At 46.0% G+C, this 141,164-nt stretch overlaps 5 protein-coding genes and 1 long non-coding RNA gene across 9 annotated transcripts in view; 4 read left to right on the top strand and 2 right to left on the bottom strand.

Moving 5' to 3' along the window:
• PPA1 (inorganic pyrophosphatase 1) overlaps positions 1-29,568 on the top strand; it is a 36,401-nt gene extending 6,833 nt beyond the window's left edge. Inside the window, exons 3-11 of the mRNA XM_059395834.1 lie at positions 9,312-9,365; positions 10,204-10,323; positions 13,033-13,119; positions 14,291-14,417; positions 19,945-20,072; positions 20,374-20,459; positions 27,475-27,544; positions 28,570-28,612; positions 29,229-29,568. Coding sequence (XP_059251817.1) covers positions 9,312-9,365; positions 10,204-10,323; positions 13,033-13,119; positions 14,291-14,417; positions 19,945-20,072; positions 20,374-20,459; positions 27,475-27,544; positions 28,570-28,612; positions 29,229-29,260 — 747 coding nt within the window. The 3' untranslated portion in view covers positions 29,261-29,568. The remainder of the gene's footprint in view (positions 1-9,311; positions 9,366-10,203; positions 10,324-13,032; positions 13,120-14,290; positions 14,418-19,944; positions 20,073-20,373; positions 20,460-27,474; positions 27,545-28,569; positions 28,613-29,228) is intronic.
• Positions 29,569-47,234: 17,666 nt separating this feature from the next.
• On the top strand, positions 47,235-62,966 carry SAR1A (secretion associated Ras related GTPase 1A). Its single transcript, XM_059397631.1, has 7 exons — positions 47,235-47,345; positions 51,974-52,047; positions 52,173-52,292; positions 52,724-52,789; positions 55,984-56,087; positions 58,963-59,094; positions 60,652-62,966. The coding sequence occupies exons 2-7, from the start codon at positions 51,990-51,992 to the stop codon at positions 60,766-60,768; spliced, it is 597 nt and encodes a 198-aa protein (XP_059253614.1). The 5' UTR covers positions 47,235-47,345; positions 51,974-51,989; the 3' UTR covers positions 60,769-62,966.
• A 2,168-nt stretch (positions 62,967-65,134) lies between these two features.
• TYSND1 (trypsin like peroxisomal matrix peptidase 1) lies at positions 65,135-71,991 on the top strand. Its single transcript, XM_059397624.1, has 4 exons — positions 65,135-66,467; positions 68,168-68,298; positions 69,531-69,716; positions 71,184-71,991. Exons 1-4 carry the CDS (start codon positions 65,287-65,289, stop codon positions 71,399-71,401), a joined length of 1,716 nt encoding a protein of 571 aa, XP_059253607.1. The 5' UTR covers positions 65,135-65,286; the 3' UTR covers positions 71,402-71,991.
• Positions 71,992-73,691: 1,700 nt separating this feature from the next.
• LOC132016384 (uncharacterized) lies at positions 73,692-79,023 on the bottom strand. The gene is made up of 3 exons (XR_009403928.1): positions 78,853-79,023; positions 76,114-76,248; positions 73,692-74,739 (listed from the first exon to the last, which is right to left on the bottom strand). It is a non-coding gene; the product is annotated as an uncharacterized LOC132016384 (long non-coding RNA).
• AIFM2 (apoptosis inducing factor mitochondria associated 2) lies at positions 78,413-94,899 on the top strand. 4 transcript variants are annotated; one of them, XM_059397628.1, is made up of 10 exons: positions 78,413-78,536; positions 86,271-86,464; positions 86,832-86,947; positions 87,829-87,948; positions 88,685-88,777; positions 90,353-90,461; positions 91,589-91,741; positions 92,872-93,072; positions 93,218-93,391; positions 94,630-94,899. In XM_059397628.1, the coding sequence occupies exons 2-9, from the start codon at positions 86,287-86,289 to the stop codon at positions 93,367-93,369; spliced, it is 1,122 nt and encodes a 373-aa protein (XP_059253611.1). In that variant the 5' UTR covers positions 78,413-78,536; positions 86,271-86,286; the 3' UTR covers positions 93,370-93,391; positions 94,630-94,899. The 4 variants fall into 4 exon arrangements, with proteins under 4 accessions (XP_059253611.1, XP_059253610.1, XP_059253609.1 ...); XM_059397627.1 differs by having other exon boundaries at positions 94,608-94,899; XM_059397626.1 differs by having other exon boundaries at positions 78,414-78,536; positions 86,274-86,464; positions 94,662-94,899.
• A 72-nt stretch (positions 94,900-94,971) lies between these two features.
• LOC132016383 (core histone macro-H2A.2) lies at positions 94,972-137,867 on the bottom strand. The gene is made up of 9 exons (XM_059397629.1): positions 137,184-137,867; positions 118,640-118,870; positions 107,166-107,272; positions 105,461-105,658; positions 104,323-104,433; positions 102,743-102,842; positions 98,227-98,316; positions 97,353-97,527; positions 94,972-95,671 (listed from the first exon to the last, which is right to left on the bottom strand). Exons 2-9 carry the CDS (start codon positions 118,809-118,811, stop codon positions 95,506-95,508), a joined length of 1,119 nt encoding a protein of 372 aa, XP_059253612.1. The 5' UTR covers positions 118,812-118,870; positions 137,184-137,867; the 3' UTR covers positions 94,972-95,505.
• Positions 137,868-141,164: the final 3,297 nt, after the last annotated feature.

Below are 141,164 nucleotides of genomic sequence, written 5' to 3'. Positions count from 1 at the left end.
CCCCACTGAGCAGGGAGCCTGACAAGGGGCTCCATCTCAGGACCCCAGGATCATAACCTGAGCAAAAGGCAGATGCTTAACTGACTGAGCCACCAAGGCACCATCTTTTTTTATCTTTTTTAAAGATTTTACTTTGGGGGCACCTAGGCAGCTCAGTCGTTAAGCATCTCCCGTTGGCTGGGTCATGATCCCAGGATCTTGGCATCGAGTCCTGCATCAGGTTTCTCTGCTCAGCGGGGAAGCCTGCTTCCCCTCTCCCTCTCCCCCTGGTTGTGTTCCCTCTCTCACGGTCTCTTTGTCAAATTTAAGTAAAAATCTTAAAAAAAAAAAAAAATTATTTTTAAGCAATCTCTACATCCAACGTGGGGCTTGAATTCACAACCCCGAGACCCCGAGATCAAGAGTCACATGCTCTACCACCTGAGCCAGCCAGGCGCCCTTGCAGTTATCATTCTTAACTTTCTAGAGAAATCTTTAGAGGTGATATACTCAAGTGGATTCTTTGTGGATAACTCACTTCCTTACAGGATTTGTATTGTTTTGAATTTTCTATTCCTTTTTATAGAGAGCTTCTTAAATGGAAATTTTTTAAATGTCACTGAATTAGTAATTTCAATATTGTTTTCTTCCTTAACTTTGTATGTATATGGAATGGGTTTTCTGGGTTTTTGTTTTGTTCTGTTTATCTTTTGGTTTCATGTTTTCTAAACCAAAGTTATAACTGGGAACAGATGAAAACTGATGGTAATTAAACTTAATTGGCATGTTATGGGCGCCTGGGTGGCTCAATTGGTTAAGCAACTGCCTTTGGTTTAGGTCATAATCCCAGGGTCCTGGGATGGAGCCCCATGTCGGGCTTCTTGCTCAGCGGGTAGCCTGCTTCTCCCTTTCCCTCTGCCTCCTACTCTGCCAGCTTGTGCTCTCTGTCAAATAACTAACTAAAATTTTAAAAAAATTTAAAAAAAACCTTAATCGGCATGTCATAACTGAGAATAAGCTGCTATCTCCTGCCCCACCCCTGCCCCAGTGAGCTTGCAGGTGACTAAATTTTGAAAACAGATATTCTAACCATAATCTCTGTGGTCTGTCAACTTTGTCAAAAAGGTAAAGTTGGGATGGATGATTAGGTATGTGTATAACATACAGCCACAATGCCTGGCTTTATAGGAAAGTCTCAGTAAACAATAACCAAACAAAATGGTTATTTCTTTAGCCTTTCAGAGCTTTATTTTATAGAGTAAAAATTACTGAATCGGGAATAAGGAATGTAGATATTAGTCCTGGTTTTGCTACTAACTGGCTTTACGATATTGAGCAGGTTACTTCCCCCCTGTGTAGTGTTGGTGGTGTTTTTAGATTACATTCTGTACTGATGTCCCGTGATTCTGTGTGTATGGATTATTGATGAAGCCTTATTTAAGATCGTTGTTGAGGCTCCTGGGTGCCTCAGTTGGTTAAGTGATGGTCTTCAGCTCAGTACAGGATCCTGGAGCCCCAGGATTAAGCACCTAATTGGGTTCCCTGCTCAGCAGAGAGCCCGCTTCTCCCTCTGCCCCTCAGTTCGCTTGTGCTCTCTCACAAATAAATAAATTCTTAAAAAAAGATCACTGTGGGGGGGAAAAAAAGGTCAAAAAATATTATTGTTACCGGGGCACCTGGATGGCTCAGTTGATTGAGCATCGCACTCTTCCTTTCCGGCTCCCATCGTGATCTCAGCGTCCTGGGATTGAGCACTGCCATGGGCTTTGTGCTCGGGGGCTGTCTGCTTGTCTCCCTTTCCTTCTTCCCTCTTAGGAGCACACCAGCATGCTCTTTCTCAAATAAATAAGTAAATCTTTAAAAAATATATATTGTTACTATTTGTCAAATGCTTCCTGTGGCTTAGGTACTATGCTAAAGCCTTTATGTGGATTATATCATTTAACCATCCTGTCATGTCATTCTCTGAGCTGGATTCTTTCATTAGCCCCATTGTCAAGGATCAGCAACTAGAATTTCTAAGTGACAGTGGTAGGCTTGAAACCCAGGCATTCTAACTCAGAACCTTTGTTTTTTTTTAATTAATTAATTAGTTAATTAATCAACTTGAGAAAGAACAAGTGAGCAAGCAGTTGGGGTAGGGGGCAGAGGGTGAGAGAAAAGCAGGTTCCCTGCTGAGCTGGGAGTCCTGGATCCTGATCTGAGCCCAAGGCAGAGAGTTTAACAGACTGAGCCATCCAGGCATCTCTCAGAAACCTGTAGTCTTTTTTTTTTTTTTTTTTAAGATATTTTTTATTTATTTGACAGAGAGAGAGAGAGGTCACAAGTAGAGAGGCAGGCAGAGAGAGAGGAGGAAGCAGACTCCCTGCTGAGCAGGGAGCCCGATGCGGGGCTCGATTCCAGGACCCTGGGATCATGACCTGAGCCGAAGGCAGAGGCTTTAACCCACTGAGCCACCCAGGTGCCCCAGAAACCTGTAGTCTTAACCACTGTTCTATATACTTCCTTGAATGATTATGGGTGTGTGGTGGATTTTACTTTGTGCCTTTTGTATTTTCCAAATTTCCTACAGTAAATATCTGTTTGACAATGCAGAAGAAAAGGTTTACTTTATTTAAGCTTAGAATTCAAAGGAAATGCATAAGAACTTTCTTCCTTTGGATAGGCTCTGAAGTCTTCCAGGCCCTGAAATGGCCAGGATGGATTTCTGAGGTTCTGTGAACTCTATGACACTACAATTTGGTATATATATGCATTTTTCTTGGGAGAGGTTCTGTGGTCAAAATTGTTAGTCATTGGGGCGCCCGGGTGGCTCAGTGGGTTAAGCCTCTGACTTCGGCTCAGGTCATAATCCCAGGGTCCTGGGATCGAACCTTGCATCTGGCTTTCTGCTCCCCACCCCCCTTCTCTCTCTGCCTGCCTCTCTGCCTCCTTGTGATCTCTGTCAAATAAATAAATAAAATCTTAAAAAAAAAAATGTTAGTCATTGAAAATCATAGAAAAGTTTGACAGCTGGAAATGCAGTCTTCTGCTTGATTTTATAAAAAGAAGAAAGTAAGTAGATTGTGGTTATAATATCTGTTTTTAAATTTTAGTTCTATTAATCAATTAATCAATCAATCTCTTTAATTAAAGTTCTCTTAAAGCTCATCTGAATGGGGGTGGATAGGATAGGAACTTAGTTATAACACATCAGTTAAGTGTTTTTTTTTAAAGATTTTATTTATTTGACAGAGCACAAGCAGAGGGAGCAGCAGGCAGAGAGGGGAGAGAAGCAGGCTCCCCACTAAGTAAGGAGCCTGAGCCTGATGCAGGCCTCTATCCCAGGACCCTGGAATCATGATCTGAGCCAAAGGCAGACACTTAACCAACTGAGCCACCTAGATGCCCCTCAAATAGACTTTTATCATTTGTCAATGAAATAGTTAGAATCCATTTACTTTTTCTTTTTAAAAAATTAAAAATTTTTTTTCAGCTTTACTGAGGTAGGATTGACAAATAATCATGTGTTTACGGTATGCAGTGTGATGTTCTGATGTATATATACACTGTGAAATGATTCCCCCCAATCAAGCATACTGACCTCATCACTTCACATACTTAATTTCTCATGTGTGTTGAGAATACTTAAGATCTACTGTTTTAGTAGATTTCATTAAACCATGCTGTACATTAAGATCTCCAGAACTCAATCATCTCATAATGGAAAGTTTGCATCCTTTGATCAGCATTTCCCCTTTTCCTCTAGCCCCGGCAACCATCATTCTACTCTGTTTTTATGAGTTTAACTTTTTTAGATTTCACTTAAAAGTGAGATCAGACAGTATTTGTCTTTCTCTGATTTAATTCACTTAGCATAATGTCTTGCACGTTCATCCATGTAGTCACAGTGGCAGGATTTGGATTTCCTTCTCTTTTAAGCCTGAATAATGTTTGTATGTGTGCGTACACATGTATTTATGTATATATGCAACATCCGTTGACGGACACTTAATTTGTTTCTGTGTCTTCTGTGAATAATGCTGCAGTAAACATGGGAGTGCTCTTCAACATTATGATTTAATTTCTTTTGGATATATACCCAGAAATGGGATTGCTGGATCATGTGGTAGTTCTCTTTTTGGGGTTTTGAGGAACCGCCATACAGTTTTCCATAATGGCTGCACTTATTTATATTCCCACCAACGGTGCACAAGGAGGAATCCATTTATGTTTAATAGCTTAGAGTATATCCTGTAATCAAAAAAACAACTTTGAAAAAGCCTAAAACTAAGGGTTAAGAGCCATTGTCACTTGGGGAGCACTTAATAAGGTATAATATCCTTAGAAATGATGAAATCTGGTACCCCTTTAAAAAAAATTATTTATTTGACAGAGACAATGAGAGAGGGAGCACAAACAGGGGGAGCTGGAGAGGGAGAAGGAGACTCCTTGCTGAGCAGGGACCTCCCACCCCCCAATGCTCAATCCCAGGACTTTGGGATCATGACCTGACCTAAGCCACCCAGGCACCCCTGTTACACCTTTTCAAAAGCCCTTCCTGGGACTGGAACATTTCCTTATTCATTATGTGAGCTCTTCTGATAGGGATTTTATATCCCAAAATTATTCTAGAGGTTAAAAAAAAAAAAAAAGGTCAAGCTGCCCTTGTTTTTTATTAGCCTCTTGCGTGATGTCTAATCTCTAGATATATTTAGAAAAAAATCCTCTCTACCACCGTTTTCTGCCAATTTTATTGCAAAACAGAAAAATAAAAGGAAGGATGATGGAATCAGAGAGTGATTTTGTATTTCTTCCGGTATCTGACATTTACTTGATTCCTGAAAGTATCCAGAAAAAAACACGATGGGTCAACTTGAAAATGCTAATTTAAGCCACTTACGTAATTTTGCAATATAGCATGTCATGTTCAGTAGGCTTCAGATCCCGTGTTGGAAATAGATCATAAGTCATGAGGTGTTCAAAGGTCTCCCAGTAAAGACACATTTAACTTTACTACTAAGATTCAGAGATGGCATGTAATTAAGAGCATGTTCCCTATATGCACAAACTTCCTTTAGTAGTAATAGCCTACCAAAAAGCTATAGCCTGTTCATTAGTAAACAACTCATTAGACTACTCATTTGACCCACAAGAAAAATAACCAGTTTGGAGATGAAACGTATGGTTACCATACTACTGTAATATTCCTGTTTAATCAGTGAAATTAAAAGACTAATCAAGATATAGGTTACATTTCTTCTATTCCTAAAATGCTTCTGTTTAAAATCTTTTTGATTTAGGGGCACCTGGGTGGCTCAGTCGGTTAAGCATCTGTCTTTAGCTCAGGTCATGATCTCAGGGTCCTGGGATCAGAGTCTACATCAGGCTCCTTGCTCAGCAGGGGACCTGCTTCTCCTTCTCCCTCTGTCCCTCTGACTTGAGTGCGTGGGCAAGCGTGCATGCCCACCCGTGCTCTCTCTCTCTCTCTCTCACAAATAAATAAATAAATAAAATCTTTGGAAAAAATAAATCTTTTTTATTTAATGGAGTGATGTAATTAATTTTAGCCTTAAGTTTCTAATCTCCTTAGAGTCTGGACACCTTTAACATTGACATTCTTATTGGTGAAATGATCATAAACCTGGGAAATAAGACTGTTATGTGTTGACTTTCCAAAGTGACTTTGGGAAGTTAACACATAACTAAAGAGCTAAAACTATGGTTTGCCTTTCCTCTGCCTCCTACAGGCTTGTCAAAACCATCAAACTAGGGGTAGAGGTTAGTACCTTTTTCTTCCTTCCTCTGAAACTGTAAGGAGCTGAGAGCTTGATGCCAAAGCAGGGATTTAGAATCAGAGCATAATAAAGTGGAGAACAGAGTTCTGAGCAGCTCTAACAATGGGGATAATTAGCCCACAGACCCAGGATTGAGCTAAATCATAGTTGAAACCAGTTGGGATTAGAGAAAAAAGGCATGAATTTGTAACTGGGTGGTACAAAATATCCTAAGATCTTGTCTCAGTATTTTAAATGCATAAATGTTGGAAATGTAAGAATGCATGATTTTTTCCATTTGTTAATTATAAAATCCCCCAAAACATAAGATTGACCATCTTCAACATTGTTAAGTGTATAGTTCGGTGGTGTTGAGTACTTTCACATTGTTATGCAACCATCTCCACTCTTCATCTCCAGAATTCTCTTCGGTTGGCATAACTGAAACTCCCCCCACCCACACCCACACCCAGACTCCCTGGTAGCTATCCTTCTGCTTTCTGCCTCTATGAATTTGACTTCTTTAGATACCTCATATAAGTGGAATCATGTGGTATTTGTCCTTTCGTGCTGGCTTATTTCATTTATCATGTCCTCAAGACTCGGAGTGAATAGAATAAAAGCTCTTTTAACTCCCTAGAAGTCGGATCTCCAAATCAGGTTGTTCCTATGTGGAGGCCTCAGGCTGGGGACAGCTGGGGGGTGTCCATAAACCTGGGTGAGGGATCTTATCTGTGAAATGAATGTTTAGCACATTTTCAAGGGGTCATCCACATTATAGCATGTGTCAGAATTTTCTTCCATTTTTTTGGGTTGCTTCTACATTTTAGATACTGTGAATAATGCTGCAAGGTCATGGGTGTACAAAGACCTCTTCAAGACCCTGCTTTTGGTTCTTCTGGGTGTATACCCAGAGGTAGAATTGCCAGACTACATGGTAATTCTATTTTTAATTTTTTGGGGAACTGCTGTTTTCCACAGTGACTGTACCATTTTACATTTCTACCAACAGTGCACAGGAGTTCCAATTAGAATGCATAGTTTAACAGTAAAAGTGTTTCCAGGAATGGAGTAATTGGTTGAATTTCTTAAATTGCCCTGAAAGGCCTAAGGATCACTGGTCCCCTGAACAACTCCCTGAATTATAGCCATGGTATCTAGGAGAAATAAACTATTCTTTAGTAGTAGTTCCTGCTAAAGAATGAAGCTCCCGTTTTATATCAAAATACTTAAGTAACACCTCTGTTGTGATAATAATTGGAGAGAATAATTACTAAAAGCTATAAGCTCATTGCTTTTAAAAAATATATAGGAATTACTATGGCATCTCCATAAACATTCATTTTATAGACAGGATCCCTCACCTAGGTTTGTGGACACACCCCCACCCCAAAGCTGTTCCCAGCCTGAGGTCTTCACACAGAAACAACCCGATTTGGAGATCCAACTTTTAGGGAGTTAAAAAGAGCTTTTATTTTGTTCACCGCTAGTCTTCAATGCTTGGAAAAGTAGCAGAACAGTGGCACTCAATGATTCATTATTTGTTGAAAGAAAATGAATGAATCGGCTCTGAGGCTCTTTATAGGATACTCCTTGCTATTTTTTGGCCTAGCTAATTTCTAAAAAGCACCAAACCTTCAGACATTTGGAATTCTGTTTGCAGTAGAGTTATCTTACCATTTTCAGAAAGATATTTTCTTTCCTGTAATGTTGGTTCATCCTTTCTTTGTTGGTTCATTCTTTCTTTTCTTTGCCTGCTTGCTTCCATTGTAGTTACATAGGTTTGGAGTATTAGGTAATGTGGTTTTTGAGGATCTATACATACTTTTCATTTAATTCAATTAAAGTGCTTAATATAGTTACCAAATTTCAAATTCTTATATTTTATCTCTATTTGCTACTTTTTCACTTGAGATAATTTATTCACTTGATAATGTTTACTTTAAAAAAATTAACCAATCTCCTTGGTTTTTCCTTCTTAGTTACTCTTTTACGTGGTAACAGCTCCATCTTGTGAACCTTTAGGATATTGCTGTTGAAAACTGAAAAGTCCTGACTCATTCATAAATGCAAAGATCTTCCATTTTAATACCTGAGGAGTGGTACGAGATGGACATAGTTCTCAAACATATAGTGCGGAGAATGAAATTTAATCAAGGATTATGTCTACCTATGAACAATGTATTACTTTTTCTAAACCACGCAGTTAATTACTTTACAGGGATAGAGCGCTTAGACAGTCCTGGATTTAAAGATCTCTAATTTTTTGTGAGTTTTATGTTATATCAGGTAGGTGTTAAGAGGCTTGGAGCAGAAATGTGTGAAAAGCTTTAGTCTTCCCCGGTTTGACCCTGAGCTTACATAAGTGACAGAAGTTTTAGACCGTGAACTCTAGCTTTTCTGTTTGATTAAAAGGAACAGCAGGATAATTACTGGCTTAAAACCGTTGACTTACTTCCTTGCAGTTTACCAGTATGCTTTTCTTCCTTTCTTTCTTTCTTTTTTTTTTAAAGATTTTATTTATTTATTTATTTGATAGAGAGCAGGAGTGAACACAAGCAGGGGGAAAGAGAGAAGCAGACCCTCTGCTGAGCAGGGAGCCCAACCTGGGGCTAATCATGGCCTGAGGTGAAGGCAGTCGCTTAACCTACTGAGCCACCCAGGCGCCTCTCAGTCCCTGTTTTTGATGTGAGGTAGCAGAGAAGTAATCCTAAGAAGTGTGTAGCTAAGTGATTTTCATTTGAAGTCCACTTGTAAAAATGTACATATTATAAAAGAACAATTGCAGATTTGGCTTCATATGTGCCTTTTGCAGAAGCTTGTAAACAGAAAAACTGCATTTAAAGTTTTATTCCTTGGTGAAAATAATTTTCTGACCATTTAGAGCTTGATTTAAGGCTATAAACTAATTACAGTAGAACTACTATGGGTTAAAATATTTTTGGAACTTTAATGTGCTCTTCAATGTCAAATTTCTTGTCTTTTTGAGGAATACTTGATTTTTTAAAAAACATTTAAGTTGGGAGAAAAATGTGGGTAATCAAGTTGATTGACTTTGTATGAGGCCAAAACTAAAGTATGACAAAGTAATTAAATGGACTTGGGGTTTATCTTACAAACTGCCTCTGAAGTCAGAGTTCCAGAAGCATCTTGAACAATTGCAATGCCACTGGGGAAAGTGAAGAGCCTTTGAAGATGATCGCTTTGAAGATGGCCTTCCTCACACATACAAGTTTTGTTATGTTTAAAAACTCTTTCTTTATAGGAACATTCTTACCTACCCCCCAACATTTTATTTTGAAAAATTGATTATGTTTACTGAAACATACAAAACAGTTCAAAGAATTATACTACAGACAAGCACACACTCACCACCTTGATTATACAGTTATTTTGCATATTTGCTTTATCTTTTCATTCATTAGTCAGTCTGATTTTTTGATGAATTTTGTTGAAAGCCCATTGACTTCAAAGGTCCACTCCAATGAACCTTTAACTTTGGAAGAACTAGGGTGTGCTCACTTAAGTAAGAGAACCAGTTAGCTCCTGTGACCCTCTCCATTCTGTTTTTTTCAGGACGTGTTCCACATGGTAGTTGAAGTACCACGCTGGTCTAATGCAAAAATGGAGGTACGTTTCCTCTTATGTTGATAATCAGACTTAGGATATTAATTTTGACCTAGCCAAACTGATTTGCTCAAGGGTTCAATAGCTGAGGTCGAAGATTTTCTTGTTGCTAGTCTCAGTCTGTTTTCCAGTTGGATCTCCTGTTGCCTGCCAATCTCTCACTTGAGCTCCAGCTCATTTACTGTTTGCAAATATGCCATGAACTTTCCTTCCCCAAGCCTTTGCTTCTGGCATTCTGGAAGCCTGGAATTACCTTTTTCTTTTGTCTTGTTCCCCTAAAGTTCATCACTGACTCCTCCACAGAGTCAAACAGGCTTTCTTTAGTTGCCCCAGCCACCTGTATTGAAATTTCTGTTGCATTTTGTTCTTTCTGATGATACCTAATAGGTTTGGCTTTTTGTTGTAGATGTTACATATTTTATATCACTTAAACTTTTTGACTATAACCACATTTTGTATATATTATATACTCAAATATTTGAATAAATTTAAATGTTTTAAAGGAAAATTTAAGTTGGATAATACTTATTTTGCCCTTTTACTAAAAACCTTAAAACATTTATCAAATGTTAGGATTTATTCCAGGTAATTTAGTTTTTGCTTTCTGGAATAAATAAATGTTTTTTGTTTGTTTGTTTTCCCTTCTATATACCTCAAGTAAGTTTTCCACTTAAAGGCTGTTTATGGAATAACTTTTATATCAAATCATTAAAATGTGAGAGGTAAAGTAAGTCATTAAGGTGGAATTAGGGGATGTGTATTCTTTAATTCATTTCCTTAAATTCCTATCTGAATAGTATTTTATATCCAAATATACAATGATTTGAAATTTTTATTTCAGATAGCTACAAAGGACCCTTTAAACCCAATTAAACAAGATGTGAAGAAAGGAAAACTCCGTTATGTTGCAAATTTGTTCCCTTATAAAGGATATATCTGGAACTATGGTGCCATCCCCCAGGTATGTCTCAAAATGTACTTTTTAGCTTATAAAAAATTAACCTACTGCTAGTAAGAAAGATTTAAACACAAGCAGAAAGTTTTTGCTATAGATGTTAACAAAATAAGAGTAATTATAATACTTTCTTGAACAATTTATTTCCAAGATAAACTGAAAGATAAAGGTTTACAATGTTTAAATTCACATTTGAAAGTTTATTCTTTTCTGAAATCTTTATTTTTCTCTATGGACTGGTTGTAAAGCATGCACATGGTTTCTTTACAGAATGAGTAGGAAACCCATTATAAGAGCCTATATGTATATATAGCCTAGTGGCTGAAAGCACTGATTTTTGGTACCACATCCCACGTCTGCTGTTTGGCTCACCTAACTTGCCTTTCTTGCTTCCTGAGACCTGTATTCCCAAGATATTATTAGCACTTAGCTCTTATGGCTATTGAACCTTGCACATGGAAGCTTTTATATTGAGGCCTGATTTCTTCTTACCGCCAGTCTTTTTGTGGTAAAGTAGTAAATGGGGTTCTTTTTCCCTAAGCAGCCAGCACTTTGAGGAGGGAGGCTATCTGCACTATCTGCACTGCACATGGTCCCCAGCACCATGCCAGTGGGTATAGTAGGTTCTTATTTAATATTTAAGTGAAGAGCCACTAGAATCATGTCTATTATGAGTAAATGAAGGCTATTTAATTCCAATTCAGTAGGCTAATGCCTGTGGTACTGAATGATTTTTGCTTGAAATTCTCAATTTTACTCTTTTCCTGTTGATAAATGGTTTGTTTTTATTAGCCAGTAAGTCTCTTAATTGCAGTCTACTGTGAAACAGTGTGAAAGTTACCAGAACAAAGACCACACTCCCCGAGCTTGTTAGGTGATCACAGAGTCGTTTGTCTGCCTTTATGGCACCTCACTCTGTATTTCAGTTGATTTAGTAGTTAGCCTCAAAACATCGTCCCTTTGGGAAGACACTGCCGAAAGACTTACTCCTGTGGAGGCTGGATTTGGCTTTGTTGCATCCAGTCTTCCTTTATGACCCTTCACTTCTCTGTTTCTGCCTTTCCTCCCGCTGAGTAGGCGAACAAATCTGAGAAGTGGGTTCTAGATTGGGGGAGCAAAGAACGAGAACAACAGCTACATTTTAAGCTTGTAGACCAGCCGCTCCTCTGTGAGATGCTCTACAAGGAGTCGGGGAAAAAAGCCAGCAACTGAAAGCTCCAGAAAATCCTGATTAATAAACCTTTCAGTCTTGGATCCTGGTCAGTGATGACCCTTACCACCAGAACATCTCATTTCCATTTTAGTACTATTCTCTCCCTGCCTCTGTTGTGGAAATTTGTTCCAAGGAAAATCTAGTTAGAAGACAGTGAGCACAAAGAATTCATCAAACACACTTTACTTTTAATGTATTTTTTAGGTAAATATTTGGTTTTGTATTTGTGTTTGCATGTTGTCTCGGCTGTTAGGTGGTTGGTGTTTGTTTTATGCAGCATGGTTATTGGGAGCCTCATGGCTCCCAGTCCTGTGACTTTTTTTTTTTTTTTTTTTTTTTTTTTTTTTTAAAGATTTTATTTATTAATTTGACAGAGAGAAATCACAAGTAGACGGAGAGGCAGGCAGAGAGAGAGAGGGAAGCAGGCTCTCCGCTGAGCAGAGAGCCCGATGCGGGACTCGATCCCAGGACTCTGAGATCATGACCTGAGCCGAAGGCAGCGGCCCAACCCACTGAGCCACCCAGGCGCCCCAGTCCTGTGACTTTTTATCTTGGGGTCGGGAGTTCAAGCCCCCACACTGGGTGTGGAGATTGCTGAAAATAAATAAGTAAATAAATAAACAGACTTTTAAAAAAAGAAAAAAGATCATTCTCTGCTTTATTTATTTATTTATTTAAAATTTATTTTTTTATTTAAAATTTATTTATTTGACAAAGAGAGACACAACGAGAGAACGAACACAAACAGGGAGAGTGAGTGGGGGAGGAGCAGGCTTCAAGAGCAGGGAGCCCGATGTGGGGCTCAATCCCAGGACTCTGGGATCATGACCTGAGCCAAAGGCAGATGCTTAACCACTGAGCCACCCAGGTGCCCCCATTCTGTGTTTTAAAGCTTAAAGTTAGTTTAGCGTATATAGCATAGCATATTTAGCATAATAAATATAACTATATATAATATATATAATAAATATAATTATAAATATATAAATTAAATATATAAATATAATAACTATATGTAATATATATAACTATATATTATATATAGTAATAAATATAATTAACTGCTGGGGCTAAATAAATAGCCCCAGCAGTTAATTATAATTATTGTGCCCAGTGAAGAGTCTTAGAAGTGAATAAAGAATTTCTTAAAACTGAGAAGAAAAGGGGTGCCTGGGTGGCTCTGTGGGTTAAGTCTCTGCCTTCGGCTCAGGTCATGATCTCAGGGTCCTGGGATCGGGCCCCGCATTGGGCTTTCTACTTGGCAGGAAGCCTGCTTTCCCCCCGCCACCTGCCTCTGCCTACTTGTGATCTCTGTTAAGTAAAAAAAAAAAAAAAAAAAAAAAAAAAACCTTAAAAAAAAAATGAGAAAATAGCTGAAGATTCATGTTTTGCAGAAAGACTCATGGGATATATGACCTTTTAAAGTCCTGCACAGTCCACTTTGTTAGTAGCATGTGTAGGAGTGATACACTCTTGGCCTTATTATTGTTACTACTTTTTAGACTTGGGAAGACCCAGGACACAATGACAAGCATACTGGCTGTTGTGGTGACAATGATCCCATTGATGTGTGTGAAATTGGAAGTAAGGTAATGGCTCTGAAATATTTTTCTGTAGTGTTAAAAGATGATAGTCATGAGGTATACAGAGTTCATACTTTAAAAAATATTGTGAATAAAATACAAGTATTAGCGAAATAATGATGTCTCTTTGATAAATTAACAGCTTCTGGTTCATCTAAGCATTTGTATACTATAATCTGTGCATTGAAACCTAGTCTAGAAAAGTGTGTATATATGCATGCGTGACTGTACGCACATACGTGGGAGAAGTAGGGGTATTCTGCATCTTCAGAAGGCACATGACCAGTCCGTAAGTGAAGAGTACCTGGAGGTAAATTTCATCTCAGTGCAGGGCAAACCTTGCCTAATGAACCGCCCCATGCCAAATAAGCTCATGAGAGGGAATTTCTTTATCATGGTGAGAATTTCTTTATCAAGTAGGGCTGCTCTAAGATTATGACTACAGTTAGATTTCTTTATGATCTGTCTCAGGCTCAGGGAAATAGTTAACTGAAAAAAAGCTGTCATTGATGTTTTTAACTCATAAAGTTAAATCGTATTGTATGACTTGCCTAATTCAGCCAGGGGGTGGGGGGCATAGAATTCAGTGATCCATCACTCACACACAACCCAGGTGTTCTCCTTAATACTCATCACCCTTTTAGCCCACCCTGCACCCACCTGCCCCCAGCAACCCTCAGTTTGTTCTCTATCAATAAAAGTCTCTTATGGTTTGTTTCCTTCTCTCCTTTTTACTTTTCCCCCTTCCCATATGTTCATCTGTTTTCTTGAATTCCACATATGAGTGAGATCATACGGTATTTGTCTTTCTCTGACTTATTTCGAGAAAACACATTTAAGTATGAGTTTGAAACATTATGGAGGATTTATTCTTTGGCACAATCAGTGACAGTTCAAAAAATGTGAATTATCCTGAACCATGCTATTGCTTAAGTAATAAGGGTAATAGGGAATAATAGGGAATAATAGTAATAGTAATAAGGGTACCTATTTTCAATTTTGATAAGAGTGACAGGGATTTGATTGTTAGCTTTTCAAAAATTGCTCAAAGGAACAATTTTAAGGTAAGTTTGCAGAAACTTGGAATCTTCCATATTTCTTATTATCTGCCAAGTAGAACTTTTCTTCCAAAGGTTCATTCTGTAGTATTGTCCTAACTGTGGTTATTGACTCTCAGGTATGTGCAAGAGGTGAAATAATTGGGGTGAAGGTTCTGGGCATACTGGCTATGATTGATGAAGGGGAAACTGACTGGAAGGTCATTGCCATTAACGTGGATGATCCTGATGCAGCCAATTACAATGGTAAGGAAATCTGAAGATCTGATCTATGTCTAAATCTTATGCGCCACCAAACTTAACCTGTGATGATAGATTTGCCTTCAGGAAGCGATAAGCAATAAGCCCATGCCTTCAAACTGTTAAAGAATGGAGAAGCAAGAGGTGCCTGGGTGGTTCAGTCGGTTGAGCAGCTGCCTTTAGCTCAGGTCATGATCCCAGAGTTCTTGAGTCAAGCCCCGCATCTGGCTCAGCAGAGAGCCTGCTTCTCTCTCTCCCTCTGCCTGCCGCTCTGCCTATTTGTGATCTCTCTGTCAAATAAATAAATAAAATCTTTTTTTTTTTTTTAAAGATTTTATTTATTTGACAGACAAAGATCACAAGCAGGCAGAGAAGCAGGCAGAGAGGAGGAAGCCGGCTCCCCGCTGAGCAGAGAGCCCGAGGCAGGGCTCGATCCCAGGACTGTGAGATCATGACCCGAGGGCAGAGGCCCAACCCACTGAGCTACCCAGGCACCCCAAATAAATAAAATCTTAACAAGAAAAAAAGAGTGGAGAAGCGTAACATTGGACAGAGCATTGTTACTGCACCTAGGGAACTTCTTAATAATTAACTTAAAATTAACTCAACTTTCTCCTTCATTCCAGGAAAGAAAAAAACTGGTAGTTTGTGTTGACTGTTTTCTCTCTTCCTTCCATACATACTAGCATTTACTTGCTCTATTTATTTATTTAAAAATATTTTTTATTGAGCTATGATCTGCATACCATAAAATTTGTTTAAATATATATAATTTGGGCGCCTGGGTGGCTCAGTGGGTTAAGCCGCTGCCTTCGGCTCGGGTCATGATCTCAGGGTCCTGGGATCGAGTCCCACATCGGGCTCTCTGCTCAGCAGGGAGCCTGCTTCCTTCTCTCTCTTTCTGCCTGCCTCTCAGTGTACTTGTGATTTCTCTGTCAAATAAATAAATAAAATCTTAAAAAAAAAAAAATATATATATATATATATATATATATATATATATATATATATATATATATATAATTTTATGATTTCTCATATATTCACTCAGTTGTGCAAATATCACCACTATCTAATTCCAGAACATGTTCCCCACCCTAAGAGGAAGCCCCATAACCATTAGCAGTCACTCCCTGTTCCCACTTCCGGCTGTCCCTGGCAACCACGAATCTATTGTGTGTCTTTATGGACTTGCCTGTTCTGAACATTTCGCACAAGTGGGATCGTATGATAACGTGTCTGTCTGGCTTCTTTCATATAGCATCATGTTTTCAAGTCTCATTTACATCATAACACATATCAGTACTTCATTCCCTCTCCCTTTTTTTGGTGGTATAATTCACTTAACACAAAATTCACTGCTGTAACAGTTTTAAAGTGTATAGTTTGGTGGCATTTAGTACATTCACAAGGTTGCGTGACCATCAGCACCGTCTAGTTTCAGGACATTTCATCACTCCAAAAGAAGATGCTGCCTCTAAGTGGTCAGTCCCTAGGCCCTTCTTTTCCCAGGCCCTGGCAGCCACTAATCTGCTGTCTGTCTCCATGGATTTACCTATACTGGATATTTCATACACGTAGAATTTCACACACATGCGGCTTTTTGTGTCTGGTTTCTTTTACTTAGCATAATGCTTACTAGGTGCATTATGTAATGCACCTAGTAGCTGTAGCTACTACAGCTGTAGCTCGTATCTGCACTCCTTCCTTTTTATGGCTGAATTCCATCCATTGCATGGATCTACGCCACACTTTATTTATCAATTCATCTGTTGATAGACAATTGGTTTGTTTTTGGCTGTTAGGAATAATGCTGCTGCTATGAACATTCCTGAACAAGTTTTTTATGTGGACATATGTTTTTAATCCTCTTGGATATAGATACCTAGGCGTGGAGCTGCTGAGTCATATGGGGACTCTCATGTTTAACCTTTTCAGGAATGGCCAAACTCTTTTCCAAAGCAGCTGCACCATTTTACAGTCCTGCCGCTGGCCATCAGTGTTCTAATTTCTCAACTTTCTTGCCCACTTGTTACTTTTTTTTTTCCCCCATTATAGCCTTTCTAGTTCTTTATGTATTCTGGATACTAGACCTTTATGAGATACATGATTTACCTGTATCTTCTTCTACTTTGTAGATTGTCCTTTAATTTTCTTAATGAAAGCCCTCAAGTTTTCCATTTTTGTGTAATTTATCAATTTTTCTTCTGTTTCTTGTACTTTAGGTATCATATCTAAGAAACCATTACCTCTAGTCCAAGGTCATAAAGATTTACACTTATGTTTCTTTCTAAGAGTTTTATAAATTTAGCTCTCACATTTAGGCCCTGATCTGTTTTATATTAATTTTTGTATATGGTATGAAGTGGGAGGCCACCAACATTCTTTTGGATATGGAGATCTATTTGTCCCAGCACCATTGTTGAAGACTATTCTTTCCCCCATTGAATTGTGTTGGGATTATTACTGAGAATCAGTTGGCCATAAATGTATGGGTTAATGCTATAATCCGATTGTCTGAGTCCTTTTTGAAAAAGAAATGTTTGTACCTTGTAATTCTATCTTGTTTTCATGTCTATTTTTATATTAATCTTGTCTCTAGTTAATGATCGAACCCATTTTCATTATTGAATTGGTCTTCTCTTGCCTGTCTGAAATGGGTCTCACTGGACTAAAATCAAGGTGTCAGCAGGATTGTGTTCCTTCTGGAGGCTCCAAGGAAAAATATTTTTCCTTGCATTTTCTAGCCTCTGAAGGCTGCCCATATTCCTTGATTCATGTCCCCTCTTCAAGCCAGCAACTGCAAGGCAAGTCTTTATCACCCTCTTCCCTGACGGACTCTGCTTCCTCTGCCACATAAAGATCTTTAAGATTAAACCCAGCCAGATATCCCAGGATTATCTCCCAGTTTCCAGATCAGCTGATTAGCAACCTTAATTCCACTTGCAGCCTTTTTTCCTCTTCCCATGTAACAGGACATATTCACAGGTTCTGGGAATTAGGACGGGGACATCTTTGGGGACAGCCTTCCGCTCACCACAAATGATGACACTGTAATGGTGGATACATGATAGCATGCATTTGTCAAAACCTGTAGAATTTTATAGTAGCAGAATGATGCCACACCCCTTCAAAGTCATCTACCTCCTAATCTCCTGAATAGGTTACTTTACATGGCAGATGCACTTTCAGTTGTGATTAAGGTTAGGTCCTTGAGATGGGGAGAGTATCCTGGATTATCCACATGGGCCTCATTTAATCCCATGAGTCCTTGAAAGCAGAGAACCTTTCTCAGCTATAGCCACAAAGAGATGTGATAGCAGAAGAGTCAGAGTCAGAAAGAGAAATGAATAGAGACCTTTTGTTTCACATTGTCCTGTATTGTTAAAATTTTATAGAGTGAGAATGCGTTCATTCTGTTTGTTTACCCCTTGACAGTGATTCTTGTGATCAGTGTGTCCATTTTCCCATATGCTATTAACATAAGATCACAGGCGCTAAGTGACATGCTCTGGCCACAGTTAGGGAAGCCACACCTATCATTATGTCAGGGGCATTTTGCTAGGGTATCATTTCCCTGCAGTAGAGGCTCTTAGAACCCTGAAAACTTTGTCTGGGTGGTTGGCCCCATGGTGCAGGTAGTATACAGCTTTCCCACAACGTCAACCGGAGACAGTGTCTGTTTGCCATCCGTTACTGGAGTTTCTAGATGGATAGAAGTCTTGACTAGCCACAACTTTGGGAGAGATACACACAGAGCCATGGGAGAGGACTGCAGCAACCAGGTTGGACACATGGATCCTCTTTGTCATTGGGGGGCCCACAATAGCCAGATTGCCCTGTGAGCCTGGGGTTCCATGCAGGCTACAACACCAGTACTGACTGGCTGATTAGGACAGCCAAACCCAAGAGGGAACAACAGCACAGGGTGCTGTCTCTGGTAGGATCTTGATGTGGCATTAGGAGGCCCACAACTGTTGTAGCTCTGCAGACCACTGGCAGCATGCAAAGTGAGAACAAAAGTTGACTAGCTTTTTTTCCAACTTTTTCTCTTCTGGGGCTGATGTTCAGGGTTCCCCAGTCTGGATCTAGTGTACTTTTCAAGGTCTGGTTCAGGGTCAGAGAGTCAATCAGCTCCTACAGGTTTCTAGGCTGTGGTATAATACAAAAATATATTTGGTCTTTGTTTCCAGTTCCTGGCAAAGTACTTCCTGGAATTTCCTGGGTGTTTCCTAGTCTGTTTAGTTATACATAATAAGTCCTTTTCTTCAAACCTGAGTTTATGCTAATTAGTTGACTTAGGTGGGGCTCCTAGCTAACTTCAGACTGGATTGGTCACCGAAAGACTGAGTGATTAGAGGGCAGGAATGTTCAGTCCCACCCACGGGCCTCTGGGGCCAGGAGGAGAAATAACAGAATTCATGATATTCTTTAACTACACAGATTATAAACTGTACTTAAGGAAAGTTATTTTATAAAATTTAAATGTGCTTCTCTTGTTGAATGTACTCTTCCTTCCAGTAATACTTTTCTTGGTTGATTTTTTTTTTTAGCCCTTGTTTCTTCTGTTTGCTTGCATTGAACAGCAGTTTGGTCATTTAAAGTTGACCTTGAGGACATTGAGGCTAGGCATTGTTGATGGCTATACAGAAACCTTGAAAAGTTTAAAAGAATTTTAAATTATAAAATTTTTTAAACAAATTTTTAAAAGGATTTTATATATTTATTTATTTAGAGAGGACACACATGACAGCCACCGTGAGTGGGGGTATGGGCAGAGGAAAATCTCAAGCAGACTCCCTTGCTGAGTGCAGAGCCTTACGAGGGGCAGGGATCCCACAACCTAAGACCATACCCTGAGCCAGAGGCAGACACTGAGCTGACTGCTTCTCCCTCCCCCTCTGCCTGCCACTTCCCCTGCTTACGCTCTCTCACTCTCTCTGTCAAATAAATAAATAAAATCTTAAAAAAAAAAAAAAATCAGACACTTAACTGACTGAGCCACCCAGGTGTCCTAAAACATTGTTGTGTGTTTTGTTTTTTTTTTTTAAAGAGGATAGTTTCCTGTTGGCCAGAACTAGAGCATTGTGATGTACAATGCCTATCCTATACAGGGAGAAGTCTAGTCTCATTTATGTCACCCATCAATGGACTTCAGTATAATCCATTTTTCTTGTCTCGGTAATTGGGGTGTATACCTCTGAATATAGCCTCAGGCTGTCTTTTTTGGTATCTCCTGCCCTTCTCATACAAGTTACCTAACCTTGACAAACTCTTTCATTATGTAGCCCCCAGTCATATCTCCCTCCTCACCTCTAATAGAAATTATTACTGTATTAATTGTTTCCTTAATACTTAAAGTCATAGATGATTTTCTTTTCATGTGTATGTGCTCTCTTTTCAACAAGGTGGTTAGCTCTGTTATCTTTTACTTTGATAATCCATTCCATAGCTCTCTCAAAGTGCATACTTGAGATTTTTATTGCATGAATAATTACCTGTGCATCTTACAATCTACTTATTCTCTTCTTAGATATTAATGATGTTAAGCGGCTGAAACCTGGCTACCTGGAAGCTACTGTGGACTGGTTCAGAAGGTACAAGGTTCCTGATGGAAAACCAGAGAACCAGTTTGCTTTCAATGCAGAATTCAAAGATAAGGTAATGCGTCATTTAGAAGCATAGCTTTAAGCCTGTTTGTATTGAGACTATTTTAACTATATATATATATTTTTAATTTAACTATATTGTTACCATTTAAAGACTATATGGTCATAAAATAAATGTTTAAAGACATTGGTAAGATAGTCTTGACATTAATTTATCCATTTAAATGTTCTCTCCTGCTTTTGACACAAGGAAGTGAATTCAGAAAAGACAAAGTTATCACTCTTTGGGGAAATCTTGATAATAAGGAAAGAACTCTTATCTGTCATTGTAATGCATTTTCTTCCAATTATAGGATTTTGCAATTGATATTATTAAAAGCACTCATGACCATTGGAGAGCATTAGTGACGAAGAAAACCGATGGAAAGGGAATCAGTTGGTAAGCAGTAATTCTTCTCTGCATGTTTAACACATAAAACAGACCAGTTTGCTCCAGAGATTTTAATGATACAAACATACCGTATCATGGTATTCCCTTAGAAAAGAGAGAACTAGTTTGTCAGTCCGTGCTAAAGGGAGTGGGAAGGTAGATATGTTAGCAAGTGAAAAGTACTCATAAGATACCCTCTGAACAAGTACAAACTAAAACTATAAAGGGGACAGTTGAGAACAGAGCTTTGTGAGGGTAACTGGAAAGGCTTCCTAACATCAGGATGCTCAGAATGTAGCAAGTAAAATAATTTTGAGTGCAAGGGTTTTTCTCTGATATAAATACAGAAGAAGCATTGCAGCTAAACCAGTATCTACCATGCACACAAAATTTATTACTGCTAATAATAACCTAATATTTATTGAACAGTTAAATATTTGCCAAGCATGTAACAGAGATGTGTGGGGTTGCCTGGGTGGCTCAGTCAGTTAAGCGGCCCACTCTGGATTTCTGCCCGGGTCAATGATCTTGAGGTGGTGAGATTGAGGCCTGCATCAGGCTCTGCACTCAGCAGGAAGTCAGAGCCTGCTTGAGATTCTCTTCCTCTCCTTCTGCCCTTCCCGCTGCTTGCATACACACGCTCTCTTTCTAAAATAAATAAATAAACAAATAAGCAAACAAATCTTTTAAAAGGGGGGTGCGCCTGGGTGACTCAGTGGGTTAAAGCCTCTGCCTTCAGCTCAGGTCATGATCCTAGGCTCCTGGGATCGAGCCCTGAATCAGGTTCTGCTCCCCCGCACCCCCCACCCCCCACCCCGCCAGCCTCTCTGCCTATTTGTGATCTCTGTCAAATAAATAAATAAAATCTTTTAAAAAAGAGAGCGAGAGAGAGAGATGCAGGGAAGTTAAACTTAACCAAAGTCACCCCATGATAAGTGTTTCAGAGTTAGGACTCCTATCCAAGTCTGTCTGGCCTCCAGACAGTGTTCAGGATCATATACTACTTCTTGAATACTCAAAAATTTATGAGAGAATGACCACTATCACCAGTTAACTAATGTTCTTGAAATAGTAGTCAATGAAATACATAAGGGAAAGGATGTATTTTGATCCAGGAATATTGGAAAGGGAAGAGCAAATTGTCATAGATTATATGATTTTGTATCCAGAAAACCCTAGGGAAATAAAGAATTTAGCAAGGTGACCAACTACAAAGTGAATATATATATTAATAGCTTTCTATACAAGTGGTAGCAGAAACCATAATGGAGGAAAAGGTCCCATATAGAATATATAGTATTTAAAAAGAAAACACAAACCAAGGTATAAACAAGACATCTGCAGGACCCAGAAGAAGAAAGCTTTAAGACACTTGAGGAATATAAAATATTAAAAAAAAAAAAAAAAGTAAACTGTGTTCATAAATAACATTCAGTTTCATTAGAAAAAAAAAACTGCATGTGAAAATAGCCAGAAGAATTCTGAAAGAAAAAAAAAAATGAGGGTAGTGGTATCAGGGTGTAGTGTTAATTGTTTTTGTCATGTTTAGTAATACTGTTGTCCTGAATGTTTGATACTGAAGAAGAAAGTCATATCACTCAGAAGTCCTTTTGGAGTTTGGTAGACCCAGAGATGTCTTAGTTTATAACAAAATATTATGGATGAATGGTTATGGACCCACACGGGCTGTTTAGGAAGAAAACTGGCTAGATCCCTAACTACTCCCCATACTTCTTATGCCAGAGGTGCACACCAGCAACACCACCATGTTCTGGCTGTTTTGTTTTGTTTTAAGAGGTGCTATGACCAGGCAGGTGCTCCAGGAGTGCCCTCAGAGGCAGCTCTGCACATTTTCTCACGTTTAGCCTCTCTGCACCCTTATGTTAATTGGGTGTGGTCTGTAGGTATTTGAGTTTACAGCCCTTGTCTTACATCAGTATTAAATGTCAGACACATACATTTTGATGTGAAAATTTTCTAGAAAAAGTAGAAGGAGTTTTTTTTTTAAGATTTTATTTATTTGAGAAAATCATTTTAAAAATTCAGTTATACTGCATGAGCAGAGGGAGGGCCGGAGGGAGAAACAAGGTCCCCCACTGAGCAGGGAAGAGGACATGGGACATTATCCCAAGACCCTGAGATTCTTACCTGAGCCGAAAGCAGCCCGCTTAACTGACTGAGCTACCCAGGTGCCCTAAGTGAATTTATTAGGTTATAGCAGGGAAAGCCTTTTTAAACAGAGCACAAACTCAAAATCCATACAGGAAAGGTTTACTTTTCATATATATCAGGAGACAATTTTTCCCAGTTGCTCTTTTTTTTTTTAAACAAAATACAACGAAGGGCTAAATTCTTTAATACATAAACAGCTTCTTCAAGTCAAAAAAGACTAGCAATTCAATAGATGGAGAAAAAGGTAGGAGAAGGAAGTTTACATAGAAGAAGGTGTACAGTCTCATAATTTAAAATGCAATTCAGCAAGATAATGATATTGCCCATTACATTTGCCAAAATTAGAAAAAAATCAGATGATAGCCAGAGTTACCAAGACCATACATATGTAGCTATTGAGCTCATAAATGGGTATACCTTTGTGAAGGGCACTTTGATAGGATCCAGTCAAGAAATTAAAATTGCATATATTTCTTCACACCACCACTGCTAGGAATATATCCATAGTTCACCAAGATCCACGTATAAGGATGTTCTTTATAATGTCGTTTATAATAGCAAAATGTTAGGGAAAAAATGTAATGATTAAGTACATCTATAATGGCACATTAAAAAAATATCTCTATATATTGATATGGAATGATATCTAAAATATATTAAGGGAGAAAAGCAAAGTTCCTAGTAGTGGGGTGCCTGGGTGGCTCAGTGGGTTAAAGCCTCTGCCTTTAGCTCAGGTCATGATCTCAGGGTCCTGGGATCGAGTCTCCCGCTTCAGGCTCTCTGCTCGGTGGGGAGCCTGCTTCTTCCTCTCTCTCTCTGCCTACCTCTCTGCCTACTTGTGATCTCTGTCTGTCAAATAAATAAATAAAATCTTAAAAAAAAAAAAAAAGTTCCTAGTAGTGTATTTAATATGATCCTATTAAAGGATTAAAGGTGCAAGATAAGCACCCCCCACATACACACATACCTACACATATATCAGCATCTATGTATTTATGTCCACATTTTTTTTTCCGGGGTCGGGGGAGAACTAGAAATTATAATTGAGAGAAAGGCCTTCATTTTATGACTGTCTGAATTTTCTAACTATTTATATGTATATTTTCATTTTTTTAAATGTCAAAGTTATCTGGGCAGTAAGATTTTTTCTGAGTATGAGAAAATCCTAACATAAAAATAATTCTCAGGGATATTCTGTTCTGTGAGTCAGGATAATGTCCTGTAAAGTGAAAACACTGTCTTTCCACAAACAAGATAAAATGAGCAGTTATATATTTGTGTGAAAAAGTACGATCCTAATACACTGCTTTTAAGTTCTCAATTTTTGTGGTGTCTTATTTCTATAGAAATGATCTTAATGCATGTTAAGTAACAGGTAACTGTGGATATTTTCTTTTTCATTTTAGTAGACAATTTTTGATCATACCCATATTATACTAGTGCTATAATAATATATAGGAAATTTTGAACTATGGATAAACAAAAAGAAAACCTATGTTTTAAAAAAATCCCCCTTATTAGATTTTCCATAGATATTCCTATTAACATGTAGAGTTTTTTTTACAGTGCTTGTGTGAATGTGCAATACTTTAAAAAATAATTAGGATTATATTACATGTATAATTTGTTTTATTACTTTTAATTTCTAAAAAATTTTTTTAAAGATTTTTATTTATTTATTTGATGGAGAGAACACAAGCAGGGGGAGTAGCAGGCAGAGGGAGGGGGTGAAGCAGGCTCCCCACTGTGCAGGGAGCCCAATGTGGGGCTGGATCCGAGGACCCTGGGATCATGACCTGAGCCGAAGGCAGACGCTTAACTGGACTGAGCCACCCAAGCACCCTATGTTTTGTGATTTTTTTTAAAAAAAACATTTAACACTATAAGTATTTCCCTATATCATTAAGAATATTTTTATAATATTAGGTAACATTCCATCTCTGTGTAATATCTCACCTCCTAAATACACCATTTTAAATCATCCCCATTGCTGGATATTTTGGTTACTTCCAGCTTTTCATTCTTATCAATGGTGAGGTGGTATCTGTTGAAACTTTATAGATCATTGTTTAAATCTGTTTGAATTCTCAGAGTTAGAACTTCTCTATCAAAGCCTATGGGCTTTTTAAAAGTTTTTTTCCAGAAATATTTGTCCAAGAACCAAGTGTTGCTCCCACCAGGCTAGTTTATCTCAGGTGCTTCATCAGCACTGACAGGAACTGACAGGATTTTTTGCTTTTGTCTAATTTGGAAAGATATGTTTCTCATTTTAATGTGCATTTCTTAGTTATTTCAGCAATAATTACAGGACATTCCATCTTAGATTTCTAAATTTGAACTTGTTTAGGTACTAGAATAAAATTGGCAACAAGAATAACTATACCTTGGCCAAATAAAGAGAATATTTTATATGGGTGAGAAAGCTTTCAACTAAATCAAACTTGAATTTCATCTGGCCTACCATCTTCAACTTCCAAAAAATTATTTTTCATTGGGGTATAATTGACATAGCATTATGTTAGTTTCAGGTATACAGTGTAATGATTTTTGATATTTGTATATACTGCAAAACGATCACCATTAAGTCCAGTTAACATCCATCACCACCGATAGTTATAGCATTTTTTTTCTTAATATGAGAACTTTCAAGATCCACTTTCCTAGCTACTTTCAAATATGCAATATGGTATGAGTTAGTCATAGCTGAAAACTGGCACTTTTGACCCCTTCCACCCATTTGATCCACCTTCACCTCACCTCAGGTAACCACCGGTATGTTCTCTATATCCGTGAACTTGATTTTTTTTTTGCTTCTTTAGATGCCACATATAAGTGAGATCATAACGATATTTATCTTTTTCTGTGTAACTTATTTAATTTAGAATAATGCCCTCAGATGCCATCTTTGTTTTTACAAATGGCAGGATTTCATTTTCTTTTATGACTAATAGTCCATTTACTACATTTTCTTTGTCCATTTGTCCATGGGTGGACCTTTAGATTGTTTCCATGTCTTGCTGTAAATCAGGCTGCAGTGAACATGAGGGTGCATGTGTGTTTTCCATTTCGTGTTTTTGTTCTTCAGATAAATATTCAAAGTGGAATTGCTGGATCATAGCATAGTTCTTTTTTTAAATTTTTTGAGGGCCCTTCCTACTGTTTTCTGCAGGGGCTGCTCCAATTTGCATTTCTACCAACAGTGCACAAGGGCTTCATTTTTTTTTTTTTTTTTTTTACATACTACTAACATTTGTTATTTCTTGCTGATAATAGCCATTCTGACAGGTGTGAGGTGACCTCTCTCTGTGGTTTTGATCTGCATCTCCCTCATGATGAGTGGTGTTGCGTGCCTTTTCATGTACTTGTTGGCCATCTGGATGTCTTCTTTGGAAAATTTCCTATCCAGTCCTTTTACCCATTTTTAAATCAGGTTGTTCGTTTGCTATTGTTGTATGAATTTTTTATATTTTTTATGTTAAGCCTTTATCAGATATATGATTTGCAGGTATTTTCTCCCATTTAGTAGGTTGCCTTTCATTTTGTTGATGTTTCCCTTTACTGTGCGGAGGTATTTTAGTTTGATATGGTCCTACTTGTCTATTTTTCTTTTGTCTTTGCCTTTTGGATAAATCCAAAAATTTATCTCCAAGACTGATGTCAAGGAGCTTACTGTTTTCTTCTAGGAGTTTTATGATTTCAGGTCTACATTCAAGTCTCACCTATTTTGATTTAATATTTGTGTACGATGTAAGATAGTGGTCCAGTTTCACTCTTTTGCACATGGCTGTCCAGTTTTTCCAAAATCGCTTATTGAAGAGACTGTCCTTTTCTCATTGTATCTTGGCTCCTTTATTGTAAATTAATTGAGCTTATATGAATGGGTTTTATTTCTGGGCTTTCTGTCCTGTTCCTTTGATCTGTGTATCTGTTTTTATGCCAATACCATACTATTCTGATTACTGTGGCGTGAAATCAGGAACTGTGAGGCCTCCAGCTTTGCTCTTACTTCTCAAAACTGTTTTGGCTACTCAGGGTCTTTGGTGGCTCCAAACACATTTTAGATTTGTCCTGTTTACTGTGAAAGAATGCTACTGAATTTTGATAAGGATTGTGCTGAATCTGGATTGCTTTGGGTAGTATGAATATTTTGACCACATTAATTCTTAAAGTTCATGACCATGGACTGTCTTTCCATTTGTGTCTTCCTCAATCTCTTTTTGTTAGAGTCTTACAGTTTTCAGTGTACACATCTTTCCCACCTCCTTGGTTAAGTCGGGGCACCTGGCTCAGTAGAGCACTCGGCTCTTGATCTTGGGGTTGTGAATTTGAGCCCCACCTTGGACTTGGAGATTACTTTTAAAAAACTTATTCCTAGGTATTTTATTCTTTTTAATGTAACTGTAAATGTTACTGTTTTAATTTCTTTCTGATAGTTTAGTATTAGTATATGGAAAATGTGACAGATTTTTGTATATAGTGATTTTGTATCCTACAACTTGAGTAAACCTGAAATGCAAGTAAACCAAACTTGAATCTCTTCAGGCCTACCATCTCTATCCGTTGCTTTTTTCTTTTTTTTTTTTTTTTTTAAGATTTTATTTTTTTATTTGAAAGACAGAGATCACAGGTAGGCAGAGGGAGGGTGGGGTGGGGGGGGTGGGGGGAGCAGGCTCCCTGCTGAGCAGAGAGCCTGAGGCGGGGCTCGATCCCATGACCCTGGGATCATGACCTGAGCTGAAGGCAGAGGCTTCAACCCACTGAGCCACCCAGGTGCCCCTATCTGTAGTTTTTTGACTCTTAAGAGACAAGTTTTGTTACTGTAACTCATGACTACTTCTTTTTTATTTAATAGCATGAATACTACAGTGTCTGGGAGCCCCTTCAAGTGTGACCCGGATGCTGCCAAAGCTATCGTGGATGCTGTATGTAAAAGTTTTCCTTGAAAAAGAATGTACCTGGTGCTAAAGAGATTAAGATGATAATTGGGAGGGAAAGTACTTCCTTCAGCAAATACTGGGAGTCCCTCCTGGCTGCCTATCATTGTGTGAGGTCTTGAAATTACAAACTGTGAGTGCACACAAGTGGACTTTTGACTGAAGGGAGAAGCTGAGAAGGGTTTTAGTCAACTCTAATTGGGCATATAGTATACTTGTAACAATCAAAGTGATTCCAGAAGGTTCTAACCCAAATCCTGTGTGGGTATCCTAAGCCCATTTTCCAAAAGAATTAATGGGAACTTACTAGACTTGGTTATAGCAAGGACTAAGAAGATGGTCAAGTTTCAGGCGCCATGCAAGAGCAGTTAATAACCCTAGAAAAGACTTTCTTTTAGTAAACTATTCACGAAAGAAATAATTTTGGCTTTGTATTATGTTTAATTATTTGATTTGGATCAACCAAAAGACTGAACTAGATAATCTTAAATTATTTTCATTTACTATATTAAATGAGGAAAAGAAAATGAAATCTGACTTTTTACTGCCTTGTAAGTGGGGTGTAGCACAAGGAAAAAGAACGATTTAACAATGAAGCCAGTACATTTAGATTTCTCTTTATATCTGAATCCTGACAAAGTTGAGATGAATAAGAAGAATTGGAAGGGGAAAACCGTTGGTTAACAATCATAACTTTTCAATGAGGACACTCTGCCTACTTTTTCTGTATATGTGTATATATAAATTCATTATATATGCATCAATCTGTTATTTCAAGCAGCATTTCATTTTATTTATCCTCCTGTGTTCAATCAAAAGCTAAAGGGCCTGAATTTGTTTTTTGGCAGTAAAGTGAACCTTGCCTTGTTCTTATGTATTATAAATTATTTTTAGAATCTAAAAATTGGGAAAGTTATCTTCTGTTCAGATTTTTTTAAATTTTTGTGTTGGTATACCTTTTTGGCTTACTTTTTTTTTTAATTAGACTAATACATTTTAATATTTTATTTTAGTTACCGCCACCATGCGAATCCGCCTGCACAATACCAACAGATGGTAAGATCTATATTCTAGTAAAATTACACTAAACATTTCGTGTTTAGTGTAATTGTGTGTGGGAAAAATATATTTGTACCTACAGATATGTATTACACACCACATCCACAGAGAAAGAGAAAGAAGGGAAGAAGAAACATTTTTAGAGTTCCATACTGTATGTGGGAAGAAAGATGGCTGCATTGCCACCCTTCACACCAGCTCCCATCACAGCAGTTTCCAAACCATGACCTGCTGTGGCTCTCTGGGTTCCGGGAGAAGGGCTCGTGGATGTGGGAGCAGGTGGGGCTCTGGATCCCCCTCTGGCCACCAACACAGCTTTCTCCCCCTTTACATTTAGAATTCTCTGTAAGATGGTTCTGGTGAGAATCACATGTTTATCGATTAGGATCAAACATGAGAAAGCCCAGGAGAAAACACTGTGATAAATTACCTGTTTTTGCCATAGTGGAACTTCAGGTGTCCGTTTGTTTTAAGGTGATCTGTGGTAGAATACATGAAAGCAAGTATGATACTCGTTGTTATATTTCGGGTATATTTTAATTTTTTTTTTACTATTTTACGTTTTGATTCTTAATAGAGATTCTAATTTGGTTTTCTTTTTTTCCAAATGCAGTGGATAAGTGGTTCCATCACCAGAAGAACTAATGACTGTTCTGCCGAATACAGGCTGGTGATGCCGCACCCTGTTCATCTGGAGCCGTAGATGCAGAAGTAGCTTCTCACAGCTTCACATTCATAGAACTAATCTAACTAAAGCAAATTCTGCTGCGACCAATATATTCAGAATGTTATGCCTCTAAAAGCATTTTTCATATCTCAACCAAGAGTACGTGTTTCAATATCAAAGCGGTTGTTGTAATTTAGAAGTCATTTGTGAATATGCAAGATGAATGCATGTTGGATGTATATGTTTACCATGTGTTAGAAAATAAAATTATTTTGCCAAAACTTCATTTATAATATTTTTATTTTACTCTGAAACCTGACGTTACGAAGTGGGCATGGGTGCTATTTGGTGTTTGTTTTCTATCAGTGATCTTATAATTCAGTTTCATAATTATTAGATTAAAACTGACTTTATTTTTAGGAACCTGAGAGTGAAAGCCCTCATGTTTATAGTAATCTCGATGCTATATTCTTTTTTTTTAAAGATTTTATTTATTTGAAAGAGAGAGAGATCACAAGTAGGCAGAGAGAGGGGGAAGCAGGCTCCCTGCTGAGCAGAGAGCCCGATTTGGGGCTCAATCCCAGGACCCTGGGGTTGTGACCTGAGCTGAAGGTAGAGGCTTTAACTCACTGAGCCACTCAGGCACCCCTCTATGCTGTATTCATACTAATTCCTAACAACCCATTGCAAAGCAGAAAGCAAAACCTTGCTCACATTTTGAAATGATATAGTTACTTTCTTTACTTCTCTAATCAACAAATTAGATTCTTAAGTCATTTACATTATATTCTGAGTTACAAGTCCAAATACCTTTGTGACTAAGGTCTTAGGTTTTGGAGCTGTACAGACCTGAATTTTCCATCGTAGCCCATCTATTTTTCTCTGTAATCTTAGGTCAGTTACCCACCACCCAACTTCAGTTGTTTCATTTGTAAATAAGATGTTACTCATGCAATGGCCTGTATTAAGCAGATTTTTTTATTTGAGATCATTGTGGATTCACAAGCAATTGTAAGAAATAATACAGAGAGCTTCTCTATACCTTCCTGTTTCCTCCAGAGGTACGATTTTGCAAAACAATGGTATAGATACGACTGCCCACCAGGACACTGACTTTGATATGGTCCACTGATCTTACTCAGATTTTCCAGTTTTACCTGTGCTGCTTTGTGTGGTGTATTGTCCTGTACAACTAAATATCCCATGTAAGTTCCTGCATCCTGCAAGACACTCACCAGTTCGTTTTTCTTATTTTGTAAGCTTTTATTTATTGGGGTGCCTGGGTGGCTCAGTCAGTGAAGCATCTGCCTTTGGCTCAGGTCATGATCTCAGGGTCCTGGGATGGAGTCCCATGTTGGGCTCCCAGCTCAGTGAGATGTCTCCTTCTCCCTCTCCATCTGCCTCTCCCCCAGTTCATGCTCTCTCTCTCTCTCAAATAAATAAAATCTTTAAAAAAAAAAAAGAGCAAGAGAGCACAAGTGGGGTGTACTACATCCTTAATCCCTGGCAACCACTAATCTGTCTTCAATTTCTATAGCTTTATCATTTCAAGAACGTTATATAAATGGTACCATGCAGTGGGTAGCCTTGTGGGTTTTTTTCACTGAGCATAATTCCCTGGAGATTCTTCTAGGTTGTGGCATGTATCGATAGTTCATGCTTTTTATTCTTTTTATTACTGAGTAGTATTCCTTGTATGTATTCCTAGTATGTATGTAGGCTCACTCCAGTTTTTGGCTATTACACTGAAGCTGCTGGGAACATTGCCAGACACATTTGTTGTCTGCATCACCTGTCACTGTGATTGCCAGGTCAAATGATGGATGCTTAGTCTCATAAGAAGCTGCCAAATTGTTTTCCAGAGTGTTGTACCAGTTCACATGTAAGATAATTATTGCTATGTTCACATTTTATCCTGTTCAGGGTTTGCTCACCTTGGATCTGTAAGTCTGTGTCTTTCACCAGATGTGGGAATTTTCCAGGTATATTTCTTCAAATACTCTTTCAGCCCCAACTACCATCCTCTTTCTCTGGGAGCCTGATGATATGAGGGTTGGATCCTTTACTATCTATCGTCCATGGGTCCGTAGGCTCTGTTTTGTTTTTCCAATCTATTTTCTCTCTGTTCTATACTGGGTGAGTTGTGTTGTTCTGTCCTCGAGTTCATAGAGCCTGTCTTCTGTTATCTCCACGCTCACAGTGAACCTGCCCCGCAGGTGTTCTGTTACTATGGAACTGTTAAGTTACTGTATTTTTAGTTCGATAGTTTCCATTGGGTTCTTTTTTATAATTTCTATTTCTTTGCCAAGGTTGTCTATTTTTTAACTTATTTCAAGGGAATTTCTAATTGACAGTCTAATTGCAGTTTTAAGATGGCTACTTTAAATTCCTTGTCAAGATTCATCACTCCATTGTCTTTTTTTCACTCAAGTGGTGATTTTCTTCTTTGACAGTACGATGGGCTAGCTGTGTCCTAGGTGTTCTGTCTGTTATGGTCCTGTGTAACTCTTGGATTTTAGCGGGCATCCCCCACTGAGGGCTAGTGCATGAGGCTTGGCCCACTTTGTGTTTCAATGGCGGTTTAATTTTCAGTGCTTCGCACTGTTAATCAGATGTGCTTCGTTTCCCCTGGTGCCTCTGGGGCTTCTATTGGTCCCTGCAGGTGCTGCCTAAGGCCCTGGTGGGTATCTCTTGGTGGAGGAGGGGCGTGTGAATCCATGAACTGGTCCTCCCAACCCCCACCTTCCGGGGCTAGTGTCCCTGGGTGGGCGAGGAGAGCCTTACCTTAGGCTGCAGGGATAAAGAGGGTTCTAACCAGTGCACCTGCTATAGCTGGGTTTCTCCCTTGGGCTCAGCCTGCCTGCCTACCTGCCGAGGAAAATTTGGGGGAAAGGGGGAGTCTGTAGGGAAGAGAATACCTCCCTGGTGGCTTATTCCTGGCTGGACCCGTAGTGATCCCCCTTGCCAGCTGATGTTCTGCCACCAGACAGACTCCCACTCTCTAAGGGGCAGGAATGAGCCTCTGTGGGCTGCCTTCTATTGCTAGGTCAAGGGTTAGGAAGGACTCTCTTGTGGGTGGTAGGACACACATGCCCCTGCCACTGGGCTGCTCTCTGGTCCTGATCCCAAACCAGCTCGCTGCTTAGAGTTTTCATGTGGCTGCCTGTTTTGCCATTTCCAGGGTTTATAGCTGTACTTTGCCATGAGGAGCAGGGGGAAATGGGTCTACACCATCTTGTCTAGACCAGAATCAGAAATGTCAGCATTCAGATTTTAGCAATATTTCTCTGACTCCCTTTGTAAGTCTATTTTTAAATGTTGCCTCAATCACAGTTGTATGTGATTTCTGAAGTGATTTGTCAGGATGAGAAACAGGTTTTGTAATGAAGGGATTATTCAATGTGCAGGACTTCCAAAGACTTGGCCCAGTAGTTAGGAATCAGTCATCAAGGTTTCTGCCAGTTTTCAATGCAGTAAATGATTGTATTTTTTCCCGTTGACTTGGAAGTCAAAGCTGACTATGTCACCATAAAGCCTACTTGAGTTAGTTTTTCTGTCTGTAAGATGGTTGTTAAGCTGTCATCACAGGTAGAAGGAATGTAGGGGAAGGACTTCCTCAGTGCCAGGGTCACAGGAGAGGCTTGGTGGAGGCTGGTTGTTCAGAACTGTAAATCTCAACAACAGTGAGTGTGATCAGGTGCATTTTTCCAGCTAAGAGAATCTGAAACCATGGCCCAGCTATGGACAGGATCGAACTGAGAACTCCCAGGGGAAATCAATTCCCTTTCGCCATCATTGAGCCTAGGCCTGCGTGTGCAGCAGCTGTAAAGGTAGTTATGTCCTATCTGATCTGCATGTTCGCTCTGCAAGGGCTTAAACTATGCTTTTGCACAGCATGTTCTTTACATTTAGAATGAGCTGCTCGGCTTTCTGAGAGTCTGGGCAGAGGGGAACTTGCTTTCACATTGACAAGAATGCTGTGCAAATCGTTTCACGATGGGCAAGTACTTATTAAAGAATTATTAACTGGGGCGCCTGGGTGGCTCAGGGGTTAAGCCTCTGCCTTTGGCTCGGGTCATGATCTCAGGGTCCTGGGATGGAGTCCCACAAAGGGCTCTCTGCTCAGCGGGGAGCCTGCTTCCTCCTCCTCTCTCTCTCTGCCTCTCTGCCTACTTGTGATCTCTCTCTCTGCTAAATAAATAAATAAATTCTTTTAAAAGAATTATAAACTGGAGTTGGTTAGCACATAGTTCATGCTTCCCTCTGTCGGTCTTTGGAATCTTTGGTTATTACAAAACCTTTAAGTTAAAATATTCACCAGATGTAAGATGAAGCAATGAAAAATCATAAGGTCGTGTGGCAATCTGAATTTAAAAAGAAGCCTGAGTTGAATTTGGCAGTCTCTTATCAAAAGTGGCTCAGTGGGTTGGGCCGCTGCCTTCGGCTCGGGTCGTGATCTCGGGGTCCTGGGATTGAGTCCCGCATCAGGCTCTCTGCTCGGCAGGGATCCTGCTTCCTCCTCTCTCTCTCTCTCTGCCTGCCTCTCTGCCTACTTGTGATCTCTCTCTGTCAAATAAATAAATAAATAAATAAGTTTAGACTCACATTTACCCTTTGAGTCAGCAGTTCTATTCTGAGAATTCATTCCAGTTGACAGTCAACCAAGCGCACGGTGTGTGGCGGCTTTGTTTAGTACAGCAAAACCTGGAAAACTAATTGTCCAGTTGAGAAGTGGCTAGATATGTTCTCAGTACCTTGTAGCAGTTAAAGAATAGTTACCGGTAGAGCCGATACGGGAAAGATACTCAAACTATACAAGTGGTAAGAGAACCCTGTACTCCGCAGTTGCTAACTATGGCCCATGGGCCAAATCCCACCTGCTGTGGGTCTGATAACTAAAGCGGCCTTGGAACACAGCCACACCCATTCATTTGCGAATTGTGGCTGCATTCAAGCTACAAGGCGAGTTTCGTAGCTGGACAGAGACCATATGGCCTGCAAAGCCAAAAATATTTCCTGTTCAACATGTTGCTGAGAACATTTGCCAATCCCTGCTCTCTCCTATGATCCTATTTGTGTTTTCCACAAAATGAGCATGGGGGAAAAGACATGTATTAGTGGATATGCCTGTATGGGCATAGACAATTTCTGGACACAAAACCCACCACAGTTAACAAGGATTATCTCGGTGGGAACCTAGGGATAAGTGTGGAAGAAGCAGGGTCTGGGGAGTTTCTTTTCACTTAGTAAGCTTCTGTGCTCTTTGAATTGTTTTTCTAAAACCATGTGTAACCTAATTTTTTTTTAAAGAAAATTGAAGTAGGAGAACACCAATGGATAGTACTCAGCACAGCTCCTGGCAGAGGGCTCCCGGCTCCTGGCAGCCTCTCTCCCTGTGAGCCTTGAACCACCAGCACTGATTCACCTAAGATATTTGCAAAAAATAAAGAAGTAGGGGCGCCTGGGTGGCTCAGTGGGTTAAGCCTCTGCCTTTGGCTCAGGTCATGATCTCAGGGTCCTGGGATGGAGCCCTGCATCCGGCTCTCTGCTCAGCAGGGAGCCTGCCTCTACCACTCTCTCTGCCTGCCTCTCTGCCTAATTGTGATCTCTCTCTGCCAAATAAATAAATAAAATATTAAAAAAAAATAAAGAAGTAAAACACATACCATATATATATAAAATATACGATAGATAACATGATACACATATACATACTATATATGATAGATAACGTGATATCCATCCCACTGAATTAGAGCAGGGAGGGGCTAGGCCCTGAAATCTAATTTTGAACCAGTTCCCCTCAGGTAATTCTAACAAATCTCATGTCTGAAACCACTGCTCTAGTCATAAATCTCATAAATTAGCGAAAGAGTTCTCAGCGTGTCGTAATATAATCAGTGTGAGATAATTAGCAAACATCTACCACAGCAACAGCAGCCACAAAAGTAGCTTCCCATTTGTGGGGCGCCTGGCTGGCTCAATCAATAGAGCATGTGTCTTTTGATCTCAGGGTTGTGAGTTTGAGCCCCATGTTGGGTGCAGAGATTACTTTAAAAACAAACAAAAAAAAATAGCTCCTATTTGTTTATACTTAGTAAATAAGCATCAGGCCCTGCCTCTTCTAAACGCTTTATGTACTTCATCTCATTTAATTCGCTTGCAACACGCAGCTAGGGAGGCCAAGCTCCGAGTGCCTTGGGCCCTGCCCTTTGTGAAGGGCCAAAGGGCCGGGAATGGGACACCCTCCCAGCCCCATGGCTCTCCCCAGTGACAAGCTGGTTTCCTCTTTCCCCTGGCAAGCCACATAACACTGGCTGCACTTTGTCAGGTGGTCTCAAGAGACTCGTAAGTTGGGTCACCTTCAACGCCCAACTTCCATCCCTGGGAAACAAGGGGCTCAACTGGGGTGCCCCGGAAGGCCTCTGCCAGCTGATTTCCACGCCTCCACCTTGGAGCTGCAGTGCGGATGGTCCAGTGGGACGTGCGGCTCCTCACTGCTGCACCCATGCACCGGCGGCCATCCTCCCCTGGCCTGTCCCCCTGCTCCTTCCCTGCGGAGGCAGATGGCATTGTCCTCCTGTGTTCCAGCCCTAGCAGCCCTGTTTCTCCTCCTAGCTCCTTAAAATACATAACTCCGTGAGCACGTAGCTGGGATCCCTAAACAGCCTGCCAGCCCCTCACAGGCAAAGGCTGTGTTGATGCTGTGTCATCCAGCACAGCCCCAAGCCCACAGCGGGAGTTCAGGAACCACCTGATGCTTCTCCAGTGCGTTTGCCAACAGAAACGTAAGGGCGTCATCATATGACTCAAGTTGATAACCAGCAGCTGGTGCCTGCCTGCTCCCGCAGAGGGTGTGAGAGGGCACTGCGTGTGGTAGAGTGACACATGGCCTTCCACACGGGGGTCCAGCACCCCATGGGGATGCAGTCTGTGCCCAGACACCGAGCAGAGACATGTGGCTTCCATTGTACTTGAGGGGGAATAATCACTGGGTTATTCACAGGTTCAAAGACATAGACGTGCTGTGATTTTTGAATGCTGCCTTCCGCCCCCCTGAATTTTAAAGAGAAACATGCCATTGCAGGGCAATTTTGCTATGTGTGCCTTCTGTCCTGGGGCTATGGCACCAGACCCCTGGAGCCAAAGCGGATTTTCCTCTGGTCTTGGAGTCAAATCAGAGGCAGTTTGCAGAGCACTATAGGAACGAGCTCTGGGCCGCCGGTCTTGAGTCAGGAGTTCTGGCTCTGGCCCTGTGTGATATCGCGAAGGTCTTACTTCTCTGGGTCTCAGTGTCCTCATTTTGTATAATAAAGTAGTCGATCCCTACCTCGAGCATGTATTAATAAGGAAGATATCATGTCTTTATAACTGCTACAGTCCTGGGGAGCAAGGAAGGGGTGGGAACAAAGTTTCTCTCTGTGGCTGGCACTGGGCTGAGAGCTGGGGTGACAGAAACCACCATTTCACACTCTTTGCCTTCAGGAAGTTCCCTGGTATGGCGGTACACTAAAACAATGGCTGTAGATGTGGAGAAACTGGACCTCCGCATGCACTGCTGGTGGGAATGCAACATGGCGCAGCCACCTTGGAAAATAGGCACGTTTTCACAAAGTTCAACATAGTGTTACCAGATCACCTAGCGATTCCAGCCCTAGGTATATACCCAAAGAGATGTGTCCCTACAAAAATTTGTATGTTCATAGCAGCATTATTCATAATAGCCAAAAAGTGTAAATAGCCCAAAAGTCCACCAACTGAGTGGGTAAGTAAAATGTGGGTATGACCGTGAATTAGGTGTTGTTCAGCCAAAAGGAATGAACTATGGGCATGCACTACAACTTGGATGAACCTAGAAAACATGGTGCTGAGTGAAAGAAGCCAGACACAAAGGCCATATCTTGTATGATTCCATTATAGGAAAGTCTACAATAGAAAAATCCATCAGGACAGAAAGTACACAGGTGCTTGCCAGAGTCTGGAGTGAGGGAGAGTGGGGCTAATGGGGTATCTTTGGTGGATGGTGAAAATATTCTAAAATTGGGGTGATGACCGCCCAACTCTGCAAACATACTGAAAATCACTGCAAATACACTGTAAATGGGTGAATTTTATGATATGTGAATTACATCACAATAAGGCCATTATGAAAAAACCCCAAACCAACCTCAGAGGTACTATAATGGTAGAAAAGTAGTTGAAGGACAATGCCGGAAAAGGCCGTGTGGGAAAGGCTGACTAGGGGGAGTTTGCTTGACTTGGGTCTTGAGCCACAAGGCGCAGAAGAGATGGAAGGGTGTCCAGACAGAGGGAGTAGCCCGGGCAAAGGAAGGGATTCCGAGGCTGGAGAGAATGTTGATGGTAATATTCAACTGTTATTGGATGTTTGGATTGTGCCAGCAAACTGGTATCATCTTATTTAATCTTCATAAAAGTCCTTACTTCATTCACTCTGTCATACTGAACAAACTTCATCAGAGACCTCCTGTATGCAGGAACTGTGCTAGCCACCAGAGATGCTATGATGAGGTAGACACTCTCATTATCCACTGTAGGCATATAAGGATTACATAAGTTATGTGAAGTTACAGAATGAGTAAGTGGAAGAACTGGGGTTCAAACCCAGGCAGTCTGATTCCAGAGCCCATTTTCAAAAAAATGTTCTTTTATACATCCCTACAAATACTAATCATTTAGCATAAATACATAAATACCATCACACATTTGTCCATTCATCTCCCTCTTATTCTATCACTCTGTCTCTTTCTCTCAATCCTTTTCTTTTCCCAGTTTGATTGCGAGAACACGAACAGATAACACTGTGTTTCGGGTGTACAATCTGTTCATGAGATACGCTCACGCACTATAAAATGATGACCATCTCAGCATCAGCTCACACCTCCCCTCACGTCACCTCATACCATCGCTGTTCCTTTTTTGTGGTGAGAGCATTTAAGATCTATTCTCTTAGCAACTTTCAAGTGTAAAATACAGTATTACTAACTATAATCATCATGGTCTACCTTAGGTCCCCAGAAGTTATTTATCTTTTTTTTTAAATTTTTTAAAAGATTTTATTTATTTGTTTGATAGAGAGAGATCACAAGTAGGCAGAGAGGCAGGCAGAGAGAGAGAGGAAGGGAAGCAGGCTCCCTGCTGAGCAGATAGCCCGATGTGGGGCTCGATCCCAGGACCCTGAGATCATGACCTTAGCCGAAGGCAGCGGCTTAACCCACTGAGCCACCCAGGCGCCCAGAAGTTATTTATCTTAAACTGGAAGTTTGTATCCTTCGGCCAGTATCTCCTATTTCCCCACCCCTCTGCCCCTGGTAACCACCACTATACTCTGTTTCTAGGAGTTTGGCTCTTTTGGATTCTACATATGATTGATATCATACAGTATTTGCCTTTTTCTGGTTTATTTCACTCAGCGTGTTGTCTCCAAGTTCATCCATGTTGTCACAAATGGCAGGATCTCCTTCTTTCTCACGGGTGAACAATATTTCATTGCGTATACACATCACAACTTCTTTATTTGTTGAACAATTGATGGACACTTAGGTGGCTTCCATATCTTGGCTATTGTGAATAATGCTGCGGTGCACATAGAAGAGCAGATATCTCTTTAAGATTGTGTTTTTAGGGGCGCCTGGGTGGCTCAGTGGGTTAATCCTCTGCCTTTGGCGCAGGTCATGATCTCAGGGTCCTGGGATCGAGCCCCGCATCGGGCTCTCTGCTCAGAGGGAAGCCTGCTTCCTCCTCTCTCTCTCTCTCTCTCTCTGCCTACTTGTGATCTCTCTCTGTCTGTCAAATAAATAAATAGAAATCTTTAAAAAAAAAAAGATTGTGTTTTTAGGGCACCTGGGTGGCTCAGTAGGTTAAGCCTCTCCCTTCGGCTCAGGTCATGATCTCACAGTCCCAGGGTCAAGCCCTGCATGGGGCTCTTTGCTCAGCAGAGGGCCTGCTTCCTCCTCTCTCTCGGCCAACTTGTGATTTCTCTGTCAAATAAATAAACAAAATCTTTACCAAAAAAAAAAAAAGAAAAGAAAAAGAAAAAAAAGATTGTGTTTTTGTCTTCTTTGGATAGACCAGAAATGGAATAGTTGGATCATATGGTAGTTCTATTTTTTATTTTTTGAGGAACCTCTATATTGTTCTCATTCCCACCAACAGTGCACAAGGGTGCCCTTTTCTCCACATCCTCGCCAAATCTTATCACTTGTTTTTTTTATAATATCCATTCTAAAAATCACCTTTTGATAATATCCATCTAAAAATGGATAAAATCCATTCTAATAATCTCACTGTGGTTTTGAATTTCCCTGATGACTAGTGATGTACCTTCTCATGTACCTGTTGGCCACCTGTATGCCTTCTTTGGAATCATGTCTATTCAGATCCGCTGCCCGTTTTTTTAATCAGATTGGTTTTTTGTTATTGAGTTGTATGAGTTCTTTATATATTTTAATCCCTTATCAGATATATGATTGGCAACTATTTCTCCCACTCCATAGGTTGCCTTTTAATTTTATTTTTGTGTATTCTCTGCCCCAGCCCCAGAATCAGCCATTTCTTCAAGGAGCATCAGTTCCTTTCACTGGAGAATGGTATTAGAAACCAAGAGTAGATGCAAGGTGTGCTCAGGGCTACTGAGTTGCTGCTGCTTCTAGGTCCTCTCAGCTCACAGAGCAAGGAAATATACGTCTGTATACCATCTTGTGTATATACGTATATCTATATATATTTCCATATACACCTATCTGTATCTATAGTAAGCTAAACTTGAGTTTCTACCGTTGCCTCTATTTTTTTTTTTTTTTTTTTTTTTTTTTTTTAAAGATTTTATTTATTTATTTGACAGAGAGAAATCACAAGTAGATGGAGAGGCAGGCAGAGAGAGACAGAGGGAAGCAGGCTCCCTGCAGAGCAGAGAGCCCCATGCGGGGCTCGATCCCAGGACCCTGAGATCATGACCTGAGCTGAAGGCAGCGGCTTAACCCACTGAGCCACCCAGGCGCCCCTCTACCGTTGCCTCTAAACTGCTTCTTCAAAGCCAGAACCTACACCTGGAAAGGCTCCTTCAACCAGAGGGAAAAAAGGAAAAACCAGTGCTGGCGAGGATGCGAATAATCCTGCAGAAAATGGAGATCCCCAAAAAGACTTTGCATGGAAAGCTGAAAATGCTAGAGGTTCTGCTCACTTCACCAGTACATACACTAACACTGGGATGGAAGACAGATTAGCATGGCCCTGCGCAAAAATGACATGCAAATCTGTGAAAATGCTGGAGATGCCAAATGAAATATGTGTATTTAAAAAAAATTTTTTTAGGGGTGCCTGGCTGTTTCAATCAAAGGAACATGTGACTCTTGATCTCGGATTGAGAGTCTGAGCTCCACATTGGGCATAGACATTCCTTAAAGAAAACAAAAAATCTTTTTAAATGTGGCAAAATATTTTACCATTTAAAAACTTAACATTTTAACCATTTTTCAGCGCACAGTTCAACAATGTTAAGTACATTCACGATGTTAAGGAAAAGATCTCCAGAATTTTTTTTGTCTTGCAAACCTTAAAGTTTATAATCATTAAACAACTTCCCATTCCCCCTTCCCATAACCCCTGACAACCACCATTCTACTTTCTGTCTCTATGAATTTGACACCTGCAGGTACCTCATATGAATCGAATCCTATAGTATTTGCCTTTTTGTGACTATCTTATTTCAGTTAGCATGTCCTCAAGGTTCATTCATGTTGTAGCATGTGTCAGATTTCCTTCCCTTTTAGGGTTAAATAATATCCATTGTGTGTACATATCACATTTCATTTATTTATAAAGTGTGTTACTTTCACCTTTTTTAAAAAGATTTTATTTATTTATTTGATAGAGAGAGAGATCACAAGTAGGCAGAGAGGCAGGCAAAGAGAGAGGGGGGGAAGCAGGCTCCCCACTGAGCAAAGAGCCCGATGCGTGGCTCGATCCCAGGACCCTAGGATCACAACCTGAGCCGAAGGCAGAGGCTTAACCCCCTGAGCCACTCAGGTGCCCCTTACTTTCACCTCTTGACTGTTCATAATGCTCCTGTGAACATGGCTGTACAAATATCTCTTTGAGACCCTGCTTTCAATCCTTTGGGATGTATACACAAAGCAGTGCAGTTGCTAGAACAGATGGTAATTCTATTTTCGACTTTGTGAGCAACCCCCAGGCTGTTGTCTCTAGTGGCCACACCATTTTACATTCCCACCAACAGTGCCCAAGTGTTCCAATATCCCCACCTCCTTGCCAACACTTATTCTCTGTTTTTGTTCTTGTTTTGAGTCTAGCCATCCTAATGGGTAAGATGGCCGCTTACGTCAGTTCAATTTGCATTTACCTGATGATTAATGATGTTGGGCATCTTTTCATGTTTCTTGGCCATTTACAGATCCATTCAAGTCCTTTGCCCACTTTTTTCTTTTTGAGAGTGCTATATTTGATTGGAATGAAATGGTATTATGTAAAATCACCAATACAAAGATAAGGCATTATTCTCAATACAAACAGGACAAAAAAGACTTGAAAATCTTCCTGAGTGTCACAGTATGTATGCTTTGATCTAGTTTTTCGGGGAGCTGAAAGTAATTTCACTGAAGACCCAGGGAGCTCTGATTTGCCTTTTTTTTTTTTTTCTGAGTCATCTTGGAAAGAGTGAAGGAAGGGGCATTTTGGCCTATCAGTTCCTCAACTCTTATAAGGATATAACAAGGGACGAAGAAAGTAATATACTATTCAGGAGGACATGGAGTTCATTTGGAACAAAGATACAATAGAAAATAGTTCTCTTTTAGTGATTTTTCTGACTCTAAAACCCATAAAGTTTTGGAAGGATTCCCTGTCCAGGAGGAAATCTAAGGTAAAACTTATTTTTGTATAACTATAATGACCAAGGAAATCAGAACCTAGATACAGAGAAATTTATAAAAAAATATTTCAGGAAAGGCCTTCAAGTTAGACGTCCTTTCCCACCCCTTTGTAAACTGGGGAACATACAACTTAAAGAAGAAGTGCTTTTTTTCTAATTGCCTCTAGGTGATGTCTAAGGAGAAACATCTGAAAATTTTAACAATTGTCTCAAATTTTAAAATAGATTGCTTTGAGGGGTACCTGGCTGTCTTAGTGAGGTGTCTGACTCTTGATTTCGGCTCAGGTCATGATCTCAGGGTCGTGAGATTGAGCCCTGCATCCAGGCTCTGTGCTGAGCCCACTGAAGATTCTCTCTCTCCTCCTCACTCTACCCCTTCCCCCTCTAAATAAAAATAAAATAAAATAACATAAAATGAAACAGATTTTTCTAATCAATATGGTATAAAATCCTCCAGATGACAAAGGTCAAATGTTTATTTTCTCAAGATTTGAACCAACTTTTAAGTTTTTTTTTTTTAAAAAGATTTTATTTATTTGACACAGAGAGAGAGAGAGAAATCACAAGTAGGCTGAGAGGCAGGCAGAGAGAGAGGGGGAAGCAGGCATCCTGCTGAGCAGAGAGCCGGATTCGGGCTTTGCTCCCAGGACCTGAGACCATGCCCTGAGCTGAAGGCAGAGGCTTAGCCCACTGAGCCACCCAGGTGCCCCAACTTTTAAGTTTTGACCCAGACGATATTCCAGTTTTTTACCACTGAGCAGAAAAGAATATGAATTTTCATCATCTATGCCCTTTTATTTTTTTTTATTTTTTTAGATTTTATTTATTTATTTGACAGAGAGAAATCACAAGTAGATGGAGAGGCAGGCAGAGAGAGAGAGGGAAGCAGGCTCTCCGCTGAGCAGAGAGCCCGATGCGGGACTTGATCCCAGGACTCTGAGATCATGACCTGAGCCGAAGGCAGCGGCTTAACCCACTGAGCCACCCAGGCGCCCATCTATGCCCTTTTAGATCCCCAGTCTCTCCTTCATAGCCATATTTCTAACGGCATTGTCCTGGGTCACTGCCCCATTTCTCTCTCTCCTCAGGTTATTCCAGTCCAGCACCCATCCTCGTCACTCCCCCAAACTGCATTTATCAGGCTCACCCATTACCTCCATGTTGACAATTCCAAGAGATGCTGATGGTTTATTGTATGTGTCAACTTGACTGCACTAAGGGATGCCCAGGTAGGTGATAGAGTATTTCTGGGTGTGTCTGTGAGAGTGTTTCTGGAAGAGATGAGCACTTGTTTCAGTAGACTAAGGAAAGAGATCTGTCCCCACCAATGTAGGTGGGCATCACCCAATCCCTTGAGGATTCAAATGGGCCAAAAATGCAAAGGAAGGACAAATTCTCTTTTTCTCTTCTTAAGCTTTGTCATCCACGTTTCCTATCCTCAGACATCAGAGCTCCTGGGTCTAGGGCCTTCAGGCTCTAGGGCAGATACAGCGGCCCCCTGATTCTCCACTCCAAGGCCTTTCAGGCTTGGCCTGAATCATAACACCAACTTTCCTGGTTCTCCAGCTTGCAGATGGCAGATCTGGGACATCTTGGCTTCCATAACTATGTGAGCCAATTCCTCAAATAAATCTCCTCATATATATGTGTATGTATGTATGTATATGTGTATACATATATACATACTGTGTATATAGATACATACATATATATACATACATACATATACATATACATATACATGGAGAGCTATGAATACTGACACGTTTTTCAATCCCCATTTTAGCTTCTGAGTCCTGTCTACCTAATAATACTGACATGTATAGGGGATAAGAATAGGGTGGGAGGGGATAACATAAAATTGCTCTGTTTCTATTATTGTTTATTATCCTAAAAGACCTATTTGTATTTCTTTTCCTGTGAATTGTCTGGTCTTATACTTGGCCCATTTTTCTAAAAATTTTGTTGAGATTCTATTTTGGAGAGAGAGAGAGAGTGCGCATGCGCGACTGCGTGCACACCTGCTGTGAGCAGGGGGCAGATGGAGAGGGAGAGGCAGAGAATTCCAAGCAGACTCACGCCAGTACAGAGCCAGATGCAGGGCTTGACCGGCAGCCCCAGATCATGACCTGAGCCAAAACCGAGAGTCAAATGCTCAACCCTCAACTGACTGAGCCGCCAAGGCACCCCTCCTTGCCCATCTTTCTAACAACAGTTAGTTTTTTCCTTTCACTTGTGATGTGATTATGCATATTTTTTCCCAACGTGCTGTCTTTGGGGTTCATGGTGTCATCACTGTTAGGGCAGCACTTTTCTGTCATATAAAACTTTCCTGTTTTCTTGTAGTTGAATTTGCACATTTTTTCTTTTTTTACTTAGAAACTACAAGTTTACTTTATTCTTTTGATGAAGACGTAACAGACAAAAAACAAAAATAAAAACCCAAACAAGAAAACACGTGGTTAGATGTTTGAAAGCAAGGCTGGGCTCAAACAGCCTTCTGGTCAAATACAACTAAAAGTTTTGCTTAAGTGTTTAGGCAGTATTTTTGTTTATTTTTATTTATTTATTTTTTAAGATTTTATTTATTTATTTGACAGAGAGAGATCACAAGTAGGCAGAGAGGCAGGCAGAGAGAGAGAGAGAGGGAAGCAGGCTCCCTGCTGAACAGAGAGCCAGACGTGGGACTCAATCCCAGGACCCTGAGATCATGACCTGAGCTGAAGGCAGTGGCTTAACCCACTGAGCCACCTAGGCGCCCCTGTTTATTTGTTTTTAAGTAAGTTCCATGCCCAGCACGAAGCCTGACATGGGGATTGAACTCATGACCTCGAGAGTAAGACCCAAGGTGAGATAGAGAGTCGGATGCTTAACCCCCGAGCCACCCAGGCATCCCTAGGTTTTCATTTTGTTTTGTACTATCTATTGTCCCAACCTTTTTATTATTTATTATTTATTTTTAAACCTATAACTGAAACATTTATTGAAAACATACTCTGGAAAAATTCCTTACATGTACAACATCCTTCTTTCACTCATTTTAGAGCTGGGTACCCTGTGATCTGAGGTATCTGTCAACTCACTCAAAGCTGCCCACTTGGTAAGGAGAGTTTGCAGCAGTCCTGATAATTTGCCTGTGTGCTCCTTCCTTCCTCCTGAGCCTCCCAAGCCATCCTTTGGTTTGGGACTCCCCCACCCCAACCTCTAACAGCCAGCCTTCCATCAGGGCCAGTAATCCAATGCAGTAACTCGTGCTAAGGGAGCCCTATGTCTCCAGGATACACACACTAAGGGTCCAAGCCCTACGGACACAGTTCTGGTCTCACCGGAGCTGGGAGAAGCCTCAGAACATGGCTTTCTGTGTCTGGACAGGATTCAAACTCAATGCAGAAGACTTACAGGATAAAAAGAGCGGGGAAAGTGGCGAGCTTGTCCGTCCAGCTCCCTCTGAGTATTACTGGAGTTGTTGGATGCCACTTAAATTTTATTTCTGGGGACGCCTGGGTGGCTCAGTTGGTTAAGCAGCTGCCTTCGGCTCGGGTCATGATCCCAGCGTCCTGGGATCGAGTCCCACATCGGGCTCCTTGCTCCGCGGGGAGCCTGCTTCTCCCTCTGACTCTGCCTTCCACTCTGTCTGCCTGTGCTCGCTCTCGCTTGCTCTCTCTCTGACAGATAAATAAATAAAATCTTTAAAAAAAATTTTATTTCTGCACATATTTGGGTCTATTTCTGTATTTTGTTCTAATTGGTTTGTTTGGCTTTTCATGCACTAGTACCAAAGTGTCTTCTTTAAAGTTTTTATTTTCTTATGAGAGAGCGAGAGTGAGAGCCAGAGAGAGAGAGAGAGAGAGAGTGAGCACAAGCAGTGGGGAGGGTAAGAGCGACAATCATACTTCCTGATGAGCAGGGAGCCCTGATTTGGGGCTCAATCCCAGGACCTTGACCCCAGGACCCTGGGATCAGGACCTAAACCTAAGGCAGATGCTTAACAACTGGGCCACCTAGGCGCTCCCCTCCTTGCCCTCCTAAAGTGTTTTAATTACTGAGGATCTATAATATATTTGAGTATCTGATAGTGCTAGGTCCCCCTCCTTGTTCTTTTTCCAGAGCCTGTTCCCTGAATAGTCTTGTTTATTTTTCCATTTGAATTTTAGGAAAAAATAGGGTAGTTTAAAACACACACACAACCTATTAATTCTATTAGTTCTTTTATGGGAATTATGTTAAATTTTATAACTGTACTTAAGGAGAATTGAAATGTTTCTGGTATTGGGTTTTACTATCCAAAAACATCATTCATCTTGTCACTTGACTTAGTTTTCCTATCTGTAAAATTGGAGTAATACCAATCTCATAGGACTGTCTTCAGAATTAAATGAGAAAATGCTTGGGAAGGATGGCAGAGTAGGAGCTAATGTGCCACTTTGCCACTTCCTAGCCTATGAACTTGGGCTTGGTTACTGGACTATTCTGAACCTTGATTCTCTCATTTGCAAAAGGGGGAAAAATAAATCTGCTTCATCTGCTGTTATCAAGGTCAAATACTGGGGGCATGCATGCCAAGTACTCAGTGCACTGCGAGGAACCTAAGGGCTCAATGAATATTAGCTGTTCTTCCAAAACACAGGCTGTCGCAGAAAACGGTGACTGAAAGCAAAGGCTTTCTGGGATGCACCCTATGTCGAGGGCTGTCGGGGCAACTCTTCGCTCTGAGAACCTACCTAGCCACTTGTCGCTGCTCCCGATTTGGCCCGACCGTCTGCGACCGCAGTCGGACTAGAAGCAGAGATCCAGCGCGTCTGGGAGCACTCGAGACTCCAGCCTCCTGCTCCGCCCCTGGAGCCGCAGCCCTGCCACGTCTCGCGCGCCCCGCCCCTCCGGACGGTGGGAGGCGGAGTCAAACGTGGCCCGTCCCCGGGATCGCTCTGCACGCCTCAGGCCCGCCCCTCCGCGCCCGAGTCATCGGTAGGAGGTCCCGGCGTGTCTGAGCGCCGTGACGCTACGAGGGGGCGGGGGGCAATTACGCTGCCGGAAGTCCCGGGGGAGGGGGTGTTACGTATATCCGGCGAATAGCTGGCGGTCCCGGGTGCTGCTGGGCTGTGTGCTGTGAGGGAGGGTCGAAGCCGCCCGCCGCCGCCGGAGGAGCCCCCTTGGCCGTGAGTGGGGGGGCTGCTGCGAAGGAAGGAGCCGAGGGACGCGAGGGGCTGGGGCGGACGGCGGGGAGGGTCAGGGCGGAGGCCGGCCCAGGCGGGGTTGCTGTGTGTGTGGAGGGGGGGGGGGGGAAGTGACACGCAGGCGGTTCTGTGGGGCCGCGGGGCTGGTTCTGGGTGGGGACGGGCCGACTTGGCCGGTCTGCTGCGTTTCCTGACAGCCCTTGGGGTGTCGGGTCGATCTGCATTCCTTTCGGGGTCCCGCAGCTGCTGGGCGGGATAACAGTTTTCTTGTCTATACTGTGCGCTCAGGTTTGCGAAACGGTTTCACATCCCGTCTCGGAGGAGCCTCACAGCCCTGGGTCGGGCTGGTGGGGGTCCTTGATGACAGTCCTTGGTGTGGGGGAATAATAAGGCTCGGGAGGCACTGAATTGGCCAAGGCCCCACAGATAACGAGAGGAGCGCTCGAACCGGATCTCCTGACTCCCAGACCTGTGCGCACCCCCCTTCCCGACTTTCAGCTCTGTTATCGTCTGATGCCCTGGGCCTCGAACCCTGTATTTTTTTCTTCCACCTTCCTCTTTTCCTTCCTCTTTTCAGTGCCTGGAAAAATTCCTTCGAGTGCATTTTGTATAGATTAGTGTTTTCTTCATGATTCTATCGTAGAGGCCGGGAGTGCACTTGTGAGGGCTGGCACTAAATTGTCTCGGTTACTAATCTCCCCTGCTCTTGTCTTTTCTCTTTACCTCGACCCATCTGCTTAGGTCGTGACAAAGGACCTGTGGTGCTTTGCCTGGGGGCTTGACCTTTGGTATTTATGCTGCAGCTAAGCTTGGTTTCTTAGCTAAGAACCAACAGCCTGCTCTCCCAGATCTGTCAGGAATGGTGTCTCCAAGTTGTAAAGAGTATGCCTAAGAAATAATGAGTATATAGAGAGCGTAATGCATACATTATTGGCTAATGGTCAGCATTGGCTAGTGCTCTTCTTTTTTATTTACTTCATTCTCATGTGAGTCCTGAAATTGGCAAATTTTAGTTTGGGGTACATTGGCAGTGCTTTGCTGGTAGTTTAGAGTTCTTAAATTTTAGAGTACGCCAATTTGGCCACAAGATGCCATAAGGTGGTAGAGTGGATCAAGAGTAGGAGATAAATAGAATGCTAGTTATTAAAATACCATTCAGAAGGTGTGATAAATTGTAAGGAAGGAAACTTAGAAAGATTATCATCTGTTTAGCAGGTAGGTTAAGGAAGTTTTATGTTTCTTAAAAAGCAATTTTGTGATTTTGAATGAATTTTATGTAATATTAACAGGAAGAGCTTTAGCTTTGGCATTTTAAAAGGAAGGTTTAAGTTTTGGCACTTAGACTTCTTTAGCTGAGCAGTTTTGGTTCAGCCAGCTGTCCTAGGAGTGTCCGCGTCCTTGTCTTGTTATCGAAGGCTAAGGACCCCTGCCCAGTAGGATTTGTGTGAGGTCGAAATAAGATATATGTGCAGGCACTGTATAAAACTGTAGAACTGCTCACGAGGGTTACAAACCCTAAGATTGCAAGGACGGAGGAACCATCAAAGCCATTTACTTAACTATGGAAATAAAGTACAACAATACAGTACAACACTTTGGGTCCAGTAATGGTTTTTATTATTTTTTTAACATCACCTGAAGAGTTTCTTCAAGCACTTTTCCATCGATCATTTTGGAGGGACCTTTAATTAAAGCAGGAATGTCAAGGGAAGATAAATTGGAAAATTGAACTAATTCAGTTACCATGATAAAATTCCTTACGTGGGGGTTTTCCCATTGTCACCTTTGGAGAATTCATTGAGTTTGGAAGAATTCTAAAGTGATATGGTAAAACTTTACAAAGAGTCTGTAGAAGTGTTGACTGCAACCCTGTGTGTACAAATGAATATGTAACAGTGGGTTTTAAAGGAGTGATCAGAGTGGGAGGGATCTTAAAGAGAGGTTCTCTGTAAAGGTGAGCCTCACTTCTCCAGGTTGTAGAGTGAGAAAAGTAGAAGGGAGAGATGACTAGTTCGGGGGAATTGCAAAGAAGAGGCACATTGTTCTTTTACTTACCTACAGTGGAAACTTAAAAACAGGAGCTTTGTTGGTGTATTTAAGTCATTAAACTTCTTAAAGTGCCGACTAAGTTATCAAGACAAATTATTTAACATGCTAAATTTGGTCCCTGTCCTCCCCAAATATATGTAATATATATTAATATTAATATACATATTTTAAAATTTTATTTATTTGAGAGAGAGAGAGCATAAGCAGGGGGAATGGCAGAGGGAGAGGGAGAAACAGATTCATTGCTGAGCAGGGAGCCTGACGTGGGGCTCAATCCTAGGACCCCAGGATCCTGACCCAAGCCAGAGGCAGATGCTTAACCAACTGAGCCACCAGGCACCCTGCCAAAATATATTTTAATGTTACTGAAAAGGGCAAAAAAACCCCACAGTTAGTATTTTTTTTTCTTTCTTTCTTTTTTTTTTTTTTTTGGCAAAAGCTTTTGTCTTAGCCTCTGCTCTCACCCAAACTCCCAAGCCTCATTTGGCTTTCCATGATAAGAGCCATAGAAAACAAGCATTAGGAAGCCCCTAAAGTTTATAGTCAGACCTGATTTTTTTTTAAAGATTTTATTTATTTATTTGAGAGAGGGAGGGAGCGAGCATAAGCTGGGGGATGGGGCATGGGCAGCAGAGGGAGAAGTAGACTCTCCACTGAACAGGGAGCCCAGTGCAAGACTGGATCCCAGGATCCGGGAGTCATGACCTGAACCATGAAGGCAGTTGTTTAACCGCTTAGCAGACTGAGCCACCAGGTGCCCAGAGCCACCAGGTGCCCAGGCCTGATTAAAAAAAAACAAACAAAAAAACCAACTCAGTCACTGGACAGAAAAAAAGAATGATATATACACACACACATATATATGTATATGTATATTAAGTATATGTGTCTATATATGTGCATGTGTGTATATATATATTCACATTTAGTTTTTTTAAGTAGTTTCTACCCTTAATTTGGGGCTCAAACTTACAATCCCAAGATCAAGAGTCACAGTTCCTCTTACTGAGCCACCCAGGCACCCAGTGTAGCATTCTTTGAGGGAAGAATATGGGTGGGTTTTTGTGGATAACCCTGTTAAGGTCACTAGTAAAAGAAACAAAAGTTCATGAAAGTTGCATTTGATAACAGTTGGTCACATCTACCATAGCCTTGTGTTGATATGCTCTTGCTGATAAAGAGGAGTGAAAGTGGGGGATTCTTCTTCTTCTTCTTCTTTTTTTTTTTCTGCATTAAATCTGAGATACTGAGGCAAAAGTTCAGTGACAGGAAATGCTGAACCTCAGAAACTTTGACACTAGCACTGGCTTTAGATCTTCCCTTCTTAACTTCTTTCAGAGGTCCTCTTGCTCATTACCAGTGTGTGTAGACTTTCTAGTAGCTTTGGGTGATCTTTTGTTTTGTTTAGGCTTATGGAAAACAGTATGAAAAGTGGTCCTACTATTAGTACTAATTAGGGTGTGTACTTGGCTAGGAACCTATTTCTGTGCCCTAAATAAGTACTCTTATTTTAAGAAAATCACTGTTTGTAAAATGGTAATTATGTCTTGGTTACTCATATTATGAAAAGATTATCTTATTTCTTAATGTCTCTCCAAAATAGTGATATCATATCTTTTTATAAGTTGAGGCACAAATCTGCAAGAGGGGTTAAATAAATATTGTTTAAGAAAGGGTATTGGTGGGGCGCCTTGGTGGCTCAGTTGATTAAGATTTCAACTTTTGGTTCAGCTCAACGTCATGAGCTCAGGGCTCCTTGCTTATTGGGTTGTCTACTTGAGATTCTCTCTGTCTCTGCCCCTCCTCACTTCCCACAAGCTCTCTTTCTTTCTCAAATAAATAAATCTTTAAAAAAAAGAATTGTCATTGGTAAGTGGGGCAGGGCAAATCATGTCAGCCATTGGGATTTTGGTAACCGTGTTTTAGAGCTGTTTACAAGGAAGGATTAATACGCTTTTCATTCTTATTTTCTGTTTAGTGTATCGATGTGATGTTTTGATCTAGATTATTGATAGGATTCATTTCCTAGAGGTTTTACTAATTGGTAATAGCTGTGGTGTATCTAGGGAATGTGAATGAGCAGCTGTCTGGAGGAGAAAGTTACACAGTAAAAGATGAAAGTGTATTTAAAAAAATTTTTTTTAAAGATTTTATTTTTATTTATTTGAGAGAGAGAGAGAATGAGAGAGGAAAGGTCAGAGGGAGAAGCAGGCTCCCTGCCCAGCAGGGAGCCTGATTCAGGACTCAATTCTAGGACTCCAGGATCATGACCTGAGCCGAAGGCAGTTGTTTAACCAACTGAGCCACCCAGGCGCCCTGAAAGTGTATCTTTAACTCCTAGCCCTCGGAGTATCATAGATTGAAAACTGACAGAAAACCAGGATTTTGTACAGATCTGAGGACCCCAGAGACTTCCCTCCAGGGTGCAAAATCTTTATTATCTTATAACTGAAAACATGGGACAATAAACATGCATCAGAGCTACAGAATAAGAGTTAACTTCTCTGAAACTATACTAGCATTCAGAAAGCTAATGTTTGCTGCTTTCATATTTTATACAGGTAGTAAGCATTAATAATGTCTTTCATCTTTGAGTGGATCTACAATGGCTTCAGCAGTGTGCTCCAGTTCCTAGGTAAAACCATTTCCTTGAAATACATTATAGGTTTCAAACTTTGTACATTTCGTCCAACGATCTAACACAAACAGCCTTTGGTAAGTAGAAAGCAAAATTATGTTAATTTTTTTTTTCTTTTTTAGGACTCTACAAGAAATCTGGAAAACTTGTATTTTTGGGTTTGGACAATGCAGGCAAAACCACTCTTCTACACATGCTCAAAGATGACCGATTGGGCCAACATGTTCCAACATTACATCCGAGTAGGTTTGAAAATACCAGGTGACCTTTTGATACTTGAAGGTCATTGTCATGGTTTAAGGAAGAATCCCCAGTTGACTCATTTCTTGTATTAACTGAGGTTTTAAAAGACAACTCACTTGAAAAAAAATTCCTTGTAGGACACTCAGGTCACATATCCCTAAACCTAACCCTCTGGGACTCTCAGTATCAGTTCTCACTAGTTCTCTAAGGGGACACATCTCCCATATCTACTAAGAAGCAGCAGACAGACTTTGGAGAAAAAGAAACTTGGCTTTTTAGAATAATTTAAGAATGTTTTCATCCTTGTATCCTTTTCTTTCCAAGGTAAAAGCTTCATTAAGTTTTGCATTTGTATTGGCTTACAGTACTGGGAGCTGGGCCTTGTTGGATGGAGGAGTTTATGTCTTTTTTCTGTTTTGACAATTTTCAGCATCAGAAGAGCTGACAATTGCTGGAATGACGTTTACAACTTTTGATCTTGGTGGGCATGAGCAAGGTAAGAGAATGGAAGAATGGAAGAATGCTGTTAACTTATGGTTCTTTTTATTCCCTCTTTTTTTTTTTTAAGCAGTGTGACATTTTTTCCTTTTTAAAATATGATTAAATTATGATTGAGCTCTTATTACTTAAAATTGTTAAGTACTTTCAGACTTACCAAAAATTGCATATAGAGAACTCTACTCCTTTATACCTTTTGCTCTAATTTATTAATCTCTGTGTAACACATAGTAAGTTATCAAACCTAGGAAGTGTTATTTTTATCTACTATGTAGTGTATATTTCTCTTCTTGTCAGTTGTCTTCATAATCTCCTTTATAGCATTTTTCCTCTTGAGCAAGATCTAGTACAATATCAAATTTAATCATGTCTCTTTTATATCCTTTATTCAATGGAGTGTAAGTATGTAGAAAATTGTTATTATTTGTAAGTAATTTCAAATTTGTCAAAAGTTGCAAAAATAATAACAGGGAGGGGTGCCTGGGTGGCTCAGTGGGTTAAAGCCTCTGCCTTCAGCTCAGGTCATGATCCCAGCGTCCTGGGATTGAGCCCTACGTCGGGCTTTCTGCTCAGCGGGGAGCCTGCTTCCCTTCCTCTCTCTCTGCCTGCCTCTCTGCCTATGTGTAATCTCTGTCAAATAAATAAATAAAATCTTAAAAAAAAAAGTTAAAAATAACAGGGATATATACTTTTGTTTTTTTTTTTTTTTTAAAGATTTTATTTATTTATATGACAGAGACAGTGAGAGAGGGAACATAAGCAGGGAGAGTGGGAGAAGGAGAAGCAGGCTTCCACTGAGCAGGGAGCTGGATTTGGGGCCAGATCCCAGGATCCTGGGATCATGACCTGAGCCGAAGGCAGAGGTATAACTGACTGAGCCACCCAGGCGCTGCTAACAGGGATATACTTGTGACCACTCTCATCTATTTAGTATACTCTGTCCATATGGGGTGGTTGGTAGAACATTTCCTTCTACCTTACTGTTTTTGTAGTACCTTTTGCCTTATGCAGGCCATGTCTATTTGGTTCCTAGATTCCTATCAGGTATCTTGTGTGGGTTTTGGAGATATGTAGACCAGAGCAACTTTTTCTGATGGACACTTACTTTACATTTGGCAAGACTTTAGGCTTAGGAGTCAAACATTTAAGATGTGGGAATAAATATTCTGCAAAGTAGGAAAAATATTGAAATTCTGTCAGATTTATTCATTTGTTATTAAATTGAGTTGAGAAGTTTCCTTTTGGAGCATTCATTGTATTAGGTTGAATTAAATATAGCTTTTTAAAAGCATAGTTAAAAGAATAGAATATTGGTAATTTTAATTTTTTAGCCAAGTAATTATTTTTAAAATTTTATTTATTTATTTATTTTTAAATATTTTATTTATTTATTTGACAGAGATCACAAGTAGGCAGAGAGGCAGGCAGAGAGAGAGGGAGGAAGCGGGCTTCCTGCTGAGCAGAGAGCCCGATGCTGGGCTCGATCCCAGGACCCTGAGATCATGACCTGAGCCGAAGGCAGAGGCTTAACCCACTGAGCCACCCAGGCGCCCCCAGGTTCCCCATTTTTGAGCCAAGTAATTTTAACTGAAAATCTAAGGAGTGATCCAGATGATTTTGTAGTCAGCGATTTCATTGACATAATTACATTTATTTTAGTCACTTAATATTTATATCCCACTAAATCATATGTAGTATGATCATAATCACATAAAATACTTGTATAGAAAAAAGATTGAACAAATATATACAAAAATATTAGCAGTAGGTATGTTTCGATGGAGGATTATAGATCATCTTGTGTCCTTTTTTCTGTAATGAGCTTGTATTGTTTTCATTTGGGTAGGAATGGGTGTATGGTGGCTTTTTTGCTTCTTTCAAAAGGATTTGTAACTGCTTACAAATTGAAATTCAGGGTAATACAGTTGTAAGAACTGAACTGAGACCACTTTGAGAATGTAGGAAAGATGTTTTTAGACCCCTAAACTGAGATTTAGGGTGGTATTCGGTGTGATAAATTTAGGTTTCAAGTTTTGATAGATTAAGAAGGGGAGGAATGTGTTACGTGTAGTTTTGTTTTGTTTGAGGAAAATTTATTTAACAAATTACTTTATCTTAATAACTTAGTCACCATTTTACAAAAATTACTAAAATGCTATATATTTGGAGATTTCCTTTAAAAAAAAAACGTATAAATTTTAACTTATAAAAGTAGGCCAGGCTTAGGGTGCCTGACTGGTTCAGTCAGAAGAGCATGCAACTCTTGATCTTAGGGTCGTGAGTTCAAGCCTCAGGTTGGGTACAGAGATAACTTAAAAAAAAAAAAAGTAGTTCTGGCTCCATATAACAAATTGAATATACACTCAGCATATGAATATGGAAAGCAAAGAGTGAAAGTTTCCCTAGCCTCTCCCTATCACACTCTTTAGAGATAACGGTTATTAACTATTTGATGTGGATATGCTTTGTTACTCATCCCAGTGAAAGTAGTAGAAATGAATGGCTTAGAAATGATAATATAATTAAAGTATTGCTTCCCAAACCATTATCACTTCATGGCATAAACAAAAAAATAAATAAAATTTATAAGGCCTCTTGGGTTAAGTATGGGAGACTGAGGTAATTGCCTGGGAACTTCAACCACCTGTCAGGCCCCATCTCCTGAGAGTGGATGGAGCGGGTGTGTCAGTACACGTACACATTGGTTAGTTAGGAACTAACTTGGGACTAAATGGTGTCTGAACAGGTAATTTGCATCTTGATGAATTTGGTTTTAGGGGTGAGGTTGGTCATTTAAGGTGAGTCAAAGTGACTGGGTTTCAGACAGTAGGGAGTGGTGGAAACTTTGCCAAATGAAGAGCCCAGATTTCATCTAAGGGGGGACTTAGTTCCAGCTGATCAGTGACATGTGGGCAGGTATGTGTGGGATTGCCAGATGTTGCAGTTTTTCTGAAAATCAGGCAGAAAACCTTGATTTTTTAATCTGAAAAAAATCAGGTTCATGGAATATCAGAGTATATATATATGTACTTGTTCTGATTTAATTCTGGTTGGGACTTGGAGAATCCATATGGAATTGAATGCTATTGAAACCAAGCCAAGGTTTGCCCATTTTAGGACAAAAAAATAGATACATTTTTCAAAATACTTAAAAAAAAAAAAATTAACACAACTACAAACTTTGTCTTCCAGCACGTCGCGTTTGGAAAAATTACCTCCCAGCAATTAATGGGATTGTCTTTCTGGTCGACTGTGCAGATCATCCTCGCCTCATGGAATCCAAAGTTGAGCTAAATGTACGATTATATTTTTTCTTTTCTTGGCTTCTGTTTCTTTTAAGGAATACAGGTCAGTAGTGCCAGTACTTCAGCATTCCAGTTACCATTTGATAAAAGTCCTAGTTACAGGAAGAATGTGTTTTACATCCAAAGACCTTGCTTTTCAGTGTCCTGAGGAAACAGCTTGAACTTGAGGAAGTTAACTTTGTTTATATCTATCATAGGGTGACTTTGTCCAATTTGCTCCTACACTCCCCAGAGTGTGCCTCTTGCCCTGGCATAGTGAATGCGTTTTCCCTTCACATACCATAGATGGTCCCTGTTTCAGAGTGAAACCTAAAGAGAGAGATTAAGGGTTCTTTATGTGTTTGAATCTGGGTTCTCACTCTGTGTCTGCCCCGCTTGCACTGAATGACTTCACAGACATTTACAGTCTCTTCTCAGTCGTCAGTTTGGGTCATGGGCAGCATTTGATACCGTCAGGTTTTCTCCTTCCTCAACATAGCATTTGCTAGGCTTCACAGTTCTTGTCATGTTGTCTTTGTTAATCCCTACTGGGTCACCCTGCACCTCTTCTTTTTATTTTATTTGTAACTGTCTCTCTGCATTCTTGTTCCTGGCCGTTTGAACCTGTGCCCCATTTATTGTGAATCTATAGCTCTGGTCTCTTGTAGAATCATTTATAGGGCATTCCTTCTCTTACTTGACCTCTTGTCATTGGCATTCTCTCTTTCTTTGAGCTCCCATTTGCATTCTTGGTTTTGGTGTGCTCTCTCTGGCTAATACTTGCCAGTGACTCCCCTATGGATTTCTCTTGTTTAAACCTCTCTTGAGGTCCAGCCTCATACATAATGCTGCCTACCTACCTGCCAATTCCAGTCTCCCGGGAAGAATAGAACTCTTCCTGACCATCTACCTGGACATGCGGTCCAGGTACTGTGAATGACCAGAGATTTCACTACCACCCTGCCACATTCTAAAATGCTAGAAGGAACTTTTTCAGACATATCATTGGCCTATTTAATATTCTTTAATAGAATTCTATCACCTTCTGGATAAAATCCACAAGTCTTTTGCATAGCACATAAAGTCTTTCCTGATCTTTCCTCTGTTTATTTCTCCAGCTTCTTTTCTCTTTATTGCCTACCTGGAACTACATTCCAAACATAGAGAACAACTTGTCCTTCCTTCACTATGCACAAATGTCCCTGCCTGGCTTTCTCATCTGACCCCCACCCACTTTAACTGGTAAATTAAAAAATGTCCTTTAGGAGATCCCAGAGTTCAGCCTTGACCTCTTATAGGAAGCTTTCCCTGACCTCTCGGACTTAGACTCGCGGCCTTATCAGTGTCTCTGGTCTTTACTGGTTCTCTTGTAGGTGTCCTCATCAGATTGTGAACTTAGAAGGGACCTAGTTTTGTTCTTTGTGAAACGCTTGCATTTAGCAAAGCATCAGACATAGAGTAGCATCTGGTTAGTATTTAATCAACGAATGACATCCTTACTCTGATTTTGTCTAACACTTCCGGGAACCTAAGATGGTCAGAAGTATGTTGCTCGTTATCTCTTCAGCTCTCCTGTCCTTTCCAAGCTTTTCCTGTCAGTGGGCACTGGGTTCCCAGGCTCGAAATCTCTGCCAGCTCAGGCCCCTCTTACTTGTCTTATCATCCAGACATCAGTCTCTTTACTTCTTTCTTCACAGTGCCTGCTGCACTCACTGTCCCTTGGGTGCTGTCATCTTAGGCTAGGTCATTGTCTCTTACCTGAGCACACATAGATACTTTGTGTGAATTCATTGTGTTTTTTTTAATGCACAGATTTCCCCCCCCCACCCCGGAGAGTGGGAGTGGGAGGGGCAGAGGGAGAAATAGACTTCTTGCTGAGCAGGGAGCTGGATGTGGGTCTTGGTCCTAGAACCCTGAGATCATGACCTGAGCCGAAGGCAGACGCTTAACTGACTGAGCCCCCCAGGCAACCCCTTACACACAGATACTGTCTGTTAATTTCTGGATTGGGGGTCTTCAGGATCTGTTGCAGCTAACTTCTTAGGCTGGCACCGTAATGTTGATCATGCCTTCCCATTCTGTTATTACTGTGTGTCAACATACAAAGACAGGCAATTCTCCATGTGGCTTTCTGAACTCTTTCCTACCATAAAGCCATTGCTTATATTCTTCCTTCTCCTTTCCATCTATCCAAATCCTGCCCCTCTTTTAGAGCCTAGTTTGGGGTCCTCTACTTTGCTAAGACTTTTCCTTAAGTCCACCATTTTCCCTTCCATTTGATTTCCCCAAATGTCTGTTAGTATTTGTATTCTGTCCCTGTTCATTGTGATACTTAATCATACACTTGCTTTGCTTTGCTGACAGATGTATGAACATAGAGTGAGGATTTCTTGAGGCCAAGGATATGTCTTACCTTTCTTTTTGTACTCCTTTCAGTGCCTGAGATAGTGCTTTGCACACACTGAGCACTCAGTGTACACTCGGGGACTTCCTGTAGCCCTCCTTGAGACTCTGTAGCCAGAGCATTCAGTCTTCTAGGACCGTGCTCAGTGGAGAGCTCGAGGATGGTCTGTGGTTGAGTGATTTATCTCAGAGTTAAGGTTGAGGCAGTTCTCCTGCCTTGTAAATAGGCACAGCCTTAAGTTGCAATTGTTTTGAAGCTGTTAGGGGATTTTTACCTAATGTCAAGGTAATTTTTAGGGGCTTCTACGTAACATTAAGAATGTTGTATAATGTCAGGATTTTTAGATCATCGCTCAGGTATAAAGACTATTAGATATTTCTCTTTACATTTGATTCATTGTAGACAAGTGATGGTCTGGTGGTTTTCATGATCTAGTGGGCATTCATAGATTCTCACCTAGTTCTTCCTTTATGTTGTCTTTAGGCGCTAATGACTGATGAAACAATATCCAATGTGCCAATCCTGATCTTGGGTAACAAGATTGACAGAACAGATGCGATCAGTGAAGAAAAACTCCGTGAGATATTTGGGCTTTATGGACAGACCACAGGAAAGGTAAGAGAAAAATCGTCAGGGGACATATTATTAAGGAAATTCACAGTGTTTGAAAAATTAATGTTTTACTATCTGGATTTTACTTGTCTTTCAAAAGTTTAACCGGGCCTAGGATTGGTTTTGCCATAGGTGATTTGTAGTCACTGTGAAGGCAGGAGCCTGTTCTTTCACCATTGTCTGAGGAAATTTTCCTCAGGTATATGAGGATGAAGAAATTGGGAGGAAAAGTTAGGCTTACCAATTTAAGAATTTTCTGATTCTCTTTCAAATCTCATTCAGAGAAATCTTTTTTGAAGAAGGCCACCGTAACCAGAAATCAGTTTTATTTTTGACTAGAGATTTCAGGTTATGAAGAAGAGTGGTCATTCATGATCACTTTCTAAACACTGAAACCCTAGCACTGGATTATCGTCAGTGTTCTTGCTGAGCGAGGTAGGAAGTCAGTGATAAAACCAGGAATAGAACCTGAGTCTCCCAGATCAGTAGGTTATATGCTGTTTCCAGTTGGAAGGAGAGCTTGCTGCAGTGCTTCTGAGAGAAAAAATCTAGACCAGCAGTAGTTAAGCAGGAATTCTGGTTTTTTCAGCTTGAAGTTTTGGCATAATCAGTTTTAAAAATTTTCCTTTTCTGAGATCTCTGATAACCTTTTTTCTTTTTATGGTTTCTTATTTCTAAGTGTTATCTCTTCTTGATTAGCTATTTCTTTCTAGAAACACTGACTTTAATTTAATTTCCCCTCTTCTGCATGAGTGTTATACAACATGAATTCTTAAATTCCTTGATATAATTTATTTCTGAATGTTTGTGCTAATGAGAGTGTTCTTTTTTTTCCCCCTTAAGTTTATTTATTTGAGAGAGAGTGCACAGAAAGAGAGCATGAGCAAGGGGAGGGACAGAGGAAGAGGGAGAAGCAGATTGGCCGCTGAATAGGGAGTCCCAAGTGGGGCTCAATCCTAGTATCCTGAGATCATGACCTGAGCTGAAGGCAGATGCTTAATCCACTGAGTCACCCAAGCACCCTTCCTTTTTTCTTTTTTTTTTTTATTTATTTGAGAGAGAGAGAGAGCATTTATGATAGGGGGAGGGGCGGAGGGAGGGAGAATCTTGAGCCAACTCCCACTAAATGAGGAGCCCTATATGGCGCTGGATCTCACAACCCTGCGATTATGACCTGAGCCGAAACCAAGAGTTGGTGGTGCTGAACCAGCTGAGCCAGCCAGGTGCCTCAAGAATGTCCTTATTTCCAAGAGTCTTGGACTTCTCTCCATCAAAGAACATGCTGGTTCTGTGGGTCCTAGTGGCCTTTTTCTTGGTTAGCTGCAGTAACTTGCCAGATGCTGGTGTGTTCAAAGTAAAGGCTCTTCACTATGCTGCTTATTTTGTCTTGAAAGCATGACGCTCTGGGGAAGGTAATCTATATGGCTTTGACCCCATTTTTATAAGTAATTCCTACTTCCATTTGCTTTTGAGGAACAAAGAGAGTGATTTGTGATCACCCTTTCAAGCTTTTCCACCACGGGGATGCTAACAGGCCTTTCTTGGTTTTGCCTCTCTTAGGGGAATGTGACCCTGAAGGAGCTGAACGCCCGCCCCATGGAAGTGTTCATGTGCAGCGTGCTCAAGAGGCAAGGCTACGGCGAGGGCTTCCGCTGGCTTTCCCAGTATATTGACTGATGTTTGGACAGTGAAAATAAAAGAGTTTTCCTTCTCTGGACTGATCCTATTCACAGCTTCCTCATGAACTTTTCTAATAGAACAAGGAAAGCTCTTCAGCCATGTCTGGCGTTGAGAAGCCAAGAGTCTCTGTCAGCTCTCTCATCGCCCAGTGGTGACATGTGCTCTTCTCCACACTGTCGGGAGGTAATGCTGCCTCACGTGCTGGTGCAGCTCAGCATCCTGGGACTTGGAAGTTGGCAGGATTTGCTGGGTAAAGCTGTGTGCCATCCTGGGGCACCTGAAAAGAAAAACACGTCTCACCACTGTGGTTGATTTCAAAGAAAGTGATTCTATTTTTTAAAGAAAGTGTTGTTAATGTCATTGGTGTCCTAACTTTCTGAGTTCAAAATTTACTTGGTCCAGAGTTTTCTCTTTTTTTTTTTTTTTTTTTTGGTCTAGTGAATGGCATTTAGCTTCTTCATGAAATTATGCACATGAAACATGTTGGAGGCCAGAGCTCAGTCGAGTAAACTTAGTCCTGTTGAGTTAGCAGGTCAGTGAGCCAAAGCTCCCCGGCTCTCTGACGGCCTTGTGGTAGGTGGCACCAACCTTGCGCACAGAGGAGCAGGAGAGGGCCCGGTCGGCCTGGTGGCGGCAGCAGGTTTCCACTGTGGTCAGCCAGGGTCATTCCTCACCTGGTTTGTACAGCAGATGGTTGGTTTGCTGTGGAGGAGTTCAGTACAGAGTGGTGATTTTATTATTACTTACAAAGCTTCAAATTTCAGGCAGTCTTTGCTTTTATCTCTCCATAGCACCTTTTTCATTTTCAGTTATAAAAAAGAATGACTTTTGCATCAAAAGAGAACATCCCCCATGTTCTCCTATATTACAGGCATGTGTCTGTTAATTTTGCACAGAGTCTAGGAGAACATTTTGGGGATAGGTGAGTCATATAGGGCAGTTACAGTTGGAGGGCTTTTAATTCTGTGAGTGAGAACTTAAAAACCTGGCATTTGTAGCATTTGTTTGAATCCAGGAAAGATTTATTTAGTGGGGTTTAAAATTCTTATGTGCAAGATTTGACTTCTTTATGGGAATGTTCATGAGCGCTTTTTTAGGTTACTTTTTGGGGGAGGGGTTGTGGTATGAAATTGCCTTTCTCCATGCCAGAAATAAGCTGGGGAAACTGAGGACTTCGTGTAGTGGTGTTCTTTCTGCGCCAGTGTCACTTGTCATTAAGAGCTCAGTATAAAAGCCTCAGCATGCCCAGTCGTGTGATGATCATTTTTATAGCATTCCTTTTTTTTAGTGCCATGTGTAAAATTGGATTTTCAGGATCTTAGACCCTCTCTTAAAATGGGTGGGTGTCTTCATTTTTCTTTAATGAGAGATTACAAGTAGTTTCCTCAAAACAAAATTATGATGCAAAGGTTTGAAATAAATTCAGTGGAATTTTGGTGTCTCATGTGAGGGTAGGGAAGTGTGGGTAATATTCCAGGGGCGAGTAGGAGTGTTACTCTTTAATGGACTTATCATTGTCAGTCTTCAGTACTGACCTATTAGGAAAGGATACTTTCTCACTGCCAGGTACAAATGCAGAGGCTCAGTAAAGGATAAATCTGGGAAGAGCGTGCCTTTCCTCTGTTAGCAAGCATAGCTGGATTGCAACAAAACTTGGTTTGGAAAGGGTGAAAGCCTTAACTGAACAAATGTAGCTAATGGTGAATGAACTAGGTAGTTAACATAATTTTAATTTCCTTTGGCTAAAGGTAACCCATACTTCTTTATCCAGAGACTTGAGAAGTATGATTGCAGCGCTAGTTTTCTTGTTTTTGGTTTTGTTTTTTCCTCTTTGTCCTTGACCCCTTCGTAGCAAGCTAGAAAACTATGGATTCTACACAGCTCAGCTCTTTGTGAAAGTGGTTTACTTTGGCCACTGGAGAAAGAGGGGATTGAAAAGTCTGTTATCTGTCTATTTCCTACTCCACAGAAAACACTGTTCCTATGAAAAGATTGCAAAAGAAGCTGCTGTGAGGATCTTGGCTCTTAACAGAGAGGATCAGAGCTTTGTACAGGAACTCCCATGAATTGAGACTTTTCATTCTGTTTTATCAGAGTGCATATGTGTCCTATTTCAGGAAAAGTTAATTAAAACAGTCATTTACAAAAGAAAGTCAATCTGTATCCTAAGCATTTTAATAAAAAGTTAAAACAGACTTGATTTCTTGTGCCATTTATTTTTTCATTTATTTGCAAGGCTTTGTTCTGGTTTTGAATGTTCCTTGACATTTGTTGTTTGTGTGGTGGGGGTGACGAAGCAAAAGTTGTTTCCTACTTAGGGAAAGAAATATTTACAAAGCTTATGAGAGACAAGTTTTGCTACTGGGAGAAAAAAAAAAGGGCTAGGCCAATTCACACATTTCATTGCAAGTCATAAACTTAGTACATTCGAGGCTTCAGACATTTGGTGATCCCAGGACTGATGGTGTACTTCTTTTTAGCAAAATCTATTAACACGTTAGTAAGGACTGGGGCCAGTTTAGCTGTTTACCATTCTCCATTTTATACAAAATCGGATTCGGTTGAGAGCTCATTTGGTAAAACAGGGAAAGCAATGAAATGTGTGCTTGTGCATTTACCAGGTTTGTAGGACTTTGTTTTTAGAAAACGCAAATGAGATTCTAAAACTAAAGCAATGGGACAAATAGAATGGAAGCAAAATGCAACAGGTTCTTTTTGACCAAGTATTAAAAGTGTTAGAGGCAGGGGCGCCTGGGTGGCTCAGTGGGTTAAGCCGCTGCCTTCATCTCAGGTCATGATCCCAGGGTCCTGGGATCGAGTCCTGCATAGGGCTCTCTGCTCAGCAGAGAGCCTGCTTTCCTCTCTCTCTGTCTCTCTCTGCCTGCCTCTCTGCCTACTTGTGATTTCTCTGTCGAATAAATAAATAAAATATTAAAAAAAAAGTGTTAGAGGCATCTTGTGATTGAAACTAATGTCCCTGTTACTAAAATGATGCCATGGGTCCTATGTTTATATATAATATCTGTTGTTTGAGTTAGAATGGGACATGAGAAGTACAGACTGAGTCAATGAACCCAGCACTCAAGGGGTCTCACCTTGGCTGCTGGCTGTGACTTGGGACTCTTTTTAATGTGCTGTAAACAGAAAAACCTGACGCATCATGGTTCATGCTGGAGGCTTGAGCGTCATTAAGGGAGAATAACGGACTCGAGAGAGAAAGGAACTCTTAATTGCTAGGAGGTTGGGATTTAGATTTTCCTGTGATCGAGGCATCTTCAGTGTCAGAGCGGAAAGAAAACGCCTGCTATGGAAGACTGCTTATTTCAGTCCCACCTCATACTATGAAGGGTCATTTAACTTTCTCCAGCAGGCTTATTGGATAAAACATCATTAGTTTTATCCGGAAATTGAGGCAGAAAGATTATGTAGTTTAAGTAGTAATTGAATCATCTTTTAACAAAGTGTATAAATAATGCACTACAGTCTTCCAGGCTGCTGCCTGACCTGTGTGTGTGTGGTGGTGGGGGAGGGGCGGCGATAAAAGAATGCTGTCTTGTGACATAAAATTCAAATTTCAGTTTCCATAAGGAAACTTCTACTGGAGCACAGCCATCCATTCCCTCAGGTTTTGCCTACTACAACTGCAGACTTGGGCGTTGGAGAGTTTATGGTCCCCAACTGCTATTCACTGAGGCTCTGGCCCTTTACTGAAAGTGTGTTGGGCCCCTAACCTAGATACATCCTAGGTGGTGGTTATAAATGTATGGGGAAAGTGCACACTGCAAAGTACAGGGTGGTAGAATTGAAAATTTTTACTTCAGTTACTGTTCATAGTTTTAAAGGGCAATTTTACTTTGCGCAAACCCAGTTTTCACCCGTTTTGTCTCAGGCTTTGGCATCAAAAGCTTCCTAGATGTAGTCCTGTGAGCTGCGTTTCAATTTCAATTAGTAATTTCAAATTACTAATTCGGCCAAAGGGCCAAGGATTTCCTTGCGCTTATCAAGCCCGGGGCCAGAGGCCGCTGGTTTAGACCTGAGCGGATACTCAGGTCCTATCACTGCCTGGACAAGTCTAGCCACGTCAGCCCTCATTTCTATTCTTTTTCTTGCAGCCCAACGAACAGCAAAGGTACTCTGTCTTGCCCAAACCCCGTCTCTCGGTAAAACCACACGCCGTCCACTCTCCCAGAGTTTATCCTCCTGGACTGCTCCGGCCCCTCGGTGGCACAGGCACCCAGAACTAACGAGTCGGGGGCGGGGGCGGGGGGGTTGGGGGCGGGGAAAGGGACGGGGTCAGCCTGGGCAGCCAATCAGAGCCCGGCCCGAGCCCAGCCAATGGGGGCGGGCAAGTTGGGGCTTAGCCAATCGGGTCCGACGAGGAAGGCTGGAGTCCGTGTTTGCAGGTCTCGCTTGGCCCTTTGGGTGACGCTGAGTGGGAGCCGCGCGGGGTCCGACCGGGGATCTCTGTCTCTCCGTCGTTCCTCTGGAAACCCAGTGTGCATCGTTCTGGAGGCCATGGCGCGGCAGTGGGGGCCCTCCATGAGGGCGGCCGAGAAAGCGGGTTGCGTGGTGAGCGCCTCCCGGGCTGGGCAGGCCGAGGCGGACTCGTGGAGCTGCAGCGGAGTGATCCTGAGCCGCGGCCCGGACCTGGTGCTGTGCCACGGGGGCATCTTCACCCCCTTCCTGCGGGCCGGGAGCGCGGCCTTGACCGCGGCCGGCGCCTCCTTCCTGCCCAGCGACAGTTGCGATGACGACCTGCGCCTGCACGTGCAGTGGGGTCCGGCAGCCGCGAGCCCCGCAGGCCGCGCGGAGAGGGGCCGTCCCGGCTTGTGCACGCCCCAATGCGCCGGCCCGGAGCCCGACCCGCCGGCCCGACCCCGCGGGCGGCTCATACAGCCCCCGCGGCCCGCCGAGCTGCTACTGCTGCTGAGCTGCCCGGCCTTCCGAGCCCACTTCGCGCGCCTCTTCGGGGGCGAGGCGGCCGAGCAGTGGCGCTTCGCGAACGCGGCGCCGGACGACGAGGTGTCGGAGGAGGAGGAGGAGGACCAGCTGAGAGCGCTGGGATGGTTCGCGCTGCTGCGCGTGCGGCCCGAGCCGGAGGAAGAGGAGGAGGCGGCGGCGGCGGAGGAGAGCAGGCCGGCCGTGGCCGTGGCGCCTCTCGGGGCCGTGCCCAAGGGCGCGCCGCTGCTGGCCTGCGGCTCCCCGTTCGGGGCCTTCTGCCCGGACATCTTCCTCAACACGCTCAGCCGCGGCGTGCTCAGCAACGCCACCGGCCCGCTGCTGCTCACCGACGCGCGCTGCCTGCCGGGCACCGAGGGCGGCGGCGTGTTCGCGGCACAGCCCGCGGGGACGCTCGTGGCGCTGGTGGCCGCGCCCCTCTGCTGGAAAGCCCGCGAGTGGGTGGGCCTCACGCTGCTCTGCGCTGCCGCCCCTCTCCTGCGCGCCGCCCGAGCCGCACTCGGCCGCTTGGGTCCAGGCCCCCGCGCCCTGGCCGCCCTCCTGCCGCAGGAGATGGGCGCGCCGTGGGGTCTGCCTCTCCGAGACCCCGGCCCCCCGTGGGCGGCTGCGGCCGTGCTGGTGGAGTGCGGCACCGTCTGGGGCTCCGGAGTGGCCGTGGCGCCCCGCCTCGTGGTGACCTGCCGACATGTGGCCCCTCGGGAGGCGTCCAGGGTCCTGGTGCGCGCCACGCCCCCTAAGTAAGGCCCGCAAAGTTGCCCCAACTCTGCCCGCCCCGGGGGTCTCGGATCGTAACTCTGAGGATAATGGAGGCCTTCTGGCGTCATGCTGATGCTTTGACGGCGTAGCGCGGGCAGAGACCTGAGGCCCTGCCCTCATCCTCGGCGTTCACAACCTTAATGTAGGGCGTTCGGGCCTCCTTCTTGGCAGGGGGTGAGCGGGGCTTGAGCAAAAAAAAATGTCAGGCAGCTCTGGATTGGGGGGGCAGGGCGGAGTCTCAGTATCCCTGGCTGGGAGGGCGTCTCTGAGCACCCTCTCCCAGCTTGAATTCCTTCTGAACTCTGCTGTCTCATAGCTTTGCTCCCACACACCACTAGGCTCCTTGGATGGTGACTTCCCCACCCTGTTCTGTCTCCCCTGAGAGGGGTGGTGAGGTCTCAGAGGCCCAGAATGCTGCCTTCCTGGGGTCAGGAGAGGAGCCTCTTAATCTTACTTGATCGCTATCTTAGATCTTAAGCAGAACTTCCCATCCCGGTAAAAATTACATGTGTGGAGTTACACCTAGTTAGAATGTGGGATTGGGGCGGAGCCCACAGTTGCACTGGAACAATCTTTGGATGATCCTGGCAGCCAGGTTTGGACTTCAGTCACTTCCATCTCTGCAGGGAAAGGGCCCTTGGCCGCCTTTCCTATCTTTTGCCTGGTAGCAGGGACAGCAGCCTTAGCTTCCTGGCTTAATTTCTAGGATGCGGTCTGTTTCTGGGACTTCCCAGGTGCCAGACTTAGGCAAGAGCAGAGCACTATTGCATCTTTTTGTTAATGCCTGAGGTTCTGTACCCGGCTTAGCCCAGCCTTGCAGCCCAGGCCTTTCCAAATTCCTCTACTGAATTTCCAGGGTTAACCCCTCCCCTCAACCCCCGGCAGCCGGCAGGACAGCCATGGTGCTATAAGGAAGAGGGTAATGAGGATTTCCAGCAGGAGTGGTGTCCACTCCGCCTCCCATGACAACACACACACTTGTTTCTGGGGAGCCCATGGGGTCTGCTGGAAGCTTTTACTGCAGTGTAGGACGGGGGCCCCTCTGTGATCCCGGGCAAGCCAGTCTATGCTGCCTCTCCCTGAGTTGACTTGTAAAGTCTTGGAACACAGTCTGGGACACACTGAGCGCGGAGATGTGCTAGGGTGTATGTAGGTATGTAAACAGGGACACAGCATTGAAATCCTGCGCCTGCCCCACCAACTGGCAGAATTATTTTCCTGCAATGAGACCGTGAAGGAAAACACTGGGAATGTGTGCCTGGCTTCTGCCACTTAACTGTGTGACCGTGAGGAAGTTACTCAACCTCTCTGGGCCTCAGATGTGCCATTTCAAATGGCGGTAACACCAGTGCCTGGTTCTTAGGGCTTCGATGGGAACTAAATGAATTGGGGTGCACAGAGCATTAACACCTGAGCTGGCCCACAGCGCTGTCCAGGTGTCAGGACTTAGGAATATGGTGAGACGCAGGGAGCTTACATAGAAGTGTGAAGGTTATGTTTGGAAGTATCCCAGGATGGCCGAGGGGTGTGCCCAGAGATGCCTGCCTGGCACGTGTCAGGGCCGACGCCAGACCCGTTAACCCCCAAGTCCATGACTTCTAGAGTCACACTCATCCCCTTGCTTCCTCCCAGCGCTGAAGGGTCAGAAAGCTAGCACTCACTTTGTTTCCCTTGCTCCTAGGAGTGCCACAATCTGGGGACATGTGGTGTTTGCCACCCAGGAGACCTGTCCCTATGACATAGCACTAGTGAGCCTGGAGGAGGACCTACACGATGTACCCCTGCCGGTACTGGCTGAGCATTTCCAAGAAGGTAAAGGACAGGGTGCCCTATGGTCTGTGGCGGACCTCAGGAAGCAAAGTGCTGGGCACTCAAACCCTCTAGATCGGGGGCCCGGTTCCCTAGGCGGGCTCCCTGCCTTGCCCCTGACAGAATGATGACAGTGGCATGAGTCTGGGATGAAGTCAGCCTGCCTTGAGCACTCTGGCTGGGTTGCTCTTGGAGGTTTCCCTGCTTGTGCCCAGCATGCGTCAGGTCCTAGGCACGGTGGGGGTGTGTGTGTTGGGGGCGGGTGGTGGGGTCCCCATGAAAGGTAAGGCACACCTTTTTTTTCCCCCTGAGGCCCTGCAGCGGTGTCCTGTGGAGGGGCTGAGCTTGGGGGCTCTTATAACATCATAGGCCTGCCAGAGCGCTGTTCTGCTTTTGAGGCCCCAGTGGCGTGGCACACTGCCTGGGGAGTGCCTGAGGTCTCCAAGTGGGCATCTCCTCTGCCACTTGCTAACCCTGTGTCCTTGGACAGGCAACTCCTTATTCTCTGCCTCAGTTTCCACATCTGGAAAATGGGGATAATGTTCCCTGCTTCTGGGCACTGTGAGGTGTGGGTGAGACGTTGCCTGTAAAGCAATTAGCTGCGTTTGCCATGCACGAGCACTTGGTAAAGGAAGTTACTGGCAGGTTCATGGTCATCGTCATGACCATCTTTTTTTTTTCAGTTGATCTTAGCCAAAAGGCCAAGAAGCGATTACCACTTTTTTTTTTTTTTTAACCAAGGGACTTCTTAGGAGGAGATGGGTATTAATGTCACAAACATTTATTTATTTATTTTTTTAGGGTTTTATTTATCTGTTTGTCAGAGAGAGAGATCACAAGCAGGGAGAGTGGCAGGGAGAAGGAGAAACAGGCTCCCCATGGAGCAGGGAGCCTGATGGAGGGCTTGATCCCACGACCCCGGGATCATGACCTGAGCTGAAGGCAGATGCTTCACCCACACAAGCATTTATTGAGCACAGGGCTAGGTACCAGGGACCCTGAAAAGCAGCTCCCCGGTCCAGCAGGGACATGAGGGCCACAGAACAGCCTGATGTCAGGAACAAGTGGTGAGCAGGTGCGGAGAGCTCAGTGGATGTCCTGGCTTCTTCCCATAGGGACTTGGGGCCGACTCCCTGGAGGCGGGAGTATCTGAGCAGCAGGGCAGGTTTGGGACTTTGGAGAGGGCAGGGAGCAGAGGCGACTCCCTGCCTTCGTCCTCCTTTCTCCCCGGGCAGGAGAAGCTGTCAGTGTGGTGGGCTTCGGCATCTTCGGCCACGCTTGTGGGCCCTCGGTGACCTCAGGCATCCTGTCCGCTGTGGTGCGGGTGGACGGCAGACCAGTGATGCTCCAGACCACCTGTGCCGTGCATGGCGGCTCCAGCGGGGGACCCCTCTTCTCCACCCGCACAGGAGACCTCCTGGGTAAGCAGCCCCTTTGCCCTCCCCCAGCCTTGTCCTTGCTGGAGTCTCAGTGCCATCTAGTGAGTGCTGGGCATCCTGCCCCGGGATCCACCCTTGGCCTGGGACGTTGGTGGGCCTGAGGCCCAAGAGGTAGTGAGCCAAAGTTGCCAGGCGCTTGTGCGCTTGAGGGCGGAGAGGGACAGAGGCTGAGCAGGGAGGGAAGAGATCTGAGTACCGGTTCCTTCTCTGCCACTAAGCCACCCTGTCACCTCAGATAAGTCCCACACCTCGTTGGATCTGTGACACTCAGGAATTGGATTAGTCCAAGAGTCACAGTTCAAGTGAATGAGTACGGGAGTGAAGACAGCAGGGAATGGAACGTCAGGGGTGACGCAGGGGTGAACGGAACCCCACTCTAGCACCCCACGGCCTCCTGACACAGGACTGTGGGGTTAATATGGCCCAATTCTGCAGCTATTCGCTAGCAACTGTGACCTTTTTTCTTTTTTTAATATGTGGTTGTTAAATCTTTCCATTTTAAAATTTTGGTAATAAAAACCAAAATAATCCATCCATTAAAAATAAAAAAAGCCAACTCTGAGCACATGTGGACCCCTCCACCTGCACGCCGGCACCAGGACCCCTGCGGTGCTTCCCCTTCCCTTACTTCTGAGGTCATGAGGAACCTCGCCCTGTGCTAGCTAGCGGGAGTGGAATCTCTTGCTTCTTCAGCTGTGGAACACATAGTACTGGTGGAATCCCTACCTCACAGCCCCGCGAGAAACAGATTGACCAGTTAGAGCACAGTGTTGAAGTGCGGATGGTTCTTTTTGTCTTGAGCCTTTATGTGTCCCAGCGAAACACTTTTTCCCCCAAGTTTCGTAGGCACTTGCCCACAGTCTGTTGCCCACTGTAGAGCAGCCTGCAGACAGCATCTTAGCCAAGTGATGGAAGTTAGCTAGCATCACAGACGTGCCGACAGACATCCTCCATCTCCCAATGGGTCGCCCGGAGAAGGGCGCGGGATGGTATTCCCAAGCACGTCAGACCTCATACTTACCATGAGGAAACACTGGGTGACCCCAGTGTGAGGGACCTTCTGTGGAACAGTTGACCCGTGCTCCTCTAAGCGTCTAGGCCACCAACAGTGGGGAAAGACTGGAACTGATGCAGATCGGAGAAGACTCTAGAGACAGGAGCCAGAGGCTGCCGGGGAACTGGATTGCATCCGGGAGCAGAGAAAGCTCTCATGGAATCACTGGCGACATCTGAACGTGTCTTGTATTTCAGTCATGACCATTGCTCCAAGGTGACTTTCCTAGTTCTGAGGACCGTTTTTGCAGTGACCTGAGAAGCTGGGTGAGGGGCAGGCAGGGACTGTACTATTGTGGCAAGGCTCCAGGCTGGGGATGGGCCTCAGCTCCCATTCGTATGTCCATCCGTCTGTCCCGCGGCTCACACCCCCTTTCCTCTTTGACCCTTCCACAGGCATTGTAGCCAGCAACACCAGGGACAATAACACAGGGGCCACCTATCCTCACCTGAACTTCAGCATTCCCGTCTCGGTGCTGCAGCCGGCCCTGTGGTGGTACAGGCAGACGGGGGACCTGGACGGCCTCCGCCAGCTGGATGGTGCTACGGAGCCCGTGAAGGTGGTGTGGCGGCTACAGCGGCCCCTGACCGAGGCCCCGCGGAGCAAGCTGTGAGGCAGCGTCAGGCCTCTGGAGAGAAGAGCCCCTGTTTTACACCACAGCGAGGAGCGGCCTTGGGATGCGGACAGGGCGCACCCTCCCAACCTTGTTCAGCTCTGGAATTGGGACCAGACCCCATGGGTCTCCAACCTGGCAGCCTTTTTCGGGGTGCCCCTTTGAGCCCTCACCTCAGTCTGCCCACCGGCACTAGACTTAGCTGTGTTATTTCTCCTTCTGGGGAGCCCCGTGCGGGCACATAACAGCCCTGGTCCTGAGAGATGGAGGCCAGCGGAGGGCAGGGCCAGCCCCGGCTTTGCATCTGTTCCCTGTCTCCTGATGGCTGCTGGCCGCCAGAGCAGTGGTGTTACTTAGAAACCCTTGGCAGAGAGGCCGGCCCTGACTGTCTTTCTGGATCTGCTGCATCCCTAGGTGGAGTCCCTGAAGGTTAGGATTCGTGGGTCTTCGTAAGTCGGGTGTCGCTGACCTCCAGTGGCACTCCACCACAGTGCCTTTACTTTCCCGCCCATAAAATGGGCCTCAGGGATCTCATGGGGATAGAATGTGTCTCTCTGAGGGTTGGGAATAAAGAGGATGTCTAGGAGAAACTCTGCTTCTATATATCAGGTTCTTTTTTCTTCTTCGTTGTTGCAAAAGTTGAATTGGGAAGAGGAAACCACCAGGCACGGAAATACACCTTTTCTGTCCTGCTTTCTTGGCGGGGCTGTGAGCTCGGGGGATACTCTCATGCCAGATGGGCCTGGCCTCAGGCCATGGTGCCAGGCAGCGCTGTTCGGGGCTCGCAGCCCCCGGAAGGTGGCGGTCTTGGCTGGGCAGTAAGGGCTCCCAGAGCAGCCAGGATGCATCCAGGCCTGTACTAGGCCCTGAGGGTGGGTTGGGAAGTTCAAAGTATGAAGGAGACCATGGCAGCCCCCAGGAGCTAAGACCAGCCTTCCAAGTCAAGAACATGTACTGCATATCCAGGGTCCTGCACGTATCCCCCCTCAAGAAATGGCTGTGAGGTCATTGACAGGTTGAATGCCATTGTGTGGGTGGTGACTGTGGGACTAATTCTAAGCCAAGAGAATCGCTGGGAATATTTCGTTTCCAGCATCTGCCTGTTGCGTGCCAACTGGACAATGAAAACTCCTGTGATGGTGGTTCTCCTCTTCACAGCTTCAGAATGGTCCAGAAGCCAAAGTTAGCTTGAGAGAAACCCCATAGTAAAGTAGTGGCAGCAGGGGATGAGGGCTGGGGGCTGACTTAGCTGGGGGTTGGAGGGGAACATTCCTTCCAGTGGGTATCAAGGAGCTTGGCATTCTGGGGAGACTGGTGTGTCAGCCCATGAGTGCGATGGGCTGTGTCCTAGGGCCTTAGGGAGAGGGGATCAGGTAAGTTCTCCTCAAGGTGTCTTAGGAGCTGAAGGCTGCAAGGAGAGTAGGTCTTCACGTGATGGCCTGGACACAGGCAGGGTGTTCCAGTTGGAGAGCAGCAGGAGCTGGGACAAGGAAGTGTGAGCCGTGTGTGTTCTGGGCAGTGCTAAGTGGAGGGGAATTGGAAAGGAGCAGGATGGTGGGCTGGGGAACCAGCTCCATGGGGCCAGGTCGGGGAGAAGATGGGTGAAGTAGGACGGGTGGGCATGGAGGAGACCAAGTGATGGGACAGGAGCCAGGACAAAGCCGAGAGAGAAAGGGAAGATGCGCCTGCATTTCTGATGAGGACAGTAATACAGCTGATGAGTTTGGGGGCAAGATGTTTCCTCGGGGTGTGTGGGACCTCAAGTGGAGAAGTACAGTGGGCTGTTGAGTAAGTAGATGAGTCGGGATAAAGCAGGACCCCCCCCTCCCCCAGCTCAGCGGCTTCAGACAATAGAAGTTTATGTGGGGTCAATAGTAGCAGACCGGACCAGCCAGGAAGGGAAGGGGCTCTGGTGCAGGGGTGGTCAAGGGACTGAGGCTCCTTCCCTCTGGTCCTGCAGAGTCCTCTGCCATGTCCTCTCCAACTGGCGAGTGGAGGGGAAAGAGACAGATCTAGTCCTGCTTTTTCTTCTACTTTTTTTTTTTTTTTTTTTTTTTTTTTAAGATTTTGGGGTCCCTGGGTGGCTCAGTGGGTTAAAGCCTCTACCTTCGGCTTGGGTCATGATCCCAGGGTCCTGGGATTGAGCCCCACATCGGACTCTCTACTCAGTAGGGGGCCTGCTTCCTCCTCTCTCTCTGCCTGCCTCTCTGCCTACTTGTGATTTCTGTCTGTCAAATAAATAAAATACTTTTTTAAAAAAGATTTTATTTATTTATTTGAGCAAGAAAGAGTATGAGCCCTGAGGAGGAGCAGAGGGAGAGGGAGAAGCAGACTCCTCTGAGCAGGGAGCCTGATGCAGGACACAATCCCAAGACCCTGAGATCATGACCCAAGCCCAAGGCAGATGCTTCACCAACTGAGCCACCCAGGTGCCCCAATTCCTGCTGCTTTTTTAAAAAAAAATAATTTTATTTTGAAACAATTTAACATGCAGAAAGGTTGCAAGAATTCACAGACGCCCTTCACCTAGACACCCCGTTCCACTTTTGCCAAATGCCCCTGTGATGTTCTTTGTAATAAAAAGGTTTGATTTGGGATAATGAATTACACCCACTCACCATGGCTTTGATTCCCCCCTTTGCCTGGAGCACTTCCTCACTCTTTCCTAAGTCTGATGCCCTTGATCTTCCTAAAGGAAACAGAGAATGTGCCTGAGCCTGAGTCTGTCCAAGCTTCCTCCTGATCAGATTCAGGATATGCCTCTTTGGTGAGGCGATCAAATTAGTGATGTTGTCTTATTGTGACCTACTGGGGGGTACGTGACATATATTTGTGCTATTACAGATGATAATGTTGGTCGTTTGAGTAAGACAGCGCCTGCGAGGTTCTCGGACCTAAAGGTTTTTTCCCCCTCTTTGTAATTAATAGTTATTTTGTGTGGAATCTCTGTAAGTGATATAAATCCACTGTTCTTTACCCCACTTTCACCCACGATGTTTATCACCCATTTATGACTGTTGGCTGGATAACCTTAATCATTGCAAAATGGCCGTTCTTTATTTTCACTATTCCTCCAACATTTATTCGCAGGCATTCTGTTGTAAGAGCTTTCCCTTGCATTTGTTTAATTGTACCTGTTTAGACTCATGGATTCATATTTTCTTCTATGGATTATAATCTGTTATTGTTATTATTTATTTCGATGCTGAAATTGTTGCTTTTGTCTATGTGCTTTGAGGCCGAAATTGTCTGTTGGCTGTTGGGAGCTCCTTCAAACTAGCTTCTCTGTTCCTTCTTTTGGCATCTTCCCATTGTTTTTGGAGTACCGCCTTCCATGGCTGTAGATAGGAAGGAAATTTAGTATTTTTTCTTCTGCCTTTGTTTCCCACATCAATTAGGAAGAGGGAAGGAAGACACCTTTGCTTCTTAACTGCTTCAGACCAGAAGTGATGTGTCTCATTACTGTTCACTGTCCTTCGGTGAGAACTTGGTCCCACCCAGAAGCAAGGGACAAGGTGGGAAATGTCCCTGGGCAGAAGCTCCCCGGCAGGACCCCCACACCATAGAAGGATCTCTGGCTGAGCTGGCTGACCCTGCCAAACTGGGTCTCATTTTTGTGCTGCCTTAGGAACAAAGACTCACTTCTACCTGAATAAAAATAGGTTTCGTCTTCAGGACCTTGTGGATAGGTGCCAGAAAACTCCTCAACCTGGAGGCTCCTAGGGGCCGCTAGGATACATGAGGACCCAGCGTCCTCTCTGCTTTGTTCCCCCTCTTCCAGCCTCCTCCGCACTGGGGTCTGTCCTTTGTTGTAAGCACAGTTTGCATTTGGCCATCCAGACCTTTCTGGCCCTTCTCTCCAGGCCCTTTGATCTCTAGCTCTCCTTATCACACACCCTGTTTTCAAAATTCCCTCCATAAATGCCCAAGAGACCAGATGTCTGATTGGACCCATTGTCTTCTCGGGTCTTGCTATGGCTGGGTTCCTGGGCCAGGGGGCAGGGTGGTGGCGGGGCAGAGAAGCCCTGCACCGCTTTCTGCCTGCGTTGCAAACGAGGCTGGGTGTGGGTTCAGTGAAGGGCCTGGGGCTGCCAGTGTTGACCGGACAGAGGCAGAGCCCGAGCCTGCCAGGGGGCCAAGAAGAGACAGGCAGAGGTGCAGGAAGAAAACCAGGGAGGCCAAGACCTAGCTTACCAGCATCCCCCATACTCCTGGGTATGTGCTAGACTGCATTTCCTGACCCCTCTCACAGTGAGTGTGTCCATGAGTTCCAGCTCACAGAATGAGAGCAGAAGGGAAGCATACCACTTCCAGGCCTGCCTGTAACAACCTCTTCGCTCTCACCCCCTCCCCTTGATGGGAATGGAGGCGACTCCTAAAAGAGGTCAGAAGCCACTTGTTAAAGATGGCCTCTGGCTGGCTGGTTCCAGGATGACTGTGCCTGAAGCAAGGGGCAGCTTCACGAACCTGTCCACTGGCCTGGTACTGACACCCAGCAAGAAATGCCCTTCTGTTGAATATGAGCCATTCAGTTCGGGGGTCCAGATGGCCCAACAGTAGAATTCTATCCTTGGGAATACAGTCTTTCCCTAGCTGGAAGCACTATAACCAAAGCACATTCTGGGGGAGAGAAGAGGAAATAGGGAGATTCCCCCGTCCTTTGAGGCTTATACATTTCACTGAAAATACAGGAGCAAAAGGAAAGTACTTACCAGGCTCGCCAGAGTTAAGGGTTGCCTCTTCCTCAAGTGGGGGGTCCTGCCTCTCTTTCACATGCTCCCCGAATTGACCCAATGACCTTGGAGCTCCTCCGAGCCATGGGACCTGGCATTAAAGCCACCTGTTATCTGTCAGGAAATACGGGTTCATCGTGGCTGAGAGCCAGCAACACTTCCTTCTCTTAGGTTACGTGATGTTAAACAATCTGTCCGCGGTTCCTACAAATCATTAAAGTTCCATAAGACTGCCAGGGTTTCGACATTCAAACCATATCTTCCTAACTAGCTCTGACCCTTGCAAATTCAAAGACAAAAGTCTTCTGTTGGGCAGGGAGCCCTGATTTTCAGTTTCATGGCTCTGGGCCCTGTTGGGTGGGAAGAGAGGAGTGGTGTGGGGTAAGTGGCCTGGGGAATTGCATATGGGGATTTTTTTTTTTATTTTGGGAATGATGAAATGCCCTGGAGTTAGACAGTGGTGAATGGTTGCACAGTGTAACACCCCTGAATTGTATACTTAAAAGGGGGAATTTTATGGTATGTGACTTATGCCTTAATCTAAAAAAAAAATCATTCATTTTTTTGAACGTCTGGCGATGCCAGATGCCGGGGATCCACAGTCCAGCAAAGCAAGGTCTCTGTCCCCCCAAAGCAGGTCAAATGTGCTTATTGCCCTCCTTAGCATCAGAGTTTAAACCTCAGCTCTACTTTTCTCTAGGGGTGTCAGGAGGCAAAAAAGGAGATTAAAAGCTATTTGGAAGTTTGCAAAGCCTAGGACAAGTGCAAGCCTTGGGGCATCCATGCTGTAGCTCTTGGGTGGGTCCTCAAAGGCCAGCATTAGAACGGGCAGGGCAATGAGCCCTCTGTGTGGTTGCTTTTCTGTGGCCCCAGGGGCTGAGAGAAGGAGGTAGAGACTCCCATACCTCTGATTGAATCTCCTTCTTCAGCCCAAATTCAGGGGGCAGGGTGCCAGCCAGGATAGGAGAGAGGCAAGGAGTCCAAAGAAGCGGAAGGAGCAGCACATAGCCTGGGCTGTATGGGCTAATGATGTGTGTAGGGCACTCATGGGAGGACACCAGCTTCCCTCAAGCTTGGGATGGTTCTAGGCACCAACGTCTTCTAGGTCGCATAGATCAGAACCCTCCTCATTCCAGGGGTATACCAGGGGATACAAGGTCCTTGCCCAGAGCTTTTGGAAAAGGCACAGAACAGTTCAGACTGCTAATGTAAATATTCCTGAATACCAGGAAGATGGAGGGCAGTATCAGAAAGAGCACAGGCCTGGGAGCCCAGACATTGCCAACATACTGTGTAGCCTTGGGCAGACTGTCTTCCTGTATAAAACACCTATAAGAAATGGCTGCTGTGTGTGTGTTGCTGCTGTGAGCCAGGCACCCAGCTAAACACTTCACACAGATGAACTCGTTGGATCTGTTCCACAACTCTTAGGGTAGGTGCTAATATTTGTATTAAATAGAGGACGATGGCTCATCCATCACCAAACTGGCTATATCCTGTCTCCAGGTTAGAACTTGGGCTGGTCTGTTTCTCTCCGGATCTCAGTCAAGCTCCTTGGTCTCCAGGACTGCCCTCCTAACTAGTTCCCCAATTTCAGGCATCCCTGCCACTCCCCTATTGTTTCCCTACAGACGTAAGTCAGATCTGTCTCTCTTCTGCCTAAAGCCTCACAGTGACATCCCACCGCCCTGGGGATGACACAGCCAATCTCCACCGGGGCCTGGGTGGGGGAGAGGGCGGTGCTGCGCACCCTGTCCACGCGGCGCCACTCTGTCCCGTGGAGGCCTCTGCAGCAGCCCCCTCTCAGCTCTCTGTCCGGCCTCTGGGTCTTTGCACGCTCATCCTTGGAGAGAGGCCTTGGGACACTTCCTTTGCCCGTCTTTGGTACTGCGGTTAGCGATACAGGTTTTGTGTGTTTACCCCGGACTGTCAGCTCAGCGGAAGGTGGACACCATGCCTGTTTGGTTCTCCATTCTGTCGCCCCCCCGCCCCGCTGCCCCGCGTTTACAGCGGGTGCGGGTTTACAGGGTGCCCCGTGCGCGGTCTCCGGGATTGGGATTTATGATGGTGCAGCCGGAGGCTGGTGATCGGCCGAGGTGGCTCAGCCAGTGCCTGGGAGGCCCTAGCGTCCCCCGCGCACTCTGGGGGCGGTCCCGGGGGCGGTCCCGGCGGCGGTCCGGGGTGAAGGCAGGCGCGTGCCAAGCCACGCCCACGCCCGGCGGGAGGAGCCGGGGGCGCTGGGCTACTCCGGAGCGGCCGGGGCGGGGGCGGGGGCGGGCGCGGCCCGGCGGGGTGGCGCACGGGGCGGGCTCTTGGGGCCCCGAGTGCCCGAGCCCGCTCCGCCCCACACACGCCTCGAGGGGGCTCGCGGGGCCTGGAAGACGCAGCGGACGGCGTTGGAGGTCGGTGCCGCGCGGCTTTGGGGCCCTGGTGGGGAGGGCGATCGTGCGGGGTAACCGGGCCCAAGCCCGCCTCACTCCAGTTCCCCCAGCACACGAAAATTGGGAGGTTTAGTCCCGGGGAGGGTAGGGCAAACTCGACCCCTCGAAACATCCGCCCCTCGAAACAAACGCCCCTCGAAACTTCCGCAAAGTCTTCCCGGGGAAGGCGGGCGGCCCCTCCCTCACGCTCCCCGGGTCGAGTCACCCCTGGGTGGAAAGCAGTGTTATCAGGCAGGAGGAAATCCTCCGTCTCTAGGGGGGCAATACCTGGGCTTACCCGAGTGCCGACCGACTCTGGCGTGCGCTAGGAGGTCCGCTTCTTTCCCCGTGCAGCCCAGGTTCTGCGGGGACAAAGGCCATTGGTCCTGAACTAACTCTGGTGGGGCTGGGAAGGCCAGGAAGCCTGAAATTCACCCGGAGCTGCTACTAGTGGGTGATGTGGGGCGCTTTCTTCCCCATCCCACCCAGTAAACACACCCGCCTTTCCCCTCCAGGGAGAGCCCTTCTGTCAGGGTGGGGACGCTCTGGAGAGGCCCTGGGGAGCTGAGGATCCCGCAGAGGGACCGGGGCAGGGCAGAGGGTCAGGTTGGGATGGGCCTTTCAGGTGTGGCAGCTAGCTGTACCTTGTGTTTAAAGGCCAGCAGGTGAAACAGGTAAATATGTAAAATATCAGGGAGGCCTGCTCAGGTCAGTGTGTGTAAGTGTGCGTGACTACACTAGCACCCCAAGCTCTCAGACCCCCTTGTCCTCACCCTTTGCCTACAGAGGAGCCTCCAACGAGCGCTGGGCTGAAGCCAACATCTGGAGGGCTTCGGGGAGGAGACCTGGACCTGGTCTCGTTCAGAGCTACAGAGGGGTTACTGGGTGGAGCTGGGCTCCAGCCAGGTCTTCAGCCCTGAAATGAGGAAGCCTGGGTTTAGACACATGCGGGGAGCAGACTGTGGGTCTGGGTGTTGAGGGAACCACAAAGTGACTTGCCCCCAGGAGGATGTCCAAGTTTCCTGGCCTTGGTTTTCCCTATGAATATGTATGTGCCACCTGAATGAGCCTGTCTGCCCAGAGCTGCCCTCTCCTGGGGCCTGACAGGACAGCTCCCCCTTCAGACTTTACCTTCTTTCAGAAGTCCCTCTCTTTTGGGTTATATTCAGTGTGCATCCCCTGGGGGGCTGGCCATAAAATGCCAACTCTCAGCCTGCCCCCTTCTTCCTTGACTGTGAGGGTGGCCGCCTGAGAGGGGACACTCAGGGTGAGCCACACTCCAGCGGCCCCCCCATTCCAGATGGCCACTTGGAAGCATGGCTGAAATCTACCCTTGGGGTAATGGGGATGACTCAGAAAACTGTGTGTTTTATTTGTAATCTCTGCAAAGCAATGCTGGGGTCATGTCCTCGCTTTGGTTAGAGCCTGCATGGTTCTCGTGTCTTCTGAGGCAGGACCTCTGAGCAGCTTTGGCATAAATGTAACTTCCTAGCTTCTCAGTAGGTTCCTAGTAGGCTCTTGTTTGCATGACTGGAGAAGAATCCTCCTGGAGTCAGGCTGGTGTTCTTGGCAGAGAAAAGAGGATTTACCGAGAAAATACAAGCGTAAACCAGATTGTGTGTGTGTGTGTATTGGAGGGGTTGGCAAAGGTAAAATTCCATAGGAGTTGTGGACAGTTAGGGTTTTTTGTCTTCTTGGATGGGACTTTATGCTAACATTCCCGAGTCTAGACTGATGTAGTTGATTCTCCGGGGTCACTCTCCCCCTCGGCTTGATGTTTGGTTCAAAACCTGATGGTGGGTCTGGCAATTCCTGGAAGAGTTAAATCTAGAGTTACCAAACTCTACCAAACAACCAAGCAATCCCACACCTGGGTGTATATACTCAAGAGAACTGGAAATGAATGTCCGCACAAAAACTTGGACACAAATGTTGACAGCAGCACTATTCATAGCAGACAAAAGGTGGGGACAACCCCATGTCCCTCCACTGACCGATGGAGAAACAAAATGTGGGGGCTCCTGCGTGGCTCAGTCCTTAAGTGTCTGCTTTCAGCTCAGGTCACTGTCCCAGGGTCCTGGGATCAAGCCCCGCATCAGGGTCCCTGCTCAACAGGAAGCCTGCTTCTCCCTCTCCCACTCCCCCTGCTTGTGTTTCCTCTCTCGCTGTGTGTCTCTCTCTGCCAAATAAATAAATAAATCTTAAAAAGCGAAACGAAACAAAACGTGGTATCTCCATATGATGAAATGTTAGCCACAAGAAGGAAAGAATCCTCATAATATGCTGTAGTTTGGATGACTCTTGGAAACGTTATACTAAGGGAAGGAAGCCAGACACAAAAGGTGGGGAGCAGGTGAATCTATAGAGACAGAAAGATGAGTGCTTGCCGGCGGCTGGAGGGAGAAGGGCATGGGGAGTTACTGCTAATGGATAAGAGTTTTTTTGGGGGAGTGAGGAACATGTTCTGGGATTAGATTGTGGTGATGGTTGCACAACTTCATGAATGTACTAAAAACTGCTGGACTGTGTACTTTAAACTAGTGGAATATAGGAGTGTCTCAATTTATAAAAATAGATGGTAGGAGGCCTGCCCTGTTTTTAAACCTTTATTATTTTTACCAAAATGACATATTCAGTTAAAAATTTTCAAGCAATACAAAAAAAAAAAAAAAGAAAAAAAAAGAAAAAAGAAAAAGAAAAAAAGAAAAAGGCTCAAAGAGGAAAGTAAAAATATCACCTAGTGACCTCTATTAGCATTTTGGTTTGGAACTCAGTTCTAGTCAGAGTGTTGAGGGTTGAACTTGGACAAATTATTAAACTGGTTTCTAAGATAGGAACAGAAATCCACAGCTGCTGGGTACAGAGGCACAGATGAAAACACAATGAATGCTAGCCGACGCAGTTATCACGTTTCTGTGCACAGCGGGTTAGGCTTTTTTTTTTTTTTTTTTTTTTTAGATTTTCTTTATTTGAGGGAGAGAGCATGAACAGTGGGAGAAGCAGAGGGAGAGGGAAAAGCCAGTTCCCCACTAAGCAGGAGTTCGATGTGGGGCTCGATCCTGGGAATCCGGGATCATGACCTGAGGAGAAGGCAGACGCTTAACCGACTGAGTCACCCAGGTGCCCCTAGTGGGATGAGGCTTACATGCTGTTACTAGACTTTTTTGTAGACACCTTTTCCCCCTGCTGAGACTTGATGCTTTTAGAGTGGTTTTAGGTTCACAGCAAAGCAGAGGGGAGGGCCCCGCGATTTCCCGGGTGCCCCCTGCCCCCACACAGCCCCAGCTTCTCCCGCGGGCAGCCTCACTCATCAGGGTGGCACAGTTGTTACCATTGATGAACCTCCGAGGACGGAGTCACCCGAAGACTGTAGTTTACATCGGGGTTCACGGTTGGCCTCGTACGTTCTATGGGTGTGGCGTTGTCATGGACAAAATTTTCATGTAAAAAAATCACCCGTTCTGAAAACGGACAGCTCCAGGATATTCCGTCGTGGGGGTGTATAATAGAGTCGTCTGCCACGTATGGAGGTTCGATTGGCTCCCTCGAGTGGCATCCCCCACTGATCGAGGCTATTCGAATGGCGCTACTGTTAGCTTGGAGCGTAGGACTCAACGTTATCCATAGTCCACGTGCTTTTTGACCGCCTTTAGGGTGTGTAGCTGGAACGCAGGTCTGTGGCTTAAGCCCACGGATTCGGTGTCCGCAGAGTAGCTGTGGCCTCTCAGAGTCTAACTGTCCTCAGGGCCAGGCATGACTTGGCACTGGAAGAGCCAATGGAACGTTGGTGTGTCCTAGAGCCTTGGGCAGGGGAGGCTGCTGAGGAGGAAGGACGGAATGGGCTGGAGAGCTTCCAGCCCCCATCTTCCAAGTGGGGGTGCCAGAGGCCAGTAGGGGAGAGGGACAGATTCCAGGAGAGGCCTCAGGCAGCCTAGTGTGTAAAAGCCTTTCCCCTCCCCTGGCCTAGCTATGGCAGCCCCTCAGGGGCCTGGCTCTGCCCTCGGGCCCCAGGCGCTCCACTGGGAGTCTGGAGAAGCAGTCTGCTTTCATGGAGGGGTTATCTAGGCCAAGGTTAGCCCTTTGGGGAAGTCAGCTGATGACCCTTGGGGGCTGAGGGAGCAGGGGTTCAAGTCCTTTGGCCAACCCACTGTCCATCAGGCCTAGGCTGGGGTCCTTGGGCTTTCCTCCCTGGGTGCTCATAGCCTGGACGTAGGCTCGAGAATGGCCCTGGCAACATAACATGTGTCTGGTGGGACCTGTCACCTGCCCTCCTGGCCTCCCCACTTTGTTCCCTGAACTTCTACCCGCTCCCTTCCTGTCCCTGGACTTTGTGGGCTAAGCTTTGCCTTCGGTGGTGAAGGCCCCTGGCCCCACTGTTTTTCAAGGCTCCCCTTTGAGCTGTCCTGGGTGGTCTGGTGTGACCTGACCCATGCTGGACCCCATCTCCCCAGCGCACTGTGTGTCGTCTCTAGTGCCCATGTCCAGACAACTTGGAAACCGAGTTCTCTGGGTTCTCCCCAACCTCCTTTCAGGCTGCTGGCCCCAAGAGCAGGCTGGCACGGAGGGGGCTGTGTTGGAGGGGGCTGGTGATGCAGCTCTTCCTTAGCCCTCCACATTCACAGGCTCTGCAAAGGTCCTGGGATCCTCTCCTGACCTCTGGCTGGGTCACTGGGCTCTCTTGGGTCCCCACCCCAAGAAATATTTTCATTCTGGCCCAGTTGGCAGATTCAGCCTGATGAACACTCGGGACCAGATCTGGATGACCTTTTTGAAGGCCTGGAGCAGTGAAAATGGCACTGCCTGCGGGAGACTTGTCTTGGTCATGGCGCTGCTGAGGACTCAGTTTTCTCATCTGTAAAATGGGTGGAATGTACAATGCCTCAGTGCATTGGGGACAATTTGGCCAAGGAGAAACAGAGTTAAATCTCTTCTAATTTCCTGTGCCAAATCCCCCTCCCCCATGCCCAGGTTCTCTCTCCCCCAGGGGAGATAGGAAGCAGCGGGCATTTGAATACCAATGAGAGCAGTACCTGGAGGTCCATAAGCTGCATCTCTAAGTGTGGGAAGATCTGTAAATTGTTTTACAGATTTCATGTGGGGGCCATCTTGCGGGGGTCACCATGTCCTGGAAACTTAGGTGTGCAAGGCTATCTCAGGGCATCCCCTCCCATTACAGGGGGTAAATGGCCCAGAGAGGGGAGGGATTTTGTCCCAGGCCATACAGATAATGCAAAACAGAGTAGTGGCCTTCCCCTTCCCTGCAGTGCTGCCTGAGAGGATCCCAGATGACCTGGAACATGCTTCCGCATTGAGCCTTCAGGCAGTTTGCTGTCTGTCCTTCAAGGTTGACCTTCAAGGTTGAATTCAATTTCTGGGGCGCCTGGGTGGCTCAGTCGGTTAAGTGTCTGCCTTTGGCTTGGGTCATAATCCCGGAGTCCTGGGATCAAGCCCCAAGGTGGTCTCCCTGCTCAGCAAGGGGTCTGCTTATCCCTCTCCCTCTCTGCTCTCTCCCTCTGTTTTCTCTCTGTTGTTTTCTTCCTCTCTCTTGTTCTCTGTCAAATAAATAAATAAAATCTTAAAAAAATAAAAGAAATTTTGGGGCGCCTCGGTGGCTCAGTGGGTTAAGCTTCTGCCTTTGGCTCAGGTCATGATCTGGGGATCCTGGGATCAAGCCCCACGCTGGGCTCTATGCCTGTGGGGAGTCTGCTTCCCCCCGTCTCTGCCTGCTTCTCTGCCTACTTGTTATCTGTCTCTGTCAGATGAATAAATGAAATCTGTAAAACAATTTAAAAAAATGTTTAAGTTCAATTTCTTATTTCCTTGCCTTCCCCCCTCCACATCCCACCCACACAGCCTTGAACTTCCCCTCCCTGAAGCCCACAGCAGCTGTTGGCTTCTCTTGCTGCTTTCTGCTGCTGCTTCTTTTTAAGATTTTATTTATTTATTTGACAGAGAGAGAGAGAGCACGCACTCACAAGCATGGGGAGCAACAGGCAGAGGAAGAGGGAGAAGCAGGCTCCCAGGCTGAGCAGGGAGCCCAGTGTAGGGCTCCATCTCAGGACCCCAGGATCATGATCTGAGCCAAAGGCAGACACTTCACCGACTGAGCCACTCAGGCCACCTCCTCTTGCTGCTTTCTGTGCAGGGAAGACTTTGTTTCTTTCCTTAGCATTGCTCTCCAGGAGACAACAGTCCCTGCCTCTCCGTGGAGCCTGGAACAGGCTAGGAGGAGGTTTAATGGCCGGTTGCCCTTGAGCTGTCCCCTCCCCACAGGATGCTCTCAGTATCTCAGCCCCTCAGACAGCTGGGCTCCCACCCTAGCGAGCCCTGAGGCCTGTACCACGACTGCCCTTCTCTGGGGCTAAGCTGGGCCGGGGAAAGAGCCCTTCACTGCAGCCCCAAGCCGGCCCCTCTGCCCTCCCTGGAGGCAGAGTCTGGAACACTCTGCCTGGATGACTCAGGCCCTCAGGAGGCTGAGCCCCCTGGGCAGTGCCCCAGGCTGGCTAGGAGAGCCCCAGCAAACTGCTATCCCATTCCTTTGGGCTTGGTGGTTCAGTGTCTAGTGACCCAGCCCAATGTTGTCCTCTGCCTCAGATGTCCTTCAGTGTCCAATTCAGTGCCAGGCAATGGTCCTTGAATTTTCGCTCCTTAGGGGTTCAACCAAAGTTGGTTCTCAGTTTGCCAGGAACTGGTCAGGCTGCCCCAGCCCCTATGTGAGTGTGAGCCTGGGGCACCCTTGGCCTGCAGATCTGGCTTCTGCCCTCTGCAGATGCCCTCCGGGGGACTGCTCCCCTGTCATGGGCTTCTGGCAGGACCCTGTACCCCATGCCTTCTCACCGGAGCCTCCACGGTCAGTGCGTCCCCTACCCTCTTTCTTACTGCAGACATCGCCTCCTGTCTCCTCTCCTGGGGGATGCGGCTCAGCCAGCCATCTTGGTGCACACCTGCTGTCCCAGGAATGCTCAGGGGAGTGACCTGCCCACTGCAGGCCCCTTTTCCCCATCCTCCTGTCCTGACCTCCACGTACCACATCCTGTTTTGTGGGTTGATGGGCATAACCTGCTAATTGATCTCCTTTGACTTGGGGCTCAAGGTGGTGGCCTGTGAGCAGGGCAGAGTCTAGCGTCTGCGCAGTGCGGCACTTAGAGGAGTGTGGTCCGTTTCTTTACCGTGCCTGCCAGTTCCCTCTTGTTATTCTGTGTCTGCCCTCATCGGCCTCACCCACCTGGCCCCACGAAGTCTGCAAGTCCTGCCTTTATAAGGGCAAAACAAATACACAACGATTTGTTTAATGTGTGCAAAAAAGGAATATTGTAGGTGCGCAGAGCATCTCTGGAGGGATTCGTGGATACTCGGTAATTGTGGATGCCGCTGAGAAGGGGACTCGTGGTTGGGGAATGGGACGGAATTAGAGTACACCTGTTCCTTTGGAATTTAACCCACATGTTACAAAATTGGAATTTTGTTAATAGACAGTTATATAATTTAAAAAGTTCAAGTCATGGGGCACCTGGTTGGCTCAGTCAGTAGAGCAGGTGACTCCTGACCTTGGGGTTGTGGGTTCAAGCCCCAAGTTGGATGTAGAGTTTACCAAAAATAAAAATAAGGGATAAATTAAAAGATCAAGTCTTGGCATTTGAGGCCTTCTTGCTGTGCCTCCCCCCCCCACAGCCTTTGAGCGTCCTGACTCTGATGTGGTCTCTCCTCCTATCCCAGCAGTGCCTGGTTCGAGATGGGTTCCCAGGTGTCCGTGGACGTGGGAGCCGTGCGTGTGGTGATCGTGGGTGGGGGCTTTGGTGGGATGGCTGCTGCCAGCCAGCTGCAGACTCTGAACATTCCCTTCGTGCTGGTGGACATGAAGGACTCCTTCCACCACAACGTGGCAGCCCTCCGGGCCTCTGTGGAAAGTGGTAATGGACTCTCTTCTGGGGCTTTCTTCGTCAGAGTGGTCTTGTCACCACTGTGGGTTTGGGGGTGGTTTTTGCCACTTAGGGCAAGGCCTAAATTCCACCTTTAGAGAAATTCTGGAGATTGTTGAGGTCTCTGGCCTTAAGCAGCTACCATATCAAGGCTGTAGAAGTAGGAGCTGCAGCTTCCCTGAGGACCCGGTGAGGCCCAGGTGGCTGTTGCCAGTGGGGGGTGGAGGCGGGGGTTCCCTGAATACCACTGGCTCAGCTCTTTGGCCAAGGACAAGCCTCAGGAAAGGTTTTGAGTGCTTCTGGCTTCCCGCAGGCAGCCCAGTTTCACTCTCTGACCTCCTCTGTGCGCATTCCCCAGGGTTTGCCAAAAAGACATTCATCTCCTACTCTGTGACCTTCAAGGAGAACTTCCGGCAGGGGCTGGTGGTGGAGATAGACCTGCAGAATCAGACAGTGCTGCTCGAGGACGGTGAGGTGAGCACAGTGGGGGCCGACCCGGACCTCTGCTAGCTTCAGGGGGTCCCCAGGGCTCCTCAGCTGCCGCTGGGACGGGACCCAGGTGGTCTCAAAGCTGGAGAGCCCTCGATGACCCCTACATGGTGCCGGCCGGTAGCAGATTCCTTATAAGTGAAGGCCTGGCCCCAACAGACTTTTCCCGAGCCATTCCTGTATGCCTGGCACTGTCTAAAGCCTTAGGTGGTCTCATTTGTGCCCACCTTGACTCCGTGGGGAGGTGGTGTAGCTTCTCTTTATGGAGAGGGTAAGTGACCCAAGATCCCACAGCTGGTAAGACACTTGGCCAGGATATGAACCTAGGCAGTTTCAACCCAGAGTCTACACTGAAAGCTGGTGTCCCAGACCAGGTTCTGGCTTAGCTGCCTGTGGGGCCGTCCTGGCTATGTAGGATCAAAGGGCAGGTGGACACATGATACCACATCCTCCAGATTGGGAGGCTCTCATTCATCCCTGCATTCCCCAGCCCTGGGAAGAGCCCGGAGCCTGGTGTGGCCCTGCAGTGACGGAGACCGTGGGGGAACTGCCATATGTTGGGAAGGGCCACCTCCAGCCTGGCCCTAGGGGCGCAATTTCTGTCCTTGGTGACTTTATGCGAATCAGTCTTCCTTGAATTTATTCCCGGCAGGACGCGTGGCTGTTCCCTTCGGTATTGGCCGGGTTCTAGTGCTTCTTCTTGGCCTGCTCAGTGTGATGGTTTCACTCCTTTCAGAGGAGGGCGGCCGCAGTGTGCCCAGACCTCTCCCGCCCGGTACTCCTTGCTCGGTGGGCCCAATCATGGGCAGAAGCCCGGGCCTGCCCTCACCTCCTTTCTCTACCCACTCTCCCGCCCCCCGCCCCAGGCCCTGCCCTTCTCACATCTTATCCTGGCCACTGGCAGCACCGGGCTCTTTCCAGGCAAGTTTAACAAGGTTTCCAGCCGGGAGGCTGCTATCCAGGCCTACGAGGACATGGTGAAGCAGGTGAGCTACCTATGGGGCCAGGTGGGGCCGTGAGGGTTAGGCGGGGCCCTGGGGGAGGGGAACCACTGTGGGGATGCATGGGGCGGTAGCAAAGAGCCCCCGGGTGCAGCTATGAAGATAGAGAGTTAGTGGGAAGATCCCAGACTCCCTGGCAGAGACCTTTGTCCCTCACCGAAGTCTGGATAGGAGTACCCCCGACCTCATGAAGTGGCTGGTGTATCCCTGCCATGTCTCCCCTGGGGTCCCGTTTGCACAAGGCTTTGTATTTTACAGAGCAGCTGTGGGTCCGTGACCTCAGGCGGTTTTCCCTGAGGGGTGGGCAGGGTCTGGCCTGGCTGAATGACAAGGGATAGATCCCCACAGAAGGATCCCAAGGCGAGTGCGACTGTGTGACTGTGGCTGGGTCCTGCCCTCCCCGCCACGCTTCTTTGATGCCTGGGGAGCCTCTCTTGGCCCATCTTAAACAGATGTGGGTGTGGAGGTTAGGGTCCCGGCTGTGAGCTCAGACAGACCTGGGTCGTGGTCCTCTGGATGGTGGGTGGGGGTGCTGCTTACCTCGTGGGGCCAAGCACGAACCATGCGAGGACATGCGGGGAGACACCCGCACGACCTGGCTCCGAGGAAGCACGGTTGGACCCCAAATTTGGACTCTTCTTTGGTCGGGGAGCCCCCAGCCTGGCCGAGCCCCTGGGCAGGCTGAGTCTGAGGGCGTGTTTTCTGCTTCCTTCCCCTCCAGGTCCAACGCTCCCAGTCAGTGGTGGTGGTGGGAGGCGGCTCTGCTGGAGTGGAAATGGCAGCCGAGGTTAAAACCGAATTCCCCGAGAAAGAGGTGGGCACACGGCCTTGCCTTTGGGCTCTCTGCATGGCGTGAAAGGAGCAGGGGGGACTGGCTCGGGGCCTAGGCCATAGTGCTCCACGACTCTGGGCCCCGCTCTCTGCAGTGGGGTGCCCCTGATGTCCTGTTCTGCTGGCAGTGCGTCCTAGGGAGCCAGGGCATGTCCTCCTTCAGGGAGAGGGCCTGTGAGCCAGTCTAGCCAGGGCCAGTGAGCCTAGCAGAGTGTGAGCTCTCGTGTCCCCTGCTGTGTTCAGCCTCTTGAGACATAAATGTAGACTTTGATTCCCTGTCTTTGGTGGCAGCTGGCCTGCTCAGAGACACCTGAGGGCGGCGTTTTGTCTGGGGCAAGCAGCAGCTGGTCTTCAAGGGACGAAAGCCTTTGCCCTGAGTAGCTGCACTGGGGGCTCTGCCATGCTGTCCCCTCACTGCCCGTGCTGGGGAAGGAGTGGCCAGCACCCCTGGCAGGAGTGCCCTTTAGAATGATGGGGGGGTGGGCAGGAGGACCTGCTTGGAACCCTGGAGAGAAAGACCCGCAGGATGTAGAGGCTCAGCCCAGGGCCCAGTGAGGAGCGGTCATTAAAAGGTCCTTGAGGCAAGAGCTTAATCAGCTGACGCCAGCCCGGCTTCTCAGAGCCACGTGGCTGCTGCTTCCTCCCGAGGGAAAGGCAGGTTGGCTTTGAAAAGATCCATATGGGCTAATTGAATTATATAGCTGTTCTCTGACAAATTATTGGACCTTATTATGAGTGATTGATGTGAAAGGGTTTTAATTTTGATTTATAGGGTAAAGACGAGGCTGAAGTAGTCGTCACTTGTCAGGGAGCGGATACAAGTAACAGTACCCGCCCTTTATTCAGGACTCAGTGGGTACTGAGTTACGTGCTTACCCCACGGTTTCTCAGTCCATCGTCACAATTTCCCGAGGGTGGGCCTGGATCCCTGTTTGACGGACTCTTCGGGAGCCATCCGAGACGAGGCTTCCACTCAGGCCATCCGGTTTTATTTTCATTTATTTATTTATTTATTTTTCTTAAAGATTATTTATTTGTTTATTTGTCAGAGATCTTAAGTAGGCAGAGAGGCAGGCAGAGGGGGGGGGGAAGCGGGCTCCCTGCTGAGCCGAGAGCCCGATGTGTGGCTGGATCCCAGGACTCTGGGACCATGTCCTGAGCTGAAGGCAGAGGCCTTAACCCACTGAGCCACCCAGGCTCTCCGGCTTCTGGTTTTAAAGCCCGAGCTTCGAGCACCGTCCCAGGCTGCCCCTGCCTCCCCAGGCTGGCCCACAGCGAGTAGCCGCGTCTGGAAGGGTGGGCGTCGTGCCTGGCTGTAGTGTAAATGCCGGCCTGCCCGACAGCCAGGGTGGGGGTGGGGATTGGAGCCCTGGTGCCTTCTGGAAGAGTCTCAGACTAGATGTGGACTCCGGCCCAGCCGCCTTCCCTGGTTCCGGCTTTGGGCAGTTGACTTCTCTGCGGGTGGGGAGGGAGACAGGCTGGCGTGGACGTTGGTAAGCCTCTTCCTGCGAGCCTGAGACTCAGCCGCTCCTTCTCCGCCCCGTGGTCGCCTGTCCAGGTCACTCTCATCCACGCCCAGGTGGCCCTTGCTGACAAGGAGCTCCTGCCCTGCGTGCGGCAGGAAGCGAAGGAGATCCTGCTGCAGAAAGGCGTTCAGCTGCTGCTGAGTACGTGCGAGGCCCCCTCCTACTCATCCCCTCCCCCGCCCACCACCCCAGCTCCACGGCCCCTTGGGTTCCAGGGTCGGGCATTTGAGCCTTGCTGGCCTGCTGTGGGCTGTGTCTGCCCGTGGACTGGGCAGAGGCCCTGGTGCTCACGGGGGGACTCCTGGGCCACAGGTGTAGCCCCGGCCTGGCTTCTCCAGGATTTGACCTGAATTATGGTATCTCTGTGGTACAATTGTTTTGTTTTGTTTTGTTTTGTTTGGCGTGTGTTTTTCTTTGGTTTATATTCAGAAGGTGGTGAGGAGTGTGAGCTTTGTTGAGACCAGGAGGAAGGGAGAGCACCACACAGCTTGTTTAGAGACTGGGGCCCTGACCCTGGCACGGTGACTGGCGCACTTCATGGGGTTCAAGCCTCTGTGCGTTCTGCAGGGAGGGGTGACATTTCTGCTCTGGGCAGACCCCTCCCAGCTCCTGGTCTCCTTGTGCTGGGCTGCCCACTAGTGTGTCCACCTTTCCTCTGAGGCAGCGTAGAGTGTAGGTGAGCTTCTGGACTTTTCTCTTCTTCCTTTTTTTTAAAAGAATGTATTTATTTATTTATTTGTTAGAGAGAGAGAGGGAGAGCATAAGCAGGCAGTAGCAGGCAGAGGCAGAGGGAGAAGCAGGCTCCCTGCTGAGGAAGGAACCAGATGCGGGACTTGATCCCAGGGTTCTGGGATCATGACCTGAGTCGAAGGCAGCGGCCTAACCGACTGAGCCACCTCTTGGTCCCTCTTCTGGACTTTCTTGCTCACACCTTAGTCGGTGGTGCACCTGGAGCGCCTCCCTGCCTGGTGAGGATGGCGTGGCTGGCTGACTTTCCCGGAGGCGTGCTTGAGGTCTTCCTCCAACAGCTTTTCCCAGAACTTCTCGGGAAATTCAGCCTCACTTTCCCACACTGCTTTTGGGAACTTTCCTGCCTTTGGGTCCTCTGGGGTGGCCGGATGTCCACCTTGTGCTTCTTGGGGGCAGTAGGGTGGACTGGGAGAGGGGCTTGCAGGAAGGCGGGAGCCGAAGGATCTCTTAGGTGGGCCCCAGCCTTGATGCCGTGCCCACCCCCTGCTGGCCTCCCGCTCACGGATCCCACTTGACAGGTGAGCGTGTGAGCAACCTGGAGGATTTGCCTCTGAATGAGTATCGGGAGTGCATCCAGGTGCGCACGGACAAAGGCACAGAGGTGGCCACCAACTTGGTGATCGTCTGCAACGGTATTAAGATCAACAGCTCGGCCTACCACAGTGCATTCGGTAAGCAGAAGCCAAGGCCCACTGCCTGGGCCATGGTCCCACTGTCTGGCCATGGCAGGCCCTGCAGGCCTCTCCCCTGGGCATCAGTGTCGCCCTGCCTCCCTTCCCCTCCACCCCAGCAGCTCAGGTCTCTTCTGAATGGTGACATCAAACTTTAAATTCAGGCTTGGGTTCCCTCTCCAGGTGCCTTCCTCCACTATGGCCGTGACTTAGGCCAAGGTGGCGAAAGTGACCATCTTTCAAAGTCGGAGCCCGCCCCCTCGTGGTGAGAGCGGGGAACAGGTTTCAGGGGGAAGGAAAGATCCACCGTTTCATTTTCTGTGAACATGGAGGGGAGGCAATTCCTGGGTCAGGCCTTTGCCTGTTTATTCACAGGTGTGCTGTTCTCTCCAAACCCTGATCCAAACGTGGAATGACATTCTGGGGAGTAGAGGAAATGCGGCCTCAGGCTCAGTAGTGAACTCCCCAGCTAACTGGAGGCTGGGGGAGGTGGAGTCCCGGCCTTCGGGTGTGACCTGGAGGCTCTGTGACTCTTCCTCGGGCCCCAGGATTGCCGTGTCCCCAGGCTGCTCCCAGTTACTTCATAGCACCCTTCCTGGACAGGGAGGTCCTGTTTGGGTCCTGCGGGAAAGAACTGGCCAGTCCCAGCAGAAGGAAACTGGTCCAGGCCACGTGTAGGGGGTGGGATCGAGGGCCCGTAATGGACAGAGGTCCCAGCATTTTACACCCATTTGTCTTAATGTCATAGTTTCAAAAGTAATTCTTTTAGGTCCCTTAAAAAGAAAAGTTTATCATTTACTAGAGTCCTGCATTAACTTAAAAAGTCTGGTCCATGTTCAAGGGGAAATTCAAGACTTGGCTGAGCTGCCACGTTGTCATTGTGAGTCATTGTCGGTCATGGTAACTTATAGTCACACAGGTTGTATAAAACGGCAAGTGCTGTCTTTCTGATCAGTTTCCCTCCTGGAATAGTAACCTTGACTTTGCAAGAAGAGTTCTGAGATGAGCCTTGAGGCAGAACTAAATCGAGGATGTGCCTTTGGAGGGGGGCTTAGCCGGCACCAGAGGGCCCTCTTCTTGGTGTTCTAGTGGCCGCATAACAGTGTTTCCGGGTTCCCTTTGCCCGGCAGAGAGTCACCTGGCCAGCAACGGCGCTCTGCGAGTGAACGAGCATCTCCAGGTGGAAGGCTGCAGCCGCGTCTACGCCATTGGTGACTGTGCCGATGTGAAGGAGCCCAAGATGGCCTATCACGCCGGCCTCCATGCCAGCGTGGCTGTGGCCAACATTGTCAACTCCATGAAACAGAGGCCCCTGAAGGCCTACAAGCCAGGTAAGGAAGCTGCCTGTACCTCAGAGACTCGCCCATCTTCCTAAATGTCTTACAGTTCCCAGTCCTCAGATGGGAGGCCCCAGGAACTGCAGGTCCACGGATGGTGAGCGGGGGTCTGGTTTACCCACCCGTGTCTGCTCCACAGGGGCACTGACGTTCCTTCTGGCCATGGGGAGAAACGATGGTGTGGGCCAGATCAGTGGCTTCTACGTGGGGCGACTCATGGTTCGGCTGGCCAAGAGCCGGGACCTGTTCGTCTCCTCCAGCTGGAAGACCATGCAGCAGTCTCCACCTTGAGCTGGAGCAGGGCGGAGACAAGGTACTGCTGGGGTTGGGGGTGGGGGATGGGGGACAGATTGTTTGCCAAGTGCTATCCACTTGATGAATGCCGAAGGGTAGATGCCCTTTTCCTGGAGTGAGATGCCCGGGATGTACTGATCAGAAACAACTTACAGAAAGCAAAAACTGGGAAAGGGAGCAAGTGAGCCATTGGAAAAAAGACACCTTCTAGAGGATTCTTTCTGGGTTTGGAGAGGTCTGCTTGCCTTTGTGCTAGCGGAGGGGTTCACTTGGTCCTGGTGAGGGGTATAGCTGGCTTTCTCTTCCCCAGGCTCTTTGCGTGTATGTACATGGGCACATGTGTTGGGACTCAGGGCTCTCAGAGCAGGAGAGAGCAGGGTCTCCTGGCGGCTGGCATCCTGTCTGTTAGGGTGAAGAGGAGCCTGCATGGTGACACCAGCTATGGAAGGGGAGCTGGGGTAGACATAGCCTGCACCCCAAGCCTCTCTCGTCGCATCCTGGGTGGGGAAGCCCGTGCATTCTGCAATACCCAGGTTGTTAAGAGGAGCCTAATTTCAAACTATTAGTCCCTATGGCCTTTCATTTTCACAAAACTTTCTATATTTCCTTTTCTAAGTAATGATTACACACCTTAGGTTACATTTAAGAAGAAAAAATTAGATAAACTGCCCTCCCGTTTAGCCCGTCCTAACAGAGAGTGAGTTCTTAACAAAGCTAGTGGGTTGAGACGGAAGCCTGGCCGGCCAGCCGCTAGAGATGTTAAGGAGAAGCAGCTGAGCTAACGGGACCCTTGGGTGGGCTGCTGTTGGGCTCATATTCAGGGAGCAGAGTGAGACTTGCAGGTGAACCCGTGTGCGCTTCTAGGCTACTATCTCAGTGGATTCTGTAGGGGACAAAATTCCTGCTGATGCTGGGGCAGGGGACCCTGTGGGAACCTCTGGGGTTCTGTGCTTCTGGTTTCCTGGCTAACCCCAGTGACACTTGTGGGGGTCCTGCCTGCCACTGGCTGTGTTAAGGTACATAAATGACTCCTGTATCTGGGAGAGGACTTCAATTAGAGGGAGTCTCTTCTGGAAGACAGAAGTTAAATCCCCAGAGTGGAAGTGGTTGCTGATTTCATCTGCATAAATGCAGACCCTGCTCATTTTTGATGGTGGCTTCTGGGTCCTTGGCCAGAGTCCTGAGGACACAGCCTATGGGGGTTCTCAGTCCTTCCTGCCTGGGCTGTGGCCCAGGGCAGTTCCATTTGTTCTCTAGGCCTACGTGAGACCTGTGCCTCTCTCCCGTAGGATGGCTGCCCACTGGAGGCTTCACCTAGGACTACCTTTCTGTGGACCAAAGCCAACCAGGCTCCTCTTGCCCAGACCAGTCCGTGCTGTCTGCCCTGGGGCCTGGCAGGGTGGGCGTCTCAGCCTGTGCGTGACAGGCCTTGTTCTATTTATAACATTTTACAAGTGCCTACCCATGGGGACACAGTTTTCTAAACTGAGGAAAATGTTGCAATAAAAGATTATGTTGTAAGAAAGACACTGGATCTTCTTTTTTTTTTTTTTCCTTTCATTTTCTTTTTCTTTAAAAACAAAATAAAACAAAACAAAAGCCTGAAGCCAAATCTTTTTAGGAGTAGATACAGATGTCATGGAGGGAGGGGGCACTAAAAACAGAAAAGGAAAGCACCAGTGAGACGCCTTTCTCATGTTCTTCTCTCTGCCCCCGAACACAGACAGCTGACAAAGCCCAAGTCACTTTTATGCCCTCTTCCCTTGCAAAAAGGAGAAACGAGGTTTTAAGAATTTTGAAAGGATTTTTTTTTGTGTGTGTGTGTAAAAGTCAATGCTATAAATCTAAAACGAAGTCTGTCTTTTAAAAAAGTTCTAAAACAACAGGAAGGAAACACATGGAAAGAAACCCCTCGTGGAGACCTGGTTGATTACAGACGGAGGCTCTTTGAAACGAGAATAGAAAAGGCAGAGGGCTCGTTCCGTGGGCAGGCCCTGCTCTGGCAGCCCCCGTGACCTGCTGCCCTCCGCTCTGCCGTCACCCTTCCTCTCTCCTCTTAAAAAAGAAACCCCTCTCCTGTGACTTGGATCCTCCTCCGATTCCTGTGGGCCACCGTGGCTGGGCGGGGGGCGGCTACTTGGCATCGAGCTTGGCCATCTCCTGCACGTAGATGCCGATGCTCTCGCTGTCAAAGAGCAGGAAGTAGACATTCTTCAGCGAGGACGAGCTCGAGTCATCAAAGTGGGCTGAGATGGCTTTGAGGGTCACCTGGGCGGCCATCTGTTTGGGGAAGCAGTTTCTGTGTTGGAGGGAAAGAAGAGCTGATGTCACTTTGGTTCCCAGGACCCACGGGATAACTTGGCCCTCAGCCCCGGGGCCGGGGGCAGCACGGTGCCTTCTTATTTTGGCACCAGGCCTTTTGGGTTCTGTCTCATGGGGTCTCCCTGTGTGCCGGCAGGGCCGCGGACCACCTCCTTTGAGCCGAGGCAGAGGGGCAGCCTGGGACGGGGCATGTGGGTCCTCCTCTACAGGAGCCACGCTGGCTGGGACAGGTGCGGTAGGCTCAGCCCAAGTCATAGGGACATAGGAATCCATGTCCCCTGCCTCCAGTCGAGCCGGGCTTTAAAACCATGACCAGCTCAGCACTGACATAGCTGGTGTTCTAGAACGCACAGCTAGTTTTTCTGAGTGCCCTCGAAACCGCTGCATGGTGTCAGGTCATTGGTGAAAGGGGAAAATGTACGCTCACTGCTCCCCTCATGGGCCCCCTATGGACATGCTGCTGTAATCTGTGGGGGGGGGGCTCCAAGCACCCAGTGGAGATGCGGCTGTCCGCCGGGCTGGGCCATGGCAGCAGCCTCCGGGGACATAGCCATCGTAGTTGTCTGGGGTTGGCCACCAAGCCTCCTCCGGCAGGGACGGGATGAGTCCGCTAGACAGGAATTCTCATTTGCCTGTGGTGTCCCAGCCCAGAACATCACGATATGCGGGCCCAGCCGCACAAAGACTTCATCCTGCCGTGCCTCTGGGCCAGGCTATGGAGACCCCATGCTGCTGGGGTGGGGTAACAGCAGGAAGCAAGGCCTCACCGTGACCCTCAGAGCCTTCCCCTCAGAGAACATCTTGGGTATGTAAATCCTATCCGTGTTACAGAGGGCCATCTTGTAAGAGAGAGCATGTTCAAAACGGAAGCAATAGCTCGATTTGACCGTGAGGGTGACAGGAGAGGACAGGCCACCTTGTGAGGACAGACAGCCTCATTTCCTACCTGCTGTGGCTCTCGCACTCAGCTGCGTCCGTGACAATTAGAACCAGCACTTATAACTCCCAAAGCAGACCTTTGGTGGGAGCCTGTCCCCTCTCTGGGAGTGTCTGTGAGGGCCGCAGCCTCAGCCTCTCCTCCCCTCCCCCCCGCCAACACATGAGCCCCGCTGGCACTCTGAGGTGGTACTTTTTTGTGGGGCGGGGGTCCGAGACTCTGCACTCTAACACTCTAACACAGCAGAGTCAGTGCGGCCCAGCCATTCGAATAGCAAGACATTTGAGCCTGGTATTCTTTTAAGGAGGCTCCTTGACCAGCAGAGCCCAAGGTGAGGCTTGAACTTGTGACTAACCCTGAGATCACGACCTGAGTGGAGATCAAGGGTCGGACGCCTAACCAGCTGAGCCCGGAGCCTGGGGTTTTCCGATCACGTGTTCTGACGGGGCAGCCACTGGGGATGGGGGCCTTGACCATGGCAGCCCGTCAGAGAAGCTCCGCTCCCGGCTCCTCTCCAGCGCTGCCTTTCACACTGCGTTTCAGAGGCTGGAAACTGGGTTTCTGGCCCAATGACCAGGTCAGTGTGCTCGGCTGCGCCGGCAGCCCTCGGTCATATCTTCTGGATTGGCCAGACTGGGTGTGACTGTGGGAGAGCCGCAGGCCACAGGCTGAAAGGGGAGAGCCCCGGCCACCTGCTGCCGCCTGGAGGAACTTGTCTTACCTGCCACTGGGGAACGGTGGGAACGCCACGGACTTGAGCTTCTTGTCCTCGGCTGCCGACAAGCAGTTTTTGATGGTCTCTTCAAGCTGTTCTTCACATTTGTCCGAGCCCCACTGAGGGATGTGACAGTGGATGACAAATTTGGCTGCAAGTCCACTGGATTGGCTGACGGCGGCTGGGACAGGAGAGAAACACGGCGGGTTATTTCCTATACCTTTCCCTTTAGCCGGGGGCCGAGGCTGGACCTCACGGAAGCCTCTCAGCTGTGCGCGCTTGGGGCAGTGAGAGAAGCTCGCTGGGCACCGTTCTGTGTCTCTGATGGGACTGGACGGCTGCCAGAGAGCAGGAGCCCTGTCCAGCCTGCCGTGGGCAGTGGACACCAGCTCCAGACGAATGCGTCGGCGGCCCTCACGTGCTCTCCCTGGCCGCTAGGACCCGTGGTTCCCAGCGGGAGGTACCCACCAGCATCATCTCTGATGGCTGAGTGGCCTGACCCCAATGTCCCCCGCCCCGTCCAGATCCCTGGAACCTGGGGGCGTTACCTTACATGGCGAAAGGGGCTTTGCAGAGGTGAGTTAGTGAAGACCTGCAGGATGGATTATCTGGGGTTATTGGGGGGTGCCCTAAATGTAATCACCTGGGTCCTTTTAAGCGGGGCGGAGGGGGGTGGGCAGGGAGGTCAAAGGTAGGAGCAGTGATGGGAGGAGAAGGTGACTGGAGCGACGCGGCCAGGAGCCAGGGAGTGGGGCGGAAGTGGGTCTCATCTTGGCTGTGGTGTGTTTTGCTTGGCACACGGCTTGTGCATGAAGCAAGTGATGCTGGCGGGGAGGGGGCTGAGGCTGTGCTGGGAACCTGGGCTCGAGGCCACTCTCACCTTCAGCAACTTCCAAAGGGCCTTGGGATTTGCGAAGCTCCTTCACCGTTTCTAAGAACTCTTTGCCGCCAGCCTTTTCCAAGGCCTTCCCTGAGGAAGAGAACAAGGGAAGCCATCGCTGTTGTCCTTTCCAAAGTCATTGGCCACACCGTGTCACATAGTTTCAGTAGGCCAGAAGACAACCCCACCCACCACCCTGAGAAAGCAGGAATCGCGCTTGCAGTGGGAGTCCTGGTTGCCAGTGGTCACTGCTGGCCGGGGTCTTGGCTTTTGTCCCACAGGACTTGGATTCTAGCAAACTCTTTCTTTTTTTAAGATTTTCCTTCATATTTTCGAGAGAGCTCGCTCTCCTGCGACTGGGCAAAAGGGCAGAGGGAGAGCGCAAGAGAGAATCTCAAGCAGATGCCTCCCTGAGTGGGGAGCCTGATGCCAGGCTCCCTCCCCCAACCCTGAGATGATGGCCTGAGCTGAAATCAAGAGTCAGACACTCCGCTGACGATGGAACCACCTGGGTGCCCCTCCAGCAAACTCTTTTAAGGGGACTTTGAGGGAGTGATGGCGTCATAAGCAGCCTCAGGACACGAAACCTAAAGGTGATTTTTAAAAATGGAAGTATAGTGGACCCATGAGGCTACATGAGTTTCAGGTGCACCACACAGTGATGGCACAAATCTACACGTTACGTTGTGTTCCCCACTGCAGGGGCCGCTGCCTGGCACTGTTCGGCGCCTTGTAATACCATTGCCTACGTTACTCCCTATGCTGTAGTAAAGGTGAGCTTTAAAAAAAAATTGGGGGTCCAGTGTTCTGAAGTCTGGGTTCAGTCCCCATGCTGGGTTGGTCAAATTCAGTGTCTTGGTGATTTGAAGGCAGTGCTTGCTCAAGAACCTGCAGCCTGCCTCTTGTCACCAAGTCCCAAGGCTGGTCCCAGGCTCGTGGTGACAGATGTCTCAGCAGGAACCTTGGGGCATGGGTGGGGTGGGTGGAGAGTTCTAGGGCCCTACTCCCAGCTCACCACCTGTGTGTGGTAAGTCTTGGTCAGAGGACAGACATAGACCCAGGACGGCCTGCAAGGGTCTTTCTCCAAACAAGCCCATGGTTTTCAATGAAAAAAGGCAGTTTGGAGAGGCTAAACTCTAAGGACCTTCCTGATGGGAGATCCCTTGGCTCTTTGATGTTAGGACAATTCTTGGTATCTCAGAATCATGCTTCCACAAAGGCCACGGGGAACCCCCAGGAGATGGCAGGATGCCCCTTCTGGCTGGCAGGAACCCCATGTCAGCACACTGGGCTCCCTAAGCCTCTGAGCTGACATCTGGGCATAGTGTCTACACGAGATGGGGGCTGCCCCCGGGTGCGGGACAGGGCCTTTTCCCCCAACGTGCTTTCAGCTTCTGGTGGATTGGGTCATCTTGCTGTCTGGGGCAAGTCTCGGCTCTCTCTTCAGAGTTATTATGATGGTGGTTAATACTCAGTTGAGGGGTTTCCCTGGGAGCTGGGTGAGGGGTCTTCCTCACGCCCCACAAAGACACCCAACTGTATTTAGAGAGCCACAGGATGTCACACAAGATATTGGGGACCGTGTCTTTCCAGCAGCCATTCTCCCCTGGGGTTGGGGAGCCAAGGGGATCTCTTCACGAATGTGCTTGGGTTTCAGTGACATCATTAGGAATGGTCACCTCGGGCCTTCAAGTCTCGTTTTGGGCCCTCAGACTCCTGGCCTGCCTCCTGATGGAAGAACATTCCGACACCGACCAAACAGTCTTGCCAAAAAATTTGGAGCCCGAATCTCATTGAGACTCTAGATCCAACTACCAATTTATAAGAAAAACAGAGAAGAAACATGTTTAATGATACCAGGAGGATGAAGTCAGTACAATCCAGGCTTGGGAAACCCTACAGGACAAACCGCCCAGCTTCCTCAACAAAATCAACTGAAAAAAAAAAAAAAGAGAGCGAGCGAGAAAGAAGGAAAATATGTGGAAGAGGAGGCTGTAGATTATAAGAGACTTAACCAATTGGAGCATGTGGGCTTATCTGGATCCTGAATCAAACACATTAAAAAATAAATTGATATTAATGATATGATTAGAATTTGAACAGTGACTGATATTTGATGACATGACTTTTTCTAGTTGTGATAATGGTATCGTGGTGATGCTGTTAAAAAGCTTGCCCTTATTCTGACATATCCACGGATTCGATGGTGTGAGGTCTGGGGGCTACGGGTGGGAGGCACTGAAGCAGCCTTGGCTCTGGGTAGATATGCTTGTAACAGGGTGTGTAGGGTTTATCACGCTCTGCTGTTTCTGTGTGTGCTTGAACTTTCCTGTAGTAACACACAATGCTTTACAAAGAATAACTCAAAGGGGTGTTTGGGTGGCTCAGTCGGTTAAGCGTCTGACTCTTGATTTTGGCTCAGGTCGGGATCTCAGGGTTGAGAGACCGAGCCCGGAGTTGGGCTCTGCGCTCAGTGCGGAGTCTGCTTGGGATTCTCTCTCTCCCTGTCCCCAGTCTCTTCAACTTGTGCGCGCACGCTCTCTAATAAATAAAATCTTTAAATAAAATAGACTAAACCAGGGTCTCATCTACAAGGGATGACTGGTTTGGATGATGGTCGTGGAAAATAGAATCATGACAGCAGGGCCCCCTCCTAAACACAGAGCAACAACAACAACAAAGACCAGCACTCACCGGAGTGGTGAGCCCGGCCCTGTGCTCCGCTTCATCCGTGTGTGACCCTACTCTTCACAGCGTCCCTGTGACACAGGCGCTATAGCTATCCTCATTGACAGTGGAGGAAACGGAGGTTCTGAGAGCTTAAGAAACCTGCCTAAAGTCACACAGCTAGGAGGTGTTTTGTAGAATCCAGGCCTGAGTTTTTGCCCCAATACCTGTATCCTTTCTACCCTATCACCCGCCCTGCCACTTAAAAAAATAAAAAAAAATCACGATGACTTTCCTGACATAAAAATGCAAACTACAGAAATGATACAGTAACACACTGCTACTCGTTTTGTTTTCAAGAAGCTAGGATGTATGTCAAAACAGAGCTTCCGGCTAAAGCTCTGTCGGGGCGGGAGGGGGTTTGTTTTTCCACGGGGGTGGGGAACGAGGGGAGTTCAGGGCAGTTGGTAGGACCAGGGCTGGGTCTGAAGAAGGAAGGAGAAATTTTCAGGTTTTGTGTGCAAGTCCTGCTTCTCCCCATTGTGGTTCACCCACCCCCACCCCTGAGGCTATTCTGTCTCCTTTAAGCAAAGCAAGTGGCCTCTGATGCCACAGGGGAAACCTGAGGGTGCCCAGCATTCTGGGGCCCCCAGTGTTGCCACCCAAGGCTGAGCTGCCAGCCTCTGCCTAAATCCCAATCTCAGAAGCAAGCCCAGAACCCCAGGGACAAAGCCCTTTCTTTCTTTGCTCACTTTACTTTTTCACTGGTGAGCTTAAGGCACTTCATCTTCTAAAAAATGGCCAAGATAGTGGTCACCCAGAGGGCTACAATGTCCAGTGCCCTCGAGATCTTACCCCCCACCCCCCGCCAGTTTCATCCAGCCAGCCCGGAGCAGCTCCCTTCCCCACCCGTGGGGCAGGTGGCAGTCCCCTGAAAGGTGACTCAACGCACAGCCTCACAGACAACTTTGTCCAGATGTCCGATTCCTTTTTATGAAAGGTGTTAATTTCTAAGCTCAGAATAAGTGTGGAGGTTTACCCAACACACGTACAACAATGTTTACAGCAGCATAACTCATCATAGCCCGAACTGGAAGCCATTCAAGTGGTACCCGTGGTGGAAGGTCAGGATGCTGTCCACGGGGGAGCCAGGTAGAGGACCCAGCTCCAGCCCCGCGTGACAATACGGGTGGATCTCACAATACAGAGTTGGGCAAAAGATACAGAAGACGACTCAGGGCATGACTTTGTATAAAATCCCAAAACAGAGGACAGCCATCTGTGCTGTGAGAAGACAGGACAGTGGCAGCACTTGGAGGTAGGGGACTGGGGCAGGGCAGGAAGGGAGAGTTCTGGGGTGCTGGTGAGGTTCTGCTCCGTGATCAAGGTGCCCGCTGCACACTTGTGTTCACTTAGAGGAAAAGTCATCCAGGTGTGCCCTAACGAGCTGGGTTTTTTTGTTTTGATTTTTAAGAGACTTTTAAAAAGATTTTATTTATTTATTGGTCAGAAGAGAGAGGATGTGCACACAAGCATGGGGAGCATCCGATGTGGGGCTCGATCCCAGGGCTCTGGGATCATGACCTGAGCCAAAGGAAGTCACTTAACCAATTAAGCCACCCAGGTGTCCCTAATGATGTTTTTATAGAACACCTCAATAAACGTTTCAGAAATACACTCAGATTTAAAAGAAAATTCATTATTTTCTAGTAATGCTGTTTGGGGACATGCAGGGTGTGACACGGTTCCACCAGGAGAAGGTATCAAGTCGACAATGATCCACTTCAGAAGGATGTGCCCAAGCAGTGGGTGATGCTCTAGCCCCTCTACCCGAGCCTCGGGACCTTACCTATGTCTTCCTTGAGGTCAATTTCGGCTGTGGTTGGGTGGACAATGCCCTCCACTCTCATGGAGCCAATATGGCTGATGTCACTCTGGGTCAGGGACAGCTGCGTCAGGAAGGGAAGAGGGGAGAGTGTGGGAAAGATCAAATCCTGTTAAAATCTTCACATTTCACGTCCCGTCTGTTAATTCTCATGATTATTTGTAGCGAATGTCCGCAGAAAGGACCGGCGCATGGAGTGACTGTCAAGATTGCCAGGTGTTCAGCCTTTGGTGGGCTCTTCGCAGCTCAGTGGATTTAGTTTTCACTATGACGATGGCAGCATGCGACAAATCTACCTCCTGTTCCAGGAGCAGGAATGGGCCCTCGCCTCGTCTTCTCTCCACTAGAGCTATGCCTCCGTCTCCCAGTCCTGGGGGCCTTGGTGTGCGGTGACACACAGTCTGAGCGGCTCTTAGGAGGGAAGCCCGGGCTGGCTCTCCCCCTCCCCGCTCAGCATCCCAATTGTCCCCAGAGCAGCCTAGACCTCTGGGAGGAGGGACGTACGGCCGAGGGACCTCACTCAAGAAAAGTGATGGGCTCCGGGACCCTGACCTGTCTTCCTCGGGCCACCTTGCCTTTGGGGGGACCACATTCTTGGGGCTACACTGGTGAAATGCTGCCCTAGGTGTGCACAGCTCAGTGGAAAGCAGGGCATTTTCCACTGTTTCCCCTGTGAGCACGACAGTCACGTTCCCCTAGGTAAGGGACAGAAAGCTAATTGTCACGCGGCCATAGCCAGCCCCTGCAGGGGACCTCAATGCCACTTCTTTGCTTCCCTGTGCTCGTCAGTGAAAAATGAGGAACCCGCCCCAGGTACACTCTTCTCGAACACACTCTTCCCATCTGCTGCAGTCGCGGTGGATCCTTTCACCAGGCTGCAAACATTCAGCTCCCGGAGATGTGATGCACTGACTGTTTCCCTGTGTGTGTCTTACTTCAGCCCCGTTTGACGTGGTAGATAAATGGTCTATTCTGTAAACTTTATGCTAGTGGGAATGAATTATTTGCATGTCTGTCTTGGCTGCCGCAGACTGTTCAAACGCATAGCCCTGTTTGTTTTCTTTTTGCAGTCTAGAAAGGCAAGCAGACTGAATTATTGGCAAATAATTCATTTCTAACACCGGGGATGTTCAGGAAACATCTATTTCTATTTTCCTTTTCTGATAAATCACATCGAACCATGTCTAGCTGGACTTCCAGAGCTGTTTGAGAGAGTCAGCTGAGGATGTTTTGGGCAGGCCCAGGAATGAGGGGGGCGTGGGGGGTTCCCGGCAATGGTGCCATTCTTTTGCCTGACCTGGAAGCTTCTCTATCTTTGTCTGACCGATGGAACCATGTACACTTCTTGGTGCTAAAGAGCATGTTGATTCTCACAATACAGACCCTGTCAAAGCCCTTTAGTCTAAATGTAAATAATTCAAGACTAGAGAGAGAGTCCTCTTGGGGGAGCAGGGATAAAGGAAGCATCGTTGCTTGTGGCAAACAGGAGGTCATAAAAATGCAATAGCGTTTTTACGACAGCACATCACAATGGTCTTTATTACCTTCTGCCCTAGAACAAGGCTCTTAGAAGACAGAATGGTGAATCCATCCCCTGGCCCATCTTCGGAGGTGGAATTTGAAGTTCCTTCTTTATCGCTGTCCTTTGGTTTGGACTGTTGGTAGAAATCAGAAGGACAGATGGGAACTAATCCAGAAAAAGTCCCAAGTGGCGTTATTAAGTTCATCCTGTGGCTGTTGACCACCTTGGATGTAAAGGAAGTGGTTAGGGGTTCCTTTCAGTGGAGGGAAGCAAGGACAAGGATACGAGGGAAAGAAAAGGGTACGGCCCCAAAGAAAGAGTGTTAAAGGAGTTCAGAGGTACCTGTATTCCTCACTCCAATCTGGACACAGGTGTGTTATTCTTGTCCTCAGCAATGCCTACAGCTTATGATGGCAAGCCTCAGAGCGAAGTGGGGTCATTCCTAGCCCACTGTTCAACCTCCCTTCTCCCTAGGATTTCCCTGGGGCACGGAGGCAGTGGAGTGAACCCGTACAAACCTTTTGTGTTATCACAGAGGTCTGTGGAGTGGAAATGTGACAACCCTTGCAGCAGCGTTGTCCAGTAGAAATTTCAGTGATCACAGAAATGTTTTATGCCTATTGAGCACTTGAAATGCGGGTGATGTAACCAAAGAACCGGATTTTTAATCTGATTTAGTTTTAATGAATTCCAATTCAAAGAGCACATGTGGCTAGTGGTTCTGGTACTAGGCGGCATAGGAAAGTCTTACTCTGTAAATGGTATCTGGCAGCTGTGGCTACTTAGCACATCTCACTGGCTAGACCCAGGGGACTGTCTGTGGCAGACACACAGTCTGTAGGAGACAGAGGTGTTTTTGTGCACGGTGAGGAGCTCTAAAGAGAAATGATAAACTCCAGGCTATCATCTCTCACTTAAGATTTTGACGGGGCCAGTGGAAGCATCTGGCAATGTGATGACCACCCGTGCTTTGGCTTTGGAAACCTCTAGTAGACCCTGCTTGGTGGTTTAAGTTCTTGTCCCAGAGGCCCCTTGCCATTTTCTCCCAGTGGGGAGAGTCCCCAGCCCATCAGCGACGCTGGCTACACCCTCATCTTCTGACTGTTTCAGCTTCTCCTGTTCTCTGAGAGTCCCTGGATCACACAGCAACCTGGGCTCACCTTTTTGGACGTCCGTGGTTTGGCTGCCTTAGATTTCTTGCCTCCCTTCTTGCCCGATGCCGCCTTCCTTCCCCTTTTCTCCGGGGGAGGGGAGAGGATAGTTTCCGACTTGCCTTTGGTCCCTCGCTTTTTGGCCAGAAGTTCGGGGTGAATTCTGGGCAGGACACCTCCACTGGCGATGGTCACTCCTTTTAGCAGCTAGAAAGAGAAACGTGTGAACTCAGGCAGCAAAGAGCTTGTTGGTTCCGGATTTAATACTGTTCTAATTGATGGCAAAACAAGTGTTATATCTGGCCTTTGCTTTCCCAGAGACACTGTGTGATTAGTGGTTTCACTGGCTTTCCTGTTTCACCGGTAGAGCGTGTCTCTGTAGGTATCCAGGCATCCCATGGTCTCGTACAGAAAGCAAAACAAGGAAGGCACAAGGAAAAGGTGGAGGGGTTGCAGCCAGCAATGTTGCCCAGGTGTGGAATTCTAGACATAAAGGAGGATAAAGAGCTTTGCAGGTGGAGAGCTTTGCTTGACAAAACTGGGTTCAAAGGTCCATGCTAGGGCTAGACCCAGCTAACAACAGATTAGTGGTCTCCATGCTCTGGGGATCATGCATTCCATCTGTAAAGTACGCTGGACTGTGCGCCTCTCCATGTTTACTTTGTACATAATTGACATGTGCTGCTGCATTAGCAGTCTGCACATCCCAAAACAGCTCGGGGACTCCAAGGGTGGTCTGCAGCCAGGACTGGCCCATAGATAGGCAATTACTGTCCAGGACAAGAAAAGTACAGATATGGCAAGGAAGAGCCCAGAAACTTTTAAAGCAAGCTAACAAAGGTATGGTATATCTACTGGATCAAATAGCAAAGAATTGTGGCTTGTGGTTTGTATGTTTTTGTTTTTTTATTTTTTATTTTCATTTTTTTAAAAAAGATTTTATTTATTTATTTGACAGAGGGATCACAAGTAGATGGAGAGGCAGGCAGAGAGAGAGAGAGCAAGAGAGAGAGAGGGAAGCAGGCTCCCCGCTGAGCAGAGAGCCCAATGCGGGACTCGATCCCAGGACCCTGAGACCATGACCTGAGTCGAAGGCAGCGGCTTTAACCCACTGAGCCACCCAGGCACCCCTGTTTTTGTTTTTGTTTTTAAATGTTTCTGGCAATTAGTTTTTATTGTATTTTTGGAAATTATCAGCCCATGATGGACTGGAAATAAGAGCTGATTCTTCACCACACACAGTTTGAGAAGAAAATGATTAGAATAAAAATTCTTACACCATCCACCATCCATCTCACATTTCCCGGGGGAGGCATTCACAGCACTTGGTAATTAATTCTATGCTAAGACGAAGATTCTCCTGCCCTCATCAGAATAAATCATCAATAAAATTCAGGTGAAGAAACCATGAATAGCATCTCTGCACTGTATCTTCCGCAGCCACACAACAGAGCTCGCTTATAGAGAAGAAAAGGAGGTCTGGCAAGACCCAGAGTAGGTAATGGGTTTATTCCAGAAGCAATTTTCTCTCTGAACGACTGAGCTACCAGAATTGGTTCTTCTCTTACAGAATCTGAAATTTTATTTCTTTTTTTAAATTTTGTATTAATATGCTTGGGAACTGTAGCAGGAATGATAACATAGCCAACCAGGTCCACGAGCCGTTGTGTGTCCAGCAAACATGGCTTATCGTGGTGTTTCAGACAAGACGTACCTGGTTGAGCTCCTCATCATTGGCCACTGCTAGCAGGATGTGTCTCGGTGCTATCCGGGCCTTCTTGTTGTCCCTCGCGGCATTCCCAGCCAATTCTAGAATTTCCGCTGAAATCACAATGGAGAGTTAATAGGCAATCACAGAATGGGGTCTGAGATTTCTAGAGCTTTTCTTTGGAAATGGTCTTTGAATGTGATCACATTGATGCCATTGTGAGTTTTAAAGCCAGGGCCTGGAAAGAAACCCAGAAAGCTGGAAAGAACTCAGGTTACAGATGACGACAATATTTTAGCAAGTCCTGCTCTATGATCCCATGGCAGTCTTCCAGCGGCCCTAAACATTAATTCTCCCTCATTTTCCTTAGCATCTGGACCGCTGACATTTTGTTGAGCCCACCATCACAAGAGAAAAAGGTGTTTCCCAACCTGCCTTGTTGATAATTGTGGTCATGTGACTAGATTCTGGCCAATGAGAGGGAGGCGTCCTCCTGTGCAGTACTTCTGGGAAGTGTCCATCAATGGCGGGACTGTGCCCTCCTTCCCTTTCTGCTGGCAGACTGCGGACGTGATGGCTGGAATTTGGCCCAGAGGAAGAACAAAACAGAAGGAACTCAAGTCTCTTGTGATGGTGGAGGCTCCTGACTGGCCTGTCCTTCCTCCTGGACTGTCTTCTTTTGTATGAGAGAGAAGTAACCTCTCCTGTTTAAGTCACAGGCAGCAGGAGCTAATGCTGACCAGTATGGAGCCCTAACACAGGACTGGAGTCTCTTCTAGTCTCAGGAGAGCAGGGCCATCTCTGAAGAGGATAGTGATGTAGGCAGAGTCTATCTTTGATGCCCACTGGGACATCTTCCAGAATCTCCTTTTCCTCTTCACTTGATGCCCCAGGTCCCTCCTGTCCTAAAGGAAAGTGAATGGGAAGAACTAACTCGTACTCTGGGATGAGGAAATGTTTAACCCGGAAAGTGAATTCTGAATGCGGGATACCTACAAGGCTTGGAAGGAAGATATTTGGGGTTTGGGGGGTTTCCACATATCCCTCAGGATCCTACTTTACCAAACATGTCATTTGACAAATGTGAAAGGGCTGATAAAGAGGAATTTTCCTACAATTCTCTTACATGTCATCAAAATTTTTAGTCAAAATTAAAAAAAAAATCTGTAGAATTGGATCATACCATCTATATGCTTTCCTCCTTTCCTCTCTTTCTTTCTTCGTCAACTTCAGACGGATGGTCTGCTCATCAAATTTGTCCACCTTCGAAAGTATTAGTGAAGCTTGAAGGAAAAATTCCTTCACTTAGAACGCTAGAGGCATGTGCCAATGTGTTGTCTTACTGACACTGTGGTGGCGAAGTATGTGTGTTGGGAGAATTTGCTGGTATAATGGCATAAATACTAAGCTCTAAAATTAACAGGCAATTCTGTGTGAGTCTTTACAATCAACCTAATTTCAAATAAATAGCACATGAAATTGCCATCACTCATAAAAATCTATGGCAATAAAAAAACTGCCTAAGTATGCCATATTAACTAAGCAAATGTGATTAACAAAAAATTAGAATAAAATACGCATTAGAGTTAAATATTTATATAGAATTTCCATAATGAAAAGTTGTAAATCACTGCAAATTCATTCTCACAAGATCTTTTCCAGGTTATTAAGCAATGAATATCGTGTTTACCCACAATCCATTTATACATTGGCCGTGTTTTCAGAATCAAAGACTGGGGGATGGTAGTTTGAGAAGTATGACCACGCTTGTTGGGACGATGGGATAGAGTATTGGAAATTCATGCCCTGTTAGGTCATCTGGTTGGCTAGTTCAAGCTGCTGACCAACCCTTTTTTCCCCTGAAAGAAGAGTATCCATCACAAAGAACTGTAGTGATGAAGCTTTCACAAATAGGCTGGCTTTTTCGACTCTAGGTTAAAATGTACAGCTCCCCATTTGCACAATAAAAAGGAGTTGCCTGCACCTGCTCATCTAGGGGGTTCCATCCCTGGGGGGAAGGAGGACTCCTCTCAGCCCTTTTTCTAGATTGGGTGGGGGAGGTCAAGGAGCCCCCCACTTTTAAACTTCTGAGCCACGGAATTTAATTCAGAATCTGGGACTACCACTTTCCTGCCTGTGTCTCCAGCACTTAAAGAAAGATGTTAAGCACCCTGCCATGTTCTGCAAATTAGCTGTCAGCAGGAGAGGCAGGGTAAATGGGAAGCCTGACAGACTTGGAGCCTTCAGGAAGCTCCCTGAGGTTGGGCTATTTTCAACTTGACAGACAGGATGCACACACATTGGATTCACAGACGGACAGCCTGCCGGAATCCAAGGCAGCACGGCCGGCCAGCATGCCACTGGACTCCTGGACTAGCCCTTTCTGAAATCAGAGAGGAGAGAAAAACCTCAATTCTGTACTCCAGCAGAAAAACAGAGGTAGACTTTTGCTGTAGAAAGAGAAAAACTTCTTAACAATACACAGCTGAAAATCTAGACCAAGGACTTCCCTGTCGCATAGGTGGTCTGATTGTTCCTCAGGACAAGGACTTCATGGTTTAAATGTCTGAAATAACATTATTATTAATATTTTCCAAATGTTATTAGGACTCATATATTCACATGAATGATAAATGTTTGTTACATTCTTGAGCGATTTTATTGATTTTGAGAACATAAGTATCCTTTTATTGGCAGTTAGTAGGAAAAATGGATTTCTATAGCACAAATTTGTTTCGCTGAAAATTTTGTGGGAAGATGATTATTCTGTGAAGTGGTGGAGACTTCCTTGGAAGTCTATAGACTTCTATATTCTTGGAATTCACACTTTCAGCAATAGGAACCATCTGGAAGATGGCTTAGAATCTGGTCGTTAAAAAAAAAAAAAAAAATTTCTGTAGCCAAAAGGGATTTTGGAAATCTCATCATGCACATAATCTCAGAAGAGATGGGTCCTCTCGTTCTGTCCACAGTCTGACCAGCATTGGCTACCTGAGCCCACGGGAGCCCGGAAATAGCAGAGTGACTGCAGGGCTGGGGCAGAGGGCACGGTGTGGCCACGCCTTCAAGACTGTCTCCTTCCTCAGCCCCTTCCTTCCTGCCCATTTGCCCATGAGGTGATGATGCCCCCAGGGGTCTGTCTGGGCCCTCTGGTCTGCCCAGGCCATGCAGTCTTCCAGGGAAACCCCATCCATTCACGGCTCTAGCTTCTCTGTGCCACCAGATCCGCACCTCCGGTCCTGATGGGATGTCCCCCGTACAGCCTCCCCTGGCTGTTCCACAGGTAAATCGAACTTACCACATCCCCAAATCCAAATTATTTCTTTGGGGGTGGCAGCTCTAACTCCATGCAGTTCCTCCCAGAGATCTGCAAGTCCTTCCCTCCATCTGCCCTTCTCACCTCCTCCTGGCCTCACGAGTTACACCTCTTCTCCATACCTGCTGCCTGAGGGCCCGAGTTCAGGCCCTCTGCTCTTTGAGCCCAGAGAGTGATCATGTCTGCCCAAATGGTTTCCTTGCCCCCATTTTTGTCTTCCTCCAGATCCATGCCAACAACACCACTGCTGGCCCATAGGCACCTTTTTACAAATTCCAGGTCCCTTCTGCCAGACACTTTGCTTCCCTGATTTTGTCAGAACAACACCCTTTACTGCCATCTGCTGGCAATCCTCATAATAAATATACAAATCTTCGAGGTTATGAGCAGAATGATATTCCCACACGAGTGGAATGTGTGTCCTTGCACAGTGTACAACCTGTACAGCCATACATGTGGCCCTGGATGCCAAAGTCATCTTTTCAAAACATAAATGTAATAAATGAAAATCATTAGATAAACAAATGTTTGTTGTTAAATGGAGAGACCCAACTGTCTGGAAATGATGTAAATGATGGGTTTCTATGTGACACAGTGACTTAAGGTACCTGGAAATTCAAGGTCTTTTAAAGGCCTATTTGTCCTATCAATTAAAAGTATATTATAGAACATTTCCTCACTACAAAAATTATTTAAATTATTCACTTTTAATATCTTACATTTATGTTATATCTATTGTTGGTAAATACAAAACTATTTTCCAGGATTGGGGGCTTGCTTTTCAGTCCATCTTCCCTCACTTCTATTAGAGATGTGAGCTGGACCAACATTTACAGAGGACACACTGAAATATGAATGTGATGTCCATTCTGGGAAGCTTGAGTATGTCTCAGGTGGAAGGAACACTCTAGATGCACAGTTCGGCATGCCTCTGCTACCAGACTGTGCAACCTCCTCCCCCTTTCTTGGGACTTAGAAACACTGCATGGCTTTAACATCCTGGTGATGTATGAACCAGGGCCCAACCTGGCAGCCAGTCCGGAGAAATTGGGCAAGGCAGACTGCTTTCTCTTGCCCATCCACTGTGGGTATGAAGAGCATGGTCTGCTGTTGAGATCAGGGCAGGAGAGAAGAGCTGAATGGTGAGACTTATAAGCTCTTTTACGAGGTTCGGTAAGGAGAGACAGCAAAGGTGATGCTCTGTGGGTAGGATGGTGTTGCCCAGATGCTGATGTGTTCGTATGGGGACACTGTAATGTGCTCATCTGTACCCAGCTGTCCCTCTGCTTCTGGGAACCAGAGGGGAGACCTACCCCCTTCGACCAGAGCTTCCAGCCAGCTCCGGAGGCCCCATGGGTCCTACTTCCCTGATGGGCCCCTTGTCTCCAGCATCTGCAGCTTCTCTCCCTCTGCCTGGGAGGCTAGATCATTGTCAGTGCCAGGATATTCTTTCCTGCTTTGTTGAAAACTGACCATATAATTCTGGGTTCAGTTCTGGGTTTTCTATTCAGGTCCACCGATCTACGTGTCTGTTTTCCTGCCAGTACCATGCTGTTTGGATGACTACAGTTCTGCAGTTTTATAACTTGAAGTCTGGAATTATGATGCCTCCAGTTTTTTCTTAAGACTGCTTTGGCCATTCAGGGTCTTTCTGTGGTTCCATACACATTTTAGGGTTGTTGGTTCCAGTTTCGTGAAAAATGCGGTTGGAATTTTGATAGGGCTTGCGTTAAATCTATAGATTGCTTTGGGTAGTGTGGACATTTCAACAATACTCGTTCTTCCAATCTATTTCTTTTTGTCACCTTCAATTTCTTTCGTCAATATTTTATAGTTCTCAGAATACAGGTCCTTCTCCTCCTTGGCTAAGTTTATTCCTAGGTAATTTATTATTTTTTGGTGCAATTGTAAATGGGGTTGTTTCCTTAATTTCTCTTTCTGTTGCTTCATTATTAGTGTATAGAAATGCAATAGATTTCTGTACATTGATTTTATATGCTGCAACCTTACTGAATTCATTTATCAGTTCTGGTAGTTTTTTTGTGGCGTCTCTAGGGTTTGCTATGTAAATATGTTATCTGCAAATAGTGCAGAAAGATTTACTTCTGGCCAACTTGGATACCCTTTATTTCTTTTAGTTGTCTGATTGCTGTACGTAGGATTTCCACTTCCACTACTACTATGTTGAATAAAAATGGTGAGTGGACATCCTTGTCTTGTTCCTGATCATAGAGGAAAACCTCTCAGTTTTACCCCATTGAATATGACATTTGCTGTGGATTTTTCATATAAGGCTTTTATTATAGTGAGGTATGTTCCTTCTAAATGGACTTCTTCAAGGGTTTTTATCATGAATGGATGTTATACTTTATCAAATGCTTCTTATGCATCTATTGAGAAGGTCTGATGGTTCTTATCCTTTCTCTTACTGATGCAATGTATCACGTTGCTTGATTTGTAAATATGAAGCCACCCTCGCATCCTGGGGATAAATCCCAGTGATCATGGCAAATGCTTTTCTTATGTATTGTTGAATACATAAGTTTGCTAGTATTTTGTTGAGAATTTTTGCATCTATGTTCACCAGAGATATTGGCCTGTAGTTCTCGCGCGCTCTCTCTCTTTTTTTGGTGCTATCTTTATTTGGTTTTGGTGTCAGGGAAATGCTGGCCTCAAAGAATGCATCTAGAAGTTTTCCTCTTTCCTCTTACATTTTCTGGAATAGTTCGAGAAGAATAGGTATTAACTTTTCCTTACATGTTGGGTAGAATTTTCCTGTGAAGCCGTCTGGTCCTGGTCTTTTGTTTGCTGGGAGTTTTTTCATGACTACTTCGCTTACTCTGTTCAAACTTCCTACTTCTTTCTGTTTCAGTTTTGGAATGTTATAAGTTCCTCGAAATATATCCATTTCTTTTAGGTTGTCCAATTTGTTGGCACATAGTTTTTCGTAATGTTCTCTTATAACCCTTTGTGTTTCTGTGGTGTTGGTTGTTTTTTCCTCCCATTTGTGATTGTTTGAGCCATCTCTCTCTCTCTTTTAAATGAGTCTGGCTAGAGGTTTATCAATTTTGTTGATCTTTTCAAAGAATCAGCTCCTGGTTTCACTGATCTGTTCTAACATTTTTTTAGTTTCTCTATCATTTATTTATGCTCTAATCTTTATTCTTTCCTTTCTTCTGCTAGTTTTGTGTTTTGATTGTTCTTCTTTTTCTGGTTCCTGTAGGTGTAGGGTTAGGCTGTTTATTTGAGATTTTTCTTGTTCCTTGTGGTAGGTCTTTATTGCTATGAACTTTCTTCTTAGGACAGCTTTTGCTGCATCCCAAAGGTTTTGGACTGTTGTATTTTCATTTTCATTTGTTTCCAGCTACTTGTTTATTTCTTCTTTGATTCCTTGGTTGACTTCTATGTTTACCTTTTTGAGGAATCACAAACTGTTTTCCACAGCAACTACACCAACTGACCATCCTACCAGCAATACACAAGAGTTCCAATTCTCCACATCCTTATAAAAAATTGTAATTCTTTTAATAACCATCCTAATGAGTGTCAGGATAAAGTTTGAAATGTACAAAATAAAATACATAGGATGGCAAAGAAAACCAATGACGCTGAAATGTAATTTTCAAAGTATTAAAAAATCTGCAATATAGTAGTCACCTAGAGAGAGTACGGCCCTTAATGCCATCTGCCCACGATAACCCCATCTGTACCTCCAGCTCTCAGCTCCCTGCTGGCTCCAAGCATGCCTAGAAGGGTTTCACTCAATAACAGCCACAGCCCTGGGGCGAGCTGTGACCATGGATCCCCAAGTGAAGCCCCTTTCATGCACTGTCTTAGGTAATGCTTACCATGATGTTGTGAGGGTAAACCTATATACCTCACAGTCCTCAGCTGATAAGTGGCAGAGCCAGAATTTGTCCTCCCGGGCACCTTGCAGGGCCCGCACTCAGCCCCTCCCCCTGCACCCGGTTTCTCCACCATTGTTTCGGGCTTCAGCGACAGGCACCAGTCTCACACACCAGCTGCTTGGCTCTTCTTATCCCCTTGGCCAGTCCTCTTAGATGGGGGTCCCCTTCTCCACTCTTCGACCAATGGCAGCTTGGGTTGAGAGAAAGTAGCCAACCCAAGGCTCAAAGGTTCATGCCATCGTTGATGCCCTTCTCCTCATCCAATCCATCATGGAGCAGAGCTGACTCTACTTGCCCCGCCCCCGCCATATCTCCCCCAGAAGTCCATCTTTTCTCATCATCCTCTCTGCACACCCCTGTCCTGGCCACTATCAATTCTCAAAGGTGACATGAAAACGGCCCCAGTGGTTTCCTGCACTCTGATCTTGCTTCCTGCCAACCATTCACTTAAAGTCCAAGTGATGTCTCCCAGATGCCACTGCCTCCCTTCTACACGCATATGTCCCTGGGAGTGCATAACATATTCATTTTCATCATGACCTCAAGGACCCGCCTGCCCATTCCCCATCTTGTCCCTTACCCCCTCCCATTGCCCAACTCTGCTCCAGGCACGAACCTCCTCCAGGTTCTGGAAGGGGCCACATACTTCCTCTAAACTTCGGGTCTTCACTCTTGTTCCTACCCCACCTGAAAATCTCCCCCACCCTAGCTCAATCTCCCATCAGAATCAGCTTAATTCCTACTAATTCTCCACTCTGCCTGCCACCAAAATCATTTGGGGGAGCTTTAGAAAAATCCTGATGCCTAGAACATACTCCCATGAGAGCCTAGCATCAGAATTTTAGATCAGTCAACTTAAGAAAAACCAGAGCTGCGAACCCAGTTTCGGTCCTAACAACTCTTATTTGACAAGGGGCAGCCTCTGGCACCCCAACTCCACACATGCTTTCCAGAGCTCTGGTAACTTCCTTGCCCAGCACGTATGTGGCTTATTTTGCTGTGCTTCATGCTCTCAGCCTTGCTGCTCTGCCAGCCCTGCCTTCCGAGGCAGGAGCTGCTGGCCTCTGCTTTCCTCTGGATCTTCAAGGCCTGATCCGAAGGAGAAGGTCAGTCGAGATTTGTGTCATGGATGCTGAAAGTCGTCTCAAGGGTGACAGGATGCTCTTGTGCTTTGAACCTCTTTTCCTAAACAAAACCAACTGATGGCTGCCACCCCCACCCCAAAAGTAACAAAACACCCCATTTTACTTCCTCAACAATGGTCTGCAAATTCTACTAATCAGGATTCATTCCTTTGGCTTAAAACTTTTTGTTTCAGTAGAATGCAAGTGCCGCCGGAAAATGTAACACATGAACCGAGTTAGTCATTATCTTTGCCCCGAATGATTTCATCAGCTCTCAATGAAGGGACAACAGAAGAATGACCATTTGTTGAAGGTATTCTAGGCACCTGGCATTAAAAATATGTTAGCTTATTCATGGAGTTAAATGAGTGAGCTCAAAGAGGCTCAGGAATTAGCCAAGGTAACAGAACCTATAAATTGACACACCAGATTTAAACTGACAGGAAGGGAAGGAAGGCACACAGGCCTGGGCTTCTGAGGACCTACTTCACCTCCTCCAGTTGGCTCAGGACCCTCCTGGGTGCTGGGACTGGCCCTGGGGGATCCAGTGTTATTGGAAATGGCATCCTTCCAGGTGCTCATCCTCTCTCCTCCTTCATGTTCAACACATTGGCAAATGCTGTTGGCTTTGCCTTCAAGATATATCCGTGCTCTAACTGCTTCTCAGTACCTTCGCCGCCCACTCACCGGATCTCTGCAAGAGCGTCTTGCTACTTACCCTGCTTCCGCCCTGGTACCCTCTCCCCACAGGGTCCCATCACTTCCACTTCTGCTCAAAGCTCCCCTAGAACTCTCAGTGCAAGCTCTTATCCCCCACCGGCCCACTTATAGGCCAAGCCGCTCCCTCAGCCCCAGAGCTCTCGGGCCCACGGCTGCTCCTCCAACACCCTGCACCTGCCTTCCCCCTGCCTGGAGCACTCACTTGCACGCACGCATGCGCGCGTGAACACACACGCATGCGCGAACACACGTGCGCGCGCACACACATGCACGCGCGCGTACACACACACTCACTCACTCCCTGCCCCCCCAGGGGGTCCTCAACCAGCACTATTCGCCCCGCCCCTCGCCTCTCTCCTTCCTACCTTTGCCTCCTAGCCCTTGTCACCATCGGAGGATCACATACACTTCCCTTACTTGTTTGCTGCTTCTCCTCCCCGGAATGCACCTGCTCGAGGGCGGGGATTCCTGCCTGTTTGGGGCTTCAGTAGGCATTCCTATGAGGTCTGGTGGCTCTAATCCGACATAAATTAAAAATCCTATCAGCAGTCCAGTTCTAATACCGGGGAGAGGCTAAGGACTTGCTGTACACCGACACGTTGATGCTTAACAAGTATTGGTTAAATGAGTGAACAGGGAAACATCAGCTTTTATTGGAACCACAGACTAACAGAGATGCCAATGATTCAAAAGGCCAAATTTGGTCTGTTGTGTTATGCCCCAAGTTTAGACTTTCACCGAGTGGAGGCATGGGATGTACTTAACTATTATTTCATTAATACCAGCATTAATGGGACAATGTAGTGCAGCAGAAGTACATGGCCTAGGGTTGAAAGACATCGGGGGAACCCCGACTCCCTGCTTGGAGGCTGTGGGATCTCTGGTTACTCGGTGTCTCCCAGTTTCACTGGGTGGTGTGTTCCTAAGTGATAGTTTTAAAGCTTCATTCGCCTTTCCCTCTCTGAGCCAGCAGATTTTCCCATCAGATTCCCAGGTCGCATTCCAGACCCAGTGAATCAGACCACAGGGTGTGTATGTGGGGTGGAGGTGGGGGGGAGGCAAGCAGCCAGGATCCTGCATTTTAAACAAGCATTCCCTAAGCGTTTAGGCTGCTGCTGCTACAAGACTGGCTAGAGTCTCGCTCCTCTGAGCCATCCCTGGACCAGCATCAGCACCAGCTGGGAGCGCATGAGGAAGGCTGAGTCTCAGGCCCCACCCCAGGATGGTTGGCACTTTGAAAACACAGTTCTCTCACACTTGATTGGACCAACTTACAGAGCCCTCAGCCCTTCTCTCTAACCTCCTAAAGGATGCCACTGAAAAGCCTAGGACAAACCTTTCATTTCACAATAAGGGACAGGCTTAAGATGCCAAGGTCTGCCTAGGAAGCTCCAGGGGAAGGCTTCCACAGGTGGATTAAGGCAAACCTTTAATCGCTAACATTGCTTGGTGACAGATGGAGGCCAAGAGGGCAGATGTTTCAATGCTCAGGTCATGACATCGAGCCCCATGTCAGGCTCCACGCCCAACAGGGCACCTGCTTGAGGATTCTCTCTCTCCCTCTCCCTCTGCCACTCCCCCTGCTTATGCACTCTCTCTCTCTATTTAGAGAAATAAATAAAGTCTTAAAAAAAAAAGAAAGAAAACTAGGGGCATCTGGGTGGCTCAGTCAGTTAAACATCTGTCTTCAGCTCAGGTCATGATCCCAGAATCATGATTCCAGAATTCATCGGGCTCAGTGGGGAGCCTGCTTCTCCCTCTGCCCCCACTTCCCCTGTTTGTGCTCTCTTTCTTTCTCTCTATGAAAAAAAAAAAAAGCTAAACAGGAAGTTACTTTAACATATAAAGACCACACACAGCAAAAATCTCATCTTTTAGTAAAAAAAGTACTGTTAACAATCAATATGGGAATTATTTTTTATGGACCCACTATATACAACGGAGAGTGCAGGTGGAACGTTACGGGCTTCATGGAACCGGCTGGTGCTGGTTCTGATGGGGGTCAACACTATTCACCAACACCAAGGACTTCCGCAAAGCGAAGACTCCCTGTTACAAAGTGAATAGCACACCCCACCCCCACCCCCAGTCTTCCCTGGAGTTTCTCTTCTGCAGGAACCTAGACTTCTACTCGCTGTGTTTGCCGAAAGCAAAACACACCTTTTTCATGGCTGGTCTAGAGAAGCCATTTGATGGTGCGGTCTCTTCTTTCCATGTTGTTTCCCTGTCGCCGTGCCCTCTTCCCCCCGCTAAAGCCTACAAAATGAATCTTAGCCAAGCAGGCACGTGGAAACCCCGTTAGCACCCCCCCAGGAGCCTCGAGCCCGCGACCGAGGAGAGCGACCCTCCCTGTCCTGGGGTGGCAGGGGTGGAAGGGCCGGGATAGGGAGCCAGGAGGGGGAGACACGTTACCTGCCAGGTACTCGATGACTGCCGCCATGTAGACGGGAGCACCCACGCTGATCCGGTACTTGAACGTCCCTTTCTTCAGGTACCGCATCAGCCTCCCCACGGGGAAGATGACACCGGCCCTGGCTGAACGGGACAGCTTGGACATTTTCTTCTTCCCGCTCCGGCCCGACATCTTGCCTCAGTTTCCCTCTCAGCTTGCTGACACGGAGGTCTCCTGGCTCTAACACGATGCTGAGAAGGAAAGAAGGCAGGGTGAGGAAGTGGGGCTGGCAAGCATTTGGGAACGGTGATGGGGCACCAGGACACCAAGTGACACATTTGGTGGCCCCAGGGTGACAGCTGAGACCTGGCAGCCACAGCCAGCCACTGAGGGCTGGGAGCTGGGCATGGGGGCTTTACGGGGTCTTGCCAGCCACCCTGTAAACATCTCCCCACCCCACTGCATCAGCCCAACCTCAGGGGGAGAGGCCAAAGAAAGTCACTAGAGAAAGGGGTCATGGTGCGGCTGTCTGCAGGACAGTGGCCCCAAAGATGCCCAGAATCCCTGCCTATGTCACCTTATATGGCAAAAGATTCTTTGAAGATTTGATGAGGTCGGGGATCCTGAGATGGGGAGATTATCCTGGAGTATTGGGACAGGCCCAGCATAATTGCAAAGGTTCTTTTAGGAGGGGGCAGGAGATGAGTGAGTAGGAACAGGTGTAATGGGAGAAGCAATGGATTCTCCCCTCAGAGCCTCCAGGAGGAAGCAGTCCTACTGACACCTTCTCTTCGGCCCATAGAACCTGAATTTCACCTCAGCTCCAGAACTGTCAGGGAATAAATTCATATTGCTTTAACCCCTAAACTGGGGCTAAGTTATTATAGCAGCAGCAAGAAAATGAAATGGATTCTTCTTTGCCCTGATTTGCTTCTGCCTGTCTGACTCCAGGGTACTTTGTTAATAGGGCAATGCCTGTAATGGCTGGCTCTGACCGACGACTCAGAGCTCCTGGGCGTTTCTTGGATGAAAGTTTTTTTCTAAATTCTCCAATCTCCAATTCTCAAAATCAGAAAGATGCCAGAAAATGCAGTTTACTCATCATGCTAAATGCAGAGGAATAAACCCCAGCAAATTAAAAACTGCAAAGCAGCCCAACCTTCCCCTTCTTTGAATGAGGGGTCCAGATTGATCTGGGGGAGAAACTTCAGAAAGAGCCTGAAGGAGGTGACTTCAATACAACACACGGACAGACACGCCAATAGCTCACTGTTATTTCAGGAACCGGTCTTCTGTATGAAGATAAGATAATTATACCCTTCTGAAAAGCTCACTCAGAGAATCATAATAGAGCTTAATCCATTGGTTGAAGGAGTAAAAGCAAATGAGACAGGACAAACAGGCATGACCAAAGTTGGGGTGGGGGAGAGAAAAGGAAACAAAATTTCTAGGAAATCCGTGAATGAGTCAAAGTTCTCTGCTTCAAGGGCAATGTCATTCTTTCTGGCAATTTCATTTGGGAATGCAAAGTAAGAAAGTCAAAAAGAAATTGAGATTGGTTCTTTTTGCGGAGGCTGCCTGTCTCACATGCCAGCTAGCCTAGTTTACCAACAGCCAATGTGACCTTGAAAAGGCCCAAGAAAGTGGACAAAAATATGACGGAAGAAAGTGCGACACTGAGGCATGGCTGGTAGGAAAGACACGAAGGTGGGATATATTTAATCTGGATGGAAGAATGAACACAGAGTTCAGGTGCCTAAAGTAGCTGATTACCCTGTTACAACTGAGAAATTTTATCTAAACACCATGGAATTGGCAACCAACCCTCTCATCCTCGAGGTGAATAATGTGCATTTGATGCATTTTATTACATACTTCACATACATTATTTTTTACGTGCTTATATGTACTTACTGTACTCCTATTTTATGAGTCGTTTTGCCCCCGAAAGATGTAGGTATTCATCAAAGTTAAGTATGAGCAAAGAGGAGCAAATAGCCTTAGAATGATTGTCTCTTTCATAATAAGGCACAGGGATCAAACAATAGCACCCTTTTTAAAACTCCCACATTTTCTGTGCTTCTGCTGTCCCAGGCTGTTACCTCTCATGGAGCTGCTTAGATGTCCTCCTTCGGAGGAAACAAGCGACTACAATATTAAGGTCCTAGCCATGAATTTACATTAAGGAAACTGAGGTCAGGCATCCATCTAAGTCTGCAGTACCCACTGTTGGTCATCGCGGACCCGGGGCACAGGGTGCTCATAGAGCACAGCGAACTGGTCCTGTCCGAAAGAGAGCGATATGATAGCTGTGTTAGTGGCTGGTGGGGTCCATAATGGAGGTGGCTCCTGGTCCAGTGGAAAGCCCCTAGGATCGGGAGCAAGAAGCCCAGGGCGAGGTCCTGCTTCTACATAAGTAGCCAGGAGAGCTCTGATTGTCATTGGTGTGGGCCTCATCTGTAAGACAGGGAGGTGACTCATTGATCCTGAAGGTCACTGCCGTCTGAAACACCCCAGGGTTCGTGAAATGCACTTTCAAATGGTTCTGGTAAAGAAGCTTTAGTTCCTTTAGGAAACGAATTCTAAGGAATTGAGAGCCTGTACAGGTTCATAAAGATGTATTAGCACTGGGGACTCCGCTAAGGGAATTATATGCTATTTGTAGTAATAGGTAAGTTGGGGGGGGGGTGGGGAGAAGATCAGTCCGTCTGGTTGCCAAGAAAACCACCTGGGAAGTCTGTCACAGGGTGGACTTGTCCTGCAGACACTGTGCAAGCTGTACGGACATGATCTCTCATACCAACCGAGAGAAGGACACACAGGACACAAATATCACGGGGGCAGGACCCACTCCTCATCCCTCCCCACCCCGCCATATTTTTCTCAAATGAAAATAGCCAGAGAATGACTAAGTATGCAGGGTAAAGCCACCTAGTGACTCTCCCAATGTCAGCCAAGTGGAGTCACAAGTTTCCCTAAAAAACAGGTGACATTAGGGGACAGACGCCTAAAACACTCGTGAAGATAAAACAGCCAGGTAGGGAAAAGCAGGGTCAGATCAGACAGAGGCGCATGTCAGCTATGCAGTGTAAAACGTAGGGATCACCCTATGCATAGCATTTTGTAACCAGGCTTTCTTTTTCTGGCTTCCAGACTTTCCTCCAGGTTAGGGCCTTAGAGCTGGGGAGGTGGCTCCGTCTGAGGTCTCTGAGGGAGACTGTGCCCGAGGAACCCATCTTTGCAGACACTTAAGCAGATGGGCACCCACCTCCGGGGCCCCGGATGCTGGGAGGACCCAAATATTGTAAGAACCGGACCACATCCGGGAATCCCTAAGGAGACAGAGGAAGCTGATGGGGCTGACGTGTCACACCTACTGGACCCCACAGGTAGAAGGAAGTGTTTGGCACCCACCATCCACTCCAGAGAAGACCCTCCCTTTACAGCCATCCCCGCCCCCAGTCTGGGAAGGGCTCTGCCTGGAGCGGTGAGACATTGTAACCCCTAACTGCCTTCCTTCCCAGGACTCCCTTTCCCCTGACTCTATCCAGTCTTGGGAAGTTAGGAGTGAAAAACTTGAACAAGTTTTTTATCTGTGAATCTCCAAAATCTACTGTAGAGGGCCACTCGTCGAAAGAGAAAAGCAGTATGGCAATGTGAAATTTGTTTCCATCAGACTAATACTTAAATGTTTACACTTATTTACCTTCTGCTCTAAAACAATTTTTTCTCTAATTAGGCACAGCTAAGGACTACCCTACATTATGTTTGTTTTCAAGTTTGAAGACAGAATATGGCTGGCTGGAGCTCTCCCGGTGGTTACAGGCACCACGTGGGCGCCCCCTGGAGGCTGCGCCTGGCCAAGCTCAACCGGCCCCACCCTCCAGGCCAATCCTGGGGTATCCTGGGGTCCCTAAGATGATTTGGGGACCAGACCAGAGAGAACCTAGATCTGCAATATATCTGTCCTTTCATATCAGAGAGACCAAGAAAAACCAAGATATAAAGTCTCCTGATGACTTGAAGAGCGGATGGGAGAGTTTTCAGCATGCTAACAGTGGGGGCTCAGGGAAGAAGACCAGAGAATGCCTGCTGCCTGCTCATTTCCCTTTCCCTCCAAAAGCACAACTGGAAGAACAAAACTGGTTTTGTGTGCTGGGCAGAGGGCACATTCAGATTCCGTTGTTTTAGGATTTATTCCTACAATGGGTTTTAAGCCCATAAGAACACTGATGAGATAGATTTCACAGATATGACAAGGGTAAATATTACATTGCAGCGTTGACTCAGACACGGGCAATAAACTCATGCTGGCTTATTCAAATAACTACTGTATTCCCCTGATTTTATAGTGCTTTCTTTTTTTATATTTTACTATCTCTGGAAATCAGTATGCATCTTCCAATCTATGACATCATCAATTCAATGAAAGACAATATTTATGAAACATTTATTATTGAACAAGAAACTACATTAGTTGTGGAGTATACATGGCCCTTGTCCTCAAATATTTTCCAATGAAGTTGCAAGACAGACCATGATAGAGTTTCAAATAGATGCTAGAGACATGGTTCCCAGACTGTGCACCAGGATACCCTGGGACAAATCAGCAAATGTTTTAGCTTTCAAGGGAAATAAAGTGATACCCAAACACTGTGGGACCCTATAGCCTCCAGGTCAAAGTGTTCCTACCAGGGGTTCATGACAGATTGTACTTCTTTCTCATGGTTCTGTATCTTATAAAGCTGAGTTTTTGATTGTTGCTGTGATTAAAGCAAAAGCCAGGGAGAAACTGATGTGGAACAGAAAATGAGAATGACCACGTCCAACCTTATTCTAAGGTCTAGGAAGTTGTGCAGTGCTCAACACACACATACATGCTATTTGTAATTCATTGTGGCTATTTAAGAACAGAATACAAATATTCTTTTTTTTTTCTTATTCTTGTATTTTTTTTTTCTTTCAAATAGCTCCTAATTGTTAGGACATAAATACAAAGATGTTTGGACCTTACCACTTAATAAGTAGAACCAACAGGTATTTCTTCTGGCCTAGGCATTCAGAGGAAAAATGGAGACACTAATTTCTCTGTGAATTGAGAAAGTCTGGGAACTTCTCTGTTAGGGCGCATCACCAGCAGGCTGAAACATATAATTATGACTTGCCCAAGGTCGCCCTGAAGCAAGGAAAACAAAATTTTAAATTAGTTATTTAAAATGTGTTTACGGGTGACTGGCTGGCTCAGTCGGTAGAGTGGGTGACCCTTGATCCCGGTGTTCTGAATTCGAGCCCCACACTGGGTGTGGAGAGGACTTAAAAATAAAATCTTAAAATTAGAATTTGAGTTTATTTTATCTTTAAATCTAAGTAATACTTGCACAGAGTAATATAAAGCAAAAAGACAAAGAAATGCACAAAATGAAAAGTAGTAGTCTCCCACCCCACTTTTTCTACCTGCAATCTTGCCTCCAGAGGTCATTCTGGAACAGTTCTATAATTTTAGTCCTGGTGGTCACTTCCTCAGCTCTAGTATTTATACTTTTACTTGGTGATTTATTTCCATTTTTAGATAGTCTATCAATGCCTAAGGAGGACAATGACTTTCCCCTCCCTTTTCTAGTTGTTGACAGCATACTACCGTTTTTATTTCTTCTGCTGATTACCTTGGAAACTTTATTTATTTTTAAAGATTTTATTTATTTATTTGAGAATGAGAGAGAGCATGAGCGAGGGGCAGGGAAGGAGCAGAGGGAGAGGGATGAACAGGCTCTACGCTGAGCACGCAGCTTGACTCAGGTCTTCATCCCATGCCCCTGAGATCAGGACTTGAGCCAAAATCAGGAATGGGACCCTTAATCGACTGAGCCACCCAGGCACCCCTACCTTGGGAACTTTAAATAACACACTTCAAGCTCTGACTTCCCCAACTTCAGGGTTCCCTATTGAGCTGCTATTACGTAGGCTGGGGCTGTGTGCCCTGAGCTTTCCCTGGTCCTGCACTCCCTACCTCTCCTCCCCTTTCCTACCTCTGCCCTCTCTGCCACCATCATCCCCACTCACAACCTTCCTTTGGTTCCAGAATCACAGTGAAGTCTTCATTTTGGCTCTAGGCTGATTTTGAAAGTGAAATGCTCCTAGGCAGCGTTTATATGACTAAGACTTTATAAAGACTGGCCCTTCAGAATCAGGTGGGCGTGGGGCTCACATTGGCCTTCTGTGGTCCAGCTCCGGATTAACAAGCGGATTCTCTGTGTTCTGAAAACGTGTCGTTCAACAGTCATTCTATATTTCACTTGGCTTCACCTTTAGATCCTGCCTTTGTTACAGGGCTCCCCACCCCCACCCCCAAGTTAGGAATCACTGTGGGCTGGGGTGGGGAGGGGCAGTAGCTGGGTTCTACAGAGCAACTGGGAACACTGGACTAGTGAATAAGGAGCACGGCTCCTAGGGGAAACAGGGTTAGGTGGCCGCGAGCCCCTGGTCATCACTTTTTCATCAATGAAATCAATATATAACCTCGTTTTATGTGTGTTTCTGTTCACAGATACCTTATGTAATATGTAGTGTTGATTCATCAACATTGAACTCATGGGAACTAGTGATTATCACTTAAACTTGAACGAACTTCAACTAACACACTTATTTCCTCCCAAAGGCACGTTTGTTCCCAACCTTCTTGTGCTCAGGAACACTGGACGGCATTTCAGGACAGTGCTTGGGGGCCAGTTCGAAAAGTGGAATCATCCATGCAAAGCACACAGATGTGCAAACCAGGGCACTACACGGGCCGTGGAAAGGGCACGAATTTACTGAGTGAGAGACAAAAGAGGAAGGCCAGTCTCGGTAGAACTTGGCTGGGAAGGTGAGTGATTCGGCTCAAATGTTTTGCTGCTCTGTGCGTCTTTGAAAGACTGAAAAAGCATTGATTTGGCCGTGACAAATGAAGTTTAGTAAGCCGGCAAACTCGCTAATACGGAATCTGTGAATAACGAGGATTGATCATGCTTTCCTTAAGTGTGGCTTTGCCATAGCCTAACACTGCCTCCCCCCGCCCCCACCACTTCTCGCTCATCGTTCTTTGCCGGGGCCACTTAATTCCCAGAGACTTGTACTCAGACCTCTGACCTCACGCTCCAGTCTGGAATGGTGCTTTCGCCCAGTGGTCATCCGGGACCATCTTCCCAGCTCCTCCTTCACCCCTCACCTCCTCCTTCTCTGCTCGCTGCCTGGTTTGCTTGGGGTCAGCCGCCTGTAACTCTTCGGAGACAGTACAGGGAAGTACACGTTGGTCTCTTATAAATGGAACTGTCTTTACTGAATGATCTTTGGGTGATCATTTGGTAGGGTATATAATTTTCAGCATCAAAATAATTTTGCTTCAACATTTTGAAACCATCGATCCATTGTTTTTTTTTTTTCATTCAGTGTTACAGAGAAGTGTGGTGCCCCCAACCCCAAGCTTTTATTTTTTTACTTTTTAAAATATTTTTTTATTTATTTGATACAGAGAGATCACAAGTAGGCAGAGAGGCAGAGGAGGAAGCAGGCTCCCTGCTGAGCAGAGAGCCTGATGTGGGACTCAATCTCAGGACCCTGAGATCATGACCTGAGCCGAAGGCAGAGGCTTAACCCACTGAGCCACCCAGGAGCCCCAACCCCAAGCTTTTAGATGGTCTCTTTCTATTCTAAAATTTCACAAGGATGTGTCTAAGGATGATGTCTAAGTATGGGTCCTCCCAGACCCCATTCACACTGCTCAATCAGTCAGAAGACTGGAGACTTTAATAATTCCAGACATTTTCTGTTCCAGACTTGATCATTTTGCCCCGTCTCTTTATGCCTCTCGCCTGTCCCTTCTCTTACTGGGATGCCTGTAAACCAGGGGTTGGAGCTCCTGCATTGCTCCTTGAAGTCTCTTGTCTTTTTCCTTCCATTTTTTCAGCCTTCTTAACATCTAATTTTGGCAACCGTATTATTAATTTCCAAGAGCTCTCTCTTGTTCTCTGATCATTCCTTTTCTCATATCAGCGCTGCCTTTTTTGAATGCACCACGTCTTCAAGTCTCTCTGAGACTAGTTAGGGTGTGTTAATGTGATCGTCTGCCCTCAAAATTAGTTGGTCCAGTCAGTCATCCCATGTATTTCTTTTCTTTCTCTTTCATGTCAGATTTCCTTCAATGTCTGCTGAGTTTGGTCATGCCTTCATGTTTAAGAATGAAAGCCAAGTCTGATCATTACCGGCAGATAGAAAAGCTTTTCTCAGCTGTTGTTATTAGCTAGGCATGGTTCCTGCTTGGGACCTCTGGGTGTGTGCATAGGGCCTGCCAAGCACATATCACCTGGGCACCCAGTCAGGGACTGAGAGCCCCCAAATGCCAGAATGGGAAAGCATCACTTTGTGGAGCTGAAGGTGTCCTAGAAATTCTAGACCTGCCCTGTAGTTGTTCAGTTTCTTTTATTAAAAAAATAAACCTTAATAGATTTCTTTTTTAAAATAAAGAAATTTATTTATTTTGAGTGGGGAGGGGCAGAAGGAGAGGGAGAGAGAGAATCTCAAATGGACTCCATGCTCAGCGCAGAGCCCGAAGTAGGGCTCGGTCTCACAACCCTGAGATCATGACCTGAACTGAAATCAGGAGTAAGACGCTTCCAGAACTGAGCCACCCAGGTGCCCCACATAGTTAGTCTTTTTCTTTAGAGAGGAAACCCAGATAGTTAGGTGGATGGATACATGCCCGATGGCCAGAAACTATAGGGAGGAGGGGAGGGAGAGGGACCAATTCAGCTGGCTGTTCTGGAAACAGACTCTCAGCAACTCCCCCTCTCTCACCCTGCCCACCTTCCGTGCAGCTCCCTCTTGCCTTACCCTTAAACGGGAGGCTCTCCTGTGTGACACTGTTTGCATGGTCCGAGGCACTAGGGTCTTCCAGCAATGTGTTAAAATCTCCCACCTGCTGAAGACCCACACCAGCCTTCCGCAAATGTTGTTGTTCAGATTTCCTTGAAATTCTTTTTTTTTTTTTAAAGATTTTATTTATTTGACAGACAGAGATCACAAGTAGGCAGAGAGGCAGACACAGAGAGGAGAAAGCAGGCTCCCTGCCGAGCAGAGACCCTGATGCGGGGCTCGATCCCAGGACTCTGGGATCATGACCTGAGCCGAAGGCAGTCGCTTAACCAACTGAGCCACCCAGGCGCCCCTCCTTGAAATTCTTAACCATTATTTTTGTGGGCTCCAGGAGAGGGAAAGCCCTTGCGCTCTAGCCATCATGTAGAACTGGAAACGGAAAGTGTCATTATAACTTAACATCCTAAAGAACATCAATTGGGAATCAGCCTAGAAATGAGTATGCTGGTAAAGAGAAAAAGCTCAGCTGTTTTATAATTGAGTAATAATGTCATATTGAAAAATTTAGATCACTTTCATCACCAGGTGAGTCACTGGTCTTGAGATAATTGAGGAATATAAAATTTCCTATCAAGAGATTATGTAAGACCCATTAATATAACCGAATCAAATTCAGTGTGTCTGTATTTGCCCAACTATAGCATATGGGATTCCTATAAACAATATTTATAATTATACTGTAATCCCAGAAGGGAGGAGAAGAAAGGAAAGAAAAATCCCAAGCATTTGCCCTTATTGAATGAATTGCTTTTGATGGGAAACAGCAAACTTTGCTTAACACTCTGATTGCCTGCCTTCTTGAGAAGACAAAATAGTCTGGTGTCTTTGGACCAATATTTTGTTTAATTTAAATACGTTCTTTCTCAAGCATAAAGAGCTGATCAAGAGTAATCCAATTTTTCTGCCTCCAACAACTTCTTGCAATGTTTATTATATGTAAACTCATGAGGACTATGACACACCCTAGCCAATCAGCGAGATGGTCCATCAGAAGCCGCCAGCCATCCTGATTCCAATGACCCCTTTTCTGCTGTTAAGGTGCTGCAAAGCGGCTTTTAAAGAGAGCAGTCATTTGAATGGAAACAGTCATTGCGGGCCGTGTGTCACAGTTGAGGGTTGGTTGGGCGGATGAACCACCCTGACAAAGGATCTGGAATTACAAGACAGCTTATTTTAAATTACTCTTTTGAGCTTGTTCTCTTCAGAAGTATGCGATCAGGGGCTATGGGGAGGGAGTGGCTGGGAACAGCAAATGCTCTGGGGCGGGCTTTGGTCCCCCATCTGCCTGCAGGCTGCTCCCGCTGGATAGAGAAATCCGGTCCTGCTGCCTCTGCTTTAGTTAGGAGGGACCCTGGGGTTGGCCAGTGAGAGGGGCCCCGACCCCTGAACATCAACAAGCCTGGGGCCTTGTTTTATCCATGCACTAGCTAGACAAACCTTGCCTCTTAGATGATTCTCCCGAAGTTTCTGTTGAGTAAGTCAGTGAACAAGGGAATCTCCATAGAAAAGTATGTGAATCAAAATGCTTTCATCTCTATATTACTTTAAAACCAGAAATTAGAGGACTTGTAGCTTTTTAATGATGGGGATGGATTTTTTAAAACTTTAAGTACTGTTTTAAAATTGCTGAGATGTACTCATTTCTCATCCCCGTGATATTTTTCTAATCTGTAGGATCGTGCTTCAGAATATTTCATATTGTAAATATTTATGAAAAAAACGAGGTAGACGCTGCAATGAAGCATCTTTACTCTGTCAGTTCAAAATTCACCTTTGGGAGACTAAAATGAGATAAATAAAACTCGGTAGAACATAAGGGAATTAAATGTATTAACTATATGTAGAAATATATTTTTAAAGGGTGTTAAAAAAAAAAACCTCTTAGCCTCACACCTAATAGAATTCTAATATATTTTGGTGTGTTCCCCTATGTACTGTATTAAAATAATAATAGTTAGTATTATTTTGTAGCTGTAAAAACCATTCTCAGTAATACTAGCTAAATCACCTGCTCTATTACATTTCCATTTATGAAGTCCAAGGGCAAATCATTATTGCACAAGTAATACTTTCCAAACCGTTTTCTTCCAAGGCCACCTTTAAGTGAATGAGAACAGTCAATAATTTTATCGTCATATATGTTAGAGCACATTAACAATTTATAATGTAAAGAGCTATAGCAAATGCAATTTCATCAAAATGACGCATGGATCAAATTAACTAAATTAACTAACCGTGAACGTTAGAACCAAGCATTAACCCAATTTATTTAAATTATACTATTGGGTTACAAATCATTCCCTTTTTAAAAAGTCTTTCAAGTCATGTCCTGGAATAATCTAGGAGGACATCAGCTTCTAGTGAATTCTTTATAACCCAGAGTCAGAGTGTGTGTGCCCATCTCCTTCTAGAGGGGACGGGAGAGAGAGCAGAGCATGGGGGCAGGGGGACAGATAGGGTCTGGATATAGAGTATATCCTGCTAGGATAGTACTCGGGGACTAGGTTTTGTTACCTTTGCTAAACGTGAGCTTATGTTTTTTTAAAAAAAGACACAAGGACAAGTTGTTAATATATATTCAGTCTCTTCGTTATTAGCTTGCCATTGTCTAATACAATATAAATATATTTGGTTATCTATGGTATCAGTTGATTGAGAAATGAATATAAATGAATGAATAAAAAAGAGTTTTATTCTTATTGGATCTCAGTCATGCACCCCGGAAGAAAACTGTCTTCCTGAATCTATTTATTCATGGAAAACAAAATAAAAACCAAACCCTTCACTGGGTCCAGCCTGGTCTCTTGTCTTTTTGCTCTTGGGAATTAACAAACCAGAACAGTGGGCAAGCTGTCTTCTTTCTTCAAAATCACGCAGTTTCAGATTCGTAGTGAGGTTTATTGTTATCAGTGGTGGCCTCTTATCCTCTGAGCAGGGGACCAACTTTGAGCCAAGATGAGCTTCTCAGGTGAGGGGTGAGGAGATGCGGGAGCCTGCTTCGGGGCTGGGTGTGAGCATGCCAGTATCAGACAGCAAGGAGACTGTAGCCCCCTAGGACTGCCTGACCCACCAGGGGCTTCCAGAGACATCCATGACTGCTGTGCCCCTGAGTGTATAGGTGGGGGCAGTTGTGGGTGCTCAAGACAGAGGCAGCTGCCCTGGAACTCCTCTTCCTCCATCCCTCCCTCGCCTGCCTCTCCCACCCTGTTTGCCTTACTGTCGGTCCTAAGGCAGTGGCTGCACTTTTGGTGCTGGTTGGGGGCGGGGGGCTGTGACTGCGGCTGCCATGTTCTATACTGGCAACACACAGTGCCCTTTCCTGGTGTGCGCGTACGGACAGGTCTTGGCAGTTTTATCTGCTACACTAGGTAAGGGCAACCGTGGGGTGCCTTGCCATCTACGAGCGGAAGCCGCTAGACCTCGAGGGTGAAGCACAATGGCAGATGGGAGGTACAGGGGACCGGAGTGGGGGGCGGGGGGCGGTGTACGCACCACCTGTGGTCCTTAGCCAAACCCACTGATTTTTCAATACCTCTCCTCCACAACCCTGCTAACTTTGCTCAGAGAAACAACAAAAAGAACAATCTTTCAGGAATTCCAACATATGAAACAGATGGAAGGAAGGGGAGCAGTCCTGGGTGCAGTTGGGAAGACCCTGAGAACCTTGATGGCTGGTCCCCGCCTTGCCTGCTTTGGGCCTCTGAGAAATGACAGCCATTACACCTGCCGACCTGTGAGGTCCTTTCCCACTTGAAAGATGGTCCTATTCTATGAAGATGCTCAAAAGGTCCCTCCTTCTGACCCCCCTCCCCTCTGTTACATCCACAGACATGGAACAACCCAGTAGAATGAAGTCATAGCCAGGTGACCTTTCCTTTGAAGGGACTATCTTGTCATCCACAAGCAATCATCGGAAAGAAAAACCAGACTTGAATATTCTACTTTGCTTTGTTCCGAAACTGCCCTTCTCCACCCCAAAACATAATCTATAGCGTTCACTGAAGAGCAGCGGGGGTGAAATCCAGTTTCATAGCACGGGGCCAACACTGGAGTGGGTTAGCACTGCACGAAAATTCCGGAAGCGTGATCGATCCGCAAGCTTGGCATCCTGCTGGGGGACCCCGTGAATAATCACCTGAGCTAAAAGTTTATGTTGTCTATTACAAAAGCTGTTGGAATTTACCTTTTCATATTCTGTCACCACTATCTAATTTTAATGGCTTTATTGAACGGTTAAGGCAGTCCAAAATACACATCGCATAATGTATGGCGTTATTAGCACCGGGCTAATGTAAATGCAGTAAATGCAGGGCGTGGGTTTCCCAGGATCGGTTTGATTTTTACTTTGTTAGGTTTTTGTCCACTTGTGCTGGAAACACCCCAAATTTAGTCCTCCAAACTGTATCATCAGGATTGCCTCTTTTATCCAGAAATAACCCCAAATCTCTGATCAGATCATGTGTCACAGTTTTGGGTTCAATATTATGGTAGCTAATCCTGGCATCCCCAGAATGAGCTGGAGCGAACGTCCCTGGGCTGGGGCTGCTGGTCGGACATGGATTTCCACCCACACTTCTCTGTCAAAGCACGAGAATTCTGACTTGAATTACTTACTCCATTCCTAGTCCAAATTGGCAACGCCAGTCAAATAAATCGGGCGAAGTATGATGGAGGGCGGGATGGATAAATGAACAGCAAGGGCTTCAGCGAAACCACCAAATTTATCTTATTTAATACTTTGTGACAAGACAGTTTAAAGCACAGTGTTGTGTAGCTCAATCGGATAATCTTTATCTTTCATCTGACAGAGGCAGGTAAAATGGTGATGCAGAGAAGTTTTTAAAGTAAAAATCTTCATATCGAACCTAATCTGAGACTCCCTAGGGAGGCCCGCAGGCCCTTGTTCTCACCCCATGGAGGGGAGGATGTGGGTTGTAGAGGTAGGGTGTCTGGAGCCGACTCCCAAGTCTACCTCCAGCTGTGGGCACATCTTCCACCTCTCTTTTCTTTCCCATAAGATGGATCTAATAATAGTACCCGCCTATTGCGCTGTGGAAAGAATGAAAGGAGTGAATATGGAGAAAGTGTCTGGAACAGCACCTGGCAGGCAATAAGGCATTTCATAAACCTTAGCCATTGTGGACTTATTTCCAGAGAAGAAACAATTTTAGGGGATGACTTTCATGGAGCGCAAGCTGGCATTTCCCCTCTAGTTCAAAAGCAACAACGACAATCCCGCAGCACTGGGTGGTCTGTGTACATCGCGAAGCTGGAGCTCAGCAACATCTTCCTAGGAGCTTGTGTAAAGGGCTGGTGATGAAATTTCCACCCTGGGGAAACAGCGAGAGCTACCCAAGCTACTGAGAACTTCAAGACAGGGAAACTTTTATTTTTCCCAAGATGGGGCACTTGGGGCCCCTCCTAGTCCGATCCCCCAAATTCCATCTGTCTGGGAATTCACAGTCAGTCATCACATGGTTAGAATCCTAGGATTTCACAAGGTCATGATCTAAGACGGAAAGGGACTAGAGTGATCGACCATTTTTAGTGCCCCCCTCCTGTTGGTAGCCACCACAGAAGGTGTGACAGGGGAGGGGCGGGGGTCAGTAAACACCTTGTCTCTGACCACACAGTCCATGTGAGACCAGACCTATGACCAGCCCCTCACCCCCACTTCTGGAACCCAGCCTGGGGCTGTTTTTCCTGTACTCGGTTATACCTGGCAGTGTAATGTACACATTTGATCTTCAATAAATATTCCTTGAATGAGTGAATAAGGGAAACCAGCCTTAAATGTCCCTTTCTTTCTTTCTTTCTTTCTTTCTTTCTTTCCTTCCTTCCTTCCTTCCTTCCTTCCTTCCTTCCTTCCTTCCTTCCTTCCTTCCTTCCTTCTTACTGCAGTCTCCACTGCAATGTGGGACTTGGACTCATGACCCCGAGATCAAAATTTGCATGCTCTAGGGACAGAGCCAGCCAGGTACCCCTTAAATATCTGTTTCAAAAGGGGGGTTCCTTTTGTAAATTTTTGGGGGGAGGGGAATTGAATTATCCTCTCAAATGCTCATCTTTCCCTCCAACTTAATTCCCCATATATAGCCCTGTGTGCATCCAGGAGAAAAAAACTCCCCCATCCTGAAGTTTTCACTATCTTCCTTCTTAAAATACTACCTTCCAGCATTATTGTCAGAAGTTCCTCTACTGGTTCATTTTTTTCTCTCATCTAAATCTAATGTAAGATATTCACAGAATCATAGTGATTAGACAAGTATAAACTATTGGGTTTAGTTCCCTCACCCACCTGAACCTTGGCAGGGCAGGCTGACCACAGCCTCGCAAGGGAATTTACGTGATAACGTGATGACATTGAAGAAAGAGGAAGACTGTCTGGTCAGTCTTCCTTCTGCCTGCCTCGGACCCTATCCCCTTCTTCTGCATTCTCTGTGAAGCCTACTCCCAGCCTTCTTCCAGACTAAAATTCTATTCTCCCTTTAAAAACTGTTGCAGCATTTTATTGGGACTGTTGTTACACATTATCAATCACTTGTAACTTCTTAATTGTATTTAGTTATGCAAGTAATACAGAAATTAATTCAAATAGTAAAATTCCAAATGTTGTAACAATTGTTACAGATGGGTATGAATAATTGTATGACTAAACTCTTCCTTGATAATTTCTCCAGTTCTCGTCTCTTTCAGTGGTGTCTTTATGCTCTTCCTATCTTTTTATATGTGCATTTTTACTTATAGAATACATAGTATTTTGTTTTTGTTTTTGACATAAATAATACCATACAGTATGTTTTGTTCTGTAACTGCCTTTTTCATTAGTATGTCTTGGTGACCTTTCTGTTTCAGTGTATATGGGCTTACTTTATTCTTTTAAAATGTTGCCTGATCTGTCCAGAAGACAGATGTACCAGATTTTATTTAGCCATTCCTTATGATGGCCATTAGGTTGCTTTCAGTTTCAAAACTGCCAAAACTCTGCAATGGGAGGGAATTACATAATCTGTGCCTGCTTCCCTAAGATATAGACCAAGAAATGGAATGGCTGGGTCACAAAGTGTGTCCATTATTTGACTTTAACAGTGCCCTCCAAATTGGCTATACCAGTTGACATACCTGTTAGCAGTGCAAGAAAGTAACTGGTTTCCCACTTAGCTTGCCAAGAGTAATCATTTTTTTACCTTGTCTTACTTGCATACATATTTTATCTCCTAGGCTTGGAAACTGAGCTCCCTCAGAGCAAGGCCCATGACTTCTACTTATATGTATTGGTTTCCCCAACCAGAGGTGTTTAAAAATTGGGTCCCAGTAGCTGCTTGGGGAGTGATCTCCAATCACAATCTTTGCTCATCCCTGTGCCAAAAGGTTATTTCTTAAGAACGAAAAACAATTTTCAAAAACTTGGTTGGATTTTTGTACATCCTTTCCCCTGGCCAAGTTACAGATATCTTTCATTTAAAGTTGTCTGCCTAAAACAGGATTCCCTCGTTCTCTGCAGGCAGGAGGCAGTGAAAGCAGACCTGCCTGTCTCAGACAACAGCTAACAGGGTGTCCCACCCACTGGGAAAAGCCTCAGAATCCCTGGGAAGTAGACAGAAGATGGGATGGAGAGGGAGTAAGGTCCCTCTTTGGAACATTCTAGATCCAAGGAATGAAATTCTTTTACAGAGTTCTGAAATAGAGGAAATCATTCATAATGTCGGAAGCATGGCAATGAATGGATCCAGGTGAGGAAGACCTGTGACAGGCTAGCAGAACTGGAGCAGAGAACCGGAAATAAATATATTTTCAATTTGGTTACAGGAAAGGGAGGTTTTAGAGGTGTAAATTACTGGATGCAAGATAAACTTTTCCTTCAGGCAGAGCCTATATTTATTTGTATGATAATCTGGGGCTAAAGCGATTCTAAAAATCCGTGAGCGTGGTTCCAAATCTTGCCGTTCTGAACATTCACTTAAAAAAAAAAAAAAAAAAAAAAAAAGAGTTTTCCAAAAGGGTAAGAGATAACTTTCAGTTAAATATGAACGAGCTGAGAATTGTGTGTCGCTAAATAAGAAACAGTATAAACCAAGGCGCGTTTTGCTCTGGATAACGTTTCTATTTCTCTCGCCTATTGAACCGTTTCAGTAGCAACTGTGCAGCCCAGGGAGGGGGCACAGTGGTATTTGGACACAAACACAAATGAGAAAAATGAAGAAATCGTTTGCTAGGGTGGACTGACCGCCTCCAGCTGAGTGGGCCCCTGAGGTCTGGGGGGCGCAGGCGCGGGCCCTGTTCGGAATTCCCTGGGGTCACCAGCGCCGCTGGGGTGCGGGGACCCCCTTTCCCATCGGGGCTGCCCTGCCCCAGACACACAGGGACCCGCGCTTTGGCTTCTCAGCACGCTTCTTCTGGCCCCTTTTCGCTCACCGTAGGACCGTTGCCACTAAACCCCAGCAGTGACCCGGCGGAAATCAAGCCCGCGGTGGCCCAGGTGGTGGCCGCAGCAATCAGCGCCCGGGAACTCCTGGAGCAGGAGTTGGGGGCTCAATGCCCGTTGGCCATTGTTGGGAGGAACAAAGAGGGCAGGAGCGGAGGGCGCCCCCACGAGGCAAGGCGGGGAAGGACACCGACGGGTGCGATTTCGGCGGCGGGCGAGGCTGGCACCGGGTGCTGGGGAGAGCGGGCTGCGAGCCGGGGAGGCAGGGCCGGTCCCGCCCGCCGCGCCCCGCACGCGCCTCGCGCGCCGTCTGGCGCCCGCCGCAGCCCTTTCCTTCGTCGCGGCCACTTTACTTTTATCCCCCTTTCCCTTTTATTATTATTAGTACTATTAATTATTATTGTTATTATTATTGTATTTTTCCCGCGCAAAGCGGGAAGCGGGGATTGCTCCAGCGAGCTCCGCGGAGGGGCCGCCATTTCCCGGGGAAAGCGCAGCGCGCGGCGGCACCGGGCGCCCCGGAAAGGGAACCGGAGGGGAGTGCCCGGCCCCGAGACCTCCTCCGCGCCGGCCGGGGCTCACGGGGCTCACGGAGCTCGCGGCGCCCCGCTACCGCGCAGCGGCCCCCGGCGTCGCCCCTGCCGCCCGCGTCCCGGGTCTGACCTTCCGCGGCGCGGCCCGCCCCCGGCCCGCGGCCCCCTTCCCTCCGGCCCGCGCCCCCGCGCCCCTTCCATTGTCAGCCCCGAGCGGGCCGGCGGCCAGCCCCGCACCCTCGGAGGCCCCCCGAGCGGCCCACCGCCCCGGAGCAGTTCCCTCGGCGGCCGGGCGCCTCCCTCCTCGGCTCTGGCGCCCCGAAGTCCGCATCCCGGGACCCCTCCGCTCCCTGCCGGGCCGGCCTCGCCGCGGCCCGCCGCTGGACCCCGCATCCCGCCGCCTCCTCCCACCTCGCCCAGGATGCCCCCCGCTCCTTGCCGGCCGCGGCAATTTTACCGCTTCTTTCGCACCCCCCCCCCCCGCCTTTATTTCGCGAGGAAGCAAGTTGGGCAGCTTGATTTATTAATTCTTCTCTCTTTTCTTTGGCGGGGAGGGTCGGCTATCGGGGTGCGCCCGCAGGGGCCGGGCGGCGGGAGAGGCAGGGGTTCTCTCCGGCCCCGGCGCTGCCCCCGCGGCGCGTTTTGTCTACAGACCCCGGCGCCCCCTGAACAATAATGCCATCGCCATGGCGGGCTCACCTGGTGCTGCGCCTCCTGCTCCGGGCGCCCGGTGCCCTCGGCACGCCGCTCCCGGGGCGCAGGTTCGGCCCGCGCGGCGCCGGTGCCGGGCAGGACTCTTTGCCTTTCTTTGGGTTCTATCGGTGCTTGTCAATGGCGGCAAGCGGCAGTTCTCCGGGCCGCGGATAGTAGCGGGGGGAGGAGGAGGAGGGAGAAGGGATTGCTCCTTCTCCACATAACCACCTCTAGGAGGAGTCGCTCAGCCTCATCCCCCGCCAGCCCAGGCTCCGCGACGGGTCCGGGGCTTTCGGTGGGGCTTGATGAGCTATTGTCCTTCAGGAGCATTAATGATGAAACCGCGCGGCCTCCGCGTCGCGGGCGGATCTGCCGGCTGCGCCGAGGGCCACTCGCGGAGACGAGGCTTTCCCCAGGGCCGGGGACAGAAGCGCTACGGTCAGGATCCGGAGGCTCCGGAGAGCAGGAGCCACCTTTGGTGGGAGAAGACGGCGTGGGCGTTCATCGGGCCCTTCTGGGGAGAGCCTTAGAAGGGGAAAGCCCAAACGGCCCCCTTCTATGGTCTCGTGTCCTCAAATAATAACGAATACCGTACAGGAACGTTCGTGTCTACCCCTGGGGCTGTTGCCTAGGGTGGCCACGGCCACGAGAACTGAGACTGTGTATCCATGCCTGTTGGCTTTTTATAAATTCAGACCAGTTTAGATTCCAGCATTGCATAATATTAGCAGATGGATGTTTTGGTGGGGGAGACGGTGTGTGTGGACATAATTTTTAATTCGGTTGCTTTACCGTGTGTTAATTTGTAATATCGAAGCAGGTGTTAAGATGGGCGCGAGGCTATTGTCTTAAGGACCAAATGTTAGTTTCGAGGAAATGTATTTTTCTAAGGATGCGGTGGACAATATCAGGTGTGATCATGGGATTAGTAGTAGCTCTCTTCTACTGGAAGCCATCTCCTTTGTCACTGGAGATGGTGGTGGGGGCTCCGTGGCTGGGGGTGAGTCCAAGGAATGTGTTTATTGCAGGGAGAAGTGTTCACTTGCTATGGGCCACCCATGCTTCCTCGGGTTTCTCCCCATGACTCAAAGGATTGGGAGAGGCGAAATTTTGACCTCTTCATAAAAGAGAAACCCACAGGAAGACACAGGTCTCCAGCATTGATCAAATGTGTGCTTTTCAGAGCCTTTCACATTTGGTGATATTGTGTACATCTGCCCCCACAAACCTGTAAATGTTTAAGTAGTGGGAAACATTGGGAGTGACTGAGAGCCTCCAATCCCTGGAGTGGGAAAGAACCCAAATGCCCAACTGGCCTTGGGATTTTCATTAGTCCATGGGGGCTGTTGATGGAATTAGTAGATAGGGCTTTAGACCGTATGCCTTTTAAACAAGTATTTTGCTGAGAAATCTGTCTGCTTCCCAAAAGATCATGCATATATCGAAAGGTATAAATAAAACCTCATTTGTTGAAATCTCATATGGCTTCTCCAGCTCTCCGGGACACAATAGTCTCAGTTTATGGAGACTTCCTTCACTCTTCTTCCTATCCCTTTTACCCTCTCTGTATATGACCTCACTCTTCTTTGTCTTTGAAGGTACTCTCCAGGTCAGAACTCTAGTCTTTTCCCGAGACATATATTTAAAGGGTTTCAAATGATCCCTTGGGAGCATCTCAAATGGTTTCGATTTTCCTGTTCTAGAGGAAGTGCCTATCTCCCTTCTTATATAGATTTTTGGTGTGTCCATTCTTGATCACAAATAACCTCCAGGCCAACATTCAAAAGAGTTCAGGAGCCTTCTGGGAGTGCTTGAAAAATGCTCCTACCCTGTGACCCACTCAGCCTGGCTGACTGAGATATAGTTGAATAATTCATCAATATATATTAGATTCACATTCTCCCTGTAACTTTGCCATAAAAATGGTACACTTGGTCATTTTTATGTGCATTTTATGTAACTCATTTCATCCTAGCATTTTGTTATGTGCTATCTGAGAAAGGCTGGTCTAAGAATTTACTGGTCAGCATTCTCCTGTTTCCTCCTGGTGGTTTTCTTCCAATAGATGATGTAGTCACAACTTGGAGAGTCAACAGGGGTGTCAGCTTCATAAGGCTCTTGTTCCTTGAATAGAAGGGATCATAGAGGCCACCTGCCTATATGTTATAGGATGAAATCTGATCTTCAGGTGGGTCAGGTGACTTAGTCAAGGCCACATGGGTGAAACTCCAGTTCACTTACCGTTACCCAGCCTAAAGCCGTTTCCCCCAACTCCAAACCTCAGAGGATGTACAGAGGATAAATAAGCAACCTAATATCCGGATCTAGTTTAATTATATGTATTTATTATTGGACATTTGACACATGAACAAAAATTTGACACGGATAATATCGACCATTTAAAATGGTCAACAGGGGCGCCTGGGTGGCTCAGTGGGTTAAGCTGCTGCCTTCGGCTCAGGTCATGATCTCAGGGTCCTGGGATCGAGTCCTGTGTCGGGCTCTCTGCTCAGCAGGGAGCCTGCTTCCCTCTATCTCTCTCTCTCTGCCTGCCTCTCCATCTACTTGTGATCTCTGTCAGATAAATAAATAAAATCTTTTAAAAAAAATAAAAATAAAATGGTCAACATAATTAGAAATTCATCAGTAATTGTAAGTTCTGCATTGACCTAGCTCAAGGAATCTCAGACAAAGGGAATAATATATAGGAATAACGAGAGTTTGCACTTCCTGCATTTTTCCAGAGTGCACTGTACTCTTACCCTTACTAACTCATTTAGTCCTCACAACCACTCTGTGGGTTGGGCAGTATTACCTTCTCCGTATAGACAGAGAAACTGAGGCAAAGAGTGAATGTGAAACTTGCCCCCCAGTTATAGAGTTAGGAAGTGGCGGTTTCATATTCTTAATTCCTGTGCTAATCTGGTGGGAGGGAAAGTATGCGTTCTCTTCAGGTGAAGTAATTTTGTGATCAGTCACAGGATGGGATGTCCCTTGGCCATTCCTAATACATATACTCAAGGATGCAGCGAAAAGCCCAGGTGTAGCAGGTTTGGTTGATTACCACCGCGCTGAAAACATTTTCTTAACCTTTGACTGTGTGTGTAGATAACATTATGAATAAATGGGTTGGCTGTGAGTTGACTCCATCAACGACAAGGAGTCTAGCGAACATTTTATTGAGATGCAGGATGGATTTCTTCTCCACATAGGGAGTCATACAGCATGATTTAGAGATGGGGGAAAAAAAAAGAACCAGCCATGCAGCTAGATTCATAGTCTGTGGAGTCTACTAGTCATTCATTAACAAAATCATCTATTTTAAAGACAGCTTCATTGATTTTGGCCCCCCACAAACAGTTTTATTTTCTTATGATCCCAGTGTATGATGTTCTGTGAATTGAGTGGGTGTTCATTTTCCATGATTTGTTCCAATATAGTTCATGACACCTATTATAATTTGTGGTCATTTTACCCTTCTGAGATGTTGGTATGCAATGACCCTATTAATTTCCTGACCCTCGTCTCTTCCAGAAGGAATGTATTGTGTGGGCATATATTTATATCTGGCCTACGTGAGTGTATGCGTATTATGTGTCTAAGATTTATATATCCAGATTAATTTCATTTGAGAATTTCTGCTCCCCTTTGAAATAACTTGAGATTCCCTGGGAGTGTCATAAAAACAGATGGAAATCATTGGTTTAAGCTTTTCTTTGAATGTAAGTTAGGCAATTCTAGATGCTGTATTAATTCCATCAAGGCACCAACTGGCGTAACTTGAAATAGCAACACGGAGGCCTGAGGTTATGAGTGCAGGCAAAGCTCCAGGCTAAAAAGTACCCCGCTAAAAAGTACACAGCTTTTAAATGTACCCTATAACCTGAGAAATACTAGGCAATCTGACTCAAAATTTTTTATTGGCTAGAAATATGCAAAGTCTTCCCTGGTGTTATATTTTGAGTGGTGAACATTTGATTAATGTTT

This window comes from Mustela nigripes, chromosome 4 (assembly GCF_022355385.1).
Source record: "Mustela nigripes isolate SB6536 chromosome 4, MUSNIG.SB6536, whole genome shotgun sequence".
NCBI classification, from domain to species: Eukaryota; Metazoa; Chordata; class Mammalia; order Carnivora; family Mustelidae; genus Mustela; species Mustela nigripes.
Note: the sequence above shows the minus strand (reverse complement) of the source record. Positions and strands in the feature narration are given on the sequence as shown.

Bases quoted from the DNA above. Each gene is read 5' to 3' on its own strand.
- LOC132016383 (XM_059397629.1), bottom strand. From the start codon at position 118,811: ATGTCGGGCCGGAGCGGGAAGAAGAAAATGTCCAAGCTGTCCCGTTCA. The intron at 104,434-105,460 runs GTGAGCCCAGGT...TTCTACCAACAG, and splicing joins AACCACGGACGTCCAAAAAG to TCCAAACCAAAGGACAGCGA. The intron at 98,317-102,742 runs GTAAGGTCCCGA...TCTCTTCCTCAG, and splicing joins TGACCTCAAGGAAGACATAG to GGAAGGCCTTGGAAAAGGCT.
- SAR1A (XM_059397631.1), top strand. From the start codon at position 51,990: ATGTCTTTCATCTTTGAGTGGATCTACAATGGCTTCAGCAGTGTGCTC. The intron at 52,048-52,172 runs GTAAAACCATTT...TTTCTTTTTTAG, and splicing joins CAGTGTGCTCCAGTTCCTAG to GACTCTACAAGAAATCTGGA. The intron at 59,095-60,651 runs GTAAGAGAAAAA...TGCCTCTCTTAG, and splicing joins ATGGACAGACCACAGGAAAG to GGGAATGTGACCCTGAAGGA.
- TYSND1 (XM_059397624.1), top strand. From the start codon at position 65,287: ATGGCGCGGCAGTGGGGGCCCTCCATGAGGGCGGCCGAGAAAGCGGGT. The intron at 68,299-69,530 runs GTAAAGGACAGG...CTCCCCGGGCAG, and splicing joins GGCTGAGCATTTCCAAGAAG to GAGAAGCTGTCAGTGTGGTG. The intron at 69,717-71,183 runs GTAAGCAGCCCC...ACCCTTCCACAG, and splicing joins CCGCACAGGAGACCTCCTGG to GCATTGTAGCCAGCAACACC.
- AIFM2 (XM_059397628.1), top strand. From the start codon at position 86,287: ATGGGTTCCCAGGTGTCCGTGGACGTGGGAGCCGTGCGTGTGGTGATC. The intron at 86,465-86,831 runs GTAATGGACTCT...CGCATTCCCCAG, and splicing joins CCGGGCCTCTGTGGAAAGTG to GGTTTGCCAAAAAGACATTC. The intron at 87,949-88,684 runs GTGAGCTACCTA...CTTCCCCTCCAG, and splicing joins ACGAGGACATGGTGAAGCAG to GTCCAACGCTCCCAGTCAGT.